At 44.5% G+C, this 144,179-nt stretch overlaps 1 long non-coding RNA gene across 1 annotated transcript; it reads right to left on the bottom strand.

Moving 5' to 3' along the window:
- Window positions 1–33,338: 33,338 nt before the first annotated feature.
- On the bottom strand, window positions 33,339–118,457 carry LOC143998206 (uncharacterized). Its single transcript, XR_013277781.1, has 3 exons — window positions 118,359–118,457; window positions 34,155–34,286; window positions 33,339–34,076 (listed from the first exon to the last, which is right to left on the bottom strand). It is a non-coding gene; the product is annotated as an uncharacterized LOC143998206 (long non-coding RNA).
- Between the last annotated feature and the right edge of the window lie 25,722 nt (window positions 118,458–144,179).

Raw genomic sequence — 144,179 nt, forward strand, 5'->3', positions numbered from 1 at the left:
CATAGTGTAGATAGCGTTCCGAGATGCACACGTATGTACATTCACCGGGCGGGAACGGAACAAGCAAATGTGCACAGACGTGTGCAGATGCATGCGCGCATTCGCAGGCATGCGCCTGTCACCAATACTGGTGCCAGATGGCCTATTTCAATGGAGATACTGCACTGGCTAAATGCTGTTTGGTCTACAGCATTCTGTGAGTGTGATTCTGATTCCTGTGTTTGACTTGCTACCTGCCCTGACCTTGGCTTGTCCCTGGATTCTACTTCTACCTTCTGTTTGATCCATTCTCCATTGCTGACATTGCTTGTGACTTGACTATCCTGCTGTCTGCCGTCTATGCCTGATCTGCCTGCCCGCTACCAACCCGACTCGTATGAGCCTGCATCCAAATCTTCCAGCCTGTTACAGCTCCTTCAGTCCAGCTTATCATCTTCGGGCTTCTGCTTCCTGCTGCGCATCCACAATCTGCTAGCCAAGCTTACCTGCTTACCTTGTCAGCTTACCTGCCTCCAATCGGTCCTACTGTCTCATCTGCCTGCTGTCAGCTGCTCCATCTCCTGGCACCCTTCCCAGGGCCGTCTTTAAGGCAGGGCAAAAGGGGCAGCTGCCCTGGGCCCTGTCATTGTTGTGGGGCCCAAAACAGCTGCTTCATACTTGCCAACTATCCAGGTTTAAATTCCCTTGTCCCTTGAAGTTTTAGTCCTGTGCTGTGTCCCGATATCTCAGTGTAAAGTGCTGGTACTAATGCTGCCCAGCTCTGCCCTATTGTTGTGCGCAGTTCACTCACCTGCAGACCTTGTGTTTATATGTAAATAACCAGCATTCATATGTAAATAGCGGTGACAATACTAAGTAAATAGTTTCGTCCGGCGGCATTGATATGTAAATGAAGGCGGCATTCTTATGTATATCATGCTCCCCTGCTGTGAGGAGATGATGTGCTGTAACCTCTAGCAACTAATCAGTGAGCCGTAATGTGTGCTGTAATCTCTAGCAACCAGTCAGTAAGCAGTAATGAAATGCTATAACTGCTGGCAACCAATCACAATTGCTGCCTGATCTGATACAGTAAACTGATTTTAAGTCTAGCTGCTATTTATCGTATGTCTCAGAGCAGGTGGAGAAGGAAATTGCATGGGGGGCCCCCCAAGAAACATTTTGTCCAGGGTCCAATCAATATTAAAGACGGCCCTGACCCTTCCAGTGAAGTATCAGCTACTACCAGCTCAGACTACTGGATTGACCATAGGCGCTCATACCTTGCCATGCTCTTGAGGTTACTGTCTCACTATCAGTGGCCCTTGAGCTGAAGCTGTATGAGAAGCTCACTGTCTGACCAGGTACGTGACACCTGCAGAGTGTAACTTTAGCTCCCCACCTCCTGCTTTTTGAAAGCTAAGCAAGCTTTATCAATTCTGCACTTTGATGGACTGTAGTGAAGAGAGGGCTGCAGATAAACAGATACAACTTATGTAGGAGTATTTGTTTCCTCTCTGTGTATCACATGATGCCAGTCACTTAACTGGGTATATGGAAGGGTTTACAACCACTTTAATAAATGCACATATATATATATTGGCATCTCAGCACTTGTGCTCCGTTGAGAACTATGGGTCATTCTTCTGCAATGGCAGATGGGGATTGTAATCTCTGCGTTCTACAGATCTCTGTGAATGGATGACACAGCTGTGTGGACAGAGCCATGCACAGCCATGCCAAGTCCAAAAATGAAACAGAAACCTGCAGGGAGAAGCACCCTGCAATTCAGGTAAGGTGGGGGGCTGGGGATTAGCACCTTGTTACGTGTCACACTGTTAATATGGATGTAACATGAAGCATGCTGTGAAAGGTGTACTTATGTCCCGTACACACAAGCGGATTTTCTTGAATGTTTTTTCCAACGGAATTCCACTCAAGCTTGGCTTGCATCCACAAGATAACACTACGACGAGCCAAGAAAATGAAGTTCAATGCTTCCAGGCATGCGTCGAATTGTTTCCGAGCATGCGTAGGAATTTTGCACGTCGGACGATCAGAATTTCCGATCTGAACTTTTTCCATTGGAAAAATAGAGAACCTGCTCCCAATCTTTTGCTGGCGGAAACTCCGCCTGCAAAAGTCCGATGGGGCATACACACGGTCGGAATTTCCAACCAAAAGCTCTCATCTGACTTTTGCTGGCAGGATTTCCGATCGTGTGTACGGGGCTTTAGCTTTTAATTTGCAAATAGCAGCAGGGTTGCCAGCCTGCTGTGAACACTGCTTCAGTTGGCAATTGGGCTGCCTGCTGTAAATATGAGCATATCTGAATCTGCCGCACGTGTTAGTAAAGTTACTGACATGCGCAGTAGGGATTTTCTTTTTAATCTGGCGCAGGCCATTTTAAAGGATTAATATCAATTTCTTTAGTAGATACAGTATGTTTGTTTAGTTCTTCACCTGCTTTTTAACATCAGAATCGAATCCAGTGAGTTTTATTGCACTGTAGAAAAGTTTGCAGTCAACGAAGGCAAGCTTTGGATGCACATTAGGAGTATTGTGAGAATTGTCACCATGTTTTAAAGACTTTCATTCTCAATCGACTGAGCTAGCCAATAAATGGTTTTCAAAGTCGCTGCTTCCATCGATGGTCAACACGGCATTCAACTCTGCTTGATAATGCAATCAATTTCAACTTTACTTTCTTTGTAAGTCTTCCAGGAATTTACTCCTTGAGTACTGAATGATTTGCACTTCATGAAGTTCAAGGAACTATCAACATTTTTTCTTGTTCTCCAGGGACAATTTCTGGGTACTTCCCTGCCATATGGTACTTCCGAGAAGACCAGATCTCTGACAATATGATCTTGTTACAATTTATTCGTTTGGCGTAGCTTTAGAATTCCATCAATTTCTTATTGCTAACTGTAATGCCACCTACACACGACCAGACTTTCCAGCAGAAAAAGTCGGAATCATTTCATCTGATATTCTGATCGTGTGTGGGCTTCATCTGAGTTTTTCTTTCGAAAATTGTGAGGGACCTAAAAATAGAACATGTTTTAAATCTTTCCGACAAAATCAATTCCGACGGACCAAAAACAACGCAAGGGCAGCTATTGGCTACTGGCTATTTAACTTCCTTTTTCTAGTCCCATGATACGTGTTGTACCTCACTGCATTCTAAATGATCGGACTTTGGTGTAATCATGTGTACGCAAGTCCGTTTCAGCCGAACTCCGTCGGAACTCCGTCAGAAAAAACGCGAGTTTATTCTGACGGAAAAAACAGTTGTGTGTACGCGGCATAAGGAAAGTCGGCAAGGCAACAAATCCAAGCACATTTACTGGAGTCCCATTTCAGGAAAATTACTCCAGTTAGGGCCGGTTCACACAGGGGCGACACGACTTGCCGTGCCGCGATCTGACAAGTCGCCCCCGTTCTGTACAATGGAACCGTTCTGAGAGGAGCGACTCGAGTCGCTCCGACTCAGAAAAAAGGTTCCTGTACTACTTTTGGGCGACCTCGGGGCGACTTGCATTGACTTCTATACAGAAGTCATTTGCAAGTCGCCGCTGAGGTCGCGGCAGGTCGCAGCGAGGCAAGTCGGTGTCGCCTCGCATCGCCCCCTGTGTGAACCGGCCCTAAATGTTGTGATTATCCATGAAAATGATCAATATTGCTGTAAAATCTTGCTTTTATTCAGGAAACCACAGTCTACAATATGCAGGTACAGTCAGTTTACCAACACTGACTGCACACTGTGGTCTCCTGAATAAAAGCAAGATTCTAGAGAAATATCAATTGTGCGGATCATTTTCCTGGATAGTTACTCTCAGATGGGCAACTGTGGATCTGGCATCTGTGAGCTCTGTTGATGGTGGATTATATGGGTAGTTACACTGAACTTGCTGTTTGCACCAGTAAATGTTGTGCTTGGATTTGTGATCATGCTGGTTTTCTTTACAACTTAATATTAATGGTATCATCGTTTAACCATTGTGACAGTTTTGGGCTCTGCCGCTGTGGAAAAAAGGTAAAAGGCACACAAGGTTCTCAGAAATACAGATTGAGGGACTCTAGAATGGCTGTTGGCGAGAATTGGCCATTTGGTTTTCTCTAGGTTTTGTAATTCCTGAATTGGGTTCTGGAGCTCAGAGCTTCAAAGAATCTTGGAAGGAAAGGAGCCTATAATCCTGTGTGTGCAGGTATACTCACCCTTTATAATCAAAGGTCTAACAGTATTTGAGGGCTCTCCACTGACGACAGGCAGTCCCCCACCCAGGCCAGAGCATGGGCTAGTGCAGCAGGGAGCTGCAAGAGTGCAGACAGAGCAAAAATACCCGAGAAAGAAGTGCAGCACTTGAGCATAGGGGTGCTGTGAGGTGGTCTGAGGGACCATACCAACGGCCTAGGCTTCAGGCCTGAGCAGCCAGGAGGTTTAATATTAGAGATATGCGGTTTGTTTCGTTCTGAATTTAAATTACAACATTACGAATTTAAACTAATTTAAATGAATTCGAAATAACGAAGAAAAATTTTACCAAAATTTGAATTTGAATCGTTTTCGAATTTGAAAAGTTTTTGAATTTATATAGTTAGAGAGAGAGAATAAAATAGTAGAGAGAATAAAATAGTATAGAAAATAAAGGAATAGAATAGTAAAATAAATAATAAACTAGAAAAGAATATAACAGAAAATAAAAGAATAGAAGATAATAGAGTAAAACAGAGCAAAATAGAATAGAAAATAAAAGAACAGAATAGACTAGAATATCATAGAAATTGGTAACTCAGAAAAGGATCTCTATCTATCCTCCGACGGTGGAGGAATGGAAAACACGAATAGGAGAAACTATAGTAAAGGAGAGATGGATTTATTTACATAGAAATAATTTAAGGAAATGTGAAGCTATCTGGAAAGACTGGATAGAGGCTTGAGACCTTGACTGACGTGAATATAATAGAAATAAATAGAATAGAATAGAATAACATAGAAAGAATATAACCATCTTCTCAAATTTGAATTTCAAATAGAATAAATTTGAATTTGAATACATAAGAAAATAATAGAATAGAAAAGAATAGAATTTAAAAAAAATAGAATAGAATATAAAGAATATAACCATTTCCCAAAATTCAAATAGAATAAATTCAAATTTGAATAGAATAGAAAAGAATAGAATAGAATAGAAAATAAAATAATGAAATAGAAAAGAATAGAATAGAATAAACAAAAAAAAGTATTATTAAAAAAACAATAGAATAGATTAGAATAGAAAGAATATAACCATTTCCCAAAAGTCAAATATAATTAATTTGCATTTGAATAGAATAGAAAAGAGTAGATCAGAATAGGAAGATTGTCATGTAATGACAGGAATAGTACCACTTGGATTGGCGCTAGACCTGTTAGTTTAACTTCTATAGTCAGGAACATACTGGAGAGTTGAATAAAAGACCACATAGATGAGTTCTTGCTGGAAAAAAAATATTTTAAGCAACACACAGCATGGATTCATGAAAGACAGAAGTTGTCAAACAAACCTGATTTCTTTTTACTAGGTGGTAAGTAAAACCTTGGACAGAGGGGTGGCGGTGGACATGGTATACTTGGATTTTGCAAAAGCGTTTGACACAGTTCCCCACACACGGCTCATGTGTAAGGTAAAGTCTACAGGCTTGGAAAGATTGGTTTATAAATGGATAGAAAACTGGCTAAAAGACATAATTCAGAGAGTAGTGTTAATGATTCTTACTCTGAATGGTCTAAGGTTATCAGTGGTGTACCTCAAGGTTCAGTGCTGGGACCCTTACTTTTTAATATCTTTATAAATGATATTGGGTCTGGGATTAAAAGTAACATTTCCGTCTTTGCAGATGACACCAAGCTATGCAGTGGTATAACGTCCTTACAGGATGTCTCCAATTTACAAGCCGACCTCAACGCTCTGCCTAATTGGGCGACTAAGTGGCAGATGAGGTTTAATGTTGAGAAATGTAAAGTTATGCACTTGGGGGCTAAGAATATGTAATAATCATACATACTAGGGGGAGTACAACTGGGGGAATCCATAGTGGAGAAGGATCTGGGGGTTTTGGTAGATCATAAGTTCAATAATAGCATGCAACGCCAAGCTGCGGTTTTCCAAAGCGAGAAAAATACTTTCTTGCATTAAGAGAGGTATTGACTCCAGAGAGATATAATTTTGCCCCTGTACAAATCATTAGTTAGACCTCGTCTAGAATATGCAGTTCAGTTTTGGGCAGCAGTTCTTAAAAAGGATATTGGGGAACTGGAGAAAGTGCAGAGAAGGGCAACCCAACTGATAAGAGGCATGGAGGAGCTCAGCTATGAGGAAAGATTAGAGGAAATGAATTTATTCACTCTCGATAAAGGGAGATTAAAGCCCCATACACACTATCAGTTTTTCTGCTGAGTTTTTCCTTCAGGTTTACCAAAACCATGTAGTACAAGGGCCTGCCTGATTGCATACAAATGGAAACTCCTAAGGTTTGACCTCATATTATATGGTTTTGGTAAATCTGAAGGAAAAGTCAGCAGAAAAACTGATAGTGTGTATGGTGCTTAAGGGGGGAGGAAATGATCACTATGTATAAATATATAAGGGGTCCATATAGTGAACTTGGTGTTGAGTTATTCACTTTACAGTCAACACAGAGGACAAGGGGGCACCCTTTACATCTAGAGGAAAAGAGATTTCATCTCTAAATACGGAAAGGTTTTTTTCACAGTAAGAGCTGTGAAAATGTGGAATAGACTCCCTCCAGAGGTGGTTCTGGCCAGCTCAGTAGATTGTTTTAAAAAAAGGCCTGGATTCTTTCCTAAATGTACATAATACAACTGGGTACTGAGATTTATAGGTAAAGTTGATCCAGGGAACATCCGATTGCCTCTCTGGGATCAGGAAGGAATTTTTTCCCCTGCTGAAGTAAATTGGATCATGCTTTTTTTGGTGGGGTTCGCTTTCCTCTGGATCAAATGTGGGTATATGGGATTATATGATATTTTTTATTTTATTTTTATTTTTATTTTTTATGGTTGAACTAGATGTAGGCATAGGACATACCCCTTGCCATACCCCCTTAAAGAAGAATTATACAAAAAAATGATTAGTTAAACCCAAAAGTGTTTTTTTTTATTTATTTATTTCTTGTTTTTTACTGCTGCTATTCCTTTATACTGGCTTTTGGCATTTACAAATGCAGCAATTTAGAAATTTGATGAAAGGTTTAAAACCGCAAAACACTTTTTTAAAGATAATTAGTGCATTTTATATACAACTATATAGATCAGATCAAAATGAGGGACAAATGAGGTGGAAAGAGGGACAGAGGGACTTTGATCCAAATCAGGGAATGTCTTTTGAAATCAGGGACAGTTGGGATCTATGCATACAACAAAAATAAAAATCTAAGAGCTGTTTTAGCCAATGCCTACTCTATCCATATTAAATAAAAAAGATTTCGATGCACTTTAATTTCATGGTTCACTAACCATCTACAGAGGTCTTGGAGCACCAAACAATACAGCCTGACCCATTTAACTTTTAACAGCTAATAGATTTTATTGACAGTAGTAAACTAGGAGATGTTGGACTTTACTGGTACCAAGAGAAGGACGGTCACATTTTGTTATAATAAAATAACAATATTTATTACCAAAATATAAAAATTGTTAGCAAAATCATGTATTCATGTTAACATAAGACAATATCCGCCGTATATTGAAGAACAAACATGTCTTTGCTAAATGTTCCGAAAGGGTGACATGTTTCGCATAGTTACTTCCTCAGGACCTCAATATCTTGGCGGCAAATACATTTGGCGTATCATCACAAGAGCATTGCACAAAATATGGTGGGACATCATATAGTGTGAGCAAAATATATTATGTGGAGCAGCAAAATGGCATACACAAGTACATCCTTATCTGTAGATGGCATAAAAGAAGTAGTATGCAAGATGTGAGAGGTTATTACTTAAATGTCCATTCATAAAACCAAACAGATTGACCATATGTTTCCACAGTGTCTTTTGCAATTGCTTGGAGGATACCTGCCAATCCTCTCATGTATCTCACAAATAAGGATATTCCTCCCAATATGCCCAATCAAGGTTTTAAGACCGCCCCACGATCTGCTGCCACAACATGTCCACCAACAGCCAGCCAGTCTTTATTAAAGGAAACTCCTACACGGAGGCAAAGTTTCACACTGGATTACTTCACAGATCTGGATGAAATACACAAAGCACACAGGGATTTAGGTAGGAATACATATTTCTGTTGTATTTAGACAATAGTTCAAGTTTAATATCTGGTTATCTCTCATTATTAGAAAGTGATATACAGCATGGATGAGGTCTTGGCCGTCATCAAACAAGCTAATGCTTCAAAGACTCCGGGTCCAGATGGCTTCCCTGCCTTATATTACAAAAAATTTGCCCCACAATTGGCACCTCACCTACTCCAATTCTTTATGGCCATTCAGGAAGGGACAACCCTCGAAACAGACTCCAACAGGGCTGATATGTGCTTGGTTCCTAAACAAGTTGGCTTTATAGCGATGTAGCCAACTATCCATCAATATCCCTGATCAATAACGATTTAAAATTCCTAACCAAAATATATGCAAATCGGTTTAATACATTTCTGCCGCAATATATACACATAGATCAGGTGGGATTTGTCCTGGGGTGTCAGGGCGCAGACCAGATCCGTCGGGCTATAGATTTGGTCTCTTTGTTGCATTCTAATTAGGATGGGGTGGGCGCTCGGCTGTCATTGGACCTACACAAGGCCTTTGACTCATTATTGTGGCCCTTCCTGTTCCACATACTGCAGAAATGGAACTGTGGACCTACATTTTTTACCCTTCTAAGGGTGTTTTACTCTAACCCCATAGCTAATATTATTGGGCAGGGTCATAAATCAGATCAGGGACCAGGCAGGGATTCCCTCTCTCCTCTCCTCTTTGTGATAGCAATTGAAACACTGGCAATAGCCATCAGGTCCAATCCTAACATTCATGGAATTTCAAGCGCTGGCAATTTATTCGCCACCTTGTCCAATTTTAGAAACATAACGGGTTTAAGGGTGAATCAGGCTAAATCGGAAGCGTTAAATGTGACCCTTTAAGACTCAGATCTGGCTACGATTCAGATTCCCGTTGGTGAAACACAAAATATATTGGATTATGATTAATGAAGAACTTACCAGTATCCGTAACGATAAACAAGCTAGGTTTGACAAAGTGTGGAACCCCTGTATTGTGTACCTCCAAGTTCCCTAGGTACTAGGACATCTTGTGGATGGAGGCTCAGAGTGAGGGGACCAACTCAAGTCTCTTCTCTAACTTTCTCTCCTTTGCTTTTTCTTCCTTCTCTTTTATGTTTTTGTTTTTGTTATGTTACTAACATTTTTAGGTGGATGCTGATGGGAGACAATGAAGCCTCTTCAATGTTAGTCGCTCTAGGGGCTTGAGGTATAATGTTAGGAGGCGCTGAAATAACCCTTTACAAGTAATGTTTCCCAAAATCTCCATGTAATCGAGATATGTGGAACTACAGCCTATTTTAACAATACTTTATAATTTCTCCCATTTCCTGAAGTCTTGTAATAGGCTACTGATACTGTGGGGCTCACTGTCCTGGACATGAGGTTTTTTATATTGGATAGAGCCTGTATGTTAGGCCTGACTTTATTATCCTACATGTATTTTGGTTATCACAATAAGGCTTTAGATCACTTCAGAGAGTGCATCCTATTGTTGACATTTATTCTGGTACTGTATGTATTTTTATATGATGTTTAAAACTCTATAAAAAAATTATTGAAAGAGAATGTGATATACAGCTAGGCACATGCAAATTTTGATTCTGTTAGCCAGCATCTGGCAATACTCAATGTTTATTCTCCCTATTGATTGTGTGTGTAGTGCTACCATCCCGTAAGGGCTGTTGATTTTACCTGGTTCTTCTCCATTAAGTACAGAGACTGCCCATCCCCACAATCAATATTCTAATGGACTAATGGAGTCCATTCACACTGGCTCCATTAAAGAGTCTAGAGGATGTCTGTCATGCTTACCCTAAAATGCAGGGGGTCAGACACTGTAGCTGGCTTCTATGTTCTTCACCTATAGCAGCCCCCTTTCCCATAAGGCAAGCAGGCTTACTGGTACTTATTTGCCCCCAGGACCCAGCAAAGCAAACAGGTACTTTTGGTTGGCAGACAGGCAAGGCTTAGAATAGTCAGGGTCAAAATCTGAAGTCAAAAGGCAGGCAAAGATAGTCGATATCCAATCCAAGCTCATCGACAAGGGAATCCAATCTATCGGAGCAGGGCAGACAAACAGGGAGTTTGGAACGCATCTTACTAATGCAATATCACAAGCATGAGACCAGCTTGGCTGGCTTAAATCAGGTTTGGTCTCCACCCAGAGACTGACCACAATTAGTCATCTTGCAGTTGAACGGACAGACAAGGAGAATGTGGCAGCCAAAACCAGGATGCTGGAACTAACAGCTATGATGGAGCAGGAGGGCACACGCTCACAACAATAACTTTGCAAAAATCCAACAGGGAAAAGAGAACTTGCACTTCAACATGTTCAGTAATTAGTATTTAGAGGACAGGTTCACCTAGTAGTAGTACTAGCTAGTGGTGAACAGTCCAAGGCCTCGCAGCTGAAGACAATGGGGCAAGTCTTTGAGTATCTGGTTAGTTTGCGCCTATGTACAACTACTGGTACCCAGTGCAGCTTCCAGCACACAGTTGTAAGGATTAATTTAAGGCCACTACTCACAAGTCACCAGGACAGCTGCCTTTTTCAAGCTTCCTCTGGACATGGTCCAGTGAGTGAGGCAACACTACTCAAGACCAGATCCCTTGCGGCATGGTTCTGCATTCAGCTCTGAGCAAAGTCCATCAGTCATGGCACTTCTGAGTGCTCTCAGTCCTGGTAATTCTAGAGTAGTTGTATAGTCCCTGGGCTGCCTAAGAGCAGTAGCCACTGCACCTCTGGCACTGTGCTGGAGAGAGAAAACTCTGCTCTCCAGTGTCTCAGGCTATTTATCCCATTACAGCCCCATACTGGACATGTCCTTTCCAGGGATTGGCTGGTACCCGATAAATATGCAGGCTGTTTGATTCAGATCTCCTACCGTAAGCTCTGGAAACTTCTTTCAGAGGAAAGGGGAAGCAATTAAACTTCCAGACCCAGAATAGACCAGAATAAACAATTACTGCTCCCTTGACTACAGAAGGAGCCAAAGCTAAATTTAGGGTGCTACATCTGGTTGCTGGGTAAATTGAACAGCGGCCTTATCAATGAGCAAAAATAGAAAATGTGCTGCTTTAGACTCTAACAATATCAAAAAATGAGTATTTGTAACTTTGGCCTCTTTATTCAAAGGCGGCATTGAATAAAAAAAAAAAAGGACTGCAAGAAACGGGAGCAAAAATGCAGCGTCCTCTCAACACAACAATTCATTGCATATTATTCTATTCCATCATTCCAACCTGTGCTTTTACTGTATTATTAATCATTATTTTAAGTATTTATCAATATTTATCAATATTTAATCGTTGCTGCATTATTTTAGCAATGTTAGCTGGAGAAGAACTTCAGAACCTGCAAATACACATGAGATGGCTACATGTGAGTCTCCCCTGCAGTCTTTGCTTATAGATTCCAGACTTCAATGGACAGAGGATGTAAACATTTAACAAAAAATAAAACATAAAGGGTAAATTCTGTGCTTTGATGATGAATGCTAATTTTAATTTTAGTCTTGCAAGCAAAATATTTCTATAAAGAAGACATCTACACAAGATGAAATTTCTTTAACCACTTGTCTACAGGGCAATTTTTACGTTTTATTCACCTCATGTTAAAATCTATATTTTTTGTTAAAACTTACCCTAAACCCCCAAACAATTATGTATTTTCAGAAATCTATTTTTTTTGCACTATATTTGTGCAGCTATTTATCAAATACATATTTTCAGGAAAAAATAAACTGAAATTTACTTAAGAGCAAATAAACACAATATTATACCCAAAGGACTAAGAAAAAAATCCTCACATCAGGAGCTGGGATTTTTAAGGTGCCAATAACCCAAATTTCATAGAGAGATATTAAAATTCATCAATCTTTTATTCTACTGATTTATAAAATATAAACACAGCTGGCCAAAGGAGGGGATAATCAGATTCTTGGACCCTGCCAGATTGTAATTAACTCCCAAGAAAGGGGTCTTCATTCCCCAATCCCCCCATAGGGCCACTGTAGGGAGGACAATTCCTCCACAGGTCTTGCCTTATTGTTTACCACCTCTTCTGTGTGTCCCAGCTTCCCCGCCAATGGATCAGTGTTACAATATTAGAACCAATTTTTGGTAAAATATAAAAGATGGGGCTGTGTTGAGTAAATAGACACTGCAAATGTTAAGTCTTAAATTGCTCACGTCACCAAAAAACTATGGTACCCAAAATTGTTCACAGATGATGCTTTAAAAGCCAGGTACAGCAAGGACCAGGGGTGTAGGGAAGCTTTTGGGTGCTAGTTCACCTTTTCATTTTTTCTGAAAAGGTAAAACATCCCTTTAAATTAAACATATAGCTCCATACTGAAAACGAAGACATTAGAGACCAGCATTCCACCACAATCTGGTTACTTCTAAAGACTGCAGAATCCCTCTCTCCTCAAAATCACATGTTTTAGTCTAGGTGATACATAGGCAGGTAAATACAGATGTGTATTAAAACAGACATGAAGGAATAATATACTGTGTAGAATTGCATATACAGTAAAACCTTGGATGGCAAGCATAATTTGTTCCAGAAACATGCTTGTAATCCAAAGCACTTGTATATCAAAGCAAAATTCCCCATAAGAAATAGTGGAAACTCAAATGATTGGTTCCACAACCATTTATTCATAGGTCCTTCAGTTTATAGTCCATATAAAAAGATTATAGCAATGTGACCAGGTTATTAAACCATAAAATGTCCATCCACAAATGGAAGCCTCCGCAAAGGGATTAGAGGCAAAATCCAGCAGGAGCTCCAGAATATATAAGAGAAGAGAGGCGCCTCTAAGTGTAGCAATATGTTGCTAAATGTTGTACCTTTGTTAAATGTAACCATATTGCTACACTTATGCCCTGTACACACGGTTGGACATTCCTACGACAAAATCCATCAGATTTTTTCCAACGACAAAATCCATCGGATTTTGGCCCAAACTTGTCTTGCATACACACGGTCGCACAAAGTTGTCGGAAAATCTGATCGTTCAGAACGCTGTGACATAGAACACATACGACGGGACTATAAAGAGGGCAGTAGCCAATAGTTTTCGTCTCGTAATTTATTCTGAGAATGCGTGGCACTTTATCCGTCGGAAATTGTCTACACACGATCGGAATTTAAACTATTTTGTTGTCGGAAAATTTTAGATCCTGCTCTCGAACTTTGTGTGTCGGAAATTCCAATGGAAAAAGTCAGATGGAGCTCACACACACGATCGGATTTTCCGACGACAAGATCCGATCGTACATTTTCCGTCGGAAAGTCTGACCGTGTGTACAGGGCATTAGAGCCGCCTCTTTTCTCTTTTATACTCAGTTGGGACACTACTTGTATATCAAGATATCTCTTGTATATCAAGTCAAAATGTATTTAAAAATTTTGCTTGTCTTGCAAAACGCTCTCCAACCAAGTTACTCTCAAACCAAGGTTTTACTGTACTGTATTTTTTTTTTAACAATACAATTTTATTTATGTATAATGAGTAACAATTCAAATATAAATGACCAAATACCGTATTCAACAATGACCGTGATAACTAAAGTGGAAATTTGGTATAGGATTATTCAGTACTTGACATCCTGGACAGGCCCATCCATAATGGGTTTACTGTACTGTATTTTTATTATTGGGATCTTTTGTCCCATTATTAAACTTCAAACTTTCATTGGAGATGCTGTCTGTTGACTCAAACCTTCTCTTTGGAATTGGCTTCCTTCTACTTCTTCCTCCTTCTTCCACATTCTGTTATTCTGTTATATAAACGTGTAATAACTGCAGCAGCATTTCCAAGCTTGATTTCTCTGAGAGAGGCAAAATTTAATGTCAAAAAAATTAGGAGACATTTTGAACAGCGTATCTGAAAATAAGTCTCAGTATGGGCAAAATTTTACAAAAAATAGGGAGAAAAGAAGCAGAATTGGGCACACAGCTCTATTATTCCTGGCTGTACATCTCAAAAGACAGCTGATTCTCGGCTCTGTATGGGCCCTGCCATTTCATGATATATTGGGTAATTCTGACATTGCCAGTATGTCTTGGGCTAATTAAATGCACCGCTCTCTATTCAGAAATGTCACAATTGATTTGTCTTCTGCAAGAACTGACTTTATTTCAATCTTCTGAAAAAGGTTTTATGAGCCCCAGATAAGCTATCTGGACATATTCATCTCCCAGGGCTCCCAGGGCTATGTAAGGATAGCCCAATATCTTAGATTCAGTATATATTTATTTTTAGGCATTTTATGCATCTGTTCTGGGAGGTAGATCCGGAGGTTATAGAAACCGCAAGTCTTTCTATTATCATGTTGCGGAAATAAAGTAACACTAAAAACTGGCAAAATGTAACAGAAAATGACATTGTCACCATCCCCCGGGGTGAACTTTTATTCATCGAAATGGATATATCTCATAAATTTATCTCTGCCTCTCTCTTGGTTCAAGTAAACGACATCTAATGTACACATTTTGGCTCATAAAAGGGTTATTGCAACACGGTCGGTTAAAGAGTTGCTCTGCACTGTTGCAAAAGTTGGATTTTCAGGCAAGCAAGTTATAATGAAATTTGCAAATATTATTTGATACCAGGATTTTCCTGCTATGTCTATGATACTTGGAATTATCCCGCTGTGCCCAATGGGAATTGCTAAATTGGTGAATGTCCAACCATATTGCCTGTTTGCACCTGTTTTTCTAAGTCCCAAGCTCTACAACTGATTGTGTAGATTTAATCATGCAAGCATACTACTTCAAATACAGTGCCTGTAAAAAGTATTTATACCCCTTGAAATTTTCCAAATTTTGTCATGTTACAGCCAAAAACATAAATGTATTTTATTTGGATTTTATGTGATAAGTGAACACAAAGTGGCACATAATTGTGAAGTGGAAGGAAAATACGTGGTTTTCTAAATTTTTTTTAGAAATAAATATCTGAAAAGGGTGGTGTGAATTTCCCTTCAGTTCTTGCTGCTTGATCTACAGCATTCCTGAGACTATTACCTGAATCTGATCTGTTTGTGTATTGACCCGGCCTGACCTGTGACCTTACCTGCCTTCTGCCTGCCTCTGACCTCCGGCTTGTCTACGACTCTGCATCTGTCTCATCCTCTGGTCCATCCATGCTCACCCGTTACCGACCCGGCCTGTTCCACGTTCCTGCCTCTGCCTGCTGCATCTGTTCCTGTACTGACTGTCTGGTTTTACCCGGCTTGCCTGACTCTTCTGCGTGCCTGCCCCTGAGTGATCCACCTGTTCCTGTTGGTCTCCTGCTGTCTACTGGTTCCTGTCCGCTGCCACTGGGGCCCGCTTGTCCGGCTACAGTTCCTGAAGTCAGCCTGATCCATCCTCCAGCTGTTGATCCTGCCAGGCACTCGTGCTACCTTTGACTCCCGTGCCTCCTGTCACCATCATCAGGGGCCGTGAGTCGGGGACGCAAGAGAGTTCTCCTTCTGCATTCCGGGCTCACCACTAGGTACGTGATAGTATCAAGCAGCCATGACCGAGCCCGGGCAGGGAGCCTCTCCTTTGGATGAACTGTGTTTGCATTTGGCGGGTTTGACCCAGGCAGTTAAAGGTCTTCAAGAAAGCTATTCCCGTTTGGAGGAACGTGTTCAAGCCCTCTCTCCGCCAGCTACTTCCCAGGGGTCACCATCTGCCTCTGCCAGCATGCCTGCTCCACCAGCAGTGATGATGTTACCCCCTGAACCTCGAGTGCCCACACCTGAAAGATTTTCTGGTGAACGCAGCAAATTCAGGGCCTTTTGCAACTCCTGCGAGCTATACTTTGCTCTCCAGCCACGGACATTTTCTTTGGAAGCCACCAAAGTGGGCTTTGTGATCTCCTTGCTCCAGTACGAACCCCAGATATAGGCACATCGCCTTCTTGAACAAAAGGCTGACGAACTTTCCAACCTGACCACCTTTTTTGACGCGTTTGCCCGAATCTATGAGGACCCTAAGCTCTCAGCAACAGTTGAAGCTGCTCTCCATGCATTACAGCAGGGTCGCAGGGCCGCAGAGGACTACATCGCAGAGTTCAGGCGTTGGAGTGCAGACACCAATTGGAACAATGCTGCTCTCCGCTACCAGTTCCGGTTGGGTCTGTCTGGCGCCTACGTGAACGCAGGTCAGAGAGAGCCGCAGGTCCGTCAAGGCCCAACTGGATGTTGCCAAGAGTGCCCAGTTACTCAAGTACTATGCCACCAGCTCAGTCTACTCCTACTACTGATGTGCCGGAGCCTATGCAGCTGGGTTTGCTACGACCAACGCTCACACCTGAAGAACATCAGCGTCGCCGCATGAATGATCTGTGCATGTATTGTGGGGAGCCTGGGCACTACGTGAGGTTCTGCCCAACCAAGATCCGTAAGTGGCTTCCTCCTGCTGATCAAGTCCTTGCAATCACCAATGCTTCCCCTCATCTTGCTCTTTCCGTTTTGTTGCAGCTCCCCGGAAAGAACATCCAGGTTCCCGCTATCGTTGACTCGGGAGCATGCAGCTGCTTTATGGACTCTGCTTTTGCAGCGAAACACCACATACCACTACTCTCCAAGACCCAAGGACTACTGATACATCTTGCCGATGGATCTGCCATTCGGTCTAGTCCTGTCACTCAGGAAACCATCCCCATCTCTGTCAGCATATCCAATCTTCACCATGAACTTTTATGTCTTGACATTATCACTTCACACTTGTTTCCAGTTATCCTGGGAATGCCCTGGCTCCAGGCCCACAACCCTTGCATTGACTGGACTACCAGAGATGTTACCTTTCCTTCACCTTATTGCTTCCAACATTGTTTACCAAGGACTTCCAACCAGCCCACAGCTCTGATGTGCCTGGATACAGAAGCTCGCCAATTAGTTCCAGAGGCATTCCACGACTTCATGGATGTCTTCAGCAAGAAAGGTGCAGAGACTCTTCCCCCTCACAGGGTCTATGACTGTCCTATCGAGCTCCTCCCTGGGGCCAAAGTACCATTTGGAAGAATTTTTCCTTTAACTGAACTGGAACTGGCAGCACTTAAGGACTATATTGACGAAAATCTTAAGAAAGGATTCATCCGCTCTTCCACATCCCCTGCAGGAGCTGGCATTTTCTTTGTGGAAAAGAAGGACCATACCCTTCGGCCATGTGTCGATTACCGGGAACTAAACAAGATGACCATTAAAAACCGATATCCTCTCCCTTTGGTGCCAGAACTTTTCCAGAGACTGGGGGCAGCAGTCATTTTTACTAAATTAGACCTACGGGGGGCCTATTAATCTGGTCCGCATAAGGGAGGGTGACGAATGGAAGACAGCTTTTCGCACCCGATTTGGACATTTTGAATACCTAGTTATGCCTTTTGGGCTCTGCAACGCCCCTGCCACCTTCCAACATTTTATAAATGACATCTTCAGAGACTTCCTGGACCTATTCGTCATCATCTACCTGGATGACATTTTGATCTTTTCTGCCTCCATCAGTAGCCACCGTCAACATGTCAAGTGTGTGTTAGAGCGACTCCGTCAGCATGGCCTTTATGCAAAACCTGAGAAATGTGAATTTGAACAACAGAGCATACAGTTTCTGGGACTAATCATTTCTGTTGAGGGCATTAAAATGGACCCTCAAAAAATTTCCGCTATCCTTGAGTGGCCTGCTCCTGTGGATAAAAAGGGTGTTCAGCGGTTTGTGGGCTTTTCGAACTTTTAAGGGAAATTTATTAAAGGATTCTCAGCCATCATCTCACCTATTACCCAGCTGACCAAGCAGGGAGTTCAATTTCATTGGACTCCCGAAGCCCAAACTGCTTTTGACACCCTTAAGAGACTTTTTACCTCCGCTTCTGTACTGAAACACCCTGACCCTGCTCTCCCGTTTGTTCTAGAGGTTGATGCATCCGAAGTCGCCGTTGGGGCAGTAATCTCACGACGACAAGGTCCCAAGTCTCTTCTGTTCCCTGTTGGCTTCTTTTCACGCAAGCTTTCTGCTCCTGAAAGAAACTATGATGTGGGAGACAGAGAACTATTAGCAATAAAAGCGGCTTTGGAGGAGTGGCGGTACCTTCTGGAAGGAGCAGCTCACCCGATCCTGATCTATACGGATCACAAAAACCTGGAGTACCTGAAATCTGCTAGAAGGTTGAAGCCGTGTCAAGCCAGGTGGGCGCTGTTCTTTTCCAGGTTTGCCTTCCATGGCACCTACAGACCGGGTTCAAAAAATATCAAACCGGACGCATTGTCCCGCATGTTCAATGATCCCAAAGTACCTACCTCTCCGGATACTATTCTGTCGGCGGAAAACTTTCTCCTTCTTCAGGAAGATCTTTTAAGTCGGATTAAGCAAGCTTCCAGTGAAGACCCCACCCCCTGCAGAAGCAAGGCTGCTTGCAAAAGACGGTCTGTTCTGGCTTGAGGTCAAAATCTTCATTCCAGAAAATCTTCGGGCCACCATACTCGAGCTCTGCAACGACCATGTACTAGCCGGCCACTTCGGTGTCTACAAGACGTCTGATCTTGTGCAACGCACGTTCTGGTGGCCGCGAGTTGCAAAGGACTGCAAAAGATACGTGGAGTCTTGTACCATCTGTAATCGCAACAAGGGTAATAAAGCCAGGGCTTGGGGTCTGCTCAAACCTCTACCTGCTCCAGAGAGACCCTGGAAATTAATCTCCAGGACTTTATTGTTGAACTCCCCCCTTCAGAAGGCAATACTGCCATCTTTGTAGTAGTGGATCGGCTGTCCAAGATGGCACACTTCATCCCCTTGAAAGGAACACCATCGGCACCGGAAACTGCACAAGTTTTTATCAGGGAAGTCATTAGACTTCATAGAGTTCCAGCCAACATCATATCAGATAGGGGGGTGCAGTTTACCTCTCATTTCTGGAAAGCACTATGCAGTTCCCTTGGCATCGAGCTATCTTTTTCTTCTGCATACCACCCTCAGACGAATGGGCAGACAGAGAGAACTAACCAGACTCTTGAGCAGTATCTTCGCTGCTTTTCCTCCTTTTCTCAGGACGACTGGTTCTCTCTGTTGCCACTGGCCGAGTTTGCTTATAATAATTCCATCCATTCTACCATCAAGCAGACCCCGTTTTTTGCCAATTATGGTTACCCATCATTTCTACCTAACTCTGTTCCTGAATGTTCTGTGCTAGCCGTTCCCAAGACTGTGGATTTTTTCAGTACCAACAATAAACTGTTGCAGGAAACCATGACAAGAGCACAAGCGCTAAACAAAGAGACTTTTGATAAAAACAGACGGGGGGAACTGATTCTGAAACCTGGAGACCAGGTTTGGCTGTCTACAGTTAATCTCTGACTCGCTTGCCCTTCAAAGAAATTGGGCCCTAAGTTTCTGGGTCCCTTCTCAGTCAAGAGGAGAATCAATGAGGTGGCCTACGAACTGGAACTGCCAGAATCACTTCGGGTACACCCCGTTTTTCATGTTTCTCTCCTGAAACCCGCCATCTCTAATCCTTTGCCAGGACGAGCCACATATCCCCCTGCTCCTATTTTGGTCAATGGGGAAGAGGAGTTCGAAGTGGAGGCAATAATGGATTGCAGGAAGAGAAATAACTGTGTCCAATTTCTCATTAAATGGAAGGGGTACGGTTCCGAGGAAAACTCATGGGAGCCTGAAAGCAACATACATGCCAAGCATCTGATACAAGCCTTCAAGAGATCCCATCCTGAGAAAATGGCCCGATTGGGCATCCGGAGGCTGCCCATTGGGAGGGGGCAATGTCAGGAAAGGCTGGCTGGGGACAGTGGTCCGTCACCTGTCTGTGCGCGCCTGCGGGTGCCTGGTGCGCGTGTTCACGGTCGTGCGGGTGCGCGCGTTCGCACGGTTACCGGCGCCAGGCGGGCTATTTAAACCCAGTTCTCCCTTCAGTTCTTGCTGCTTGATCTACAGCGTTCCTGAGACTATTACCTGAATCTGATCTGTTTGTGTACTGACCCGGCCTGACCTGTGATCTTTCCTGCCTTCTGCCTGCCTCTGACCTCTGGCTTGTCTACGACTCTGCATCTGTCTCATCCTCTGGTCCATCCGTGCTCATCCGTTACCGACCCGGCCTGTTCCATGTTCCTGCCTCTGCCTGCTGCATCTGTTCCTGTACTGACTGTCTGGTTTTACCCGGCTTGCCTGACTCTTCTGCGTGCCTGCCCCTGAGTGATCCACCTGTTCCTGTTGGTCTGCTGTTGTCTACTGGTTCCTGTCCGCTGCCACTGGGGCCTGCTTGTCCAGCTACAGTTCCTGAAGTCAGCCTGATCCATCCTCCAGCTGTTGATCCTGCCAGGCACTCGTGCTACCTTTGACTCCCGTGCCTCCTGTCACCATCATCAGGGGGCGTGAGTCGGGGACGCAAGAGAGGTCTCCTTCTGCATTCCGGGCTCACCACTAGGTACGTGACATACACATTCTGTGTACAAAACAACTCCAGGTAGCCATATTGCAATGCATTTTCAGAAAATTACAGCGGCTGCAGATTGAAAAGGAAAGGTCATTTTTAATAACATCCAGTTACAATAGGACTTGTGTCTCAATTATTTGTCTCTATATTATTTTTTCTTTATTTGCTTTTTTTTTTTACCCATGAAAGTGGAAATGGCATTTTAGTTTTAGTCCCATTTTAGTCATCTCAATTGTTTTCGTTTTATTCGTATTTTAGTAGACTAAAATAGTATTAATTTAGTCGACTAAAACGTTTTAGTCAACGAAATTAACACTGATTGAGCCTTACCATCAATCTATAGGAAAAGGGTGATTAAACTGAGATTGCTGGAGTTTGAGAATTTTGGTCTTGAACCTTGCAAGGATGGGACAAGTCCACCATATTGTACTGTATATGTAAGGCAACTCCTGGGGCAGAACAGCCACAAAAGCATGTGCCAGGAAGAGATGAGTGAAGATGTGCTAATTGGGATGGGACTATGTACAATTTCCCACTGGTCTTGAATGCTGATTCTGTTGTGGTTATATTAATAGAGCAGAAGGCCATTTTAGATCAGATTTATAGCCAATCTTCCCTGTCTTTAGTGCAGTGTGGGTCTTTTTCCTATTTAGAAATGTAATTGTGGCTCACGTGATTATGAGAATTATTAGCTTTTGAATAAATAATGGATATCGATTTGGGAGAGAGAGGCATATGATGGCAGACATGTTCAAATAGTGAGAGTTGGCTTATAAGATTTTGTTGGTGAGTACAGTGGTAAGCAAATGTTTTATTTGTAGGAGACAGAAGAGTTTAGAAGATGGGACCTTATATTATTCTCAAATTTCCAGCTACGTGTAAACAGTGCGACCATTTATGAAGGAGTGCACATAAGGAAATTTATAGAAATGCCCCCACTAGGTGATCCCAGGCCCGGGGAGAACAACCAGAGCAATGGATTGGTGAAATTTGTTTTCTTAAAGTGTAAGTTCACCTTTACAGAAAAATCTGTAAGGTAAACTTACACAGGACCCCCTCCCCACCCCCGCAGTCCTGCTGACCTGGAGCGCATTGATCTCCCGCTCTGAGCCGTGGTATTGCCACATCACCAAACCGGGGGGTTATAAGTCCCTTTGGATTTCTCTCGTCCTCTACCCCGCTGAAAGGACAAGCTACACGGGTTCTGGTTGGTCGTGCTGCCCATGTGACGGCCCCGAAAAATTTAAATGTTTCTAAACATACCTCCTAATGGGTTACGTTTTGGAGATTAAGCTGAGGCGATTTTAAAGCCTCGGTCCGGTGAGGCGGCTATGGCAGGACTCAGAACGGGAGATCGCCACGCTCCAGGTCAGCAGGATGGGGGGAGAGGAGAGCGTCCTGTGTAAGTTCCCCTTACAGATTTTTCTGTAAAGGTGAACTTACCCTTTAAATATTTGGTAGTGTTCCATTGGAACATGAGCAACAGAAAGCTCATGACCTGGATTTAAAGGGAAACAGGGTAGTGAATGGAGGGAAATTGGCAGGCAATACATTTTTTCCAGGTCAATCCATAATGAAGCTTGTTGTGAAGTGTATAAGATGAGTGGGATAATTTGTGCATCTGTGAAATATCTGAGGAAGTTAAGGACTCCGAGTCTGCCCTGCCTCTTATGCGTAAGTATTTTATATCTTGAGATGCATGTTTTTGTTTTAGACCAGATAAATTGCAGAGGCCTAGTGGTATTTTTTTTTTCCATTTAATATTTTATTGGTTTTAAGAGGAAGAAAGGCATACACTTTAACAACATCAAATATAACATTTGGTATTTTTTTTACCTGGACTCATAAAATTTCAAGTAAGGAAAGGCGATGCACCCTAACACATAAAGTAAGCTGGCAGTTGACTGGTAAGTGGACTTTGTACAGAGCCAGTTCTGTGGGCTGACATCCCAATATGCTCCATGCACACACACAAAAAAAAACGTTGCTTCTACAGGAGTTTTTTGTACTGTCTGTAGAAGCAACTCAATGTTATCCTATATGTCCATGCACATTAGGACGATTAGAGATATATTCTGAGCTCAACCTTTAGAGGCAGGAAAAAACCCTTCTGGTTTGCATTCCTAATTGGAGCTTTCTGGCAGAAAAAAAACATAAAACTGTCCCAAACTTGTCTAAGCTTTGTACAAAAAATGTTCTATATGAATGTTTTTTACTGCCAAGAGAACAGCAAGAAAGCAAGAATTGGCCTTGCTGTAAAAAATTGCAATGATATGCACCTGTCAAACAGGTGCTGAAAAAATTGGTCTTTGGGTGTTAATTGTGTCCATGAAAACTATACCAAAAACATTGTTCCCGATGAAATGATTGAACACCCTCAAAGCTAGGCAGGCTCAAAGTCCTGCAGAGATTCCACATCCCAAAAACACTTTATCAGGGACATCTGCATCAGGGGCTTCTTAGCTGGTAATCCAGGACTGATTAATTTTTATAAAAGTCAAACGGTCTATGGAGTCTGTGGACAGAAACGTTCTATGATCAGTAACAAAACCTCCTTCAGCACTGAATGCCCATTATGAAAGCACACGGGATTCAGGGCAGCCCAACAACTCAACAGCATACTGGGCAAGTTCTGGCCAGTGGTCTATTCTCATGACCCAGTAAGTCAGTGGATTGTCAACTGGAAAGCTCTCTATCTCTGTTTTGGCCCCAAGGTAACCGTCCACTATGTGATAAAGACGCTGCCGATGGGATGAGGAAGCTGACAACCCTGGGAGGCGGGGACTAAAAATCTGAAAATGCCTCATTTAGGCAGACGCCTTCTCCAAAGCTCCTCTCTTGACCAACAGAAGACTCAAAACTATGTTTTCCACGACACTGTAACATACTGGAGTCAGGAAAAATGTTCAATAAAATCCTCTTTAATGTGTCCTCAAGAGATTTTATTTTCTGCACTCTCTGTGGAGACAGGATGAGTTCTGAGACCTTACCCTTATAACGGTGGTCAAGGAGGGTTGCCAAGCAGTAATCATCCTTCTCCTTCATGCCTCATATTCTTGGGTCCTTTTGCAGGATTTGAAGCATAAGGTTGCCATGTGCCTCAAATTTGCTGAGGCTTAAGAAACAGACTCCTCGGGGTCACTCAGGATGACAGCACCTGGAACTTCCTCCTCCCAGCCACATACTACTCCCAAGGGTCCTGGGCAATGGCATTGGCAGGGGGGCTAACAGTGGCTGGAGCCCTGATGGGGTCCCCAAAAAGCCCCAGGTCTCAGGCATGCATGGTTCTATTATTAGCCCTGAGCCCAAGAGCAGCTGTCGATCGGGAACTGATCTGACCCGAGCACGGCCGGGTGACATAGCAGGTCCCGCTGTCTGGAGCCTGTAGCGCCTATGATGGACATCCCACGCCTATGATGGACATCCCACTGGTCCAATGTGGGGACCGTGGGATGTGTGATCCATCCATCCTAGGCGCTGCAGGTTCCAGAAAGTGGGAATTACAATGCATCCATTGCGCCACTGTGAGAAGATCCCCACTCGGCACTCAGGCGGCTCTCCTCTCCTTTCCTCTTGTGTGTTATGGCTCTGGCTGCCTGAAGTGCCTGCTGTCTACCCTACGGGGTGCCGCACACTACGGCTGAGCTATAGGAGGAGGTCATGATCATCTGAAGTCAGGAAGGTCAGTGTATCATGTCAGTGTAGGTCAGTGTGGGTCAGGTAGGTCAGTGTGGGTCAGGTAGGTCAGTGTATGTGTCACGATCTGGAGTCAGGCTCAGAGACCAATAGCTATAGCAGCAGAGCAGATATTCACACAGGTCACCCTGGCTGATGGCACGGGTTCACCTGAGGTGCGGGGTCTAAGCACTAACCGGTATTCACCAGAGCTCCCAAAGGTGGAGATGGGCTTGGCTGCGTGTTAGTGCCAGGTCGCGGTCCTCAGGATAGCCCCACCAGGAGGTGAGCAAGCCGGGGGTCTGGTAGCAGATATAGCAGGTAGAGATCAAGCAGAAGCGTAGTTGAGAAACAAGCCAAAAGTCGGTAACCAATAGTTGCAGGTTGGGATTCAGCAGAAGCGTAGTCCAGGAGCAAGCCAAATGTCGGTAACGAAAGGTAGCAAGGATACGGTCGGCAGCAGGAGAGATAGAAGCAAGATATTGGCTGGTAAAGGCACAATATTCTGGCAAGGAGGAAGTGCAGAGACATGGCTTATATAGGAAGTTCATGGGAGGAGCAAAGGGTTCAAGGTTCAAGGCAAACAAGATTCAAGACATGATCACTAAAGGAATTGTCCAAGGAACTGTCCAAGGAACTGTCCAAGGAACTGTCCAGCATTCCAGGTGGCTCAGCAAGCAGAGTCACTGCCAGACACACCAGAGGTCCCAGGTTCAAGCCCAGGTCCTAACAGTACTCCCCTCCTCCCAGGACGTCCCCTGGACGTCTTAGGGCCAGGTTTCTGAGGAAACCTCTGGTGGAATTCCCTTGTTAATCTAGGGGCATGAACATTCTCCTCAGGCTCCCAAGAATTTTCTTCTGGCCCATATCCTTCCCATTGAACCAAATATTGCAATTTGTTCCTAGAGATCCTGGAGTCAAGAATTTTTCCCACCACAAATTCTTCTTCACCCTGTACCTCGACAGGTGGGGGAGGAGGATGAATTCTTCCAGAAAAAGTATTTTCATGAAATGGTTTGAGTAGTGATATATGAAACACAGGGTGAATCTTCATATTGTCAGGAAGTTTTAGGCGAAAAGTGACCGGGTTGATTTGAGCAGAAATCTCAAAAGGTCCCATAAACTTTTGACCCAACTTAGCACATGGAACTTGAACTTTTAAATTTTTGGTAGATAACCAAACTTTCTCACCTACTTGAAAAGTGGGAATTGACCTACGATGTCTGTCAGCAGCCCTCTTGTAATATTCCTGCGCCTCCTTCAATGTATCAGTCAATTTCTCCTGGATCTCATGTAATGAAGTTAGTCTGTTGGTAACAGCAGGAATTGAAGTTGAGATGGGGAGATCAGGAATAAAAACTGGATGATACCCCGTGTTTAAGAAAAATGGGCTTTGGGATGTGGAACTATGTTTAGAGTTATTATAAGCAAACTCTGCCGTAGGAAGGTAGTCCACCCAGTCATCCTGAAGATAACTCACGAAGCATCGAAGGTATTGCTCCAGAGTTTGATTGGTCCTCTCGGTCTGACCATTAGACTGCGGATGAAAAGCCGAGGACAGATTAACTGTTACACCCAAAGCTGAGCAAAAACTTCTCCAAAATTTTGAGGTAAACTGTACCCCTCTGTCAGACACCACATCATCAGGAATTCCATGAAGTTTAAAAACTTCTCTAACCATTACCTCAGCAGTATGTTCGGCGGAGGGTACCCCTTTAACTGGAATAAAATGAGCCATCTTAGTGAGACGGTCAACGACTACCAGAATGGTGGTCATCCCTTTTGAAAGAGGAAGGTCAACCACAAAGTCCATAGAAATTGACCCCCATGGTCTTGATGGAACAGGTAGTGGTAGAAGTAACCCCAGAGGAGAAGATCGAGGTGTCTTATTGCGAGCACAGGTTAGACATGAAGCCACATAACTCTTAACATCTTTCTTGTACCCAGGCCACCAAAAGGAACGTGATAAGAGTTCTTCTGTTTTAGAAACCCCAAAATGACCAGCAAGCTTAGAGTCATGTACCAACCTGAGGGCTTCTACCCGAACTGATTCAGGTACATAGAGGCAATGCGCTTGAGTCCAAAAACCATTGTTGTACTTGAGGTTAATGTCCTTAGGAGGATTATTAAGAAGTGGGTCATTCTCATACCCCTCCTTGAGAAGATTAAGAAATGTCTTTGAACTCATGGCCCCTAGAAAGTTCTTTTGAGGCAGGATTGTACATTCAGCGGTGCTTTCCTGGAGAGGCCCAGACAACATCCGTGATAGGGCATCAGCCTTACCATTCCTTGACCCAGGGCGGTATGAAATAACAAAATTAAACCTGGAAAAGAAAAGGGTCCAACGTGCTTGTCTAGATGACAACCTTTTAGCAGACCTAATAAATTCTAAATTTTTATGATCGGTGAGAACGGTTACAGGGTGCTTAGCTCCTTCCAGCAGATGCCTCCACTCAGAAAATGCTTCCTTAATTGCCAGCAGCTCCTTGTTTCCAATGTCATAATTCATCTCGGCTGAAGACATCAGTCGAGAGAAATAAGCACAAGGATGAAGCTGCATTTTTTCTCCCATTCGCTGAGAAAGGATAGCTCCTACAGCAGAATTAGAAGCATCAACTTCTACGATGAAAGGTAGTTCTGGATCTGGATGTACCAGGATTGGTGCAGAAGTGAAGAGAGTCTTCAGTTTACTAAAGGCAGCCTGTGCCTCAGGAGACCACAAAAAGGGCACCCCTTTCTTTGTCAACTGTGTGATTGGAGCAATTACCCTAGAGAAATTCCTTATAAATCTTCTGTAAAAGTTGGCAAAACCAACAAATCGCTGTATCTCTTTAACATTCTTAGGGGCGGGCCAATCCACCACAGCTTTGATCTTATCGGGATCCATGCTTACCCCTTCAGAAGAGATTATGTATCCCAAGAACTGAATCTGAGTTTGTTCAAACTCGCATTTCTCTAATTTTATGTAAAGTTGATTTCGCCTTAATCTCTCGAGAACAATACAGACATGCTTGCGGTGTTCTTCCAAAGTATCAGAGAAAATGAGAATGTCATCCAAATATGCTATTACAAACTGATCAAGCAAATCTCGAAAGACATCATTAATAAAATGTTGAAAAGTTGCAGGAGCATTGCAAAGCCCAAAGGGCATGACCAAAGACTCAAAATGTCCATATCTGGTTCTGAAAGCAGTTTTCCATTCATCACTGGAACGAATGCGGACAAGGTTGTATGCCCCCCGTAAATCTAATTTGGTAAAGAGCTTGGCAGAGCGGAGTCTCTCAAGCATTTCTGGAATCAGTGGGAGTGGATAGCGATTCTTAATTGTGATCTTATTTAAATCTCTGTAGTCAATACACGGACGCAGGGTGGAGTCCTTTTTCGTCACGAAGAATAAGGCTGCGCCAGCAGGAGAGGTTGAGTGTCTGATAAAACCCTTCTCAAGATTCTCATTAATCCACTCCCTGAGCACTTTCAGTTCAGGTTCTGATAAAGAATAAAGGCGACCAAATGGTATTTCTGCCCCTGGAAGCAATTCAATGGGACAATCATAAGAGCGATGAGGAGGCAGCTGATCTGCGTTCTTTTTATCACAAACGTCCCGAAACTCAAGATATTGTGGAGGTAGCTTGTCATATGACTGGATAGTTGCCAAAACTGCTTGTAAATCTTGGGTTGGTGGAGGGCTTATTTGATCAGATTCTTTGCAATGTTTCTTGCAATGGTCAGATGTAAAGCTTAAAGAACGTGTCTCCCAGTTGATGGAGGGATTATGGATAGAGAACCAAGGAATGCCCAGGATAATAGGGAACTTGGGTGATGTAATCAGCTCAAAGCTGATAGTCTCCTGATGGTCAGTTTCAATTAGGAGTTTAAGTGGGATTGTCTCGTGGGTAACAGGGCCTGAAGTCAAAGGTGAGCCATCCACAGTTTCCATATCAATTGGGGCAAGTTTATTTCTTATTTGAATGTTATTACTTTGGGCAAATTCGATGTCGATGAAGTTTCCCCCAGCCCCTGAGTCCAGCATAGCAGAGCAAGGTATTTCATTGCTTTCAACAATAAGCTTTATAGGGATGACAAAATGAGTTGATAAAGAATTAACTTTATTTGCTTCCTGAATCAAAGGAGAGATGGACTGAGAAATTGAGTTTATTTGTTCAGATACTGTAACATCCATTGCTGCAATTGTTCTTTTAAATTTATTGGGACAATTAACTGCGTAATGTCCAGAGTCTCCACAATAAAGACATAAGTTTTCTGAACGTCGTCTTTCTTTCTCCTGAGTAGTAATAGATCTTTTAATAGCATCCACCTGCATAGGTTCAGGAGTGTCAGAATCAGGAAAAACTCTTGGAACCTTAGGAGGATACTGAGTAGTAGAAAAACGCATGCCACCATTACTGCCTAGGATTCCCAGTCTCTCCTTTCTCCTTTCAGTAAGTCTCTGATCAATTCGAATACATAATTTAATAAAAGCTTCAAGGTCATCAGGACTTTCTACTCTGGCAAGCTCATCTTTTACTTGTTCCGAGAGTCCTTGACGGAACTGACTCTTCTGTGCTGCTGGATTCCAATTGGTATCTGAGATCCAACGTCGGAATTCAGTTGTGTACTCTGCAACAGAGCGTCTTCCCTGACGTAAATTGTGCAATTTTGCCTCAGCAGTAGCACAGCGGTTAGGATCATCGAAAACTTGGTTCATCGCAGTCACAAAAGAATCAAAATTATCCAGGATGACATCATCTTTCTCCACATAAGGGGAGGCCCAGGCTAAGGCTTCCTCAGTCAGGAGGTTGATAATAAACAGCACCTTTTTCCTGTCAAAAGTGAATGCAGCAGGTTGCATCTGAAAGTATATACGACATTGATTAAGGAATCCTCTATAATGGCGGCGGTCTCCGCTAAACTTGAGTGGTAGGGGCATTCGTGCATTAATTTCTATGGCAGCAGTATCTCGGGCATGAAAATCCCGCAATTGTTTGTGTAGATCAAGGATTTCCTCTTGTAGACCTTTCATTTCAATTTGTAACTCAGAAAATTTTTCCTGGTAGTCAACACCAAATGCCTGTAACTCAGCGATTTGAACCCTGAGAGGAGCCACGGCAGCTGCTACAACGGCCTCCATGTTTTTTGCCAGAATATTCTGTCACGATCTGGAGTCAGGCTCAGAGACCAATAGCTATAGCAGCAGAGCAGATATTCACACAGGTCACCCTGGCTGATGGCACGGGTTCACCTGAGGTGCGGGGTCTAAGCACTAACCGGTATTCACCAGAGCTCCCAAAGGTGGAGATGGGCTTGGCTGCGTGTTAGTGCCAGGTCGCGGTCCTCAGGATAGCCCCACCAGGAGGTGAGCAAGCCGGGGGTCTGGTAGCAGATATAGCAGGTAGAGATCAAGCAGAAGCGTAGTTGAGAAACAAGCCAAAAGTCGGTAACCAATAGTTGCAGGTTGGGATTCAGCAGAAGCGTAGTCCAGGAGCAAGCCAAATGTCGGTAACGAAAGGTAGCAAGGATACGGTCGGCAGCAGGAGAGATAGAAGCAAGATATTGGCTGGTAAAGGCACAATATTCTGGCAAGGAGGAAGTGCAGAGACATGGCTTATATAGGAAGTTCATGGGAGGAGCAAAGGGTTCAAGGTTCAAGGCAAACAAGATTCAAGACATGATCACTAAAGGAATTGTCCAAGGAACTGTCCAAGGAACTGTCCAAGGAACTGTCCAGCATTCCAGGTGGCTCAGCAAGCAGAGTCACTGCCAGACACACCAGAGGTCCCAGGTTCAAGCCCAGGTCCTAACAGTATGTCAGGCAGGTGAGTGCAATGGTCAGTGTATGTCAGGTAGGTCAGTGTATGTCAGGTAGGTGAGTGTAATGGTCAGTGTATGTCAGGTATTTGAGTGTAATCTTCAGTATTGGTCAGTGTTTGTCAGGTAGGTCAGTGCGTGTCAGGTAGGTAACACACACCATCAAACTTTCACTGCTTCAGCCAATCAGGACTTGCAATGCACTGTTCAGTGCCACAATGCATTGTGGTCAGTTCGGGGGGATGAACAAATGGTTGAATGACCCGTTTGTTCAGCTGTTCGCCGAATGAACAATGAAAGTTCAGCCCGAACTTACGCTCGGGCCGAAACCATTTTCCCATCCCTATTGCTGACTAGGACTCCAGGCGAATACTAGGACATCCCTACTAATTTTAGTGATACACAGACAATCTTTGTTAACTTGAACAATGCTCCTGCTCAACAGCCAGTATCAAATCTCTCACAACTTGCAGGTCATGCTCCAAATTCAAGAGCCTCCTGCTCAGATTTCCATATTCTTGTGGAAGTTTCCCAAAGCCCTTTTATCCTTTTACTAATGTACAGCCTAGTACAAATTACTGGCTCACAATCCTACCTTGCACTCTTAAGCCACGTACACACGACCAGACATTCTGATAACAAAACCATGGATTTTTTTCCAAAGGATGTTGGCTCAAACTTGTCTTGCATACACATGGTAACACAAAAACAGGGTGACGTACAACACATATGACAGGACTATAATAAGGATGTTCACTGGCCAGTGCGCCTCCCTTTGGGCTCTTTCTGCTAAGCTCGTGTTTATCTTGCTTTTCAGCCTCGTGCTTTTTAGTTCATTACTGCTTGTCAGTTTGTGCTTGTGAGTTCGTATCTGTTCTTCAGTGCATGTTGTCAGTTCGTTACTGTCTTTCAGCTCGTATTATTTAATAGTTCGTATCTGTTTTTCAGTGCGTTCTTGTCCACTCCTTTCTGATTTTCAGTGCGTACTGTTAGTTCGTTCTGACCAGCCGACCATTTTCAAGCCATGTTGTGGGCACGTACTCGTTGTAGAGTTTGTGCTGTGCTTGGTCTTGGTGTTGGAGTTCTTTCTTTGACCCAAGTCCAGTCCATGAACAGGGCGAGGAGGAGCTCATGGGCGAAGAATTGGTTGCTCCAGTGTGACCAATTCTCGCACATGCCTTTGCTGCAGGAGATCCAGGAGAATAATCCTAATGATTTCAGCAATTATCTCGGGATGACGGACCCCGTTTTTCACCGTCTGTTGGCTTTGCTGTCCCCTTATATTATGAAGCAGGACACCTGCATGCGGCAAGCCATCACTCCTGAGCAGAGGCTCGTCGCCAAATTGGCAATGGGGAGAAGTCTCCAGGATATAAAGTTTACGACTGGAATCTCCCCCCAGGCTCTGAAAATAATTATTCCAGAGACCTGTTCTGCCATTATACAGGTCCTGCAGAAGGACTATATTATGATACGTTTTTCTCCTTTAACATCACCTTCTATGTATTTAATGTTTGCTAATGTATTGTATTTATTTCATCATTCCCTAATTACCATGATTGTAATATGCTGTGAATGTCACCTTTGTCCTCATGCATGCTGGAAGCTTTTAATGCTCCTTTTTTGTCCTTCATGCATATTTCCCTTCACTTACCTCCCCAGCATGTTATTCTGGGCCCGTACACACCTAGCCTAGTCACTTAACAATGTATTTTGTCAGCTCCATTGTAGTGCTTACCCTAAACACCCCCTAAAATGTGTCTAAATGTTCTTGTTGTTCTTAAATTCAAGCATAGTGCAAGAGGCTTTTTTTGAACCCTCCCCCCAACCGCTAAGTCAGTCGATACCAATACTATATCTGCTGACTTTGTCAAACCCATACACACTATAACTACCTCTTTTGTGTTCATTTTTATGGATGAATTCACCAAAGCATGTAGTGCAAGTGCCTGCCTGAATACTTTCAATTGGTACTGTTTCTCCTATTATCTTGATAGGTAATTGCAGAATGTAAAATTATGCTTCAATTTGTACAGTGTGTATTCATATTTTTGTATTATGACACTTCTTACCTGTCCAGTGGGCTGCCAATAGTGTAAGTAAGGAGGGACGTGGGGAAAAATGGTCGGATGTCGGATTGTGGAGTCATCGGAGTTCTTCAGATGGCTCCAGAATGGCAGCTTGTGCTTGCCACCTCCTAAAGATAATGTGGCGGGACTCCCATTCGTCTTCATCGTGGATGAAGCTTTTGTGCTGGGGGACCATCTTCTGTGGCCATTCCCAATGAGGACACTCACCCCGGACCAGAGGGTTTTTAAATACCAGCTGGCGAGAGCCAGAAGAGTGGTGGAAAATGCCTTAGGAATAATGGCCAGCCGGTTCCGCCTATTTCTCACAGCTATCAACATGGCGGAATATAAAATCAATCACATCATTCTTGCATGCTGCATCTTACATAACTTTTTAGGAAAAAATGCATCAAACCATGTGGCCTCAGTTGGGACTGAGGCCGGCTTATTACTGGATCTAACAAAGCTGACGGCTCTTGAACCTGGCCGTCCTGGCTCCCCCCTCCCCAAGCACCCGCAAAGTTTGCCAAAAGGACTTTGAGGGTGGGGGGCAGAGAATCTATAAACATGTTTTAAATAAAAAAAAATTATAAACTGAACTCATATTTAATTTGACTTACTGCTTGTGTTTCTTATCTATCTCCTAGGTTCTCCAACGGCCTTTTATTTTTGGCCATTTTCTTCAATAGTGCAAACGTAACTTATTTGATACATGAGGTGACAATCTCTTCTTCAGCGAACTATTATGTTGTGGGTCTGCTACACACACGCACATTGTTTTTGTTGTTAATGTATGTAATGTATTAATGATAAAAATAATCATCCTTTTCAACTGTATGAATTAATTGTTTGCAGTCCCTAAAACAACCTGATTGGGGCAAATTTTAGAGCACTGTGGGGTTACTCACTAAAGGCAAATCCACTTTGCACTGCAAGTGCACTTGAAAGTGCACTGAAAGTGCACTTGTAGTGCAAAGTGGATTTACCTTTAGTAAATAACCCCCATTTTCACTGTAACTACACCAACTTACTCCAAAAACTGGTATTGATCATTGAAAGAAGAAGTATGAGTATAAAACATTTTACTTAAAGCACATTCACATGTGCGTTCGAAAAGTGTTTTTTAACAAACCAACATTGGTTTTGTAACATTTATGTTTAACAGTAGATTTTTTTGGCTAAACAGGCATGTTTAAAACCATAACATACACAACTCAGGAACTTACAAAGTTCAACTTTGATAAAGTTAAGGCAATATGTGATGTTAGTATGTCAAAACTGTGTTGATTTTGCCTTCATCAGATGGAGTGATGTTGCCCCTGTAAAAGCCAAATTTTGAAGATGCACACAAATTGGCAGTCAAAATGTGGATTTCCCTCCTGATCCCATGCCTAATGTCAATATGTGCTAGCTCCCATCATGGGGGATCAATGGACGTGTTTTGGGGGGGCAACCTCTTCCTCTCCTCTACTTTAGTTGCGAGGAAGGTGTTGCACCCACAAAACACGTACATTGATATCCTGTAATGGCAGATAGCACATGGTGACACACTGTGTGCATCTTCAAAATTTGGCTTTTAAATGCTGAATTTAAAAAAAGATAAAATACAATGAGCAACTTTACAATTTTTGTTGTTTTTAGATTCTGTCTAAAACATCAGTGATGTTGTTCATTTTTTTTGGACATCATTGATGTTTTACGTGACCATCTCTAAATCCCGATTGCACACCATGATCTCACCAATGAGGATCGGTGCACTTGCACTGTTGAAATGAGTTTCTTCTTCCACAACATCCACATCACCTAAAAAAAAAACACACCATGTATTACAAATATGCAGGCATACATCTATTACCTGAATCTGTGGTCTCAGACACTGACCTGTTGTGGTCACTATTTCGCCCACTTCATGAACCTCTCCTTCCACATCTTCTTAATGGTGTGTGGGGATTTCCCCTTCTTCATGAGTAGTGGGGTTTGTGGTGTCCTCAGGTGTCCCGATTCTTTTCTCCCCTATGTGAATAAAAAAAGGTATACTTAGCACACAGATATTTGAGGCAACAATGTATAAAAAAGGCAATATGGAGAGTGGAGAAACCTGGCCTGGTTTATTATGCACCACTGTGTTTGTGGCAGACCTATTGATTATTGGGACTGACTCCTTTTTTGGATTGATTTTTACTTTCATATTTCCTTTCACGCACTTACGTTTTGGTAGTTTGGTTGTTTTATGTTGATGTTCATATATCAACAAATGTAGTTAACCTGCATCTGCCAAAAACATCATATTAGTGGCCGAACAAACAATGTTTACTACGAACGATTACTGTGGGCATTCGTCGTCCTCCTTGTTGCTGCTATTATCACGCACCTGTCTCTCCTCCATGTATTCTCCCGCTGCACGGAAAGAGAGGGAGCGGGGAATACACTAGAAAAAAGGTCAGGGTGGAGTTTCACGCATGCCCAGTGTATATAAAGCATAACACGCATGCATCGTACATACGACGTACGGAGTAGCGTAAGCGCCGATCGTGCAAACTAAGTTACAATTTTAACTTGGGGCCTATACTGCTTATAGATTGAGGCCTATATTGGGACAAGATTAGGAGAGTTGAGCCTGACATTAGGGGTTGTCTTGTGTTGTGTCTTACAGAGAAAATGGATACATTTACTAACCCAGACCTTCTGCTAAACTTCATATACATGTACAGGGGGCTGCCATGTCTCTGGCAAGTCAAACACAGAGAATACTCCAACAAGCTAAAGAGGAAGGCAGTGCTGGAGAAACTGTTGGAATTGGTAAAGCCGGTGACTCCCATGGCAGACATCCCCTATTTGAAGGCCAAAATTGGTGGCCTGAGGAGCACATATAATAGGGAGTGGAAGAGGGTTCAGGATTCCATGAGATCAGGAACCGCAGCAGATGACGTATATGTCCCCAGGCTCTGGTACTACGGCGGACTGTGTTTTTTGTCAGACCAGAGTGATCCCAGGCCATTACTATCTACACTTCCTTCCACATCAGATGAGGCTTCAAAAGTCCAACCTGGGCCTTCCACCCAGGAAGAAGATGTGGAGGAGCCCAGCTTGAGCCTGGTCTAGCATTGTTCAACATATTTCTTGTCAAAAAATTAAATGATGTTAACTAGATGTTATTATTGATCACTAATTTCTGATTTAACAAAGTGGTTTACATATCAATAGACAATAGAAGCCAAAAATGATTGGAACAAGAATGAAAAATTCTGGGGTCAGAATCATAGTCTTTTCAATTTGTTAACATTCAATTTACAACAGTCATGAGTTCTAAATTGTGTGTGATTGATTACCCAAAAACTAAAACTATGTTCAATTTTCATACACAGGAAAGTCTCAGCCAGGAGGAGGCCGTAGAAAGTGGCAGCCAGGAGGTAGCCTGACCGAATCCCAGGTTCCTACCCACCGCCTTCCAACAAAAAGGACCTGGAGGAGTCAGCGAGTGCTTTGATTTGGCAGGCTACTGCAATCCTCACAACAACCCCTGGTGGAATTGAGTCATATGGCTGTCTAACAGCCTGTAAACTGGAAGAAATGGAGGTGGGCCAATGTTTCATCTGTGAGGAGATAATAATTCAGGCCCCAAACAAGGGCATGAGGTGCCAACTCACAACTAAAAGCCACGTGTGTGAGTTGGACCATATTACTCCTCCACCACCTCCAGCAACACCTCCAACAACACAGCCACCCAACCCACGACAGCAGCCTGGAAGGAAGTGTGGAAGGAAGTGTTGAGAGTTGAGTCCTGGACCATATTGCGCTCCCTATTAAATGGACTCCTCAGGTTACCAATTTGGCCTGTCAAATAATTGATGTCTGCCCTGGGGTACTAAGGCTTTACCAATTCCAACTGTTTCTCCAGCGTTGCCTTCCTCTTTATTTTGATAGGACCCCTAATAAATTAAAATTTTTGGTTTGAATAAATACTTGGCTATGTGTTTTACTTAAAAAAAAGACAGTTTGTTTGTGAGTAGGCAAATACATTTCAAAAATACAATGTCAGGGGCAAACGAGCTCGGTGTGCGTCACTTCCGGTAGCGTCCCGACGCGTGTTCGTCACGGGTCACGTGACTTCATCAGGTCCCCTAATCCCCTGATGAAGTCACGTGACCCGTGACGAACACACGTCGGGACGCTACCGGAAGTGACGCACACCGAGCTCGCTGCTCGTTTGTACATCATTCACTTTGAATTTATGTTTGTGAGTATTCTGTCTTTTTAACCACTTCAATACAGGGCACTTTCGCCCCCTTCCTTCCCAGCCCAATTTTCAGCTTTCAGCGCTCTAGCACTTTCAATGACAATTGCGCGGTCGTGCTACACTGTACCCAAATTAAATTTTTATCATTTTGTTCGCACAAATAGAGCTTTATTTTGGTGGTATTTATTCATGACTCCGTTTTTTATTTTTTGTGATACAAGCGCAAATAAGTGGAAATTTGGAAAAAAAAACAATATTTTATTTTTTCTATTTTAAAAGAAATCCAATAAAATCAAATTTTGTCATAAATTTAAGCCAACATGTATTCTGCTACATGTTTTTGGTAAAAAAAATTCTGTTAAGTGTATAATAATTGGTTTGTGTGATCACGGACATATGTACGCAAATGATCATGTACATATGTGTGCAGGTGATCACGTACATATGTGTGCAGATAATCATTGGGACATGTGATTTTAGTGGGACATATGTGGGGGGCATGTTTTTATTATTAGGGACATGTGTTTTTATTATTTGGGGACATGTATGTTTTGGGGACATGTGTGGGGACGTTGTGTTTATACTGTGTGGTGTGTTTACACTGTGTGGTGATTTGTGTGTACACTAGACTGGTGATCAGTGAGTAAAAAGCTGTAAAAAACAGCTCATACTCACTGATCATCAGCCAGCTGCAGCGATCTGCTCTCCTCTCCTCAGCAATGACTTCTGTGTGAGGAGAGGAGGAGCCGATTGCCTAGCAACCGGCTGTTTGTTTACATCACATGACGGCCGTGATTGGACACGGCCGTCATGTGATCAGGAGGGCCAATCACAGAGCCCTCCTGCCGATCTGAGATGCGCCGTGTCCGGGTGACACGGGCGCATCGGGATCGCGCCGCTGCGCGGGCACGTGCGCGCGTGATCCCGCTCCTTCTGATGGACGTTCCTGAACGTCCTATCAGGAGTAGACGGCTCCCACCCGGCCGTATATGTGCATTGGCCGGGTGGGAAGTGGTTAAACTTGAATAAAATTTTATGATCAAATTTACTACACTATGGGGCATCCTTCCTCTATACCCTTCTGATCTTACATATAAGCCATCCGCTGAGGGACCCCCATTGTTGAACATCTCAGAGCTACCATTTAAAGGGGCCACACAGCACAACTAGGCAGGACAGAAAACGCCAGGATTTGGGGACACCACAGCATGACCTTAAAGGGAAAGACCATCAAGGATCCCAAAGACACACTTGTCACATGCTGTTACCTTACAGCAGTAAGGTAAGGGGACACCCATAATCAGATCACACAGGATCACGGGAAATATCGCCACCATCACCAGTATCACCATTCATTGCAATTTTCTCCATGATTATTTGCACAATGTCATTCAAGCATTAGCACTTTACGCGATTTCTTGGAATGAATGGCCACACTATGCACGGTGTAATGGACATTTGAGATTTTGAGATTTTGATGCTATAATATATCTGTGAAATTCACGTACTTTTATCGCATTCCAAGCACGGGCACTTTATGCGATTTTTGCAGCTAATCTCTATATTTTGCACTACTGAAAGATATCTTGATTTATTTTTTTATATTATTTTATTTCTGTTACATAGCTTTATTTATTTTATAAGTGGATTTACGCACCTATAGTGAAATTAATGTCACAATTGTTCAATTATAGATAGGAACCACCATTTTTAATAGACTGTGTGTTAGACCTATACGCATATAGGCTTTATACCCTTTTTTGTGCCAAACCTTTTCAATTCTATTTATTTATCCCAATAATCACATAAGTTACGACAGTCACAGTCCAATCTTCTCCACTCTAATATACTGTCTTGTGGGCAGACTCAACCTGTCCCAGTACAGCGCACCACTACTTTCTTTTGGCTATATCTATGTTTTTACTGTCAAATATGGATGTGTCCATATCCCTACAACATATTATAAATGCCATATGATGGGTTACCTTCACTGAAAATAAGTCTTGTTTCAAGCAGCATGACCTAGAAGCTCCTTGTTCTGGATTTTCATTTCTGTAAAGATGTTTCTTCTGGACACACCATCAAAGGCTGCTGTTTATAGAGGGGAAACCTAGTTTACACTGAGAGCTTTTTTCAGCAGGAACTAGGGGGAACTCAGTTCCACCACCTCTGGCTCAGGTCTTCTGCTCTCTACTCACCACTATCACTTGGTAACACTGAAGTCCAGCTTCTGCGTTTACAAGTGGTAGCTTATCTTAGGTGCCCAGGGTTCAGTGCAGTCATGGGCAGGAGAGGGTGCGTGGTAGGCTGCACCCCCTATGGTCTCCATTTTTTCCCTGGTTACCAGTTGTTGATGCTTCTACTGCATGATCTCTCTTGCAAGTGACTGTAGTATAGTATAGTATGCTGGGAGGTACTACAGCCGGATAGGAGTTTCAGCTTAATATTGCAACAAAGGTAAGACATATGACAGATGGTAGAGCTTTTAAGGAGGGGGGAGAAAATGAGTGAGCGGTGGAGGGAGGGGGTTGTATGCAGAGGGAGGAGCTACTATTTGATGCCATTTGGCAGGTATGTGTGTGTGGCGGGTATGGTTGAGTTCCTGCACCTATTCTCTGAGAAAAAAAACCCTAGATTAAATGATCAACCATTCTCAATGGAGTGTCCTGTAGAGTAGGTTGTTGGCTTTTGGGAGTATTAGATACTTGAGTCCCCTGCTTCATGCTATGATTTCGTTCTCTAACCTATTTACCACTGAAAAGTAGTGTAGTGATGTGGGGGTCGAAGGATGGAATAAAGTATCTGACACTCCCAGAAGTGTCAAATGCCAAAGAGTAATGGAAGCTGCAGTGCTGGAATGAAGAAAAGGTACAGTAGGACATGGGCAACTGGAGAGGTGAGTATAAGCGCTTTTCTATTGCAGTGGCCTTAAATCTTCATTTTTTTTAAACTTAATATGGTCACTTTGAACTATCAAATTTATGGACGTCAGAGGTATTAAACATTTAAGAAAAAAAAGTTGTTTGCATATTTACTATGAAGAAACAAACTATTTAACTTTCTTTTTTTAAGGTTTTGTTTTTCTATCTGGCATTTTTATGTGGGTTTTAAATCATTCTCTAGATTTCCCCAGTGCTTTACGAGGAATATTAGATAGCTGTGTTTGATAAAATGAAATGGGCAGACTGTTTATTATTTGCTGTCAAATTCTATGTTTCTGTGTTTTAAAATTATTAAAACGACAATACATAGCAGTCGTTCGTTCTTTATAATATCACGTTAAGCAAGGGAAGCGCAACCTCACTTGTCTATCTTTGTTTTTCTAGAGTTGCAACACAATATCGCTGAAATTTTACGGCATGAAAATATAATTGAAAAAGATGACTGTCTCATGGTGATGCTATTGGAACTCATACAGTAGATAGGTGAGTAGAGAATTTGGCAAATGCAAAGACTTAGCAAAAACATCATAGTCATAAAAATAGGCCACTAAACATAAATTATTTGTTGCAATCATTCCAAGATACAGTAAATATATTTTGGGCTTTTATAATCTTATCAAAGCAATATATTCTCTGAAGATTATACATTAAAAGCGGTATTAAACCCAAAACTAGAAATATATTATCCACTTAAGGACCGGGCCTATTTTTCAAACTTGTTGTTTACAAGTTAAAATCATTTTTTTTTTCTAGAAAATTACTTAGAACCCCCAAACATTATATATATTTTTTCAGACATCCTAGAGAATAAAATGTCGGTCATTGCAATATTTTATGTCGCACCGTATTTGTTCAGCAGTCTTACAAACGTAATTTTTTGGGGAAATAATAAACTTTTTTTTAATTAAAAAAAGTAAAGCTAGCCCAATTTATATGTCATGCTTCAAAATTGCGCCCATTCGTGGAATGGCGACAAATTTTGACCCTTAAAATCTCCATAGGCAAGGAGGTCTAGCACTAAAATTATTGCTCTCGCTCTAATGATCGTGACGATACCCCACATGTGTGGTTTGAACACCGTTTACATATGCGTGTGCAACTTGCTTCTGCACGTGAGCTTGGAGGGGCGGGGAGCTTTAAATCTGCAGCAGGGACCACTTTTACCTGAAAGCGGACCGCCCGCCGTTTACAAATATAGCAGGGTTATGGCAGCTATCTGCTGCATAACAATGGTATTCAACGTCAAAGTAACAACGTATAACGATGGTGGGTGGTCTCCGAAGTGGTTATATTTAGCTTACCAATCATTAGAAGTGGTGGCTGCATCAGTTTTCTTTTCTTTGGCTTTTTCTCTCTCTGCTTTCACACGGTGATCTGGCAAGTAACACACCTCCTGTATTAGTGAAACACAACTGTGGAGGAATGAACACAGGACACAGCAGACAGCAGCATTGCCAGTCTGGGGGAGGGCAGTGTATTAGCAGATTTGAATACAATAACAAATTTAAGTCAAACTCCAGCTTACACCTTTTTTATAATCAGTTACAGCAACAGCTTCTTTTTCTCCATTTGGGATAAAAGTTTCACATGAATAAATAAAAGGTGATCATTGTAAGCACCCCTGCCAGTGTTGAACGGATTGTCTCTCCTCCATGTAAACTAATATATTCTGCTGGAGAGCTTGAGCTTCTGAAAAACAGCAGACTTGGTAGGTGAATCACCAGATACAAATAGAAGAAAGAGAGGCTATAAAAGAAAACGAATGCAGCCATCGCATCTAAGAATTGGTAAGCTGCAATATAATAACTGTTTGCTTTTGGGTTTAAAACTGCTTTAAATATAAATTCCTACACACAGCTGATTTCCTGTTACATGTGAAGGAAATAAGATGACTGAGATAGCGTGAACATCTTAATATTCCTAAAATGCTAATTTGCACTTATGTTGCAGCCTAAAAACCACAGGAAAATCATAAATAAAATGAAAAAAGAAAATGAAAAAATATAAAAAGAAATTTCTTTACACTTTGTCTTTTGGACAATTACTGTAAGCACCACAGATTCTTGGAAAGCTCTGGATCCTTAAATGTGTAAATACATACTTCAGTATAATACACAAGTACATTATTGCAGGATTTGGGATCTCAGCTTTCCCATGACCTCATGACCAACTACTATGAGATACACCATGACATGAATAAATGAGAACCTTCACAACTATGGCTCTATGCATACCAGCTTTGCAACTACTCTAATGCCACGTACACATGACCGGACTTTTTGAGGGACAAGGACCGACAGACTTTCGACTGAGTTCTGACGGAGTTCTGACAGAGTTCTGACGGACTTTCCGAATGAACGGACTTGGCCACACAGAATCACACCAAAGTCTGACGGATTCAAACGTGATGACGTACGACCGGACTAGAATAAGGAAGCTCATAGCCAGTAGCCAATAGCTGCCCTAGCGTCAGTTTTTGTCCGTCGGACTAGCATACACACGAGCGGATTTCTCGGTAGGAACTGGGTCCGGCGGAGTTCTGGCGGAAAAATTTGAAACATGTTCCATTTCTAAAGTCTGTCAGACTTTTGCAAATCAAAAGTCTGCTGCAGCCCACACACGATCGAATAGTCTGCCGGAACTGTTCCGTCGGACTTTTGATGTTGAAAAGTCTGGTCGTGTGTACGCGGCATAAGAGTAACTAACCACTACATGAGGAGATGGTCCCATTTAATAGGTAGACCTATTACGGTCCAGGTATGGGATAGGATTTAGTCCTCTACTTTCAAGTCTTCCAAATGTGTAACCCAAAGGGAGACGTCCATTAAGATTCTAATGTTTTAGTATAAAACCCCTGATGTAATTCATAAATTTGATCCCTCAGTCTCGTCGCGCTGTTGGCGTTGCGGGACTGACACAGGTTCCTTATTTCATATTTTCTGGCAATGTTCTATGATCCAACCCTTTTGGCATGATGTGAGGATACTAATACAGAGAGTGGTGGATGTGTCCCTTCTGCTCGATCCCTTAAATTATTTGTTAGGCCTCCCCTTTTCTAGTATAACCAGACAAGTTAATCAGCTTATTTCTTATATTTTGTTAGCTGCCAAAAGGCTTATTCCATTATGCTGGCTGTCCAACACACCTTTCTACATCTGGTGGCTGAGATTCGGAGGATGGAATATTTAACGGCCTCTGTACATGATACTATCCCCCAATTTGACAAAGTATGGGAACTTGGGGATCGATCGGAATATGGAACCCCACGCCAATTACCACATCTTAAACTATACTAGAATTGTATTATCTGTGATCGGAACACCTCCCTCTCCCCCTTATTTCTATGTACGCCATTTGGTGCCTTTCTGAGTCTCTTATCTCTTACCATATACCCTTTATAAAAACATTTGTCTTTTATTTTATGATTGTTTTTTGGTTTTGAACTTCTATTACCTACTAACGAGTTGTTTACTTTATATATCTTTGATATGTCATGCAGATCACCCCTGTGCTCTGCACTTGTGGACTTTTGTTTATTTGTGCCTCCTATTTCATTATTTTTCTCTGATATCATTATGTTTTTGATATCTATGTATTCTACATTTTGTACCAATTCTATATTGGTTCTTTAAAAAAAAAAAAATCAATAAAAACACAATTTTGCAAAAAAAAAAAAGATATAAGAATAGCTGCCAACATTCACAAAAATAAATGAAAAAAGAAAAGTATGTGGCGCGGACTCGCAAAATAAAAAAATATTAAAGATATAAACAATATATCTAAACGTGCAATCTATCCTATATAGATAATACTTCTGTGGCCGTGTTAAACTAGATAATGAATAATAAAGTGCACAAAAACTACAACATGCGCAACAATGTATAAATCACATTGCAATAATAATGTTCACAGTGCAAATATAAAGTGCAAAAAATGCTCCAAAGTGATAAAAGTGCAATCATAGAGTCCAGTACAAAAAATCTCCAAGTGACACTTCATCCAATTGCATTCATTTTGCCCCCATGGATAGACGCTGGATCCTCAGCGGTCGATCAGCTCCCACATATATCCACAACAATGCCGGTACCGAGGAGGATTTCAGGCTCATCCAATGAAGTGTTATCATGCAATACATAAGGGGGCACCATAGTGTAGTAATTCAATACACTTTAATAAAAAAACAAGTAGTAAATTACAGTTCAGATGACTCAGTACAGCTTAGTATAAGAACTTCCATCTCGGCCGCGACTGGAAGTGATGGCACACGGCTCCTCCCTGACGTTTTGTGTGACTGAACAAGTGACTTCATCTATGTGTCCATGCACATTATTGTGTAGCGATGACGCTTTGGACAAAGTGTCTGTCAAGTACAAATTTCGTTTTTTGCCTCAGAAAGGGGTTCTGAGGGTTAATTGTGTAGGTTCAACTTTGACATCAGTTTGGCTGGGCTGTGTTAGAGTTCTGCCTTGTAATGTGTACAGTTAGGTGCACATGACAGGCTCAGAACCAGGCCTGGTTGGAAGTTTTGGGTATCAGCTTTCCCGGAGCCAATCAGTGGGTGCGCCGGGCCCCGCTGAGGAGTCTGGGGAAGGATACTTAAGAAGTGGAAGTCACGTGTTCTATGTTCGTTCGTGAGGCCTTAGAGGTCTGTTCCTGATTCTGGACCGGGGTAGCACCGCGAGGGGTCCCGGTCACAGGAGCGTTCGTCGTTCCACAACATGCTTCAGTTGGCTAGCCCCAATAGACCCGCCTGGTCTGGGGTAGGGATCCGTCTGTTCCCGAGTCTTGGAACCCGCTGGTCTGAGACGCAGTAACTGAGGGAGGATTCAAGGCGTCTGAGTGTGCTCTCGGCTTGGAGGGGCACCGCAGCTCGTGTAAGTGACTGGGGAGGATTCTTCGGAGGAGGGCCAACAAGCTGGCATCAGACGTGCCTGGTTGCTGAGTTGTGAAGGACACTGACAAATTCACGCTTTTTCCAGTACTGTCAAGGAGACAGAGAACGTTCCAGGTACTGAGGAAAAAGGTTCCCGTTTGCTTCTGTTATCAGTTACTCAAGGCCAAAGATTTCACAAGTTCTGGATCAAAGTGCTAACTGCCATAATCTCTGGCTAGAGGTTTGTTCAGCCTTGAAGCGCCCAGCTGTGAGTGGCTACTCTCTGGGTGGTATTAGAGACTTTCTGGTATGAGCAGTTCAAGGTGCCTGAGTTTATTCACCCTTGCCCTCTGTTCCCATATGAGACTGTGTTGTTGAATGTTACCCCTGCATATAAAAACCTTTTCTAAAGGACTTTTATGGTGTCAGCACCCAAAGTTGTTGGGTACTAACTCTGGGAACCCCTAGACGTGGAAGAACCAACCAAGCGGAGGTAACCGGTAAGCCCAAAAGTTAAATGCTGCCCTGCCAAGGGTTATGGCCGCTACATGTGGGGGCTCGATTTACAGTTACCTTGCAGGGCCTTGGAACAGAGGGTGAAGAATGTTTTTTTGACCTGCGCCATAAAGATCTGCGCCATTTTGGAGAGACTTTCACTGAGGTGCGTAATCATGGGAGGAGCCTGTACTGAAAGCCCACAAAATTACAGAGGAGCCAGCGCCCAGTGGGAGGAGTCTATGCTGATCTTTTCTCTGCATGAGGCACCGCATGAGAGTGTGGTGCAGAAGGAAGAGGCGAGTTCACTTTTTTCTGAGTTTGGAGAAAAAGTTTTTCAGAACGTACCGTGTTCAACCTGCGCCAGGACCCAGGATGCCTCTTGGAAGGGGTCTCGCAGGAATACAGCCACCTGGTTCCGTGTTCACAGACACGGGCATTCGCTTGCTGCCGCAGGGGCGGTTCATACTCTACACTACTGGAGACATCGATGGCCTGGGCATGCTGTGCGGGAAGTGCAACGGTCTGGTCGCCAACCCTCAGCCATTTTCTAGATGCAGGAGGCGTGGAGAGTACACCTTCAAAGTGGAGCAGCCAGTCACGTCACCAAAGGCTTACCGCATGGACTGGGCCACGGACATGATAACCGAGGAGCCGGCCATTTTAACTCCTTTGGTGAGGCCTTCCACCGACGTGACACCTGTCGTTGCTCACATCCCAGAGGGAGATGCTGCTACGCCTGTTACGGAGACTGCTGAGCAGATGGACACTGATTCTACTACCATTTCGGAAACCACTATGCCTCCACTAGAGAAAGTGAAGCGTACAAAGTTCTCACAGAGGCCACGCAAAGTTCTGCCACCAAGTCCGGCTGGATCCAATCGGCAGAAGAAGGCTGCTTCGGAAAAGAGTCTGACTGTGTGTACACCATTGTCTAATTATTTACCGGCAGAGGAATACAGAGATTCAGAGCTAGAGACCCTGTCGGATCTAGAAGATGAGGACATTTTGGGGGTATTGTCAGAGGAGTTGTTGTGGGCTGAAGGGGATGATGTGGCCGCCACTTGTGCAGATGTTTCGGATTCGCTGGCTCTAACCTCCGGGGATGGAGCGCTGAATGCGGAAAATCCCATCAAGGTGAATGTGACTCTCCCTAAACCCGTGAAATTGCCCACACTGAAGAGGGATTCTGCCACACTGGTGCAGCGGTCCTCAAACTCCTGCATACCGCCTGGGGAGGGAAGTGCCCGTGCATTGCCAAAACTTGCAAGGTCACAGAGGCTTCTTCACAAGAGAGTAGCTACCGAGTACGGGTTGGAGTTTCCCTATGTCCCCAGGGATGTTATGACTGTTATCGAGGAAAATCGAGAGGCCTGATATGAGGATGATATTTGGAGGTACCTAAAAGTACCAAGGACTTTTCGCCGGAGCTCTATGAGTGATTCCAGGGTTGTTTGTTGCACTGGAGCTATGGTCTGCATATCTATTGTGACAAGGTTGTGATATGCAGACCAGCTAAAGAAAGTGCCATATATTTCATCACTACCATAGATGCACAAGGAAAAGACCTAACTTTGCCTGATCCGAGATTTTATTGGTGAACTGTGCCTGGAGTCAAGTCTTTGCGTTTTCCGCAGAAAAAGAAAAAGAACTTCTCTGTGTCTTCAGTTCTTATGTTTTCTGCAAGTTAAAAGGACTGTGGGGTAGTTAGGCAGGTGGTTACTACAAGGAAATACACGTCAAGTTCTACAGGCTTTTGGCCCATTGCACTCTGGTTATTTAGAGACTTGTAGTTACAGCGGCTCTGACCACTAGGTGGCGTGAGTCAGCAGGAAAGAAGCAGTAATAGGCAAGAATTTCTTTTTCACAGCCGTTAGAAAATGTTAGCGAGAAATTGCATGTGTCTTTGAAGAAGGAAGTTCCATTGAATTAACAGTGGAAATTCGTCAAGACGAAATGTATAGTGTTCAGTGTTGTCTTGTGTATTGTGTTTCTCTTTCAGGATGCACCGAGATCGACTGTCAACCTCAACGGAGATTGGGTGGGTTAGTCAGTTTAGCTGGGTGGTATATGTACAGCATTGAATGTGTTGTTGTGAAAACGCTAATGTTTAAATGTATTTCCTTTCTTTTCCCTCCCCAACACCCATATAAAAAAAATAGAAACTCAGGCACCATATAGTTTTTTTATAGGATAGGATTTTTACCCTGGTTGTTGCCTAAACGATGGAGACATCGTCTAAATAACTGGGGGAGATGTGTAGCGATGACACTTTGGACAAATTGTCTGTCATGTACAAATTTTTTTGCCTCAGAACAGAAGGGGTTCTGAGGGTTAATTGTGTCGGTTCAACTTTGACATCAGTTTGGCTGGGCTGTGTAAAGCCGCGTACACACGGGCGGACTGTCTGTCCAACTTAGTCCGCCGAAACACATTTCAGCGGACAGTCCGCTCGTGTGTGGGCTTCAGCTGACTTTTTCAGCGTACAGTCTGGCGGACTAAGTCTTTCGGAATTTCCGTAATATTGTCCGTCCAACTTTGGTTTCAGCGGACAGTCTGCTCGTGAGTAGGCTAGTTGGACGGACTAAGTATGGCGCATGCTCAGAAAGGATTTACACGGCGAAAGGTTGCATTGCTGTGTATTGGACTTCCGATTTCTAGTCCCGTCGTACATGCTGTACACGTCATCGCGCAAGCTTTCAACGGACTGTTTGTTCATCGTGTGTGGTCAAGTCCGTTCATTCGAAAGTAGGACGGACTGTCTGTCGGATTGTCTGACGGACTTAGTTGGCCAGACAGTCCGCCCTTGTGTACACGGCTTTAGAGTTCTGCCTGGTCATGTGTACAGTTAGGTGCACATAACAGGCTCAGAATCAGGCCTGGTTGGGTGTGCTGGGCCCCGCTGAGGAGTCTGGAGAAGGGTACTTAGGATGTGGAAGTCCCGTTTTCTATGTTCGTTTATGAGGCCTTAGCGGTCTGTTCCTGATTCTGGACCAGGGTAGCCCCGCGAGGGGTCCTAGTCACTGGAGCGTTCGTCGCTCCGAAACATGCTTCGGTTGGCTAGTCCCAATAGACCTGCCTGGTCTGGGGTAGGGATCCGTCTGTTCCCGAGTCTCGGAACCGGCTGGTCCGAGACGCAGTAACTGAGGGAGGATTCAAAGCGTCCGGGTGTGCTCTCGGCTTGGAGGGGCACCTTAGCTCGTGTAAGTGACCGGGGGAGGACTCTTCAGAGGAGGGCCAACAAGCTGGCATCCTGAGAAGTGCCTGGTTGCTGAGTTGTGAAGGACACTGACGAATTCACGCTTTTTAAAGTACTGTCAAGGAGACAGAGAACGTTCCAGGTACTGAGAAAAAAGGTTCCCTGCTGTTATCAGTTACTCAAGGCCAAAGGTTTCACAAGTTCTGGATCAAAGTTCTGACTGCCGCAATCTCTGGTTAGAGGTTTGTTCAGGCTTGAAACGCCCAGCTGCGAGTGGCTACTCTCTGGGTGGTATTAGAGACTTTCTGGTATTAGTAATTCAAGGTGCCTGAGTTTCTTCACCCTTGCCCTCTGTTCCCATATGAGACTGTGTTGTTGGATGTTACCCCTGCAAATAAAAACCTTTTCTAAAGGACTTTTATGGTGTCAGCGTCCAAAGTTGTTGGGTACTAACTCTGGGAACCCCTAGATGTGGAAGAACCAGCCAAGAGGAGGTAACCGGTAAGCCTAAAAGTTAAGGCCGCCCTGCCAAGGGTTATGGCCGCTACAATTGTAAGCTAGAATCATTTTTCAAGCTTCAGGTTCAAGAAGCAGGAAAAAAAAAACTTTTTTTGCATTTTCCAATTTCCTTTTTTAAGTGGTGAGCTTGGGCCGTGCTGTGGTTTTCTATACCTTAAGCTCTCCTCCCACAGATTGGATAATAAAGTTTCAGTCCATCGTCCCATACCTGGTCAGGGAAGGCCAAAACTTGGTATCACGATCACATCATGTATGGACTCACTCCCAACTTCCCACCGGCTTGAAGACCACAAGGCTTGACCTCCTCCTGCATATATCACCTCTAAACAGGAAGTGAAATACGCAAGAAGAAGTTACACCACAGCAAAATTAACCTCTGAGTATACCATATATGAATCTCTCAATGTACAGTACAGCAAGGACAAAAGGGCACCTGTTTATATACTGATACATAAAAAAAAATTAAGATCTGTGTTTCAAAAAAATAGCTGGATATGATTGGTATCACACCATCAAGGTAGCTGTGAAAGACCATCAGTCCATGGAAGGCAGGACTGGGCTGTTAATTGTTACCTGAAAGCATATAGAAGGAAGCTGAGGTGGGATATGTAATGATGACAAATGTGACTATAACTGTGTAGAACTTCAAATGACATCTGTATGTGCTTACAGGGTATTTGGGGATCCTAATGCAAAGTAGCACCATGCTGCTGTATCATTGTGATTGAACAACTAAACTAAGAAATCTCCCAAAGGACAAGTCCCAAATGTAGTAAAAATAAATATTTGATTACTAAATACATATTTTTAGAATGGAATAAACGGCTTGGAGAAGCTATGAAACATCTTCAGAATTGCAGAACAAGTCCAGTTGAATGTGACCAATGAGAAGGCCCAGTGAAGTCAACCTCACCTAGGGAGTATCGGAAATCAAGGTGTAATATAAATATTTTTTACATTTTTCAATGTGCATCTTATTTTATTTGGGGTTGAGGACAGCAACCAAAGCAGGCCTTTCAGTACTTGTGAAGGTTGTATTTTGGCTCCCTTACTTATATGCTTATTTTTTGAGTCTGACCCTTCAGCTTAAGAGCAATAAGCATATCTTAACTCCAAAATGTAACATATTGCAGCTTTACAGTCGTTAGATTTGGTAGCCACATTCAATTTCTTTATTTAGGCTGCTTTTATATTTTTACCTGGTGATTAGGGATGAGCCGAACACCCCTCGGTTCGGTTCGCACCAGAACTTGCGAACGACCCCCGCGTTCGGTACAAACGTTAGAACCCCATTGAAGTCTATGGGACTCGAACGTTCGAATTGGAAAGTGCTAATTTTAACGGCTAATATGCAAGATAGTGTCCTAAAAAGGGTTTGGGGACCTGCCTCCTGCCTCAGGGGACATGGGTCACTGCAAAAAAAAGTTTTAAAAACTGCAGTTTTGGCGGGAACACTGATTTTAATGACGATTAAAGTGAAAAAAAAAGTGAAATATTCCTTTAAATATGGTGCCTGGGGGGTGTCTGTAGTATGCCTGTGAAGTGCCACGTGTTTCCCGTGTTTAGAACAGTCCCTGCACAAAATGACATTAAACGGAAATAACACCATTTAAAACTGCTTGCGGTTTTAATGTTATATCTGGTTCCTGCAATATGGTTGAAAATCATTGAGAAACATGGCATGGGTAGCCCTCCCTGCCCATTACCAGCCTATTTGGGTCTTGTACGCATATTAAGGGGAACCCCGTACCCATATTAAAAAAAGGAAATGCGTGTGGCCCCCAGGCCCTATATACTCAGAACAGCAGTATACAGGCGGTGCAAACAAGACAGGGACTGTGTAGGTTTGTTGTGTTAAGTTGAATCTGTTTGTCATTTTCAACCGGTACATTTTTAAAGTGTAGCTCCAGTCAAAAAAACTATCTTTAAGCTTTTTGGAAAACATAGGGAAGGGTTATCAGCCCTGTATAATTTGTTTTGTCGTCCATCTTTTTTCATCTCACTTGCTGCTGTCTCCTTGCGTTTGCAAGTAGGAGATGTTTGTAAGTTGGATGTTTGAAAGTAGGGGCCTGCCCTATATTATAGCGGTATGTACTGGGTACAGAGCACGCAGACAGCACGCACTATCTCCTAACACTACTGACTGCAATCTCTATTATTAACCACTTGTTAGCCCAATGTTTGCATAAAGTGAAAGATTAAGTTATGCTGAGTAAATAGATATCAAACATGTCACTCTTCAAAATTGCACATGCCCGTGGAATGGCGCCAAACGTCGCTACTTAAAAAATCCCCATAGGCTACGCTTTAATTTTTGTTTTACTGGTTACATGTTTTGAGTTGCAGAGGAGGTCTAGGACTAGAATTATTGCTCTCGCTCTAACATTCTCGGCGATACCTCACATGTGTGGCACATGCGAGCACATGGGGACATGGGCGCTTTAATTTTTATTTTATTTTTTTATTGTTCATTTTACTTTATTTATTTTAGTTTGACATTTTTTTCCCCAAAAATATATTTTTGATCACTTTTATTCCTATTACAAGAAATTTAAACATCCCTTGTAATAGGAATATGGGGTGACAGGTCCTCTTTACAGTGAAATCTGGGGGGTCAATATGACCCCACATCTCACCTCTAGGCTGGGAAGCCTGAAATAAAAAAAAGATTCTGGCTTTGATCGTACTGGCGAGTTGGTAGAAGCACCGGAGGGCGGTGAGGGGTGGGGGGCGTCTATGGCTGGGTATTTCAGGGTATCACCGAGTATGGCTGGGTATCTCTGAGTATGGCTGGGTATGGCAATTTATGGCAGGGTATTACAGAGTATTGGTGGGGTATTGGCGGGGTACTACAGAGTAATAGCAGGGTACTGCAGAGTATTGGGGGGGTACTACAGAGTAATGGCAGGGTACTGCAGAGTATTGGGGGTACTGCAGAGTATTGGGGGGTACTGCAGAGTAATGGGGGTTACTGCAGAGTAATGGGGGTTACTGCAGAGTAATGGGGGGTACTGCAGAGTAATGGCAGGGTACTGCAGAGTATTGGGGGGTACTGCAGAGTAATGGGGGTTACTGCAGAGTAATGGGGGGTACTGCAGAGTAATGGCAGGGTACTGCAGAGTATGCACTGGTATTGCAGAGTATTGGCAGGGAATTGAGGGGTTAAATTCGGTGAGCAGCGATGTGGGCACTGCAGATGCAGCCCACATCGCTGCTGACACCGATCTCTTTCCCCTCCGCTGTACCGATCGGTACAGAGAGGGGAGGGAGGAACCGGCGTCATAACATGACGCCGGTTTGTTTCCAAGTGATCACTCCGTCATTTGACGGAGCAATCACGTGGTAAACGGCCGCTATGAGCGGCCGTTTACTGTGATCCGTGATGCGCCGGGTCCTGTGGACCCGGCGGTCACGGATGCTCTCGAGTGCGCACACCTCGGGGCACGCGAGAGCAGAATTCAGGGAGGCCGTTAATTAACGGCCTCTCAGAGTTAAACAACCGCCCTGAAGCCATTAATCGGTAATGGGCAGTTGTTAAGTGGTTAAAGCTAGATCACTAGCTATATAGGTGAGGTGAATATAGTGGTGTATACTGCAGTCAGGGCACAGACAACAACCACTACACAGCAGCAAGATAGGAAATCAGCCAAAAACGATTGGTGTGTACTGTGTTGAAGGTACACAGAACACCCACTGCTTCAGATGCTAAGTAACACACTACACGAAGCCGCCTCAAAGGCGGCCTTATATAGTGTGGGGCATGCACTACACAGCCTGAGCTATGATTGGCCACAGGCAGGATGCCTGTGGCCAATCATGGCTCTCCTCGCTGCCGGCGCTGCGATTGGCCAAGCATGCGGGGTCACAGTGCATGCTTGGCCAATCATCGGGCAGCAATGCACTGCGCCAACGCAGTGCATTATGGTCCGCGCGCGCGTCACTCGAATTTTGACGCGAACGGCCAAATGTTTGGAATTCGCCGAACGCACGAACACGAAGCTCATCCCTACTGGTGATCATGTGACTAGCACACCTCTTGTCCCCTCATATCATGGTATGCCTCGACTGTACCTACTGGTTAGTCACACAGCTTGGACTAAAGCTGCACGATTACTTGATAAAAGATTTGGTCCCCCACATGATCTTAATCCAGCATTTCTATGATTCAGTAGGGTTGCACAGATACTAAGCATTTTGAGGAATGCTTTCAGGCTCTGTTATTTGTATCTGTCAGCAAAATTCCCCCACTGACAGCTGAAATGTAAAAAAAAATAAAAAAATGTGGGAAATCACCGGTTATTAAGGAGTGGGCAGCTTGCTTTACAACCTTTGACTTGTTTAGCTCTCAAAGCAGTTCCCCTGCTCACAGCTGTCAAAAGAAAAAGAAAAAAAAGCACCCTGGCAATGTTTATCAACAACATTGCTCAGCCTCTGAAAGAGACAGGTAAAAAAGAAACATTGTATGTTCTTATCCAAGGGATGTAATTTTGTCTGTAAATTAGGTCATTTTAAAGCAACCTTGTCAAGTAAAATAAAAATTATGTTTTTAAGTTTTGTATTATTATTATTATTGTACAGGATTTATGTAGCGCCGGCAGTTTACACAGCACTTTACAACATTAGGGCAGACAGTACAATTACAATACAATTCAATACAGGGGGGAATAAGAGGGCGCTGCTCGTTAGAGCTTACAATCTAGGAAATTGTTCCTCTGTTTAACCCCTTATTAATCAGCCTTATTAAATCCATATTCTCCTTCTCCATTTAATAATTTTTTTAATTTGTAAAATAACCTTTCAATGCTTTGTACCATTGCTGACAGCTTAAGTGTAAACCAAAAAGTTGTGGTAGGTATCGGCAAGTACTAAAAAAAAAAAAGACCCTATTATAACTTATTGGTATTTTTTTTATTTCTTTACACATTGTTTCATAGTTTGTTAGGTTGAATAAAGACACCAGTCCATCCAGTTCAACCTGAGTGAGTGTCTACAATTGTCCCTATCTCTGTACATCGCACACTCACATCGGTCCCTAACCTCAAGGAGCCTACAATCCAAGGTCCCCATTCATATAATAGGGCCAATTTTGGACAGAAGCCAATTAACCTACCTGCATGTCTATGGAGTGTGGGAGGAAACCGGAGTACCCAGAGGAAACCCACGCAGGCACAGGGAGAACATGCAAACTCCAGGCAGGTAGTGTCATGGTTGGGATTTGAACCAGCGACCCTTCTTACTGCTAGGTGAGAGTGGTAACCACTACACCACTGTGCTGCTCTTACATTATATTTAATTACATTTCTTTAAATTTGATTGAAGCACAGAGTATGTCTTATTTTATTGCCACCTTTGTTGTTAACCTAATGTTCAGGGGTTGTAAATCTTTAAAATAAAAAAGTTCTTCAGAATCATGAGAGAATCAAGATCTTTATTCTAAGCACAAAAAAAAATTGTGAGTCTCATTTTATCTAGAATTGTGCAGCTCTAGGCTGGACTAACATGTCTGCCTTTGTTTATCTCCATTACATGGTGGATTGATGGGACTAGAAGATTACACAAAAAAACAAAAAAAAAACAGGAAATTACATAAATCACACTAAGTGGCAAGAACACTGCATTTATAGCATGGTCAGCAGGTATTTTTTTTGTACTTGCTTGAAAAGTGGAAACTAATGCAGACACCACATTGGTAAGCTGCAATATACTACATTTTTGGTGTAGATACTTTTCAATTTGGTCACAGCGTTTTGTTAAACTGGAAAATATTTTGCTGAAATCTTCAGATTTTTGCAAAATTTCAGGGAAATTAGAACTCAGTTCCACTCATCCTTAACCACTTGAAGACCGGGCATTTTCTGGCATTTTTCCATGTGAAATATATATATTTTTTTGCTAGAAACTTAGTTAGAACCCCCAAACATTATATATAGTTTAAAGCAAATGCCCTAGAGAAGAAGTTGGTGGGTTTTGCATTTTTTTTTATGTCACACGGTATTAGAGCAGCAGTTTTTGGGGAAAAAAAATACACTTTTCAAAATTTTAATGCAAAGAAAACCCACAATATATAATTACATTTTTAGTAAAATATAAAAGAAAATGTCACGCCGAGTAAATAGATACCAAACATGTCACATTTTAAAATTGTGCACAACAGCGACAAACATGATGCCAATTTTACTATCCATAGGTGATGCTTTAAAAACCTTTACAGGTTACCACCTTAGATGTACAGAGGAGGTCTAGTGCTAAAATGACTGCCCATAATCCAACTTTTGCAGTGATACCTCACATATGTGGGACAGTCGTGGTTTGCATGCATGTGAGACCAACGCACAAGTTCGCCTTTGTGCACTAGCACGGGGGCATTTTAAAAACTTTTTTTTTTCCCTTACACTGTTAGTTTAATATCTTAATTTTTTTTTTTTTATGACTTTTATTGCTGTCACAAGGAATGTAAACATCCTTGTAACAGCAAGAGGCATGTGACAGGTATTCTTACGGAGGGATCTGGGTTCTATAAGACCCCAAATTCCTCCTATGCACTTAAAAGCATTCAAAACACCGGCCTTTTGTGCACAGTTGGGAATTCAGCTTGCTTTCTCCTCTGCGAATAACCCGCAGTCTAATGGGGCTGCAGAACAAGCCAATCAGTCCTTGGAGCAATTCCTAAGTTGCGATATTTCAGACCATCGTAACAACTTGTCAGACCTCTTACCGTGAGTGTAGTTTGCTCACAATAGTGCCTTGAATTCTGCTTCCTGATTGTCCCCATTTATGGCAAACTATGGTTTCCAGCATTCTATTTTGTCTGACTCATTTGTTCCGCAGAGTATTCCTGCGTTAGGGGAGCATCTCCATGGTCTTCATTCCACTTGGGCACAAGTCCAGGAGGCTGTGCGACATGCTAATGATAGATATATACTCCATGCTGACCAAAGACGCCTGCCTGCGCCTTCCTACCATGTTGGGGACAGGGTCTGGCTGTCATCTTGCAACCTCCAACTTCGTGTTCCCTCTCTGAATTGGCACCTCGGTTTATTGGGCCCTCTCAATCATAATAATAAACCCTCTCAAATCAAGCTTCATGAAAACTGTTGCTCCCTTGAGGCGGTCATATAAGGACAAGGATTTGCAGATGAAACCTTGAGAAAGTGCGTCTGCAACATACTCCTCCATAGCCTTATCCTCCAAGACAGACAAAAGGTAAACCCAGCCCACGAGGGGGTATGGTACCAGGTTAAACATTCATAGGACCGGTGTGGAAACAAACTACCGGCTTGACCTTTGTCAAAGACTTCGCTAAAATCGCGGTACTCCTCCGGTAGTGAGGAGAGTGAAGAAGTGCACAGGACCTTGGCTACCTTCTGGAAGCATGTCTTACTGCATTGTGGCGACCAGGAGAGAACCTCAGCACAGAGCCAATCAAAAGAGGGGTTGTGCCTCTATAACCAAGTATAACAAATAACAAGCAGAAACTTACGTGAGGAAATAACTTTTGGATTAAAATTGGATTAAATCATGGTGAAGAACCCCTACAGCGATGGGCAATGGAACAGTCTCATGAGTCACATGGGCAGTCTGTGGAGGTCTCCCATCAAGAGCCTCAATGGCAAGTGGAGTGTCACGCAGCTTCAGCTGAGTCGAGTGCTTCGATACAAAGGCAGCCTCAATGAACAGGCCTGCAGCCCCAGAGTCGATTAGAGACTGTATCTCAACGAACGACTCAGCTCAAGAAAGGGTAACCAAAACCAGGGGCTTATCCTTCTGGATAACTGGGGACGAAACAACGCCACCTCAGGTCTGTCCGTGACAGGACTTCAAGGTTTGGGCATTCCCTGGATGAGTAGGACAAGACTTCAAAAAGGGACCTGCCTGGCTACAGTGAAGGCACAATCTCTCCCTCCTCCTAAGGGTTCTATCATCCGCAGAGAGAAGCATGAAGCCCAAGTGCATGGGCCCAAGTGCACTAATCAACTCAGTACCAGGAGGCATGGGAGGTGAGGGAGGCAAGGGTGGGACTGCAAAGCTTGGAGACAAATGTACAGGAGGCTTCCGCAAGCACTCCTTAAAAGAGAGTCTTTCTCTGAGTCTGGAGTCAATGAGGATGGCAAACATGATCAACTTCTCCAGCTCAGTGGGCATTTTTCGGGCTGCTATCCCAGCCACGAGGGCCTCATTGTTCCAAGCAACCTCTGCTGCCAGAGTAAGGAATTCAGTGGCGTATGCGTCAACAGTTCTCGTACTCAACAGAAGCTGAGCATGCGGGAACATCAAATACACTTTTAAAACAAGCCACAGACTCAGGGTAACTCAAGATAACAGGTTTTTGTGTCTCCCATAGAGGGTATGCCCAGGCCAAGGCTCTCTCAGAAAGCAAAGATATCACCATACCTACTTTGCTTCTGTCTGTGGGAAACCCCTGGGGCAACATCTCAAAGTATATCTCAATCTGGTTGAGACACTCTCTGCATTGGACTGGATTGCCCTCAAATTGATGGGGAAGCAGAGAGGAGCCAGACATACCTCTTTTAGAGGTAATACGCAAGGCAGGTGCCTGCACAGAAACTGGAGCAGCAGCAGGGACAGCCTGCAACACAGGCTGTACCGGAGCAGCCACAGTGAGCCAGGTGAGCCGTGCAACTCAGGAGTGTTTGTAACACCATGGAAAACTGATCCATGGGGTAATCCTGCTCATCCAATCTGGAAAAATATTACCAACAAGTGGATTGACTGCATCTTCTGAATTCATGGCATTCGCCTACTGTCAGAAACCATGAATCAGACCGAGACAGAAGTACAGTTAAATCACACTTGTTTAATAATAAAAGTAAATAGAACAAACATAGTCAAAACATAGCCAAAGTTCAGAAACCAGAACGGATAGTCAGAAAGCCAGAAAGTCAGGAAGCAAGGGATCAGCATAGTGGAACAGAAAGCAGGATCTGGAGCCAGAAAGAATGTCAGCCAAGCAAGTCTTTAACAGGAACATAGGAGAGTCTCTGTGATGTTGACAAAAGGCGAAGGCAGAGATCATCTGGGCTGAACGGCTTACGTAGACTGGACTGACAAGCAGGATATCATCAACAGGTGAGTCACTGTGGAGAGATAGGACTGGCAATAGCTGACAGCTGAGTGGCCAGCTCAGAGAAGGAAGGGCTCATTGGAGCGCTGAGCTGTGGGGGGATGGCCGGCTCAGGCTCTCAGCAGCTCGTTGAGAGGCTGAAACAGGTGTCAGTGCAGGCAACTGGCGGTTCCAGACTCCCATTGTCAGGATGGAGCGGTGTCTGGACTGATTCCTGTGACGTCAGCAGAGAGCGAACTTCAGCCCGCTCTCTGCTGAAAACGGATCACAGGAGTGCAAAAAAAATTGCACTCCAGTGATCCATAGGAGAAGCCCAGTCAAACGAGCTTTGGCTATAGACGACAAAGAAAACCTGCTCCAGGTGTCTGGGCCTGAATATCTCCTCCCTCTTCAGGCTCTGTATGCAAACCACATGCAAGGAAAGAAAAAATCCGGATAATTTGTTTTGCAATCCTGTGACCCGTTTTCAGCAGAGAGCGGGCAGAAGTTCGCTCTTTGCTGACGTCACAGGAATCAGTCCAGGCACCATGCCATCCTGACAATGGAAGTCTGAAACCGCCAGGTGCCTGGACTAACAACCGTCTCAGCCTCTCAGTGAGTAAGCACCTATGACCACAGTGTGAAACGCGTCAGCATCTTTTTTTTATCCTTTGCTGTATCGACTGACATTAATAAATATATTTCATCAGAGTGCGGCCATCCAGATTTTTTCTTTCCCTGCATGACTTTGGCTATACTTTTCCTTTAAGGCTTGGTTCAACTCTGACTAGGATGAGTCCCACGTTTTTACTCCCTTTCAAGCAACCTCTGTGGACCCCCCCCCCCCTTTTTTTTCTCATTCCTTTCCCTTCCATCTTTCCATTCTTCCTTTCCTCTATTTGCTATTTTTTCAAGTTTCTTAGATTCATTCTATAGCACCCTGTTTTCCTTAAACTAATCTAAACCGGTGTTAGAGCATGATGCATGGTTTGTACATTGACTAATATAGGTTTATTGGGCAACATCATGTGACAAATTATGTCTAACTTACATATCTTACCTTCTGCATCACATGCTTTGAGTTTTTACCAACTGTTTATATGGTAATGATTAGAGTTGAGGGAACAGTTCGAGCCGAGCAAAAGTTCAGCCTGAACATCACCTGTTTGCTCATTTGGCGAACACCTGAATTTTCTGCATGCTCGGTGGGATGTTCACCTGCCGAGTGCCTCACAGTGCACTGCACAGTGCTTTCTAAGCTTTGCCCAATCAGGGCACAGTGAATAACCGGTTGTTAAGGAGCCACATTGATAGGGAAATTGCATATTTCATATCCGCTATTAATGTTGGCCTCACAAATATCTAATAAAGCCTCTAATATCCTGGTTATTCTGTTTATATTGGATGATTCACCTTATAGGATTGTAAACTGACTCTATGGAGAAGCCAGCCCACTTTCAGAAATGTAAGCCCATTCTGCTCCAGAGGGGGATGAGTTGGATATACTTCTATATAACACACATGCACACAGCTTGTAATACGTGTCTCATCTTCAGAGCTTTCAATTATGCATGCATCTGTGGTCACCTGTGCACCATGCCAATTATAAGTGGCGGGACCCATGGGAAATCTTTAGTTAAGTATTCTTGTTATTTTCTTTATCTTTATCTGTATCTTTGTGTCATTACATTTAATAAATGTTATACTTTTAAGTATTTGTGTGATCTATCTTTGCACATATCAAACACAACTCCAAAAACGTGACAAAACACATCCTTAACAACGGATGAGTTATCAGCTGTTATAGGGCTTTCCCGCTGACAGCTGAATGAAAAATAAAAACATTGCCGGCAATAGAAAAAGGTGATAAAAAAACAGTGTGGGGGTCCCCCCAAATCTATACCAGCCCTTTGTGTCTGGTATGGATTTTAAGGGGAACCCCATGCCACAAAAAAATATAAAAAAAGGTGACCCCCAAAATCCATAAGAGACTCTTATCCAAGCATGCAGTCTGGCAGGATAAGAAATAGGGGGCAGCAAGTGCCCCCTCCTTAACCATACAAGGCCATATGCCCTCAACATAGGGGCCCCCCCACCCCAAAGCACATTGTTGATGGGGACAAGGGCCTCTTCCCGACAACCCTGGGTGGTGATCGTGGGGGTCTGCTGGGCAAGGAACTTATCAGAATCTGGAAACCCATTAACAAAGGGGCCTCCAGATCCCACACCCCCCACACTGTGTGCTCCCAACACAGAGTCATTTCCTGAGAGCCCCGAGCCTCATACTAATGATCGATTGGCTACCACAGTGATCAGTCACTGTGAAGTCCACCCCTGTATTTTTTTCTTTTTTTTTTTCTGTGAATAGAGAAGAAGGATGCAATGGGGGTTATTTACAAAAGTAAAATCCACTTTGCACTGCAAGTGCACTTGGAAGTAAAGTCGCTGTAGATCCAAGGGGGCATGCAAGGAAAATAAAAAACAGCATTTTAGCTTGCACATGATTGTATAATAAAATCGGCAGAGCTTCCACTGATTTCAGATCTACCCCTTATGCCGAATGACTGGACTTTCCGGCAGAAAAGGTCCAACGGAATCATTTCATCGGATATTATGATCGTGTGTGGGCTTCATCTGACTTTTTTCTTCAAAAATTCTGATGGACCTAGAAATAGAACATGGAGGCACTGGAGGGGGATGTCACGTTCACCTTACCATTTGTTCTAAGACACAATTGTGTTACAAAATATTGCGGCATTCCTGGCCTCCCCCTTTTTCAAATTTTGCTCATCGCGAATTACTGGCCCTGGTCTGGGCCTTTGGGCCATTTTGGCCAGCCTTTCGAGCATAGCCAAGTGCCCGTCCTTCCAATCCAGTCATTATTGGCCTTTCATCAGTGTGCAGTTATACATCCACTTTGTTGTTCAACAAATATCTCCAGAGGAAGCCCCAGCGGGCGAAACATGTCGGGACACAATTGCTGAAAGACTTCAATCCACCTATATTTTATGATGTGTAACTGTACTGCACCATTTTTGGTATAGCCTCTGTTATTGGTTTTAAATATCTGTTACCTTTGAATAATTTTTTTGTATAAGTTATATGGTTTCTCTGTCTGTGTATTCGGCACCTGGAAAGTCCCACTATACTTGGTAGCTCGCTCTTGTCAAAATGATAAAAGTGGGACAATTGGGAGGCAAGATAATAATCCTGGAAATCTGGAAGAGCAGCCCCTCCCAATGTCACCGGATTCTTCAGAATTTTCCAAGACAATTTGTGTCTGCTGTGACCCCATACGAATGAATTAAGAATTGATTTGATTGTTTTGAAAAACTTTTGTGGTATGTATAGGGGTGCATGCCACACCAAATAAAGTATCTTAGGTAGAAGTATCATTTTGACCAGACTGATGCGTCCCATAACACCTAGAGGTAGTCTGGCCCAGGTCTGTGTCTTGTTCTTGATCAGGGTATACAGGGGTTCAATGTTTAGAGGCACGTAGTCTGTCAGCGATCTAGTGACCTGCACTCCTAAATACTTGATCACAGAGACTCTAGGGAGATGCAGAGGAGGGGAAGTGGGTACAGGGGGGAAATGATCAAGTGGGAGGATCTGGGATTTGGACCAGTTGATACTCAGACCCGAGTGACTACCAATACAGTCCATGGTGTGAAGGGCTGCAAGAAGGGAGGGACCCGAATCGGCTAAGTAGAGGAGTGTATCGTCGGCATACATGCCGATCTTCTCCTCCAGATTCCCTATCTTAAGGCCACGGATTCTGGGGTCTGCGCGAACCATAATAGCAAGTGGTTCCACAGCCAAAGCATATAGCATGGGAGAGAGGGGGCAGCCTTGTCGGGTCCCCCTCGCCAGCGGGAACTGGTCAGAGAGCCAGCCATTCACGAACACCTTGGCCCTTGGGGATTGATACAGAAGTTGGACCCATCGAATAAAGTTGGGGCCAAATCCAAATCCCGAGAGGCACTCCCACAGGTAGTTCCACTCCACGGAGTCGAAGGCCTTGGCAGCGTCTAGAGCCACCACGACCCGCGAGCCGATTTCATCATGGGATCCCTGGATGTTCATGAGTAAGCGGCGGATATTCATGGCAGTGTTTTTCCCAGGCATAAAGCCAGTCTGGTCCGGGTGGATCAGTGAAACGATGACCTGGTTAAGACGGGAGGCAAGAATCTTAGCCAATATTTTGATGTCGACCTGTAGTAGGGAGATGGGTCTATATGATTCCGGATAGTTTTGGTCCTTCCCGGGCTTGGGAATTACTACTATTTGAGCTTCTCTCATAGAGGGGGGTAGGATTCCCGTGTCAAATATCGATTCATAGAGGTCATGGAGTTTAGGGGTCAAAATTTCAGAGTAGGTGACATAAAATTCAAGCGGTAGGGGTCTTAGATAAATGGCAAAAAGATCTTTCCATTAAGCTTACGGAGAAAAATTGGACGCATATCTATACAGTGATACATAAAGGATCTATGAATGTTTATGCTCAAGAGAATGCATTCAAGTTATTGTCTCGATGGTATAGAACACCATCTAAATTGCATCACATGTACCCAACCACTTCCCCACTCTGCTGGAGATGCAATATGGAGGTTGGATCTTTAATTCACATATGGTGGTCATGTCCCAAAATCCAACCATTTTGGAAGGAAGTACATAACATTACCCAACAAGTAACTACATTTTCTCTTGAATACTCCCCGGCACAAATGTTATTACACTTCCCATCTCCCACACGATCATACCTCAGATCCTTGACCATGCACATGATCATGGCAGCGAATATGTGTATACCCAACAGATGGAAATCCACTGAACCACCATCCCTCAAAGAATGGTTCATACGCATAAATAAAACGGCTGAAATGGAGGAACTTATCCACCAGGCGAAAGAAACACAACCTAAATTTACGCAAACATGGACCTGCTGGTTACATTTCCGTACAACAGCGACATATACTAGGATCCTCACATGAATACTCACTATGATATCTTGATAATATACAGATGCCTTTTAATTGACCTTAATTCCCCCTTTTTTTTTTTTTTAAACACACAAGCTAATCTCGACCCTACCTACTTTCTCCCCCTTCTATTTTCCAAACTTACCTTATATACAAGTTATAATGCCTTTATATTTTCTTAAAACCACTATAAATTTATTTACATATTTTCCTCATGAATTTCTTAGCAACATATTCGAATTCTGAGCTATCTTTTAGCCGTGTTTAAACTAATGCTCTCCATATCCTTTTAGTATTCTATAATTTGATTACTTATACTACTTTTTTTTTAGCTATATGATCTTTGCATCCACAGAAACTTATATAGTTTATGATAGTAACATAACCAGACATACTGTGCTCATTTCAACATTATATATTGTTTAATATATCTTTTAACTATGTCTTATAACAAATGGATGTATCTGCTACTGTTGATCTTTTCTCTGTTATGTATTTTCAAAAATTTCAATAAAATGTTATACAAAAAAAAAAATTCAAGCGGTAGACCGTCCAGACCTGGTGCTTTAGAGGTGGCCAGAGAGGAGATAGCCCCGGAAATATCCTCCTCAGTAATAGGGGCCTCTAAGAGCTCACGTTGGGCATCTGTCAGTTTGGGAAACGTAATTCTCGCTAAGTAGTCTCTGGTGTTTTGGGGGGTGTGAGTGACCCGGGTGGCGTAGAGTGCGCGATAGAATCTCGCAAATTCCTCCGCCACTTGTTGTGGATCAGTAATATCATTCCCCTGGATGTCTTTCAGTGATACCACAACTGGGGGACGGGAATCTAAGTGGGCAAGGTAAGCAAGTAGTTTGCCCGATCTTTCAAGTCCCACTATACTACTTCCTGAAATCTGTACATTACTCAGGGATGGTGGTGCCTCTTATTGACTTTGTCACCCATCCATACTAACCAATAGAAATAGAACATGTTTTAAATCTTTTTGATAAAATCAATTCCTATCAGGAAAACTGTTCGTCTGTATGCTGGTCCGACGGACCAAATACGACACAAGGGCAGCTATAGGCTACTGGCTATTGAGCTTCCTTTTCTAGTCCCATTGTACGTCATTGCTTTCAATGGACTTTGGTGCGATCGTGTGTAGGCAGGTCCGTTCGGTCCGAACTCCGGAGTTTATTCTGACAGAAAGTCTGGTCGTGTGTACGCGGCACTAGATTTAGATCGACTGCACTTTTAAGTGTACTTGCAGTGGATTTGCCTTTCGTACATAGACCCCAATGTATCGTTCTTGTTCCTTGCGGAAAGAAAAAAAAGAAAGAAAAAAAGTGTTTGTAAAAAAATGGAAAATAAATAAATAATAAAAAAGAAAGAAAAATACCTAGATCAAGGTTTGATCTAGGTCAGTGCCAGTGTTAGTGTTTGGGTCAAGTACATGTCAAAGATCAGAGTCAAAGGTCAGAGTCAGTATATTTGTACAGAATTTTTTTTTTTAATTAGCATCAGTGTGAGTTATGCCCTGTACACACGATCGGACAATCCACCCATGTGTGGGCTCCGGTGGACTTTTTTTCCCAAAATTCTGGCGGACTTAGAAAGAAGTTTTGACTCAAAATTGTCCGCAGGAATGCCGTCTGTGTGCTAGTCCGCCGGACCTTTGAAATGAACGGACTTGCCCACACACGCTGAAAAGTCCATTAATTTTGAACGTGGCTCCAGGTAGACGGGACTAGTGCAGGAGGTCAATGTCGCCGCCTCCATTGGCAAGATTGACACGTTGCTGGCCCCATCACCTGGTATGGTGGTATGGACTTAAAGGGGAAGCCCTACGCTGAAAAACCAGTGTGGGGGTCTCCCCAAAGTCCATATCAGACCCTTATCTGAGCATGCAGCCCGGCCGGTCAGGAAAGGGGGTGGGGACGAGCGAGCGCCCCCCCCCCTCCTGAACCGTACCAGGCCACGTGCCCTCAACATGGGGGGTGCTTTGGGGAAGGGGGGCCCTGCGCCCCCCCCACCCCAAAGCACCTTGTCCCCATGTTGATGAGGACAAGGGCCTCTTCCCAACAACCCTGGCCGTTGGGTGTCGGGGTCTGTGGGTGGGGGCTTATAGGAATCTGGGAGCCCCCTTTAATAAGGGGACCCCCAGATACCGACCCCCCCACCCTATGTGAATGAGTATGGGGTAGAATGTACCCCTACCCATTCACCTGGTGAAAAAAGTGTAAATAAAACACAACACAAGGTTTTAAAATAATTTATTGCACAGCTCTGGTGTCTTCCGTCTTGGGGGGGTCTTCTTGCCGGACTCCGCTATCTTCTGCTAGCTCTTCTAGATTTCTTCTTCTTCGTCGCCGCCGCCTGGGGGTCTTCTTCCGACTTCAGGGGTCTTGTCCGTTCATTTCAAAAGTACGGCGGACCTCCGCTGCAAAGTCCTGCAAAGTCTGGACGTGTGTGGGCAGGTCCCCTCATTCGTAAAGTCCGGCGGACCTCCACTGCAAAGTCCGGCGGACCTCCGCTGCAAAGTCCGGCGGTTTGTCCACCAGGCTAAGTCCACCAGATAGTCTGATTGTGTGTACGCGCCATTAGTGTCACTACTGCTTCTGGCCTGTACTACAGGTACAAACACATAACATACACATATGTGGTATCGCTGCGATCATCAGGAGCAGGAGAATTTATTTTGGGCTGTTCTTTGGTGGTAGGTTATGGCAGTAAGAAATATACAGCAACATTAAGCCTGAGGGAGTGGTGCGCTTTCAGAACGGTCAAAAAAGTCCTGCAAGCCGCATCTTTGCAGCGCTGTGTATACACCGCTCCTAAAGTGCCCCTGACCATTGAAAACAATGGAGCAGCGCTGCCAAACCGCCGGCAAAGCGCCACTGCAGCGGTGCTTTGCCAGCGTTTTTCACCCTTTTTGCCACTAGTGGGGGTTAAAACCACCGCTACCAGCCGAATAGCGCCACTAAAACGACCACTTTACTGCGCCCGCCCGCCCCAGTGTCAAAGTAGCCAAAGTAGTTGTGATGATATGTACGGTTTTACAAACACATGTCAAAATTGCGCTTAGGCATTTAGATTTGCTTTAGCCTTAGGTGTGAGGGTAGGGGTTAAGTAGCAGGCAAATTATGCTTCGACCCTTCTGTTGTCCATCACAATATTACAGTGCTGTGTTAAAATCTCTGATTTCAAGTATCCAGACTGCACAGTGGCAAAGATTCCTTTATAGCAGGGATATGCAATTAGCAGACCTCCAGCTGTTGCAAAACTACAAGTCCCATCATGCCTCTGCCTCTGGGTGTCATGCTTTTGGCTGTCTTGCTAGGCCTCATGGAACTTGTAGTTCTGTAACCGCTGGAAGTCCACTAATTGCATATCCCTGCTTTATAACATTACTAGCTCCCAGAATGAATTCTCTAGTTTCCCGGAGTTATCCTTTAATAATGACCAGCTTGTGCATTTCATAGTGAAAAATAAACAGCTCGGTGACAAAGCGGCACATTATGTCACAACGGGCAACCCACTATGAATTCTCTTCTCTATGTGGAATAATTGATACAAACTTGTCTTCTACAATACTTAGATATTCCGAAACATTGCTTATGTCAGCAAAAAATCCCAGGCTGGTCTTCCCTGCCTCGCCTTAATGCCAGTTAGCTTCCTTAATACGAATATTTTTCTAGCACTGCTCTTTCGTAGCAGTCGGGGAATAGTGTTATTCTTTATGGGCAGTAATTGAAAGTGTTCTCCACTCACCTCTCCTCCCTCCCTCCTTCTGAGGTCACACCATGACTGATAGACTTATATGACAGTAAGGACAGGTCTTTGGCAGAATAGATCTCGTGGGAACTTTTAGCAATCAGCTTTGTGGAGAGAGAAGGAGTCTCTCTCAGGACTAATGAGCTAACTGAGGTTTTCACTAAAGCCAAGCACGGGCTGAGTTAACAATGAGATAGAGAGGAGAAACCGCTCACATGGTCTACTTGGATATTAATAGGATTGTTTCTATACAGGCCTTATAACCACTTATCCTTATAGACTCTCTTACTGCTGTTGGCTTACAAGGGTTTCAACATCCTTGGCACTGAAAAATTCACTCTTATATATATGTGTGCTGCTTTTTTTTTTCATTATTTTTTTCTTTTAATTCTGCACGTTTTTCTTCTTTATGAATGTCCCTACCAACCTGCCAAGATTTAGGCTTAGCTAGATACGGCCATGTTATAGATTGGTGATCTGGGAGGGCGATATTGTCATTGTGTGCCTTGGGTCTTGTCCCTATATCCAGCTATAGATAATCAGTTGCCATTTGGTTAGCTTGCTTAGAGACCCGACCATGTTCCCCCCTTTTTTTAAGTTCTCGGGAGTCATGGAGAGTTGTGCCTGTTTGGTTGGGGTTTACTCTTTTACATCTTTCTCCCTTATTCCTCTTTTTTTTCCTTTCTCTTCTTTTGTTCCCATTTTCCTCGTTTTCTTTCTTTTTCTAGATGGTTCCTCAGAAGTCTATGGCCTCCTGCTGAGGTCAGAGAATTACACATTGAGCCTAGTTACCATCACTCTTGATGCATTACATGTACATAATACGTTGGTACCTTCACAGTCCGCTCCCACATGATATGAGTCATGACTAATATTGCTAGGGTGGGTTTTAGCTGTAGAGCGGGGGTCAGCAACCTGTAGATCACAATTTACCAGTAGATCGTGGACAGGTGACTAGTAGATCGCGGTCTGAGCTTTACTGACCCACCATCCCAGAGCATCAAAGAGTACAATGCAGAGGGACTACTTGTAAAGTTGGAGCATTAGTAGACAACAAGAACCGCATAAGCCAATGTCTCCTATGTAGTACTGGCTCCTGTGTGCTAAGCTTAGCCATAGACTTCTTCTACTAAATGCAGGAGTTTTGGTGTGCTTTCAGAATGTGCACCGCACCTGCAGGTTATAATAGAAGTCTATGGCAAAGAGCAGCTAACCCAGGAAAGTTGCAGATGCACTGCGCTGCACCCGCAGTGCAGGTAAACCGCAGCACATCAGTGTGAAAGTTTAACCCCTGATCCCCACAGAAGGATGCAGTTGCAGGGCACTTGCAGAGTGGCCCCATTTACTTGAATGGGTTACAATTGGTAGATGGTAGCACCCACCAAAAGCAACAGGGGATTTTCCTGCTGTAGCATGGGTACACCTTTGGCTGCTGCCTCAACAGCTAAAGGGGGTAGCCATTGGGGGCAGCAAAACTGCGATTAAACTGTACCACCCCCCAGCTTTGTTAGTGATGAAACGCGTAGGGGGGAGCCTACAACAATGATGTCATCATGTTTTTCCTCTCAGGAGGTGGATGGGCAAATAACATAGGAAGTGAAGTGAAGCCTATGGAGACACCGCGGTTTTGTTTGCAACACGTTTTGCTGTATCGCTTTCAAACGGCTTTTATCATGTAAGTGTAACTCACTGGTTTTTATTAAATCCTCTTTTATAAAGTCCTACACTATGGGAGCATCTCTTTTTATGTTTTATGAGCATCATCAGTTCTAGCTGCAGTTCCTGACAATTTTAAAGGTCCTGGGGAGAAGGTTTATCCCTGAGCTTGGTGAGACCTCCTTGTTATTCATGGACTTGAATTTCAATGGGACTCTGCTTTCGTTTTTTTTTTTCACCTGACAAATTGACATTTTTACTAGCGCTGCATCTATTTTGCATATTTAAACTGTACCACCCCCCAACTTTGTGTAAATGAGCCCTAAGAGTGCTGCTGCCTCCAGTTATAACTAGAGGCATTTTTCACACCTCTTGAAAGCGATTCGAGTGTGTTTGACAGGTGGCGAGGAGGAGATATGTTGCTTCCTCACCACCTGATTTAAACCCATGATTGCTGTGCAATGCATGCAATGCTAATAGTTTAACCCTTTCCCGCCGAGCGTATGCAGATGTGCGTACTCGGCTTCCGGGGGGTATACCGGGATGATGCCCGCACCTGCAGGCATCATCCCGGTACCGTTTTGTTCAGCGGGCGATTGGCTATCCAGGCATAACAACCGATGTGGCTAAAAGCCGCTCGGCTGTTATGCCGGAGGAGCGGGAGGGGACATCCCCCCCTCCCGCCGCTGTTACCGGTGCTCCCGCTCGATCGAGAGCACCGATTCGCCATCCGATGCCTCCGGCCGCTGGGGAGGAACTGGAACGAAGCCGTAATCGGCTTCGTTCCAGTCTCCTCATAGTAAACACGGAGGCGACGTCATGACGTCACTTCCCGTTTACTCGGCTGCCAATGGCGCCGGTTTAAAAAAAATATCCGGTATTCAGAATCGCCGTTTTCGGCGATCTGAATACACTGAAGTCTAAAGGAGGGGTGGGGGGGTCTTTTAGACCCCCGATCCCTCCATAAAGAGTACCTGTCACCGCCTATTACTGTCACAAGGGATGTTTACATTCCTTGTGACAGCAATAAAAGTGATACATTTATTTTTTTAAAGCGCCCGCCGCCCCCGCGAGCTCGCGAAGCAAAGAAAACGCATACGGAAGTCGCACCCGCGTATGTAAACGGTGTTCAAATCACACATGTGAGGTATCGCCGCGATCGTCAGAGCAAGAGCAATAATTCTAGCAGTAGACCTCCTCTGTAACGCTAACCTGGTAACCGTAAAAAATGTTTAAAGCGTCGCCTATTGAGATTTTTAGGTACCGTACTTTGTCGTCAATCCACAAGTGCGTGCAATTATAAAGTGTGACATGTTTGGTATCTATTTACTCGGCGTAACATTATCTTTCACATTATGCAAAAAAATTGGGCTAATTTTACTGTTTTTTTTTTTTTTTAATTCATGAAAGTGTCCCTTTTCCCAAAAAGTTGCATTTAAAATACCGCTGCGCAAATACCGTGTGACATAAAATAATGCAACAATCGCCGTTTTATTCTCTAGAGTCTCTGTTAAAAAAATTTATATAATGTTTGGGGGTTCCAAGTAATTTTCTAGTAGAAAATATGGATTTTAACTTGTAAACACCAAATTCCAAAAATAGGCTTAGTCATGAAAGGGTTAAATCAGGTATGAGCAGGCAACATTGTGCCCAACGATCTTTGACTTCTCCCATGATGTTTGGGTAGATCTTCACCTCTTTACAGTTGCCTAGCCTGGTGGAGGGGAGCGATTTCTTTTTGTACAGCTAGCAAAGGTACAATGTGGGGTTTATATGATGGTTTTGCTCTTATTAGTGGGTTGTATTATTACTAATGATATTGATCAGATGTGATGTCTACCTAACAGATGGAACATATCCTGGATATTTAGGCCTTATGCACACTGGACGTTTTTGGAGCTGCTGTTTTTGGCTTCAGACATTTTTTTTGCCAGCCAGTAAACTCCCGGCATGTTACTACTTTGTGTCCATGCACACATAGGTTTTTATTATCATTTTTTGGAAGGGCAATTTCTGGCTGGAAAAAAACCCAGAGCTAGTGGGGGTTGAAAGGAGTCTTTTAACTGTAGAAATGCACTAACTTTGATAAAAGCTAAGAAATGTCAAAAAACACTGGAAAAAAACACAGCTATTCATTGTTTATCAGCTTTTTTGGGAGTATGGTTTTGCTATAAAAAGCTTAAAAACGGTACAGCTAAAAAAAGCTGAAAAACTCATTCTACAGCTACAGCTTTCTACAGCTAATGCTACTGGCAGTATTATAACCTCCTGTGTGCATGAGGCCTTATCCTTTTATTTTCTTGTCTTCATCTCTGTTATCTTTATTTACTTTGTATGGCTTTGTATTACTTTATTAGGTTTTCAAAAATTATACAAATACTGATTATTACTGATTAAATACTGATTAGACCAAAAAAATTTGGCTTAATGCGGAGTTCCAGCAGAAATATGACTTAAAAATACCCTTAGAATACTCATGCCTTATGCAATGTAACAAAGGTTTGCTGTAAACTATGCCCAGTTTCCTATTTGTGCAGCATCATTTCTTACTTTGTGAAGTTCCTGCACAGCACGGCCATCTCCAGTGTGGGCATCTGAAGCATCAGTGTCCTTCTTCCTGGATTTATTGCATGCTGGCTACCCAGCATGCATCTGCCGTTCTCACGCTTATGCAGTGCGGTGCAATTTTGGTCAGCTTGGCATGGCACAGCCATGCCAAGCTGACCAAGATTTTCCCTAGACACCAAGGTTAAATGTTACTGGAGCCTTGCAATGCCAAGCTGGCCAAGAATTTCCATAGACGCCATGCCAAGCTGACCAAGATCTCCCAGGAGCCAATGCAAAACTGGAAATGATGCTCAGCGCTGCGGTCCCCTAGAGGAGGAAGTGAAATTAGACATAGGCATAAATCAGGTAAGTGAACAGAATTTTTTTTTTTAAAAATTGCCAATTCATTTTAAGGATGAACATTAGTGCTGCATGATGAGGAGTGAAAAATGTGGGTGGGTCCGCTTTAAACTATTTATAATGAACGTCCCTGTTGTCCCTGCACTTTTAATTACATCTCTTTTTGTGGGCTGTATTTTATAAGATTAAAAGCCAGACCCCAGTAAGATATAAAAGACCCTGATTAAGACCGTGTGCCCAATGGGCATAACAAATTAGACTTATACAGGCATTTTGTTGATATTTTTCTTACAGCCTGTAGAAGTTAGCCAATGGGGTTGATTTACTAAAACTGGAGAGTGCAAAATTTGGTGCAGCTGTGCATGGTAGCCAATCAGATTCTAACTTCAGCTTGTTCAATTAAGCTTTGACAAAAAAACCTGGAAGCTGATTGGTTTCTATGCACAGCTGCACCAGATTTTTTTGCACTCTCGAGTTTTATTAAATTTACCCCTATATGTCCATGCACATTTGGAAACTTACAGACATACTTGAAGAGGAGCGTTTACAGGCTGAAAAAAACAAAAAAAACAATCACAAATGCATGAACAGGAGGAGAGAGCAGAGTGACAGAGAGATGAGCTGATCAGTCTGCTGCTTCTCCTTTCACTGTCCAGTCATGGACTGGGGGAGGGAAAAGACCTGTTAGTGCTATAGGACTGCAACAGAGAAAAATGAGGTCACCTTCCCTGCCAAACAGGGCTGTGTTGAAAATATCACTAAGTCCACTTTCATGCTGAGGAGCTTCTAAACTGCCAGTAAAAACACTGAGCGCTTTTGAAGAGCTTTTCAGGCGCTTTTGAAGAGCTTTCCATTAATTTCAATGGAGAGGGGAGTTTTTCACAGCCCTGACAGCAAACTGCCCCAGTGTGAAAGCGTTCATTGATTTTAATGGAAATAGATTTTCGTGAGCTTTTTAGGCGCTGTTTTTAGCGTAAAAGCGCCTCAGCGTGAAAGTGGTCTAAAAGATATAAGAAAAAAAAAATCCTTCAGTAGGTAAAAGATCTCCCATTATCTATGTGTTAGCAGTTTTCCTTGTGTTCATTACATTAGATGTAAACCCAACCACAAAAATAGCTCCTGTTAATTGTTTACTTATGCACAAGACTATATACCTGAAAAATCCTTAACCACTTCAGCCCCGGAAGAATTGGCTGCTCAATGACCACAGCACTTTTTGCGATACGGCACTGCGCCGCTTTAACTGACAATTACGCGGTTATGCGATGTTGTACCCATCCAAAATTTATGTCCTTTTTTTCCCACAAATAGAGATTCCTTTTGGTGGTATTTGATCATCTCTGGGGTTTTTTTTTATATATTTTTTTTTATATATTTTAATATTTTGGACTTTTTGCTATAATAAATATCCCAAGCTTAGGCCGATATGTATTCTTTTACATAATTTTGGTAATAAAAATCTCAATAAGTGTATATTGATTGCTTTGCGCAAAGGTTATAGCATCTACAAAATAGGGGATAGATTTATGGCTCTTTTATTATTTTTTTTTTTTTTTAGTAATGGTGGTGATCTGCAATTTTTGTCATGACTGCAACATTATGGCGGACACATCGGACACTTTTGACACATTTTTGGGATGATTGACAATTATACAGCGATCAGTGATATAAAAATGCACTTATTACTGTATAAATGTCACTAGCAGGGAAGGGATTAACACTAGGGTGCGATCAAGGGGTTAACTGTGTTCCCTGACTGTGTGTTCTAACTGTAATGGGGAGGGGACTGACTATAGGAGATGACAGATCGTGGTTCCTAGCTATTAGACACTCACGATCTGCATCTCCTCTCAGAACAGAACAGGGATTTGTGTGGTTTACACACACACACTCCCCTGTTCTGTCTCTCATGCCCGCGATCGCTCATGGCCAGCGGTCATCGCGACCGCCGATCACGAGCTTCGGCACCCCCAAGTGCAGTAGGGTGGTGCACGCGCCTGCTATCCCGCTTAAAGGAGCCGACGTATAGCTATGACGGCTCGCGGGATTGTGCCACCTGCAGCATTATAATGACGTGCCTGGTTGGCAAGTGGTTAAAGTGTTACTAAACCCAGGACCCTGCATTCACTTTATCTGGTTTCCCACAGTACACAGAACATGGAAATGCAATTGTTTGATTAAATATAAACTGCTAAATACCAGCAGTATATAGCAGTATTGTTACTTGTATCGGTTCCTAGTAAAGCTTGTAGGAGGAGTTTTTATTCTCCCCTGACCCTCTGTCTGGGCAGTGCTGATTGGCCCTGTGCTGATCACATGCACTCTACCAAGAAAAAAGAAAAACTCTCTAGCAATACACATCAAATTGAGCATGTGCAGCTTGTCCCCTACCCTCTGTATTATCAGGAAATAATTAGGGGACAGTGGAAGGAGGGGAGGATCAGAGAAGACAGGATCAAACAGCTTTTATACACAATGCAGAAAATGAACCCCTTAGGTTCCACAGTGAGTATAACAAGCATGCTTTACTGCATATACAGACTGATTTTACTGTTGTGGATTTAGTAACACTGTAACTGTGTATACATGGATGCTGCTCCCAACGTAATTATGACATGTAAACAAACTCCTGGTGCTATATCAGCCAGGAGTATAGTTATTGTCTTTCCATTAGATCACTTGTACCTGCTAAGGAAGGTAACATTCGCTGATATTCCCTAAGTGGTATGAACCCAAAAGCACTAATTTCTAAGCACTTCCAGGTTCAGAGCTGTCAAACCCTAGAAGCTCTGGAAGGGAAAAAAGCTGACTGAGTACTGTCCTATTAGGTACATCATCACATGCAGAGGGAGAGTATTATTATTATTAGGGCCATCATTTACTCTGAGCTGTATAGGCTTTTAAAGCACTACCGATGGACAATTTTTGGTAGAATAGTTTTTGTTCTTTCACAGGCACCTTCAGTGTTAAGTCTTGACATATTTGGTGTCTATTTACGCAACACAATCTCATCTTTTATGTTTCGCTAAAACATTGGGTATTGTTTTGAGTTTGCTTGCACATGTAGTCGGGTGCCTCCGGCTATGGTTCCTGCTTGCCCCCTTCCCTCCACTGCTCCACAGAGGAACAGAATGCAGAAGCAGGGGGCAGTATGTGTATGTGTGAAAGCCTCCACCTCCCCCCGGCACCTCTCTAGCAGCTGTTGTTGGACCAATTGGTGGCAAGAGGAGGACACATCTGCCACATTGCACACTGGGACATGTAGTCCTAGCCAGGGACTTCAGTTCCCTTTGGACTAAGGGACTCAGGAGTAGTCAGGGAGGAGTTTTACTGCTCTACTGACACCCTTGTCACTCTGCATGAGTGACACCCTTGCCACTGTCACAGGGAGATTGGAGTGTGCATTAGACATGTGCAATTTATTTTGTTCCAAATTCTTTTTTTAACAAATTTCTACAACTTAGTTAATTTGGTAATATTGGAATTAATGAAAACCGGTTTAACAAATTTTTCCGAATATTCGTAAATTAGAAAATTCGGAAATTTGAGATTCAAAAATCCAAAAACCTGAAAATCTGAAATAATAACTAACTAAATAATAACTTAACTATTACTAACTATTAAATTATACGTATTGGAATTTCCTTTCAAATTTGGCTGTTAGTGAACGTAACGAATATGAATTCAAAGTTACGAATTATCTGAAATATTGAATGCCGTATCTAGACAAATGAAACATAATGAATTAATAATAATAAATAACAATAATAATAATAAAAACTTTTTATTATTATTATTTATTATTAATTTGTTCCGTTCCATTTGTTTAAATGCGGCATTTGTTATTTTGGATAATTCGTAACTTCAGATAAATTTGTACTTTCACCAACAGCCAAATTTCCAAAAATCCAATTTCTCATTTTGGGATTTTCAAATTTAGTAATCTAGGAATTTTCAAATTTACAATCTTACGAATATTCTCATTTACAAATTTGCAAATCTACAAATTTACGAATTGCAATCATAACGAATGACCCGAAAAAAAAAACAAAAAAAAAAAAAAACAAATGTAATGAAAACAAAAACAAACAATGTTTTTGGCAGTGCACATGTCTAGTGTGCATCCACCATCTGCTCACACTGCTGTTCACTGGAGGCTTCAGGCAGAGACTCCATGGGATTGGTGAGAGGGCCTATTGCCTATACTCCTAGCAGGGACTGAGAGCAGGAGACCAACTGCTCCTCTCACATACTGCATTTACACTAGTCATACACAGCATCTCTACCAGATGCCTCAGTTCTACTGAACTGTCACTGTTTCTGACCTGCATCTATCCTGTATTTGTACAAAAACTACACCACCTGTACAGCATATATTACAACATGTGGGTTCGTCAGGACTGTCGTAGCGGCACACACATAAAAAATTGCAACGTACACATATATATATATATATATATATATATATATATATATAGTAGGGATGCACCGAATGGGTTTTTTGGTGCCGAAACCGCTACCGAAAATGAAAAATACACAAGGCCGAAAACCGAAATCGATACCGAAACAGCACCGATACCGAAAATGACTGTTTTTAAAAAATATTTTTATACAGGAGATGGTCAGAGACTGGGGACATGGTACGGGAGGTGGTCAGAGACTGGGGACATGGTACAGGAGGTGGTCAGAGACTGGGGACATGGTACAGGAGGTGGTCAGAGACTGGGGACATGGTACAGGAGGTGGTCAGAGACTGCGGACATGGTACAGGAGGTGGTCAGAGACTGGGGACATGGTACAGGAGGTGGTCAGAGACTGGGGACATGGTACAGGAGGTGGTCAGAGACTGGGGACATGGTTCAGGAGGTGGTCAGAGACTGGGGACATGGTTCAGGAGGTGGTCAGAGACTGGCGACATGGTACAGGAGGTGGTCAGAGACTGGTGGCATGGTACAGGAGGTGGTCAGAGACTAGGGACATGGTTCAGGAGGTGGACAGAGACTGGGGACATGGTTCAGGAGGTGGTCAGAGACTGGGGACATGGTACAGGAGGTGGTCAGAGACTGGTGGCATGGTACAGGAGGTGGTCAGAGACTGGCGGCATGGTACAGGAGGTGGTTAGAGACTGGCGGCATGGTACAGGAGGGGGTCAGAGAATGGCGGCATGGTACAGGAGGTGGTCAGAGACTGGCAGCATGGTACAGGAGGTGGTCAGAGACTGGCGACATGGTATAGGAAGTGGTCAGAGACTGGCGGCATGGTACAGGAGAGGGTCAGAGACTGGCAGCATTGGTACAGGAGGTGGTCAGAGACTGGCGACATGATATGAGATAAGTGTGTTGTCCCCTGTGCAGCCAGTGTGTTGTCCCCTGTGCAGCCAGTGTGTTGTCCCCGTGCAGCCAGTGTGTTGTCCCCTGTGCAGCCAGTGTGTTGTCCCCCGTGCAGCCAGTGTGTTGTCCCCGTGCAGCCAGTGTGTTGTCCCCGTGCAGCCAGTGTGTTGTCCCCCGTGCAGCCAGTGTGTTGTCCCCCGTGCAGCCAGTGTGTTGTCCCCCGTGCAGCCAGTGTGTTGTCCCCCGTGCAGCCAGTGTGTTGTCCCCCGTGCAGCCAGTGTGTTGTCCCCGTGCAGCCAGTGTATTGTCCCCGTGCAGCCAGTGTGTTGTCCCCATGCAGCGAGTGTGTTGTCCCCGTGCAGCCAGTGTTGTCCCCATGCAGCCAGTGATGCAGCGAAGAGAGAGGAGAGCTGCCTCCGCCGTCTGGTTCAATAGAGCGCCGGGAACATCACAGCTTTAATTTCAAAAACTGTGTGTTCCCCCGTCGCGCGCCGTCGCATACAGCCCCTCCCCCTTGTTCGGGGAACTGTGATAGACTTCCAATCTGGAAGGGTAATCTGTCTATCACAGTTCCCCGGACAAGGGGGGTGGGCTGTATGCGACGGCGCGCAAGGGGGGAACACACAGCTATTGAAATTAAAGCTGCGATGTTCCCGGCGCTCTACTGAGCCAGACGGCGGAGGCGGCTTTCCTGTGTTATAGATATCCCATGATGGGCGGCACCAGGGGCAGGCCCCGCCCCATTTTCGGCTCAATTATCGGCCGTTTTCTCCTTTCCGCAAATTGCCGAAAAGGGCATTTTCGACCGATATGTTTCGGCGGCCGAAATTTCGGTGCATCCCTAATATATATATATATATATATATATATATATATATATATATATATATATATATATACATATATATACTAATTTGTGGGTTTTATGCAGTCTTTAGGCCTAGTGTGCATTTTAAGATGTAAAAAAAATGACTCAGGCATCAAATGGGGCTAAAGGCACAAGGTGGACACACCAAATATTAACTTGATTTTGTCCATTTATCTGCTTATGAAATGTGTAGGTTAATTGGCATATTAAAAAAAAATACATTTAATCAATACCACACCATCAACACGCAGATATTTCAGTAAGATAAACATAGTCGGGGGGGGGGGGGGGGGTATATATATATATATTGTCAGATTATTTAGTTATGTATACTCTTCATTCAAAGATGTTTACTATGGTTTTGCTCCTCAGGCTAAAAGCCACGAAACTACCGTATCTTATATCAATCATGGGCTGACAAGATTTTTCATGACATTTTGCCTATTTAATATATGTTTATTTTTTATGTAATTGTTTTCATTATACTTAATCTCCTTATGTCCTAAATTGGCCTATTTATGTCCTACATTGACATAAATCAGTAAATTTAACAGGTTGCATAGGTACTAACTGCATATGTGTATGTGCATATTTGATGTTTTATTGGCTTGTAAATTATGTAATGCTATTATTATTAACAAAAACAGTTTTCAAGTTTTACAGTACGAATAAATACATTTTTTCACCAATTCGTTCTATTTGCTACTGTGTGCTTCATGTAAAGTCCCACTTTTCTCTTCCACCCCCCCCCCCCCCCCCCCAATATTGATAGTGATGGAAGCATTGGACCATTAGGCCATTGCCTCATTTAAAGTCCCCAAAAACCTTTTGTGATATACATTTTAATATTTTGAAATAATATCCACTTTACAGTATTTTTTCAGAAGTTTTATAAACATTTTCACAGTACCACATATACAGTATATTGGGCTTTTTTTAACTGAAGAGATGCCACTGTGTTCAATCTTTGCTACAAAGCATAACTTTTACCAATAAAGCATAAAAAACAGAATGCATCTGCAGACATCTGCAAAACTGATGCTTGAAAAATCTAATTGGGATGTTCACAGGAAAACAGGTGTAGTTATTTAAAAATAAATAAATGAAATCTTCTGAGTCTCTAAATGTGTCTGTGTCCTTAATGAGTTCCACAACGAGCTCCACCAGTTCAAAAGAAAGTTGGTAAATGTTGTTTTAAAGCCAATACAATAAGTGTACGGTAATAAAATCACGCGTGCTGCAAAGCATGAAACATTTGTCTGCATGTGTGATAACATTTATCTGCAGTGCGGGACCGCCGCCTACTCCAAGGTGTTTACAGTTTACGGTGTCTTTAGCGGTGATGCATATTTCACATTGGAGTAATGAGTGGAGCTGCTAATTGCATCTAATTGGAAGTAAATTGCGCATGAAGTAGTGAACCAGTTTCTGGCCTGATCTGGCTGTAATATAGAGGGTAGGTGGAGGGGGTTGGAGATAGATATGAGTAGTAATAAGGAGATAAACCTTGAGGATTTACTCATCCAAAGCTACTCCAAACTTACCAACATTTTAACAGCCGAATCAATGAATATCCATTATTTCAGTTATGGTTGGGTGGCGGTGGGTAAAAATTAAACTCTGGGCAAAAGACCTGCCAAAAGGTTTGTTAGGGATGGTTATGTAGTTACATAGTTAGCCTGGTTGAAAATAGACAAAGTCCATCCAGTTCAACCAATAAGGGAAAAACAAAACAAAACAAAAACTTTTTTTTAAATCCTATATACACAATCCTATACCCACAGTTGATCCAGAGAAAGGTAAAAAAAAAACAACAAAGCATGCTCCAATTTGCAGGGGAACAATTCCTTTTTGATTCCCCCCCCCCCCCCCAAGAGGTAATCAGATGATCCCTGGATCAACTTTACCTACAAATATTAGTATCCGTTTAGATTATGTACATTTAGGAAAGAATCCAGGACTTTTTTTTAAAGCAAACTACTGAGCTGGACAGAACCAGCTCTTGAGGGAGTCTATTCCGCATTTTCACAGCTCTTTCTGTGAAGAAACCTTTCCGTATTTAGAAATTAAATCTCCTTTATTCCAGACGTAAAGAGTGCCCCCTTGTCCTCTGTGATGACCTTAAAGTGAATAACTCAACACCAAGTTCGCTATATGGACCACTTATGTATTTATACATGTTGATCATATCCCCTCTTAATCTCCTCTTCTCAAGAGAGAATAAATTCAGTTCCTCTAATCTTTCCTCATAGCGGAGCTCCTCCATGCCTCTTATCAGTTTGCCCTTCTCTGTACTTTCTCCAGATCCCCGATATCCTATTTGAGAACTGGTGCCCAAAACTGAACTGCATATTCCAGATGAGGTCTTATTAATGATTTGTACAGGGGCAAAATTATATCTCTCTCTCTGGAGTCCATACCTCTCTTAATGCAAGAAAAGATTTTGCTTACCTTGGAAAACGCAGCTTGGCATTCCATGCTATTATTACGTTTATGATCTTCCAGAACCCCTAGATATTTATCCACTATGGATTCCCCCAGTTGTACTACCCCTAGTATGTATGACGCATGCATATTCTTAGCCCCCAAGTGCATAACTTTACATTTACATTAAACCTCATTTGCCACATAGTCACCCAATTAAACAGTGCTTTGAGGTTGGCTTGTAAGTTGAAGATATCAAGGGCCAGGGTGGTCTTGCATAAAAGAGGATAGATAGATAGATAGATAGATAGATAGATAGATAGATAGATAGATAGATAGATAGATAGATAGATAGATAGATAGATTATCCTACATGTTCCCCCACCTGGATCGGTTCTACCCAGAACTGATCCATAACCAAACTGCTCAGACAGTTCTGCTTCTTAAAGTGAATGTCAACTCTAGGCTTTCCTTAGTTTCCTGGATTGTTCTTAATTGTCTTTTACCACAACACTATAAACCAAACACAAAACATATTAAAATAAATTGAATAATCACAAAAATCATGGAAAGAGTTCTCAATAGTGGGCAAGTAAAAGTATTATTGGGTTATACTCCAACAGGGCTCCTAAAATTTAGAAATGTTTTTAGAACTGAAGACGTTTTCTTCACCAGTTCTTGTTTTTCTATCATTTCCCTACTATCGCTCTCAAATAATGCATAGAATTCAACTATAAGTGGTGGTAATTTCTTGAATGAAAGGAGAAATCATAGAGTCCCAAATGCCAAGATAGGTTTGCTTGATGTCAATAGATATTTGATTGATCTGGATATTGGCTGGAATGTCTTCCTCTCTGATCATCAACAGTCGATCTGTGAGGTTCACACACAAGCCTGTGATAGGTATCCGGTACCAAACATGTCTCTGCCAAGTGAATGAGGGAACCCCTAATGCTCAGACCTTTGAGTAATTTCCATTAATTATGCTCTTCCAGACCGGTCATATTTTTGCAGTCAAACTTATACAATTGTCTTATTCAATTTCCTTTAGATTTACCTTCAACTATGTAGTGCAAGGGCCTGCCTGATTGCATACAAATTGAAAGTGTTTAGATTGGACCTCATATTACATGGTTTTGGTAAATCTAAAGGAAAATTGTATAATGAATCACTGCCTACTGTATTTGAATATCTTGCAGAATAAACCAATGACATGGTAGCAGCTGTGGCTATCTGTGGCTGTGTGAAGAGCCTGTGATTACCTGCACTGATTGCAGCAACCGCAGCTAGCCACTCACAGATGGCGGAAACAGCTGCAAGGAATCAGCAGATTCCTGCCACTGTCAGCTAGTTGTCTGTGTAGTCCATAATTGCTTTGCATGCTTGTTGAGAATAAAAAAATGGGGGAGCAATTACCCCCCAATGGGAGTAGGGCAGACGATAAACAAGTCCATAGCAACAACGGTTTTAAATGTTCAAATTGAATTGGCTTAAGAAGAGATCACATGGATATAACTGACCTGGCACAAGCTACTGGCACCTATTTAACCACTTGCCGCCCGCCCTATAACAAATAGACGGTGGCAAAGTGGTTGCATAATCCTGACCGGACGTCATATGACGTGATCAGGATTATGAGCCGCTGCGCGTCCCCGGGGGCGCGCATCGCGGCGATCGTTGTTGCGGGGTGTCAGTCGGACACCCGGCAACTACGATCTCGGTAAAGAGTCTCCGACGGGGACTCTTTACCACGTGATCAGCCGTGTCCAATCACGGCTGATCACAGTGTAAATAGGAAAAGCCGGTGATCGGCTTTTCCTCACTCGCGTCTGTCAGACGCGAGTAGAGGAGAGCCGATCGGCTGCTCCTCTGACAGGGGGGGTCTGTGCTGATCGATTATCAGTACAGCCCCCCCGAGGATGCCCACACTGGACCACCAGGGACGCCACCAGACCACCAGGGATGCCCAGGACAAGGTATGCCACCCTAGACCACCAGGGATTCCAGTCAGTGCCACAATGGATGCCAATCAGTGCCCATAATGGATGCCAATCAGTGCCCACAATGGGCATCACTGATTGACATGCATTATTGATTGGCACTGATTGGCATCCATTAGTACAATATGTTAGAATACAATGCCGCCTATCAGTTCCCATCTGTGCCGCCTATCAGTGCCCATCCATGCCACCTATCAGTGCCCATCCATGCCCACCTGTGCCGCCTACCCATGCCCACCTGTGCCGCCTACCCATGCCCACCTGTGCCGACTAACCCATGCCCACCTGTGCCACCTATCCATGCCCATCCATGCCAATCCGTGCCAGCTATCAGTGCCAATTTGTGCCACCTATCAGTGCCCATCCGTGTCGCCCATCAGTGCCACCCATCAGTGCCGCCTATCAGTGCCACATATCGGTGTCCATCAATGCCACCTCATCAGTGCCACTTCATTGGTGCCACCTCATCGGTGCCCATCAGTGCCGCCTTATCATTGCCCATCAGTGTAACCCCATCAGTGCCCATCAGTGAAGGAGAAAACTTACTTATTTGCAAAGTTTTGAAACTGAAACAAAAAAAACATTTTTTTTTCAAAATTTTCTGTATTTTTTTATTTGTTTAGCAAAAAATAAAAACCGCAGAGGTGATCAAATACCACCAAAAGAAAGCTCTATTTGTGGGAAAAAAATGATAAAAATTCATTTGGGTACAGTGTAGCATGACCGCGCAATTGTCATTCAAAGTGCGACAGCACTGAAAGCTCAAAATTGGTCTGGGCAGGAAGGTGTTTAAGTGCCTGGTATTCAAGTGGTTAAATAAAATAATATGCGCAATAGCTGTCAGTCAGCGATCAGTAACAGAGGAAGAAGCTTCACTCCCTTGTCGTGGTCCTTTTTGTGTGGCACCCATCCCTTTCTGCGGAAAGGGGACAGTTCTGGTTTAATGGTTATAACTCAAGCTTTAATGGAAAAGTTATGGATATACAGTGCCTTGAAAAAATATTCACAACCCTTGAAATTTTCCACATTTTGCCATGTTACAACCAAAAATGTAAATGTATTTTATCGAGATTTAATGTGATAGACCAACACAAAGTGACAGATAATTGTGAAGCGGAAGGAAAATAATGGTTTTTAAAATGTTTTACCAATAAATATTTGAAAAGTGTGGCGTGCATTTGTATTTAGCCCCCTTTACCCCAACTAAAACTCTGGAGCAACTGCAGAGAACCACAGCTCAGGTGGGAGAATCTGTCCTCAGGACAACTATTAGCTGTGCTCTCCACTAATCTGGCCTTTATGGAAGAGTGGCAAGAAGAAAGCCATTGCTGAAAGAAAGCCTTAAGAAGTCCCGTTTGTAGTTTGCGAGAAGCCATGTGGAGGACACAGCAAACATGTGGAAGAAGGTGCTTTGGTCAGATAAAACCAAAACTGAACTTGGCCTAAAAGCAAAACGCTATGTGTGGCAGAAAATCTAACACTGCACATCCCCCTAAATACACCAACGCAGCATCATGTTGTGGGGATGCATTTCTTCAGCAGGGACAGGGAAGCTGGTCAGAGTTGATGGGAAGATGGATGAAGCCAAATACAGGGAAATCTTAAGCCCCGTACACACGAGAGGACTTAAGTCCGACAGACTTCTGAAGGAGTTCTGCCAGAGTTCTGCCGGAGTTCCGACAGAGTTCTGACGGACTTTTCGACTGAGCGGACTTGGCCACACACAATCACACCAAACTCCGACGGATTTGAACGTGATGACGTACGACTGGACTCGAATAAGGAAGTTCATAGCCAGTAGCCAATAGCTGCCCTAGCGTCGGTTTTAGTCCGTCGGAATAGCATACACACGAGCGAATTTTTTGGTAGGAACTGGGTCCGGCGGAGTTCCGTCGGAAAAATTTGAAGCATGTTCCATTTTCTAAAGTCCGTCAGACTTTTGCGAATCAAAAGTCCGTTGCAGCCCACACACGATCGAATAGTCTGACGGAATCATTCCGTCGGACTTTGGATGTTGAAAAGTCCGCTCGTGTGTACGGGGCTTTAGAAGAAAACCTGTTAGAGTCTGCAAAAGACTTGAGACTGGGGAAGAGGTTCAACTTTTAGCAGGACAAGGACCTAAACATACAGCCAGAGCTACAAAGGAATGATTTTGATGAAAGCATATTTGTGTATTAGAATGGGCCAGTCAAAGTCCAGACCTAAATCTAATTGAGAATCTGTGGCAAGACTGAAAATTGCTGTCCACAGACGCTCTCCATCTAATCTGACAGAGCTTGAGCTATTTTGCAAAGAAGAATGGGCAAAAAAACGTTACTCTCTAGATGTGCAAAGCAGGTGGAGACATCCCCAAAAAGACTTGAAGCAGTAATTGCAGCGGAAGATGGTTCTTCAAAGTATTGACTCAGGGGGGCTGAATATAAATGCACTCCACACTTTTCAGATAGTTATTTGTATAAAATGTTGAAAACCCTTTATCATTTTTCTTCCACTTCACAATTATGTGCCACTTTGTGTTGGTCTATTTTGGTTTGGTGTGAAATATTTGGTCAAGAAGACAAGACTGTTATATGTGTGTTATTCATTTGAATTATAAAATCAAATAAATAATTTTATTGCCAATACAGTAATAAAGGGCAGCGGGCCATAATAAAGTATGTGTAGCGTTTTTTATTATCATGAATTGGTTATTATTTAAGTGCGTTATTATATGGATAAATTGAGTAATGTCTACAATCCCATATGTAAGTACTTTATTGGGAATAATCTAGGCATGGATTCACTTTAAAAAGCCTTGACATTTGGGCAGAACTGTAGTAGCTAGCATGCAATTAAGCGCTGATTCACACAAGAGGTCCAATTGGACTACCCATAGAGCAGAGTGGGCCCTGTCTGTGCCTGCTCTGCATAAACTGAGCAGACACAGACCTGTCATCCTCCCGCTCTGCTCTGCCCTGCTCAGCAGTGGATCAGCAGACAAACCGGAGATAGGCGGAGTACAGCCTGTGTGAAAGGACCCTTAGTTTGTTGACACCCAGATGTTTTGCATAGAGCCTTTCCATATTCAGAACACTCACCTGTGGACAATACTCCATGCTTCCTCACACATAATAGGCTCACATGAAATTCACAGCTCGTGTACCATTAACTTAATTCAATCGGCTTGACAGACTGCTGCTAAATGACAAGTGCCCTTTAAATAAAGAATCTTCTTGCACCAAGACATCAGATATTGAACGAACCTGTAAAATATAAATTCTTTACATGTGTAGCCAAAAACACAACATAATGTGTTTCTGAGCTGATGCATGCACATTGCATGTCCCAGGGGAATAATATTTTAATCTGGTTGAAATTGAATTGTGCAAACAAATTGGTCATTGTATTTTTGCCATTACTCGTGCATCATTTGGAGTAAACAGCAAAACTAGCAGCCCATGAAAACACATTTATTTTTTATATTTATTTTAACATAGTACAACATTTATTTATTTATATAGTCCTATGGAATAGATTCACTATAATTCCAGAAAAGACTGTAGCTGAGCAGTGCAACGAGGTAGGCGAAGGGCTGGCATGACATTGTGACAGGAGAACTGGGATTGGTAGGTGTAAAGGGGAGCAGGATTGGATCAGAGCGGAGGGGGAGGGGTCAATATTTATATAGGGGGCGGTCCCCTCCTCCCACTCATTCAGAAAGTTAGTGGAAGTTTCCCGCTTGCCCTCCCTAGCTTTTAGTAAGGGGTAGGAAGGAAATGTTGGTGTGTGTGTTTTTCTTTCGTTGCAGGTTTCGGACAGTGGGATGTCGTGGCAGTGGCTGGTTTTGGTCTTTGCGGTGAAGGAAGAGTTTTGTGGAAGGAGGAGTTCAGGACCTGTTGGTGGGATGAGTCCTGAGGATGGTATCCCAGGTTATCTGGAGATTGGTTATGGGGCACTGCGGCAAGTGGGTGTCTCTGAGTCAGCTTGTCGGCTTGAGGCCATATAACTCACTTGAGAGGCTCCGCAGTGTCATATAGTAATACATATGGTGGACAGTGGACCTACAAAGACTAACGCAAGGGGGGATTAATGCTTTCAATTACAGATGTCTTTTGGTTAATTGTTCATGTTAATTGTAAAATGTTATATTTATATATATTTATGTTTGTTTAATAAATTAAGGCTGCTATGGCCTGTTTACTCCAGAAGTTGTTTGGCTCTCATTTATAAGATGGTAGGCGGAGGTTGGTGTAGTAAGGTTGGTGGCATCTGCAAGGTACATCTGTTATACAATAGTCAGGCATAACACAACAAGGCAAAAAACCTAATTCATAGCAACCCATCTGAAATCAACTTTTAGGCCTGGTTCACACCTATGCAGGTTGCAGTTTGCATATTCCAGGTGCATTTTGCCTTTTTTCAATATACGTTTTTGATCCATTGAAGTCTATGGAACCAAAAAAAAATAATCCATAAAAAAATCCATAAAACGCACAGATGTGAACGTGACCCAAAGGAAACCATGCTAAATGGACTGTGGAGTGTTTCTGCAAAATTCAAAATGCACTATAAAAATGCATAGGTGTAAGGCTGGATTCACACCTATGCAGTTTAAAGGGGTTGTAAAGTTATTATTACTTATTTTTTTTTAAATAACAAACATGTTATACTTACCTCCACTGTGCAGCTCGTTTTGCATAGAGTGGCCCTGAACCTGGTCTTCTGGGGTCCCTCGGCGGCTGTCTCTGCTTCCTCCCGCAAGTACTTCTCACGTTAATGCGAGCTCCCTCGCATGGTGAAAAGCACTTGCGGGCGCTCTCCCATGATACAGGCGGCGGCTATAGCTTCTCGCTGTATCACACGGCCCCGCCCCCTGTGTGCAGCATCATTGGATGTGATTGACAGCAGCGCGAGCCAATGGCTGCGCTGCTTTTAATCCATCCACTCCAGCCAATCAGCGGCCAGGCTGAGCGGGGAAGAGGATGTCGGGGCTCGCGACTCTTTCGAGGGGTCAGGTAAGTAAAACAGGGGGACTGGGGGCGCCAGCACTGTGAGATGTTTTTTCACCTTAATGTATAGAATGCATTAAGGTGAAAAAATATTTACCTTTACAACCCCTTTAAGTGCTTTTTGCCTTTTGCAGGTTTGCACTACAGAACGTGTTCCATAGGAAACCATGTTAAATGGACTGTAGTGCAAATCTGCAAAATGCAAAAATCACTAAAAATGCATAGCTTTGAATCCAGCCTTAAGCAGACCTAAGCCTGGCTTCACGTCCATGCATCAGAATTATCCTGTTTTTTTTTTTGTTTGTTCTTGCGTTAGGTAGGTATGTTGTCATGCAAAGGCCCTTTAATGAGCATTGATGCATCAAATAACAGGCTAACACATTATACAGTTGTGAACTAGCACTATTAGAGCCTTTAACACATTTAATTTATGTATTTTAATGCACGTCAATGCATACACACAGCGTAGCTGTTGTCCCAAAGTATATGTGAACCCTTGACTTGAAAAAGAACCCATTCAATCTTCAATAGAAATGCAAGGCAAAATGTATAATATACTGTATATATAATATATGCCATGTCAGCAGGAGGCAGAGAAATAGCAGTACACTGATTTTCCCAGGGATTAGCTCTGCAGGAGGGGGGCAAGCAGGCAGAAGTCTGACCACTGATCAATCTCCTGCACCGTGTAACGTGCCTCTACATGACCATGTGCCCTCTACTTTGATGCCAATAATTGGATAATGCCCTTCTTGCTGCCCTCTACAGACTGGGAAATACAGAGCTCTGGAGCATGAAAAGAAACAGAAGGCACATAGACCTAGCGCATAATCCTCAATAAACCGGTATTTATTAAATGCAATGGTAAGTATTATACTCACAAACAGATTTGGTAAAAGCATATCATATAAGTTCTTCCACATTGGTCCATAAAAAAACTGTCCACATGACATGGGACTGACTCCATGGAGAATGTGGACAAACAAGCCATGGAGGCAGTTCAATGTCATCTAGACAGTTTTTTATGGACCGTTGTGGAAGAACTTGTATGGATTGGCTTTTACCAAGTCTATGTTTGCGAGTATAATACTTAACATTAAATTTAATAAATACCAGTTTATTGAGGATAATGCGCTAGGTCTACACGCCTTCTGTTTCTTTTCATGTTCCAAGATGTGCTTCCATACCTGGTGTGCAGTGCTGGGACAAGGTTGTCTAGAACCCAGGGTGAACATGCCAACCTTTGCCCCCCCCTTCCCCTCAAGATGCCTGGGCATTATGTGTCAACAAAAACCCCCCAAGTGCTCAAAACTGAGCATTAATCTGCATGATTATCCCCTAAGCAAAAATTACCTCTCCTCCCAGTAGAAATCTTTGCGCCTATCCCCCATATCCACCAGCACAAATGCCCACCCACCCCCCCAAAAAAGCATCCGCATAACACAGATTCTCTACCCCAAAAGATTCCCCTCCAAGTATATGTCCTTCCCCCCACTCCAAATCCCCTTTTCCCAACACAAATTCCGCCTCTTAGTACAAATTCCTTCCACCCCAAGAAAAATTACCTCCTAGCACAAATACCCCTCAAGCCCCATACACACTATCAGTTTTTCTGCTGAGTTTTTCCTTCAGGTTTACCAAAACCATGTAGTGCAAGGGCCTGTCTGATTGCATACAAATTGAAACTCCTAAGGTTTGACCTCATATTATATGGTTTTGGTAAATTTGAAGGAAAAACTCAGCAGAAAAACTGATAGTGTGTATGGGGCTTCAATGATCAGTACTAGCACCAACCCCCCCCCCCCCCCCCCCCTCAAAAAAAAATTCTCTTCCTTGCACAATTACACCCCCCTACCATATCACCTTTTCTAGCACAAAACTCCCAATTTCGTCTCCTAGCACAAATCCTCTCCCCCCACCCCCCTCCAAGCACAGGTCCTCCTAAATCGTCACTCCTAGCGCACACCTAAAATTTCCCCTCCTAGAAAAATTCTTACCCCCTGCCGCCCCTGAAATTCCACCTTCCAACACAAATGCCCTTCCCCCAAATCTTCTCATGGTACCATGCCACCCCACATGATACCACAGTGCCCCTCCTGCCCACACCTTGTCCCGACCCTGCTGATATGGTCAGTTTAAAATAGGAAAGTAGAGGGATTGGCAGGCTCACCAGGGATTTCACATAAAGGAAGCAATATAAAGAGAACAGGAGCCTTTTTAATAAAAGTACATGGTACAACAGACACATATCAGGAATATGAAATGTTGGGTTTACATACACTTTAAAGAGGAAGTAAACTCTCCCACTCTGATGCTTCTCTTCATTTAGTCCATTATAATAGGTAATTATCAGACTATAGCCACTGAAATCCAGCCCAAATCGCATATTACTTACTGTTTAAAGAAACTTTAAAAAAATTTTTTCCAGGGGTTAGGCAGTGCCATCTTAAGTATTGTTTTCTGAGTCCACAGTGGAGTGTATTTCCGCCCTTACATTGAGTACTTCCTGTGCTGTTAACCAAGCCTCCTTCTCAATCCAACGTTTCTATGGCAACCCTGCTTCCCTGTTCATAGCTGACTTGTTTTATTTCATAATATTTACTTGTGCCTATGTCTAATGTTTCCCTTTGTCAGTCTTATCAGCTTCAGCCGATAAGACTGCAGTAATGGCCAGGTTTACATTGTATGTCATGTCACATGGTCACATGGTGTGTAGGAGGAAGCTCTGAATGAGTCTGAAGTCTCCTGGGAGTTCAGTGTTGTGCCTAGAAAGTCCTGATAACAGATAGATAAGACATAGAAAGTGTGCCGTAAATCAGGGGAGATCTGGGCATGCTCAATGACTTCATTCTAAAGAACAAAAAGGATTACAACAATACTAAGCAAGTAAGGATATATCTACAAGCAGTGTTCATTTGGGTTTTTTATGCTGATTTACATGGGACAAAGTTGTGGGGAGGGTTTACAACCACTTTAAATGTAACTACTCCATGTCTGTGCAATGCTTTGATTTTCGTTTTTATGTGTTGACATTTGTTTTAGGTTTTATTTATTTTTTACAACAGCAGCATATAAAAATACATGATTGTTGATAACACATGTGAAAATGCATGAAAACACAGGGGAAGGTACATTTATATATGTGCCATAATTGCAGCACCAATGAACCCCTTCCTTTCTGATACACCCTTATACCATTTGTCTCCTAATATACAAGTCCAAATGCTTCCCTAAACCTACAGTATAATGTTAACTGGAGGAACTGTTCATAAATCTGCCCCATCATATTCATTGTTGTAAGGTACATTTGGGGGTCGTTGGTTTAGGTACATCAGTTTGTTAAAGCTTAAGTCTATTGAAACAGCTAAATGCAAACAGATGAAATACATATCTAGGAGCTGTATTTTCTGCTAAAGCATTCTCTGATTGGATGAGGTGGAGAGGCAGCGTAGTGATGCCACATTCTTCACCTCATCCAATCAGGAAAAACCTTGCATTCATTCAGAAAATGGAAAGCATTCTCTGAATGGTGTTCATGTTGAGTGGCCGTCTGCTGTGTTCAGAATGTTTTAGGCCTGCCACTCAGCATGTGACCTAAAAGTAAGCAGAGAACACTGGAGTGTCTAAATCAGTGATTTCATGTTACAAGGGGCATTGGCTAGGTATGGTATATGTATAGTTACATTGGCCAAAGCTGGACCAACTAACCACTATAAGATATCTATATTTGGAATTCTTCCTTTATACATACCTAGTTGCATTACTTTGCGTCTTTTTTTATCTGTCTAGAACAGACTTTTTCAAAATTTTCAACACAGAGGAACCCTTGAAATATCTTTTTACCCTCAGGGAACCCCTGATAAAAATTCCTATATCTACAACTCATGATACATTAGTGTGATGGTCAGTGAGAAGAATGTGCCTTATACCGGTGGTCATTGGGAAGAATTACCCCCTTAGGCCGCGTACACACACGGGGACTGTTCGCCCAACTTTGTCCGTCAAACAGTTTCGGCAAACAGTCTGCTCAAAATTAGCATGGACGGACATGGCCACACACGACGAACAAACAGTCCGCTGAAACCGTGCGCGATGACGTACGTCACGTACGACGGGACTAGAAACAGGAAGTACAAGACACAGCAAAGCACCCTTTGGGCTCCTTCTGCTGACTTTGCGTTAGTAGAAGTTTGGTTAGAGACGATTCGCGATTTTTAGACTTCAGCTTAATTTGTCCGTTCACTGCGGCGCAGTCTACCTGTGAGGTTTATATCTGCCTTTCGGTACGCGTGGATCAGTTGTACCTGTTATTAGGCGCTTCTGGTCCGCTCGTTTCTGTGTTTCAGGTCGTTCTTCATAGGTCTGGCTGTTCTTCAGTGCGTTCAGTTGAGCTTGTCTGTCCAGCCGACCGTTTCAAAGCCATGGAGAGTGGACGTACTCGGGAACGAGTTCGTGCTATATTGGGGCTTGGTGTTTTAGTTGTTATGAATTGTTTTTATTTAATGACTATTTTTTTTTTTTTTTTTTCCCCTGTGTTTGACTCCCCAGTGTCCTTCCACGCCACAGGAATGGCAGACTGTGGCTTCCCAATTCGCTGCCCGTTGGGACTTCCCCAACTGCGGAGGGGCGATCGGTGGGAAACATGTGAGGATTGTGCCCCCACCACATTCGGGGTCCTACTATTGGAATTATAAGGGGTTCCATAGTGTGGTGCTAATGGCGGTGGTGTCGGCACAATGTGACTTTCTTTATGTGGATGTGGGGAAGAACGGCCGGATGTCTGATGGAGGAGTCTTTAGGCAGACCGAGTTCTGCCACCGTCTCATCACTGGTGGCCTGGACTTGCCACCAGATGCCGAGAATGTGGAGGGTCTACCATTTGTGTTTCTGGCTGATGAAGCGCTCGGTCTGAGTGAACATCTTATGAAACCCTTCCCCCAAAGGACCCTCACCCCGGAGAGGAGGGTTTTTAATTACCGGCTGGCCAGAGCAAGAAGGGTTGTGGAGAGTGCCTTTGGCATTATGGCCAGCCGGTTCCGTCTGTTACTGACAGCGATCAACCTTGCAGAATATAAACTGAACTATGTGATTCTGTGCTGCTGCATTCTGCACAATTTTCTACGTAAATTTTCAGGTAACCAGTACCTGCAGCCTATTGGGCCTGAGGCCGGACTCATATTTCCAGAACTGACAGGGCTGGATCATGCCCTTCCTGGCTTAGCCCCCCAAACAGCACGTGAGGTGTGTGACCGCTATGTCAGCTATTTTAATGGTAGGGGGGCTATTCCAATGCCAGCTAAGCAATAAAAATGTATTTTTCTTGAAATATGTCTTGTCTGTTCAAATTTTTAAGTTTGGTTCTTGTTTGCTTTTCACGTTGCTTGTCTCCTACATTGTCCTAATTCAGGGATATGCAATTGGCCAACCTCCAGCTGGTGCAAAACTACAAGTCAATCATGCCTCTGGGTCTCATGCTTGTGGCTGTCAGTCTTGCTATGCTTCATGGGACTTGTAGTTCTGCAACAGCTGGATTTCCACTAATTGCATATTCCTGTCCTAGTGCATTTGTATTGCAAAGTGGTTTTTGACAATAGGAAATAAGGCCCTTTGTGACAGAAAACCCAAAATGACTTCCCAAACTGGTATTGAGTATTGAAAGTAGAACACACACACACACATCTTTTTTTTGATTTTTTAATAGTGCACATGCCAACTAGTGCCTCTGTTTTAGATATTTTTTTGGTGTTTTTTTTTTTTTTTAGAAATTGTTTGTTTGTTTGTTTTTTTGGGGGGAATTATTTTTTTTTTTCTTTTTTTTTTTTTTTTTTTTTTTTCTTTTTTTTGTAAACATAGAATATATATAGAAATATCTAAAATACAATTATCACAAAAATAAAAAAATAAAATCAGATTTTTAACTATTTACATAAAACAAGGGGTAAAGCCAAATTTTGAAGATGCACACCAAAAAATGGTAATGTCAACATGTGCTATGTACCATCATGAGTGATCAATGGACGTGTTTGGTGTGTGCAATCCCTTCCTCTCACATACTAGAATGAGGAAGGGTTTGCAAACACCAAATGCGTCCATTGCGATCCTCTGATGGCACATAGCACATGTTGACACACCGTGTGCATCTTCAAAATTTGGCCTCTAAAAACTATGTTTTTAAAACATTAAAAACGTTGTTCCAAGGGAATGAAGAACATGATCGATTGGGTTTTAGGGAAAAGGGGCTTAGATTCTCCCTAAAACATCGATCATGTTCTTCATTCCCTGCCTCATAGTAATCAGTTCTCTTTGTATGTTGAGAATCTGGTTCTCCATACGGTCAATCTGCCCATTCCAGGCCATGATGTCACCAATCATCCTCTGGGCACTATCACTGGTAAATGGGTCCGCGACTTGTTCTACCACAACCAGATCACCTAAAAACATGTGTAGATAAAAAATTGGTTAAAATATACAGCCATTAATTGTTTACCTTAAGCTGGGTTGTCAGACACTCACTTTGTGGGGTATGTAACTCCACCTGCTCTTCCTCCTCCACATCTAGCCCTGGGCTCGGCTCATCCAGTGGAGCTACGGAGCTTGGTCCAGCGGAGGATACCGAGCTTGGCTGCTCCCTCGCAGACACAGGACTGGGCAGCTCCAATACCGACGCAGGGCTGGGGCTAAGTGCCCAATCAGGCTGGCGAGGTCGGGGGGTCATGGGCTGCTCCGCCTCTTGTCTGAGTCTTTGTTCCCCTATGAGAATGAAAAGAAAAAAAAAAAATAAAAGATACTTTTAAGCATAGTGATATTTGAGTTCCGAAATGTGAATATGAAACATTGGTTTGAAGTGGTGTACAATTATTAGCTGGTTATTACAAGATCCTAGTTTAATACATCCTTAAAATGACTTTTTTTTTTAGTTAGGCTGTGTTCAGACTGGTGCGATGTGCGAACGCAGCAAATCTACTGTGGTTTCACACATCGCATGTGCAGTTCGACTGCCCTATGTGACCTGCTGGGAGTATCAGTGTAAAGTTTTATTGACACCTCCGAATTAGTTCTCATTTCACAGTGCAATCTTTAAACTCGGACAGGAATCGGACCACATGGTGTGAATACCCATGTGATCCGATTCGGCTGTGGACTAAAAAAAGGGCCATGTACAAGTTTGGGCCGGATGCGATGCAAATCCAGCCATACTATATGTATGGCTGAAATCGCATCACACAGAGATCACATGTGATTTGCACTGCAGTGCGGTGCAAATCACATTTGATCTCGTACATTGCAGCAATGTGAACCTAGCCTTTAACCAAACTGTGATACTTTATATCTTTTGTCCAAGTTTCACAGACGGACACACTCGAATCATCCCCTGGAGTACCTGTGTGTGATTATGTCAAAAAATGTTCTATGATGTCCCAAACTACACTTAAATGTTTCCCAGTCCAGATGTTGAACCAGCATTCTATCTATCTATCTATCTATCTATCTATCTATCTATCTATCTATCATCTATCTTTTTTTTTTTTTTTTTATTGAGTCTACATTGCACTGAATACATTTAGGAAACTTTAGTAAAAATTCATTTCCTATAAACTGAGCGTGACAATTCAGTTTATCATGAACAATACCAAAAAAATAATAACTAATTAAAATCTAATCCAACACCAGATAAATTTACACCATATACAAATTCATGCTATTTACGCCCACATATACGAACAACCATATGAGCTCATTACATGAACTATTAACTACACGAACGATCAAATCCGCCGGATTCACATACGGTACCTACACGAAAGATTAGGATCAAATCCGCCAGATTCACATACGGTATGTACACGAACGATTAGGATCAAATCCGCCAGTTTCACAAACGGTACCTACACGAACGATTGAGATCAAATCCGCCAGATTCACCTACGGTATGAACACGAACGATTAGGATAAAACCCGCCGGATTCACATAAGGTACCTACACGAATGATTAGGATCAAATCCGCCGGATTCAGATACGGTATGTACACGAACGATTATGTCCGCCAGTCACGGAAAAAGCGCAGTTTACTCACTTTTTTTCAGGGCCTTCATGATCCGATGATATTGCTCCGGCTCCCTGGACTTGATGTCCGACCATCATTTACGAAGCTGGTCCTTGCTTCTTCGTACCCCAAATTTGTGGAATAAAGTTGTGACAACCTCATCCAAGATGCCGCTTTTCCTGACATTGGGCTTGGGGTACGGGCCATTTTCCCCATCATAGTCCTCCCTTCTTAATATAGCCACCATCTCCACCATCTCTTCAAAGGCCATATTGGTGGCCTTGTATCTCCTCCTTGCTCCTGAAGCATGGGGTCCATGGCTTTCCTCTGCGCTGCTCACGCTGCTAATTGAATTTGCGTCCGCCATCTTCTCCTATCATTCACCCACAGTGGAACGAGGGTAAAAGGGGCGGGGAAATACGGTAACAAGGAACGTCAGGGGCGGGCGACGCAGGCGGAGCCTGAGCGCATGTACTGTATATAAAGCGTTACCGCGAGGCCGTACGCTTATCCGAACGGAATCAGCGAGTGCTACACGCGACGGTAAGATAGTTGTCGTTTTATTTTCGTTTAATTTAAAGTCTGCATTAGGAATGTGTATATTGAAATTTAGTCTTAGGCCGCGTACACACGGGCGGACTGTTCGCCCAACCTTGTTCGTCAAACAGTTTCGGCAAACAGTCCGCTCAAAATTTGCATGAGCGGACTTGCCCACACACGAGCGGACTGTTTGACGAACAAGGTTGGGCAAACAGTTCGCTCAACTTTTGAAATGAACGGACTCGCCCACGTAAGGAGGAGGCAAATCCGCCCATTTCGAGCGCGTGTACAGGTAGGCGGGGCCCGCGAAGGATACTTCGCGGGCTCCGCCGCCTGGAATGGGCTTAAAGGGGAACCCCAACGCCAAAAAAAATCGGCGTGGGGTTTCCCCCAAAGTCCACACCAGACCCTTGTCCGAGCACGCTACCCGGCCGGCCAGGAAAGGGGGGCGAGCGAGCGCGCCCCCCCTCCTGAGCCGTACCAGGCCGCGTGCCCTCAACATCGGGGGGTGCCTTGGGGAAGGGGGGGCCGCGCGGCCCCCCCCCACCCCAAAGCACCTTCTCCCCATGTTGATGAGGACAAGGGCCTCTTCCCGACAACCCTGGCCGTTGGTTGTCGGGGTCTGCGGGCGGGGGGCTTATCGGAATCCGGGAGCCCCCTTTAAGAAGGGGGCCCCCGGATACCGGCCCCCCACCCTATGTGAATGAGTATGGGGTACAATGTACCCCTACCCATTCACCTGTGAAATAAAGTACAAAAAAAAACACAACACAGGGAAAAAATATTTTATTGCACAGCTCCGGGGGTCTTCCGTCTTCGGGGGTCTTCTCGCCGGACTCCTCCGCTATGTGTGTGTAGCTCTTTTACTAGCGGAGGAGTCCGGCTTTCTTCCTCCCCGCCGACTTCGGGGGTCTTGTCCCCCTCTTCGGTTCTTCTGCCGGGCCACCGCGCCTGGTCCGGTGGCCCGGTCTTCTGTCGCCGTCTTCCGTTCTTCTGTCGCCGCCTTCGGTTCTTCTGCCGGGCCACCGCGCCTTCTTGTAGCTCTTTTACAGGCGGTGGCCCGGTCTTCTGTCGCCGCTGTCGTCGTCGCCGCCGCCGCCGCCGCCTTCCGTTCTTGTTCTTCTTCTTGTTCTTCTTCTTCTTCTCCTGGAGATGTTGACTCGACGAGCTCTCCGGCCGGAATGCCAGGGACACGCTCCGCTGCCACTTATATAGTGACAATGGGGCGGTGTCACATGGTATATGTCACATGGGTTGGTCACATGGGTTGATGTCACATGGGGACTATGACATCGTAAGGGGGCGGGGTCACCATGTGACCAACCCATGTGACATATACCATGTGACACCGCCCCATTGTCACTATATAAGTGACCGCACAGCGCGGCTCTGGCATTCCGGCCGGAGAGCTCGTCGAGTCAACATCTCCTGGGGAAGAAGAAGAAGAACAAGAAGAAGAACAAGAACGGAAGGCGGCGGCGGCGGCGACGACGACAGCGGCGACAGAAGACCGGGCCACCGCCTGTAAAAGAGCTACAAGAAGGCGCGGTGGCCCGGCAGAAGAACCAAAGGCGGCGACAGAAGAACGGAAGACGGCGACAGAAGACCGGGCCACCGGACCAGGCGCGGTGGCCCGGCAGAAGAACCGAAGAGGGGGGACAAGACCCCCGAAGTCGGGAGAAGAGGCCGGCAGCGGGGAGGAAGAAAGCCGGACTCCTCCGCTAGCAAAAGAGCTACACACACATAGCGGAGGAGTCCGGCGAGAAGACCCCCGAAGACGGAAGACCCCCGGAGCTGTGCAATAAAATACTTTTTCCATGTGTTGTGTTTTTTTTTGTACTTTATTTCACAGGTGAATGGGTAGGGGTACATTGTACCCCATACTCATTCACATAGGGTGGGGGGCCGGTATCCGGGGGCCCCCTTCTTAAAGGGGGCTCCCGGATTCCGATAAGCCCCCCGCCCGCAGACCCCGACAACCAACGGCCAGGGTTGTCGGGAAGAGGCCCTTGTCCTCATCAACATGGGGACAAGGTGCTTTGGGGTGGGGGGGCCGCGCGGCCCCCCTTCCCCAAGGCACCCCCCATGTTGAGGGCACGCGGCCTGGTACGGCTCAGGAGGGGGGGCGCGCTCGCTCGCCCCCCTTTCCTGGCCGGCCGGGTAGCGTGCTCGGACAAGGGTCTGGTGTGGACTTGGGGGGAACCCCCACGCCGATTTTTTTCGGCGTTGGGGTTCCCCTTTAAGCCCATTCCAGGCGGCAGAGCCCGCGACGTCTCCTTCGCGGGCCCCGCCTACCTGTACACGCGCTCGAAATGGGCGGACTTTCCGAGCGGGAACAGTCCGCTCATTTCGAAAGTACAGCGGACAGGCCCACACACGGGCGGACTGTTCGCTCAAACACAGTTTCAGCGGACAGTTTTTCGGAATTTCCGAAAGACTTTGTCCGTCCAACTGTCCGCTGAAACTGTCCGCTGAAAGCCCACACACGAGCGGACTGTCTGCCCAAACACTGTTCAGCGGACAAGGTTGGGCGGACAGTCCGCCCGTGTGTACGCGGCCTTATTGATGTTTAATTGATTTTTATGTGGGTTGGTGGTTGAGTGGGATTGGTGTTTTGTGTGGGGGTGGAGGTGGGTGTATAGGGGGGGGTGGGGGGTAGTGTGTGTGGGGGGGGTAGCGTGTGTGGTAGTGTGTGTCTCGCCTACATTGTCACAATATAGTGTGCATTTGGTCTGACTTTTTTTTTTTGTCCAGAAAATGCAAAGGTATACCCCAGACCCCTTTAAGGAGGAGGCCTTCCTCTCAACATTTCTGGACTTAATTGAGTCTCACAGTAGTCTTTGGGATTCAAAACACCCCCAATATTCAAGCCGTGCTGCCCGGAAGAAGACACTGGAGACAGTTTTGGCGTTTGTGAAAACCCGACTCCCCCAGGCAGACACTGACTTTGTGAACGCCAAAATTAAGAACCTGCGTAGCGTGTATAGGCGGGAGCGCAGAAAGATCCTAGAGTCCCAAACATCAGGATCAGCAGCAGGTCAGGTCTATGTACCTAAGCTGTGGTATTATGACAGGCTGCGTTTTCTGGATGACACGTCAGAAGCCAGGCAGTCACTTTCGACTCTTCCGTCTACCCGTCCCTCCACCCTTCCCTCCGCCTCAGGTGAGCCATCCCTGGAAGATCCAGACCCTTCCTTGCTGGACGAAGTTGATGCACCCAGCTGGAGCCAGGTATATTTTCGTTTCTAAAGTTTGGATTGCTCAAATATTAATGCTGTAAAGTTCAATGTTTGAATTGCTTCCAAATCTAGGATTTCATCACAAATTAAATTAGATAGAAGGATACAGCAGTTTACACAAATGTGGCTCAAATCTTGGTGAACTGATGGAAAAATGGTGGTGTCAAAATGATAGCCTTTTGTATTTCAAGACAAATGTATTTGCAAGTGAGAACTGTAAAATTGTTAGTGATTGATGATTTCAAAATATAGACATATTTTATTTATTGATTTCTTTGTTTTTTACACAGGATGAGCTCACCCAGGAGGAGGCCGGGACCAGTGGTATGGAGGAGGAGGCCGGGACCAGCCACACACAAGAGCTAGCTGGGCCCAGCAGGAGTCGGACTGAAAGCCAGGTCCCTCCCCTCCGCCTAGCCAGCAAAAGGCCCAGGAGGATGACCCGTATAGAGGAGGAGTCCTTGGCGCTTATACACCAAGCCACACAAGTTCTGTCCAAACCCCCCAATCCGGAGGAGGCCTATGCCAGTTATCTGGCTAGTAAGCTACTTGAAATGGACAAACCACAGCAAAACTTGTGTGAAGCAATATTTTTTGATGCCATCCAACGGGGTCTGAAGGGTGAGCTCACACCCACCACCAAGCTTTATAACGCAGACCCTACTGCTCCTCCTCCTCCTCCTCCTCCTCCTACCACATGTCCACCACCAGAGACACAGCCTCCAGCGACGCGTGGAGGGAAGGCTGGATGGAAGAGTCGCAAGTGACTGCCTGGCTTCAGTCTGCTCTGAAAGAAGACGCAGGCTGTTGTAGTACCACAGTCTGGGGACATAGATCTCATCTGCTGCTGTTCCTGGTCTTTGGGATTCTAGGACCTGGTTGTGCTCCCTATTTACATGCTACACAGGTTTGGAATTTTGGTGGCCACTCACTTGATGTGTGCCTGGGGGACAAAAGGCTTCACAAACGTCAAAATTGTCTCCAGTGTTGCCTCCCTCTTGATTTATTTTTGTTCTGAGGAAAAATAAAAATTTATTATTTCAAAAAAATATTGTATGTTTTTTTTTTTTTTTTTTTTTTTTTTATTTTGGCTTAAAAAACAAAGTTTATTTGTGAGTAGGCAGATACACGTCAAAAGACTCTGGGGGTTATTTACAAAACACACGTTCATGTTAATATAAATATGCTAACTTCAAGTGCAAATTTTAAAGCACTGCAAGTGCACTTGGAAGTGCAGTCGCTGTAAATTTGAGGCTTAACATTTGAAATGACACAATAAAGAGGGAAAAAGGTGGGACTTTAAATGAAGCGGCTGAAGTGTGAGGGTCAGAAAAAGGTAATTTAATTGAATTCATAATATATGATACAAAGTAAATTCATATATATACATACATACATACATGTGCCATAGTTGGGCACAAAATGTGTTATATGAAGACATCAAGGTGTATGTAGAGACACATAAAGTCAAAAAACATGTATAAACAATAAATAGTATGTAGGGCAACAGCATAGCCTAAAAATGCCTCAGGGCGACATATCCGGTACCTATGTTTGTAATCACATAATGTAAACATAAATGTACTGAATTAATATTAAAAGTAACGTCGGGACGTAGTAAATATCACTGTAGCATCAAATGTAGCTCTACGCATTTCGTGGATGTATTCTCCACTCATCAGGAGCAGATGCGACAGATACCTGTAAAATATATGGATATGGTAAACCACACTCTGTATAGAGGGGAATAGGTACAGTACATAGAGTGCTTTCAAAAGAGATTAACTAAGCATATCTACCATCCCCGGCAGCGAACACAGCAAACAGCAACTGGTCCATGGTGCGTCTTTTACATGCTCACTTACGTTCATATACATACTTTGTTTTAGAAACGTTCATTTGATGATCCATATACCAGCACTGTTAGCACATGGAACTCATCTTCATACCCAGGCACCTGTTCACTATACCCATCGCCCAAATATGCCGCCTCAGCTCCCGGGGGGGGCAATGTGTGCCTCCGACGCACCATGGACCAGTTGCTGTTTGCTGTGTTCGCTGCCGGGGATGGTAGATATGCTTAGTTAATCTCTTTTGAAAGCACTCTATGTACTGTACCTATTCCCCTCTATACAGAGTGTGGTTTACCATATCCATATATTTTACAGGTATCTGTCGCATCTGCTCCTGATGAGTGGAGAATACATCCACGAAATGCGTAGAGCTACATTTGATGCTACAGTGATATTTACTACGTCCCGACGTTACTTTTAATATTAATTCAGTACATTTATGTTTACATTATGTGATTACAAACATAGGTACCGGATATGTCGCCCTGAGGCATTTTTAGGCTATGCTGTTGCCCTACATACTATTTATTGTTTATACATGTTTTTTGACTTTATGTGTCTCTACATACACCTTGATGTCTTCATATAACACATTTTGTGCCCAACTATGGCACATGTATGTATGTATGTATATATATGAATTTACTTTGTATCATATATTATGAATTCAATTAAATTACCTTTTTCTGACCCTCACACTTCAGCCGCTTCATTTAAAGTCCCACCTTTTTCCCTCTTTATTGTGCCAAATACCGGGATGGAGGCGCTAACCCGTGCCTCATTTAAAGTCCCAAACTGCTTTGTCTACTGTTACAGGGATGGGAGCGGCTGGGGATTTGGATTAGTAGTGCTCCCCTGCTATCCATGTGTTAGGGTCATTCTTTAGATGTCCATATGCCCTACAGGGATATGCACATCGGGTACAGCCAAGAACGGACTTGGCCTATTGGTGTATGTTGACAACAAGTCTACTAAGTATTTAATATGACATCTCCGGTACAATTCCTATGGTTATACATGAATACTCATGTCTTTTAAATTATGCATGTCTATGTCTCTGGTGGTGATCTGCATTTGGTTGCTGGTAACGTTGGTGGCGTTGGTGGCCCCTTTCCCTCACCTATGGGAGCTGCGATGCACATTGTGGGCTCCTCCCCCTCCTCCCTGTACATTCATTTTTATGTCCGGGGGGTTCGGGTGGTTGTCCCTCCGTGCATCGGCGCCACGGTTTACGCGCCATGCGCGTCACGTGGGTTTCTTTTTTTTTTTTTTTTTTTTTTTTTTTTTTTTTCGCGTCATCGCGCTGACGCCGCAGGTACCACCTATGTGACCCTGACGGGGGTGTTTGGTTGGCGCCAATTGCTGGGCGGCTCCACCTGCTCGAGTGTTGGCGCCCCTCCCCCCCCCCCTTAGTTCACACACGTGGCGCTGGCGGCTTGTATTTGGGCTTTCCCAGTTGAGGATGGCTGTTGACACAGCCGGTCTCCTCCTATGGTTCCTGCACACCAGTTGATTTCTTACTGGGTGATGCTAGGCTTTCAGCTATCGGGTAGGTGCAATTTGGTCCTGGATTCACTTTGGTTGTTATTTTTATGCCTTTGTTTGCCCTCCTTTGTTATATCACTTCATATTTTATCATATTTTTATCACCCATACACTCACTTGTTTTATATTTTTACCCTCTCACTACACTCACTTAGCTCTCCCTTTGCTTTGGCTCACTTCATCTCACACCCCACACTCCTACTACACTGTTCATCTTTTTCATACCTTTGCAGGCACATCACAACCAACATATATGTCTATACTTCATCCTCTAGTTTTCACTCGCATTGCTCCAACACTCTTCCTATATTTTATTTCCACACACTCTCATTCCCATACACCATTTCTCATCATCATGTAATTTTTGTAGATTTATTTTTTCACCCCACACATCCACAATCCTTTTTTAGTTTATTATATTTCTTTTACATGCTCACTTACGTTCATATACATACTTTGTTTTAGATACGTTCATTTGATGATCCATATACCAGCACTGTTAGCACATGGAACTCATCTTCATACCCAGGCACCTGTTCACTATACCCATCGCCCAAATATGCCGCCTCAGCTCCCGGGGGGGGCAATGTGTGCCTCCGACGCACCATGGACCAGTTGCTGTTTGCTGTGTTCGCTGCCGGGGATGGTAGATATGCTTAGTTAATCTCTTTTGAAAGCACTCTATGTACTGTACCTATTCCCCTCTATACAGAGTGTGGTTTACCATATCCATATATTTTACAGGTATCTGTCGCATCTGCTCCTGATGAGTGGAGAATACATCCACGAAATGCGTAGAGCTACATTTGATGCTACAGTGATATTTACTACGTCCCGACGTTACTTTTAATATTAATTCAGTACATTTATGTTTACATTATGTGATTACAAACATAGGTACCGGATATGTCGCCCTGAGGCATTTTTAGGCTATGCTGTTGCCCTACATACTATTTATTGTTTATACATGTTTTTTGACTTTATGTGTCTCTACATACACCTTGATGTCTTCATATAACACATTTTGTGCCCAACTATGGCACATGTATGTATGTATGTATATATATGAATTTACTTTGTATCATATATTATGAATTCAATTAAATTACCTTTTTCTGACCCTCACACTTCAGCCGCTTCATTTAAAGTCCCACCTTTTTCCCTCTTTATTGTGCCAAATACCGGGATGGAGGCGCTAACCCGTGCCTCATTTAAAGTCCCAAACTGCTTTGTCTACTCAACATTTGAAATGAGGGGAAGCTCTGCTGATTTTGAACATGCAATCATGTGTAAGCTAAAATGCTGGTTTGGGTATCTATCTATCTATCTATCTATCTATCTATCTATCTATCTATCTCTACTTGCATAGTCCTGCTTGGCCCAAAAAAAAATGCAAGTCCATCTTGTTTCAAACCCCCCACAAAAAAAAAAAATATATATATATGACAATAGTAGTTCCAAAAATATATAGTAATAGATAAATTCTATATTTTTTTTTTCAGAAATAAAAATATATATATAAATTTTTATTTTATTTTATATATATATATATTTTTTTAAGATAGACACACACACACACATATATATATATATATATATATATATATATATATATATATATATATATATATATATAATTTTTTTTGTCTTTTTTTTTTTTTTTTTTTTTTGGAGGGTTTTTTTATGTTTTGTTTTTTAATTTGGAATATATTTTTTCTATAATTGGAAGATTAATCATAGGATGAGGATGAATAAAAACATGTAGTATAACTCTGTGTGAATATAAGCAGCAATGCTACTTCACTTTTCTTGCATTACGAAGAAGAAAAGAACGGGCTATATTAAAAAAACACAAAATTAGCAGCATGACAAATATGCTAGCTTCAATGCGAACACTAGTTTTACAAGACCGAGCGCTTCCGCCCTGTAAATTCTTTCTGAGCATGCACGGAACTTAGTTTGACGAACAAGCCTACACACGTGCGGACTGTCCGCTCAAACAAAGTTTCAGCGGACAGTTTTTCGGAATTTCCGAAAAACCTTGTTCAGTGGACTGTTTCCGCTGAAAGCCCACACACGCGCGGACTGTCCGCCGAAACACTGTTCAGCGGACAAAGTTGGGCGAACAGTCCCCGCGTGTGTACGCGGCCTCACAGATAACTAAAAGGATTAATGGTGTCAGTGGGAACTTATCTGAGAGGCAGAAATTGCTCATTGCTTAAAGCGAAGGTCCACCCTAAAATGGACCTTCCGCTCATCGGATTCCTCCCCCCCTCCGGCGCCACAATTGGCACCTTTCAGGGGGGAGGGGGGTGCAGTTACCTGGATAATCCAGGTAACTGCACCCACTTCCGGGCTAGCTCTCTGCGGAAAGGGGCGTACATTACGCCCCTTTCCGCAAGTGCCCGCCCCCTTCCGCAAGTGCCCCGCTGCCTGCTGGGAAACACACAGATCCCAGAGGCAGCGGGGACCGTCCTCATTGCGCAGCGCGGCTCGCGCATGCGCAGTAGGGAACCGGGAAATGAAGCCGAAAGGCTCCATTTCCTGATTCCCATACCCAAGATGGCGGCAGCAGCACTCGAGTGTCGATCTAGAGATCGGCTTCGGGTGCCGACATCGCGGGCGCGCTGGACAGGTAAGTGTCACTATTTTAAAAGTCAGCAGCTGTTGTTTAACCTGAAATTAGAATGTGGAATGAGCAAGATGTAAGCAACTTTGAGTGTGGAATAATTGTTAGAGGATTTAAACACACAATAGTCTGTAAAGTTTTTGAATGATGGAGTAAAAACAAGACACATCCAGGGTACTTCTGGTCTAAGAGTGAAAGTTGGATGAGAATGGATAGACTGATCACTCCATAGCTCTACAGTAGTGTGAAGGAAGACATCGCTGAACAAATGAACAGGCTGCAACAGCCTTTCCTAAAGCCGCGTACACACGTAGCCGTCTGTCCGACGTACTTAGTCTGGTGGACGTCCGCCAGACTGTCTGTCGAAATTTCCGAACGGGCTACTTGCCCACACACGGCACTTTTTCAGCGGACTAATACGGCGTACTAAGTCCGCCGTACTAACTCCGCCGTACTTTCGAAATGAACGGACTCGCCCACACACGCGGAGGAAAGTCCGGTCATTTCGAGCGCGTCTCCAGGTAGGCGGGGCCCGCAAAGGAGACGTTGCTGGCCCCGCCGCCTGGTATGGACTTAAAGGGGAACCCCAACGCCGAAAAAAAATTGGCGTGGGGGTCCCCCAAAGTCCACAACAGACCCTTGTCCGAGCACGCTACCCGGCTGGCCAGGAAAGGGGGGGCGAGCGAGCGCCCCCCCCTCCTGAGCCGTACCAGGCTGCATGCCCTCAACATGGGGGGGTGCCTTGGGGAAGGGGGGCCCCGCGGCCCCTCCACCCCAAAGCACCTTGTCCCCATGTTGATGAGGACAAGGGCCTCTTCCCGACAACCCTGGCCGTTGGTTGTCGGGGTCTGCGGGCAAGGGGCTTATCGGAATCCGGGAGCCCCCTTTAATAAGGGGGCCCCCGGATACCGGCCCCCCACCCTATGTGAATGAGTATGGGGTACGATGTACCCCTACCCATTCACCTGTAAAATAAAAGTACAAAAAAAAACACAACACACAAGATAAAATAATTTATTGCACAGCTCCGGGGGTCTTCCGTCTTCGGGGGTCTTCTCGCCGGACTCCTCCGCTATCTTCTTGTAACTCTTTTGCTAGCGGAGGAGTCCGGCTTTCTTCCTCGCCGCCGGCCTCTTCTCCCGACTTCGGGGGTCTTGTCCCCCTCTTCGGTTCTTCTGCCGGGCCACCGCACCTTCTTATAGCTCTTTTACAGGCGGTGGCCCGGTCTTCTGTCGCTGCCGCCGCCGCCGCCTTCCGTTCTTCTTCTTCTCCTTCTTCTCCTGGAGATGTTGACTCGACGCTCTCTCCGGCCACAATGCCAGGGACGCGCTGCGCAGCCACTTATATAGGGACAAGGGGCGGTGTCACATGGCTTTATGTCACATGGGTTGGTGTCACATGGTGACCCCGCCCCCTTACAATGTCACAGTCCCCATGTGACATCAACCCATGTGACCAACCCATGTGACATAAAGCCATGTGACACCGCCCCTTGTCCCTATATAAGTGGCCGCGCAGCGCGTCCCTGGCATTGTGGCCGGAGAGAGCGTCGAGTCAACATCTCCAGGAGAAGAAGAAGAAGAAGAAGAACGGAAGGCGGCGGCGGCGGCGGCGGCGGCGACAGAAGACCGGGCCACCGCCTGTAAAAGAGCTATAAGAAGGCGCGGTGGCCCGGCAGAAGAACCGAAGAGGGGGACAAGACCCCCGAAGTTGGAAGAAGAGGCCGGCGGCGAGGAAGAAAGCCGGACTCCTCCGCTAGCAAAAGAGCTACAAGAAGATAGCGGAGGAGTCCGGCAAGAAGACCCCCGAAGACGGAAGACCCCCGGAGCTGTGCAATAAATTATTTTATCTTTTGTGTTGTGTTTTTTTTTGTCCTTTTATTTTTATTTTACAGGTGAATGGGTAGGGGTACATTGTACCCCACACTCATTCACATAGGGTGGGGGGCCGGTATCCGGGGGCCCCTTATTAAAGGGGGCTCCCGGATTCCGATAAGCCCCTCGCCCGCAGACCCCAACAACCAACGGCCAGGGTTGTCGGGAAGAGGCCCTTGTCCTCATCAACATGGGGACAAGGTGCTTTGGGGTGGAGGGGCCGCGGGGCCCCCCTTCCCCAAGGCACCCCCCATGTTGAGGGCACGCGGCCTGGTACGGCTCAGGAGGGGGGCGCTCGCTCGCCCCCCCTTTCCTGGCCGGCCGGGTAGCGTGCTCGGACAAGGGTCTGTTGTGGACTTAGGGGGACCCCCACCCCGATTTTTTTCCGGCGTTGGGGTTCCCCTTTAAGTCCATACCAGGCGGCGGGGCCAGCGACGTCTCCTTCGCGGGCCCCGCCTACCTGGAGACCCGCTCGAAATGAGCGGACTTTTCTCCGGGCGTGAAAAGTCCGCTCATTTCTAAAGTGCGGCGGACTGGCATACACACGGCCGGATTGTCCGCCGAAATGCGAGTCCGACGGACAGAATTTTGGAAAAACCGAAATTCTAAGTCCGCCGTACTGTCGGGTCAAAAAAGTATGCCGGAGGCTACACACGGGGGGGATTGTTTGGCGGACTTGAGTTTGCCGGACTTTTCCACCGGATTGTTTGATCGTGTGTACGCAGCATAACCATTTTACCCCAGGGGAACTCTTAAAATAATTTTCAGGGCTTGGGGAACCCCTGATAAAACCCATTCATTGGGTGTCAGTGGGAACAATGCCTCTTACTTTGGTGGTCAGTCAGAAGAATGTCCTTTTTTACAGTGGTGGCAAGAATGGCCCCCTTACAGAAAGCTATAAAGATCACTGGTGTCATACCACTGGCTCCTCCAAGTGGCATTGGCTCAGAACTATGTAGGCACCAGCAAATAGGAGGTAAACCAGCCACAGCTCAAGGAACCCTGGAGGAACCCTGGTTGAGAATGGCTGTGCTAGAGCAACAGAACACAATACTGGTTATTCCCATTAGCCAAGTTCAGAAAATGATGCTAACAATTGGTATGAAATCAATAAAATCTGTTGATTCTGTGCTATGAAGATTTCAGGCTAAAAAGCATGTAGAAATAAAATACGAAAATATCTGCACGCAGGCTGACTCGTATAATAATGAAAAGCTGCTAGCACATTTGCTGGTCACAAATAAAAACAATAAAAGATGAAAAAAGCAGCACTTTTCATAAGTGATTTAAAGTGCACAAAAAAGTCCCCTTTCCTTAGGGAAAATTGTAGCTTGACAGGGTGAGAGGAACAGAGGAACACAGGAGCAAAGATCCAGTTAGAGATCGCTACCACCACCATCTGCACACACAGGCAGCCTTTTACCAGATGTAGTTGGCCACCCCACTACAGAGGATCAAACATACACATAAGCAATCCTCAGGCAGCTTCAAAGACAGTCTCCTTCCCAATATCCCGCCATGGGCATATCCATCCAAATCCTAATATTCATGCCAGAGATGACTGTCATACAAGCACATCAAGGTCCGCAGTGTATGTCTCACAGAGAAGTTTCTGCTCCCCAGTCTGTCATGCACAGAGACCTGGTTCCAGGATGGAGCCCCACCCTTGATACGGACCTTGATGTGCTTCTGGGACAGTCATCTTTGGCGTGAATATTACAATTTCAAGGGATTCGCCCATGACGGGATATCAGAAGAAGGGGACTGTCTTTGGAGTTGCCTGAGGATTGCTTATGCCTCTGTAGTGGGGTGTTCAACTACATCTGGTAAGAGGCTGTAAGTGCAGATGGTGGTGGCAGTCTCTAATCTGGATCTCTGCGCCTGTGTTCCTCTGGTCACCCTGTCAAGCTATAATTTTCCCTAAGGAAAACACCTTTTTTTTTTCTACTTTAAGCACATTAACCCCTTTAATCCCCAGGAAGATTCCCCCCTTAATGACCAGACCATTTTTTTTCCATACGGCACTGCAACGTTTTAACTGACAATTGCATGGTCTTGCGATGCTGTGCCCAAATAAAATTTACGCCCTTTTGTCCCCACAAATAGAGCTTTCTTTTGGTGGTATTTGATCTCTGCAGTATTTATTTTTTGCGCTATAATGAAAAAAAGACCAACAATTTTGAAAAAAAAACTATATTTTTTACTTTTTGCTATATTAAATCTCCCCCAAAAAACAACAAATTTCTCCCTCAGTTTAAGCCAATATGTATTCTTCTACATATTTTTGATTAAAAAAAACACAATAAGCGTATATAGATTGGTTTGCACAAAAGTTATATGGTCTAAAAAATAGGGGATAGATGTATGGCATTTTAATAATTTTTTTTTTACTAGTAAAGGCGGCGATCAGCAAGTTTTAGCGGGACTGCGACATTGCGGTGGACAGATCAGACACTTTTGACTTTTGACTTTTTTTGGGACCATTATACAGTGATCAGAGCTAAAAATAGTCACTGATTACTGTATAAATGTCCCTTGCAGGGAAGGGGTTAACACTAGGGGATGATCAAGAGTTAAATGTGTGTTTCTAACTGTGGGGGGGGGGGGGATGGGACTGACTGAAGGAGGAGACATATCGCTGTTCCTAATTACTAGGAATCTGTCTCTCCTCTCCTGTCAGAAGGGGGATTTGTGTGTTTACATACACAGATCCCCATTCTGGCTCGCGTGGCTAAGTTCGTGGGTAGCTGGCAGACATCGCAGCTGCCGGCCACGCGCATCGGCTATGAGTCTTGAAGGAGCCGACGTACCCATATGGCGATTTGCGGGAAGGAGCCAGCCTGCCACCGTAAATGTGCATAAGCTGGTCAGCAAGTGTTTAAATCACTTATAAAAAGCATGTAGGCCGGAGCAGTCTACTTTCTCCACTGCAGGTGGCTCTCTTCCACAGCAGCACTGCAGTTGGAGTGGAAGTCAAGAAGAACATGGATCCTCTATGGTTTCCTGGGTCAATGGGGAAGCGATCCCATTGGATGTGGTCGTCCCATGTAAAACCAGCTATGACATATGACTCCAGCAGCCATCTTGGGTCAGGCAGAGCATTTTTAAGGCCCTGGCTCCCAGGCTTAGCCCGCATTTTGTGAGTCGGTAGAGTAGGGACAGGTGCTACGCCTGGTAGGGACAGAACTAGTGGCAGGGAAAGGTCCCTGACGAGGAGGGAAAGCGCAGGGATCACAACGTCTCTGGATATCTGGGCAGGAGACGGCCAGGTCACACCCTGCCCCTGCTCTTTACACACTGCTGGACCTGTGAATATTCCCAGTTAGGTTATCTTTCTTCTGGGTTTATTGTGAACTGTCTTTGCATTATTTCCATACATGTTCTTTGATCTCACTTGGACTGTGTGTATTGTTGCCCCTGCGCCCCACCTACAAATAGGGGCCCTATCAGATAGTAAGTGTACCTTTTGGCCACTGCTTAAAATTCAGTGATGGTCAAGTTCCTTATCCAATACTGTGTATGAGGAACACTATTACCTGTGCTTTATTTTTGCTACAAACAAGCACAGTAAGGTTCTTTTGTGATGTAATATCGTTCGGAGGCATCAGAGCTTGTAATACATTCTCAGGGAAGACGCTTATGTTTTACTGTTCTCCATGAAGACTCAAAGACCAGCTTCCCACCGAGATCCGCAGCCGGCTCTCCTGACATTAACAAAAGATGAACAAGACAGACAGGAGTGGATTGTATCCATTACTATGTGCCCTGTGATTTCATTTCGGAATCACCCATTGTGAAGGAATCTGCAGAACACAAGTTTGTTTTGATATATAATACATAGACATCAGATTGCAGTAATAGATGGCACGGCTCCTTCTGCGTTTCACTATAAAAGCACATATTGCGTAGGAACACACCAATAAAGTTGGATGTGACAAGTGCATTTTTTTTATCAGATTACTCCGTAATAGTTCAATACAACAACTATTACACAAAGCTGCGGCTGGATAAATCAATAAAATTAGGACAGACAGGGACCAGTTTAAGCTACTTGGTGCAATTTACTTTGATTTAATAGGGTCTCCTGGAGAAAGTCTGAAGGAGAAGCCGAGCAGTTTTACCATTTCAGTTTCTGAAAATAAATTGAAGTCGTAAAGAAAAATACACAGAGGTTCCGAAAAAAGAAACAAAATTCAAAATGTTGGCACGGTGACATTGTCTTTGACCAAAAGCAAATCTGTAAAAAATACTATTGTTCCTCATGTCAAGAATACCCAAACGTGCTTTCAGCGGTAGATTTTGCTGAACTTGAGTTTCTGCAGTTGTTCATTAATGGGGAATTCAAGTTTGTTTTAAATAAAATGCCCTTTTAAAGTGACCCTACAAGTCTCTAAAAAACAAAATTGGTTGTTAACCCTTATATATACCCAGTGAAGTGAATTGACCGATACACAGAGATGATACAAAGCCTCCTACATAAGTTGTACCTAATTATCTGCAATCTGCTCTTCTCTACATCTGTTTAACCGCTTGCAGACCAGCCGCCGCAGTTTTACTGCGGCATGTTGGCTCCGCTGCGCGAAATCACATTTATGTACGTGATCTCATAAGGCTTGGATAGCAGGTGTGTGCGCGTGCCCGCTGCAAGCTCTGTGAGTCCGACAATGGCTCCCGCGGACTCGATGTCCGTGGGGATACCCGCGGTCGTCTCACGGAGAGGAAGAACGGGGAAATGCTAATGTAAACAAGCATTTCCCTGTTCTGCCTAGTGACACCGATCACAGCTCCCTGTAATCGGAAGCGGTGATCAGTGTTGCGTCACACACAGCCCCTCCCCTTCACAGTTAGAATCACTCCCTAGGACACACTTAACCCCTGCAGCGCCCCCTCCTGGTTAACCCCTTCACTGCCAGTCACATTTACACAGTAATCAGTGCGTTTTTAATCACACTGATCGCTGTATAAATGTGAATGGTCCCAATATAGCGGCAAAAGTGTCCGATGTGTCCGCCATACTGTTGCAGTCATGATAAAAACCGCTGATTGCCGCCATTACTAGTAAAAAAAAAAAAAACTGCCATAAAACTATCCCCTATTTTGTAGACACTATAACTTTTGCGCAAACCAATCAATAAATGCTTATTGTGATTTTTTTTAGGGCCTAAACTGAGGAAAAAATGTTTTTTTAAATATTTTTTTGCAGGCTATTTATTATAGCAAAAAGTAAAAAATAGTGAGTTTTTTTCAAAACTGACGATTTTTTTTGTCTATAGCGCTAAAAATAAAAGCCGCAGAGGTGATCAAATACCACCAAAAGAAAGTTGTATTTGTGGGAAAAAAAGGACATCAATTTTTTGTCAGTTAAAGTGACGCAGTGCCAAATCCCAAAAAGTGCTCTGGTCTTTGGCCAGCCAAATGCTCCGGGGCTGAAGTGATTAAAGCGGAGTTCCGGCGAAATGTATTTATTTTTTTTAAATTGATCCTAGCATTATTACAAATGAAATGCAAAAACGATTATACAATGATCATGATCGATTTTGCAAAAATATACATTTCTTACTTATTTTCTGCCTCCGTTTGTGGCTGTTGCCATCATGATTTTTGGGCATGTGAAGCCTAAGCGAGATCTCTTCCTGGATTCGTTTTGGAGAGGTGCATGCTGGATCTCACGCATGCGTGATTCACCTGCTGTAGCGCCGATTGTTTCTAAAGTTGCTATAACAACGGGAGGTGAGGGAGGAAGGTCCCTCCCTGTTGTTATGGGACCTTCCCCTTTTGTCACAGTACTGCACACAGACTCCTGTACTGTACACAGTTGAGGGAGGAAGTGACGAGGAGCTCCGCAGCCCAGAAAGTGGCAAATGAGGAGGACTACATAGTAGTGCAATTCTGGTAAGTTTTTTTAAAAAAATTCCTCCAAATGTTTTTTTTTAGGTTTAGAGGAGTCCGATTCTGAAAAAAAATTTCAGGGTGGAACTCTGCTTTAAAGTGCAGAATTTATAAGCTTGTTGATAATTCAGAAAAAAAAAGGTTCAGAGAGCTGAAGCTTAAAGTGGAGTCACCCCCCCCCCCCCCCCCCAAAAAAAAAATCATTAATATTCCTAAACAAAATAAAAAAAACGTTTAAACTCACCTCTAAATGGCTGTTGCTAGGGGGTCCCTCGTAGTCTGCCTCCTTCAGTGCCTGGGCTGGTGACATCACTTTCCCTTGGCGCAGGAAGGCCTCAGCTCTGCCCCCTGCCTCCTGTCAATCATCTGGGACACATGACAGGTCCCAGGTGATTGAGTGTCCACTCACGACGCGCGGCGTCGCTCGTGCATGCGCAGTGGGTGCCTGGCTGTGAAGCCACAGCCGGGAGCCCACAGTCTCAATGCCGGCGCCACCGAACAGAGGGGGAGATGAGCGGGGCTTTGATCCCCCGCATTGCTGGACCCTGGGACAGGTAAGTGTCCAATTATTAAAAGTCAGCAGCTGCAGTATTTGTAGCTGCTGACTTTTATTTTATTTTTTTTTTTAAATGGGCACACCACTTTAATGAGGAGAGCTCTAAGCCCTTGTACACCCGGTCGGATATTCCGACGGAAAATGTCCGATCGGACCGTGTTGTTGGATAATCTGACCGTGTGTGGGCTCCATCTGACTTTTTCCGTCAGAATGTACGACCAACAAAGTTTGAGAGCTGGATATAAACTTGTCCGACAACATGATCCGATAGGACTTTTTCAATCATTTGTAGAGCATTCCGATCGGACAAAGTGGCACGCATGCTCAGATCAAATTACGAGACCAAAGCTATTGGCTATTAGCCTAAACGTAGTCCCGTCGTAACGTACAAACGCCATCACGTTCCGAACGATCGGATTTTCCGACAACTTTGTCTGACCGTGTGTATGCAACACCAGTTTCAGACAAAATCCGTCGGGAAAAATCCATCGGATTTTGTTGTTGGAATGTCCGACCGTGTGTACAAGGGCTAAGAGCTGATTGGAGGGAAGGGACACACCCTCCTTCAGACTGCACACAGGGGCAGAGCTGGCGCTGTCAATCTGCCGGAGGCCCCTCCCCTTTCACCATTGTTCACTTGGTGTCAGGAAAAATAGTCAAGATTGATTCATGCTGATAGCAGAGTAACAAAGCAGCAGGCAGAAATGACACTCAGTGCTCAGTACTCAGACACTCACTGACAACAATGATAGAGCATATTGTAGAGTAAACAGTGTGCTGTCTTCGATCGTGTACCAAAACATATACTGTATGACAGTCATCATCAACCCTGTCCTCAGGGCCCACTAACAGGCCAGGTTTTATGTTTTACCTTGGGGAGATGCAGACTAGAATACTGCAATCACTGAGCAGAAAATGATATCACCTGTGATGTATTTCAGTTATGTTACAAACCTGGCCTGAGGACCAGGTTGAAGACCACTGCTGTATGACATAGCTGAGTATTCAAAAATAAACCGTGATAAATCCAATATTCGGGTATATGGTTAACTGGGACATGAGTACCGCTTGGCTCTATAAACATACAATCAAGTGTACAATGTAAAATGTATAGATAGCCTCTACAATCAAAATTAATAAATGAGTAAGATCAAGGGTTGTACCATCATACAGAATTCTAGGAAATAAGGGGTTTGGGAGCCTGGTCCCCAGCCAGGTCTCACCAAGGAAGCTAGGGGGCAAATGGACCATTTCGGTACAATACAATGAAGGTAAATTCAAACATATGAACAATTGTGTAAAATAGTACAAAAGTTTATTGATACATAATACATGACAGAAGTGTACAATATGAAAATTCTAAACAAACATTATGAATTAAAGAGGAAGTAAAGGCAAAAAAAAAAAAATTTAATAAAAAATGCACCCTGTAAGGCAAAGGCATAATGAGCTAGTATGCATAGCATACTAGCTCATTATGAATAACTTACCTGAGAACGAAGCCCCCCCGAAGCAGTCCTCCGTCTTCCTCTTCGCAAATGCCATGTATTCCGGAGCGACTTCCGGGTCTCGCGGCTCTGGCGCTGTGATTCGCCGGAGCCGCGATGACGTCACTCCCGCGCATGCGCACGGGAGCCGACACTCGCGGCATATCGCCGCGATCTGCGGCCTGCCCAGTGTGCCTGCATGCACTGGGTGCATTTGGAAAGTCCGGCGGACCTCCGCCAAAAGTCCGGCGTGTTTTCCGTTCGTGTGTGGGCAAGTCCGCTCGTTCAGAAAGGATAGTCTGATCGTCCGCCGGATAGTCCGATCGTGTGTACGGGGCATTAGAGTACTGCTTATGTATAAGCAAATAATGTTGTGTCAGCCCGGCCGCCTGCAGTACAATCCATGCACCTTAACGTCACACCAATAGTTCCTGGCTGACGCATTTCCCTTCAGAAGGCATCAACTGGGATTGGGGGCATACATTCTCCCACAGAAATCCATGATGGGGTTCAATTCCTCCCATTGACACCATTGATGGGAAGCTATTATTTCCTCAGACACAAATGATAGAACACAAGTCCTCCCACAGATACCAAGGATGGGACACTATTCTTCCCACTGATACCAAGGACGGGACACTATTCTTCCCACTGATACCAAGGATGGGACACTATTCTTCCCACTGATACCAAGGACGGGACACTATTCTTCCCACTGATACCGAGGACAGGACACTATTCTTCCCACTGATACCAAGGACGGGACACTATTCTTCCCACTGATACCAAGGATGGGACACTATTCTTCCCACTGATACCAAGGACGGGACACTATTCTTCCCACTGATACCAAGGACGGGACACTATTCTTCCCACTGATACCAAGGATGGGACACTATTCTTCCCACTGATACCAAGGATGGGACACTATTCTTCCCACTGATACCAAGGATGGGACACTATTCTTACCACTGATACCAAGGATGGGACACTATTCTTACCACTGATACCAAGGACGGGACACTATTCTCCCACTGATACCAAGGATGGGACACTATTCCCCCCACTGATACCAAGGATGGGACATCATTCTTCCCACTGATACCAAGGATGGGACACTGTTCTTCCCACTGATACCAACTATAAGGCACCATTCCTTCTACTGATACCAACACTTGGGGCTTTATTCCTTCCTTCAGTGTCTATAGCCACTTGCTAACTATTTACTCTCACTGACCACCAACTCTGGGGCATTTTGCCACTTACCACTGAATCTGGTTATTGTTATTCCCACTGACACTGGAGCATTTTCTACTCCATTGGCCACAAACTGACCCCATAAAGTCATAAGTATAATGAACAGTTTTTTTGTTTAGAATTTTGGGGGATTTCTGCATTCAAGTATATGTGAACCTTGTAAAGAAATGTATTCAGTTCAAAATAGAAATAAAAGGCAAACATATACAGTATATATACAGAAAAATGTACACTCACTTCAACGTGAAAAATCTATGCATAAAAATGTTATTACTAGATTTATATAAACATCAGGGTAGGGTAACTGTAATGCCCCGTAAACACGATTGGACATTGATCAGACATTCCGACAACAAAATCCATGGGATTTTTTCTGACGGATGTTGGCTCAAACTTGTCTTGCATACACACAGTCACACAAAGTTGGTTGGAAATTGCGAACGTCAAGAACGCGGTGACCTACAATGCGTACGATGAGCCGAGAAAAATGAAGTTCAATAGCCAGTGCTGCTCTTCTGCTTGATTCCGAGCATGCGTGTAACTTAGTGCGTCGGAATTGTGTACACGCGATCGGAATTTCCGACAACGGATTTTGTTGTCGGAAAATTTGAGAACCAGATCTCAAATTTGTGCAACAGAAATTCCGATGGAAAATGTCTGATGGAGCCTACACATGGGAGGAATTTCCAACAAAAAGCTCCCATTGAACATTTTCCATCTGAAAATCCGACAGCGTGTACGGGGCATTAGTGTTCTCCACAGATAGAAATTGAGGGGTGTTAAGTCCGGGACTCTCAATGGTGCGACTACTGAATACTATACATTCAATTTGGGTTTAAAAAAAGGTCATAGATAACAACTGTTGAAGTGTATATACATTTTATACATTTATGTATATCTCTGTATATTATAAATATCTTCTTTTCTTCTGTTATAAGTGATCACATAATCTCTGTTCTAAGCTGCATAAGTGGCTTAAAGAGGTGTGTGTGTATGTGGGGGTGGGGGGGGGGGGGGGGTTGAACAGCAGTACATTGATCTTCCCAGTGAATGACTGCATGAGAGGGGTGTGTCAGCAAAAGTTTGATCATTGGAGGACAGGCAGGATGTTCTCTCAGTGCAGCCAGAAATGCACTGGAATGGATGTGCTTATATGCCTAGCATGGTCAGTCTGAAATAGGAAAACGGGGGGACTGGCAGGATTACCAGGTATTTCACAGAAAGTAAGAAATACAAAGAGAACAGGATACTTTTTTTTTTTTAACACAAGTACATGGTACAGCATGTATATGTTAGAAATATGACATTTTGGGGTAACACGCTCTTTAACCACTTCCCACCCGGCCAATGCATATATACGGCCGGGTGGGAGCCGTCTACTCCTGATAGGACGTTCAGGAACGTCCTTCATAAGTAGCGGGATCGCGCGCGCGCGCGTGCCCGTGCAGCGGCGCGATCCCGATGTGCTCGTGTCACCCGGACACGGCACATCTCAGATCGGCAGGAGGGCTCTGTGATTGGCCTTCCTGATCACATGACGGCCGTGTCCAATCACGGCCATCATGTGATGTAAACAAACAGCCGGTTGCTAGGCAATCGGCTCTCCTCTCCTCACACGGAAGTCATCGCTGAGGAGAGGAGAGCAGAACGCTGCAGCCGGCTGATGATCAGTGAGTATGAGCTGCTTTTTACAGCTTTTTACTCACTGATCATCAGTCTAATGTCAACACACAACACACCACACAGTACAAACACAGTCCCCACATATGTCCCCAAAACACACATGTCCCCAAAACATACATGTCCCCAAATAATAAAAACACATGTCTCTAATAATAAAAACATGTCCCCCACATATGTCCCACTAAAATCACATGTCCCAATGATTATCTGCACACATATGTACGTGATCACCTGCACACATATGTACATGATCATTTGCGTACATATGTCCGTGATCACACAAACCAATTATTATACACTTAACGGAATTTTTTTTACCAAAAACATGTAGCAGAATACATTTTGGCTTAAATTTATGACAAAAATTGATTTTATTGGATTTCTTTTCAAATAGAAAAAAGAAAATATTGTTTTTTTTCCAAATTTCCGCTTTTTTTGCGCTTATATCGCAAAAAAAAAAAAACGGAGTCGTGAATAAATAACACCAAAATAAAGCTCTATTTGTGCGAACAAAATGATAACAATTTCATTTGGGTACAGTGTAGCATGACCGCGCAATTGTCACTGAAAGCGCTAGAGCGATGAAAGCTGAAAATTGGGCTGGGAAGGAAGGGGGTGAAAGTGCCCTGTATTATAGTGGTTAAAGGCTAAGTTCACCTTTTGGAAAAAATAATAAATCCACATATTTTTGCAGAAAACTATTATTTTTTCTCTCGGAATCTTACAAAGCATTGCACCCGTGATTAGTGGATTAAGAGTACAAAATCAGGATCCTGCAGCTAAGCCCTGCAGCTTTTATGCCCGTACCTCTGATATGTGTTGACTGTTTACAAGCTGCAGGGCTTGTGAATGAACTACGAGAGCGCTCATCTGCACCCTTGCAGTCCATTGAGAACTACAAGTTGTCCGCTGCAATGCATGATGGTACTTGTAGTTCTCTCATCCACAGATCACTGTGAATGAATGGCACATGGCCGTCTGGGTGGAGCCCCCCATGGCGGTGCTAGTTTAAAAATGTGGCAGCGAGTGTGGGGAGAAGAAACTCCCACCTGCTGTCAACATGTAACATGCTCTGAAAAGTAAAGTTATCCTTTACGCAGACAGGATTAGAAAATATTTGTTTGCCTGGAGTCCAACTTTAATAACTTTAAATGTTTTACTTTTTCATTTTTTTTGTTTTATTTAGTTTTTAGTTAAGCAAGGTTAAACTCCTATAGTTTATAATGTCTGCCTGCAGGTAATTGGCATACATACCACTGCGCTTGGTCCCCATGCAGAGTGGAAGATCACTGGTTGATGAATCCTGGTGATTGTCTGTTTTTCAGTACATTCTGCTGAATTCCCCATTGCCCTTCTGTCTGGGAAAACATATTAACTAAATAAACAGCTGAATGATTCAATATAATCATTAGAGCAGTAAGACTACCTGTCCTCCCTGCTTTACTATTAACTCATTCCCTTACAAACTCTCCTGTTACACAAACCATCTAATTGAGCTTTACCTTATTGTTATATAGGGATGAGCTCAATGTTCGAGTCAAACGTAAGTTGCTTTCATATTGGCCATGTATAGTGTGTGTGGTTGGAGATAGATTGAGCTAGATTAGGCAGGCAGGTTAGTTAGTTGCAGTGTATTTGATATATATACAGTCAGTGTAGTATATACAGTGCTTTGCAAAAGTACGCACCCCCTTGGCATTTTTTGTGTTTTGTTGCCTCACAACCTGAAATTTACATGGCTTGTTTTATGATTTGCATCATTTAATTTACAGAACATATCCACAACTTTGAAGATTTTTTTTAAATTTATTGTGAAGCAAACAACAATTAGGACAAAATTACAGAAAAAGTCCATGTGCATAACTAGTCACCCCCCTAAAGTCAATACTTTGTAGAGCTACCTTTTTGCGGCTATCACAGCTCCAAGTCGCTCCAAGACTCTATGAGGTTGCCAAATCTTACCACTGGGATTTTTGCCCATTCTTCCTTGAAAAACTGCTCCAGCTCCTTCAAATTGGATGGTTTGCGGTTGTGAACAGCAATCTTTAAGTCTGACCACAGAGTTTCTATTGGATTGAGGTCTGTGCTTTGACTAGGCCATTTCAACACATTTAGATGTTTCCCCTTAAACCACTCAAGTGTTGCTTTAGCAGTGTGTTTGGGGTCATTGTCCTGCTGGAAGGTAAACCTCCGTCCTAGCCTCAAATCACACACAGAGTGGTACGGCTTTTGCTCAAGAATATCCCTGTATGTAGCACCATCCATCTTACCCTCAACTCTGACCAGTTTCCCAGTCCTGACTGCTGAAAAAAATACCCACAGCATGAAGCTGCCACCACCATGGTGTTCTTTGGGTGATGTGATATGTTGGGTTATGTTGGGATACGTTGGGTTTGTGACCATCTTTTATGGTCAAAAAGTTACATTTTAGTCGCATCAGACCAGAGCACCTTCCTCCATACATTTTGGGAGTCTTCACATGCCTTTTTCGCAAACTCAAAACATGCCTTTTTGTTTTTTGCTGAAAGTAATGGCTTTCTTCTGGCCACTCTGCCATAAAGCTCAACTGTATGGAGCGTATGGCTTATTGACGTCCTATGTACAGATACTCCAGTCTCTGCTGTGGAACTCTGCAGCTCCTCCAGGGTTACCTTAGGTCTCTGTGCTGCCTCTCTGATTAATGCCCTCCTTACCCGGTCTGTGAGTTTTGGTGTGCAGCGGTCTCTTGGTAGGTTTGCTGTTGTGCCATGTTCTTTCCATTTGGTTATGATAGATTTGATGGTGCTCCTAGGGATCATTAAAGATTTGGATATTTTTCCAAGAGGGGTGAATACTTTGTATATATACTCTGCATTTAACGTAGACTATGGGGGTGATTTACGAAAGCCATCAGTAGAGGCGCGTGGTGAGGCGCAACGCACATTTCCATATTTATGAAATGGTGCGCTGGTAACAAAGCGTGAATTCCTCATTTACTATAGCGATCTCGGCGCACAGGAGAATGCAATCTGTGGGCCAATATGGACGGCGCATGGCATCTCCAAATCAATATTGACAGAAGATGGAGGTGTCAATATTATGTGTTGATGTGAGGAAGTTTGGTAACAACTGCCCAAGTAACAAATATGCCCAAAATAGAATGAGAAAGTAACTTTTTCAGAGAAAGCCTGCTGTGCCTGCAAGTACTTTTAGAACTGCGTGAGATCAGTGAAAGCACTGCGCATGCGCAAGCGGCTGTTGCGCTCGTTTACATGTGTTTGTTCACTGCGCTGCCAAAATCTTAGTAAATGTTAAGCAACATACATGCAATTGCGAGGGTTGAATGGGCGCTCCTCTAAACTTGACACTTTTTTTACGCTGGTTCACCATTATGTATTTTGTTAAGGAGATTTGCACACAGGTCATATTAGCATGTTGCCAACATTGCCAACATTGCCAACATGTGACATGCACCTTGTTAAAATGATGTCAAAAGACTCTCGCTCCTCTAGCTCCTCCTAAAAGGGCATTTAACCTCCCCCTCTAATGCATAAGATTTCCTTGGGCTAACTTTTGCTTTTAAATGGGAACTCCACACTCAATTCTCCAATGCTCTTGTCTCCTCCTCTAACCCCTTGGATTTCCATGGGATAAATTTTGCTTTTAAAGAGGAAGTAAACCCTGATGGGTTTACTTCCTCTTTTTTTCCCTGCAAAGGTAAAGCATAATGGACTACTATGCATCGCATAGTAGCTCATTATGTGTCACTTACCTGACACAGGAGCCAGCGAAGTCGCCGCTGTCCCCTGTAGTCCGCCGCATCCATCTTGCTGGTGGCGTCTCGCAGCTCCGACGAATCACAGCAGCGCAGCCGCGATGACGTCACTCCCGCTCATGCGCACGGGAGTCGCGTCTCGCAGCTCCGCCGCTTCCATTCGGCGAAGCCGCGATGACGTCACTCCCGCGCATGCGCACGGGAGTCGACAAATTAGGCAAATCCATTCTTGGACTTGCCGCATTTAGTGCGCCTGCGCGCCGCTGTCTACGGCGCATGCGCCGTAGACAGCGGTGCCCATTTTCGGGCAAATATCTCCTAAACCATATAGGTTTAGGAGATATTACTTGGACCTACAGGTAAGCCTTAATCTAGGCTTACCTGTAGGTCCAAGTTGTTTGGAAGGGTTTACTTCCTCTTTAAAGGGGAACTCCATACTCCATTCTATTCTCCAAAGGCGGTAAGCTGCCTTCACCAATCCAAACCACATCTTTTTTCAGAGCATACAACAGGGCCAGCTAGGAAAGGGGCGAGAAGAGCGATGGCCCAACCCTCTCCTGAACCATACAAGGCCACATGCACTCAACATAACTGGCTACCTTTGGGGCATGTTGGGCTCAGCCCAATACCAACCACAAAGCACCTTATACCCACTAGTTTAAAGGAGTTTTCTACATTCCGTAAGTCCCCCTGTCTGCAGCCCCCCACAACCCCAGCCTAGGGTTGTGTGGAAGAGGCCCATGTCCCCCTGAATATGGGAACAAGATGGTTGACTTTTGGGGTGCCCAAGCCCCTCCTGCCCCCAAGCACCCACCCCCCTTCATGGGCTGGCTTGCTGTGTGTTTGGCTAGGGGCTTGTTAGTGTGTGTGGGAGGGACACAAAATTTTTCTGGTTTGGGGTGGTATTTTTCATTTTTCTAATTTTAAGCCTTAACAGACCCAAATGGCCTTGTATGTATTGGGGGAGGGGAAGGGGGGGGGGAACAGGCTATTTTTGTTTTGGGTTAAAATCTTGCAGCTGCAATGTAGATTTGCAAGTTTTCTCTAAAGCCGTACATCTTTGAAGCAACATTTTGGATACATACTACAGGTGCACCACTTTACAGGCAGAGTAAGCCCCCCCCCCCCCCCCCCCAAGTTACTAGCTTTTAATCAATTTTGAATTTTTAAAGGGGCTTCTTGTTTTGTTTTTTGGGGTTGACTAAATTGGTGACATTGAAATATGTCCATCAGGATGGGACCTGGGCCCCCATAACCATTTTAAGGCCAATAACTAGAATATAAGCCAGCCAAGTGGGGACTAGCAAAGTTAACAAGTCAGATCCCATAGACTGCAATGGTATTTGTTATATAACTTTTGCCTATGTTAGGCTCTTTGTGTGCCCTCCTGGAATGGGGGGTGTTTGTCCCATCTGTAATTTTGTAGCATGCTGGATGATGTGCTTAATTTTGGACAGGGGGTGGCTTATTTTGTGCTAGCTGCATCTGGGCATGCTCAGAGAGTGTGTTTGTTGGGTTAGTACCCATTTTGAAGTTCTGCCTCTACATTGGATGAACTTACATTTTGTGTGTTTCATGGACTGTGCATGTGTTCTCAATTGCCTCATTAGCACAAAAACCTATGCTATATAAAGCTTGCATGTGTGTGTGTGTGTGTCCTTATAGAGTATGTAACACATGTATATTCTCTTTGTATTTTGTTTACGTCTTTGCAAAACAGATGTGTTTTTTTTGGGGGGGGGGGGTTTCACTGAAATATTTTTGATGTTGTCAATCTGTGATGTTTGTAGGTTGTTAGTTTCACTTTGATGTAATTGTCTGTGCTGCATTATTTTGCAAAATCTTCCTCAAGCTGTTATGACTATTAAATGTTTAAATCCTTCAGAGACTGTCCGTTTGTGGGCGCAGTGCTTTTAACTCCTGTTAATTTCCTCTGTAAAATGGTCAGACCTCAAAACCATTAACTGTAAGGCCCCATTCACACCTGAGCATAGCGTTTTCAGGCAGAAATTCACGCAATTTTACAGCGATTTTTACAGTGATTTTTGTACAGGTCAAAAGGTCACCAATGTAAAAAGCAAAAAAAACTACCCAAATCTGCCTGAAAAAAAAGTTCCAGAAATTATTTGAACTTCAGGCCTTTTTGGAGCTTCTAGCTTCAGGCATTTTGGAGTGGAGATGTGAACCATCTCCATAGAGAATAAAACGCTCAGGTGTGGATGGGGCCTTAGTGTCTCAAATTAACATACAAGTGTTTTTTGCTTTCCTTGCTCTTTTCCAAGTCCTGTTTTGTTGACCAATAAAATTTGTAGCAAATTTTTTATTTGTTTTGTTAATAATTTGTTTTGCGGATGCATGCTCAATCCAAGTAATGCAAAAAGGTGTGATTTGTCTAAAAGCTACTTTCCTGGTACATTCATGGTAGCATATGCATGCGTATGCTGCCATGGATAGGCACCATGGAAGGAAAATTAGAGATGCAAGTATTTAATTTTCCATTTTAGTGTTGTGGTTCTCAGCCTCAGTCCTCAAGTACTCCCGACAGGACATGTTTTGGGAATTTATCTTGGCTAAATAACTGTCCAAAATACCAAGCCATTAACTCTGATTTAAAGCATCTGTGCAAGATGAAGATAAACCTGCAAACATGGCCTGTCGGGGGTACTTGAGGACAGGGTTGAGAACCACTGATTTAGAGCACTGAGCTAAAATCTAGCTCAAAACAATCCTATTCTAATTGTGGGCATTTGAGGAAAACCAAGGGAGTGTTAGACCCCCCGCTTGTCTTTTTTTAGGTTGGGGTTTGTGTCCCTTTTCTGAAAATTTTCTTCAATTTGGGGTGTACACGGAAACATGTGCAGTTTACCTAATGAGGAAACTATTTAGATTGACCTGTGTGTCCCCAAAGAAAGACATTGGTAGGGTTTTACCCTTACTTCCTGTTTCGCTATGTGACAGGAAGTGAATAAATTTGAAGGAGAAACTGGCAAAATTTGGGAGTTGTCTTCACCTCAGGGGTGTAGACATCCTGAAAAACTGACAAGACTTCTAATGCCTCTGCACTCTATCCCAAAGCAAAAATAAGAAAGGATTTCATTTAGTTTAACTTTGCAAAGACACATTCCTAAGTTCAACTGTGATGCATGTCAATGGCCCATTTAGACCTTGTTTAATACAAAAAAACAGTTGCCTTTCACTATAAACATTTGTTAGCCCAGTCCTAGAAATCTGTATCTATTAACCTCCCTGGCAGTACGATTATTTTAGATTTTAGGTGCTGAAAGCAGTACAATTATTTTGCATGGAAATTTGGAGTTTTAGATTGTAGTCCTGTAATTTTTAGGAATAACTCACTTAAATCTGTCCAAACCAGAGTCTAGTACACATCCCGGGTATGATAAAGTTTGAAAAATGAAATCATAAATTATAATATAATAAATAACTATAAATAATTATACCAAATAATAATATAACAATAATACAAATTATTCAATAATGTAATCAAATCAACACAGAAATTTGCTCAGTTGCAGAATTGTCACTGTCATTACTTTTCAATATTTGATGACGGATCTCCCCACAAATCGCTATCCCTCAATTCTGCGAGTGATTCTAATTTATTATCGCTGTTTTCTAGCTGGTCTAAAACCATTTTTGATGTAAAGGGACAGTTTTGGTTGCTATGGACAATCTCCAGTTTCCAGGCAGAAAGAACAGTTTTTATATTATAAAAATGCATGCAGGACACTGGAGAAACCATTAGGGACAAAGGGGATGAGAAATAATTACATACAGCAATGTAATCTGTAAGATTGCATTATACTGTATGTAATGTGTGTGTTTTACTTTTTGAATTTGGCGCCGTTCTCTGTCCCCGTGCGTCGCAACGCTCGCAGGGAATGGAGCCCGGTGATGTGATAGATTGAGCGGAGGACGGCTCGCTACACAGTGAGCTAGAGCAGTGGGGGGACATCGCTGGATCCAGGGGACAAGGTAAGTAACCTCTTCCTGGATTCAGCGATACGGTCCCAAGTCTGGCTCAGGGTTACCGCTAATGGTACTAAATTTTCACCCCGAGCCAGACTTGGGAATACCGCGGGGGGGGGGGGGTTAATTCCATAAAAATTGGGTTCCTGCATCTAGATGCGCCAAATGCATCTAGATGAGCGACCGCTGTGTATGTGAGAGGCGCAACTGCTGTGTGCGCGGAGGTATATACCCGTGGCGCATATCTGGTTCCCAGGAGCGGTGGCCAGCACACAGGAATGACATCACGCCCCTCCAGGGAGTTGCTTGTACTGCTGCTAATTTCTTCCCACCACCATGCCCCGCTCACTGTTCTCTGAGGAAGAGATGATCCTAATGTAATTTAAACAGTGTGTGTTTAGTATCATTTTAGCTCTTACCAGATATAAATACACAAAAGAATGTAACTCTTTAACTATTAATACATCATTAAATATATATTTTTTATGCAAACAGCGTAATTTTGATCTGGTATCTGCCTCTTTCAGTCTTCACATAGCAAAACTAGAGTGTGAGAGTAAGAACCTGTTCTGACGAAAGAATGCTGATAGAGGGAGAAGGCAGAGTGACAGGGAGATGATCTCATCATGGTGCTGCTTCTCTTCCACTAACCAGTAATCAGGCTGTTGCGGGTCAAAGATGATCTGAGCTCAGAGGAAGTGAGTTGAAAGATGCCGCCATTAAACTGAAGCTCTCCAGTGGCAAAAAACAGTACTTTGGGAGAAATCTCTGGATTGAAGCTGAAGCAAAAGCTGGTTTCGGCATTTTTTCTTCCAAAGGCATTTTTTTTTTTTTCTTGGATAGAGTTCTGTTTTAATCAAATGCAAACTTTAATCTATCTGTGAATGTAGTTACATTCTGCAACATTTGCAAGGTAATATGTTAAGAAATAACTTTGTAGACTACATCAGCCTGGCGAAAGTCCATTCTGCTCAGTGTATTCACCTCTGTTCTTCCTCTGGATTCCAGAATACAATTAGAAGGTTCCATACTGTTAAAGGGTCTGAGAGAACAATCTACGGTAATGAAATTCTCATAAGAAGTTAAATGGGAAAAGAGCAGACAGCTCCCCACTGTCCAAATGCAATATAAGCAACTATCTATCCTAACTGAGGTACACAGGAGTGACCCTGGTCTTTGTGAATTCTACTGTGCTGCATTACATGACCAGTGTAGTCTAAAGGTCCTTCCCATTCACCCTGTTATCCATTATACTCCACCCCCATTCCCCTTATCCCAATTATCCTTGAAAGATGAGACCACACCTTGCTTTGGAGTAAAATGGCCATAACAGCCTTTATTAATATAACTTAAACACTCCAATCCAATATATATAAATAACCATAACTATAACCAGATGCAACAACAACAAACAAATAGCATATAACAACCTGTCCAGTCTGGTGATCTCTGACGGTGACCCATAATTTTACCAAACAACCAACTCACTGCGGTACCCATTTTAACTTAACCAGGCCTCCAGCTGTGACCGCTCGGAGACAACTTCCGACGGTGATAACCATAACCGTATTCCATCCAACGTTCTGGAATACACCGGAGGGGCCCATACTAGCGATGGGCCCCCCACCCCTTTCAGATGACCTCTGATTTACCACCCACCGTCAAAGACCACCAGACAAACACCGCCACAGCCCGAAAGGATGACCTCCCTCAACCTTTAGGGCAACCCCACACCCTCAAGGCCTGCTGTATGCCTTCCTGCAACCCCGAAGACCATAGGTCAATGCCTACGTCTGAGAGGTGCACCCCATCCTTCCAAAGATACATCCCCACGTTACACTCAAGCTCCCGGTGCCGAATCACGATCCCACCATTCCGCACCACAAACCTCTCAATCACTTTATTGACCCTAATGCGGGTCTTGTTAATACTAGCGATGGACCTCGCCCACCTCCATACTGTCCTGGCCACAGTGTCAGACCAGACCAATATGGTACCCGGGAAAAGGACCCGCAGTCTCTCGAAATCGGACTTAATGTCCGCAATCAGGTCCCGTACCTTCCGGACTGCCTGATTGTTCCCGCCCGCATGCATCACTAGAACATCCGGGGGCCCGTCTCTACCCGCATACTTCACCACCTCCCACAAGACTCTCTCCCACTTCATCCCCGGGACCCCCAACCACTGTAAACAAGCTTCCCGCCTAGAAATACCAAGCTGCCTGCCATTAGGTCTTTGGTCTCCTCTCCTGGCCCCCCAACACACGTAAGAGTGCCCCACGATCCAGACGAGGCGAGCCGAACCTCCATCTGAAAAGAAAAATCAAAACATAATTCCAACAGACCGTAAACCACAGCCTGCGCCCCTTTAAGATGCACAGCCCTCCACGGATCCTCCCGTCAACTTCCACTCCAAGTTGCTTTTATTTACCTTTTTTTATTAATCACTTTTTTTTTAATCACAAGTCAAACACATACCTTAGTCGACCGCCAACTGTGGCCTCACATAAGTACGAAATCTGCGAGATTCCCATCTGCCAATCCTATGCACCGCCGCCTCATCCAACCCGCACCGGGCAGCTTCCGTGGCTGCCCCAATACGGAAGGAGTGCGACGCATACTCCCTACAATCCAAACCCATCTCCCGTAAACAACGCCTAAACACCGAACGAACTGGTACCTGGACAGAAAGGACCCATCCTCATGCCGCAGGAAGGGGCCCTCCCCTCCCTGCCTCACACTCCTGAACTCCCGAACCGCCGCCACCGGGCACACCCTGGAGTCCGGGAGCGCATACAGAGACACCAGTGCTCCCTTACCCCGCTGGTCTGTCTTAGACCTGCGCAGCCAGAGCCCGACTCAATCCCCATCCAAGAGTACCTCCCCATCCAACAATCCCCCAGCCACCTTCTTGGTAGGGCTCACCAACTCCCCAATCCGGAATGCCCCATAGAAGGCCAGTGAAAACGTGGCCGTGAACAGCCGCTCCTCGTAGCCCGATACACAGATGTCCCCCAACCGGGCACACATCGCCTGAAGATTCGCAAACGTGACCGGCCACCTGACATCCCTCTGCATGTGCCGCTTACGGTACCCCTTCAACGCCTGCTTCACCCAAAAGTCTTTTGTCCGATCCTCCTCCCGCCTCAACTTAAATAAGAACGTGAGACGCGCCAGCTTCCGTTCAATGGCGGACACCGACATCCCCCGCTCAATATTCCTAGCCACGAAATAAAGCACCAGCAAACGCCTATCGGGACCCTGATCACTTACCCTTGCTTCACATGCCAATCCAGACCACTCCGACCAAACCCTCGAGTAAGCTGACCACGTTGCCGTACTCACCGACTGCCGGATCCATCCTGCGGCGATGCCAATGGCAGCCTCCAAATCCACTCCGGGCAAGGGACCCCCTCCGCCTCCGCGCCCGGAGCCAGCTCCCTGAACTTGTCCCACTGAAAACGAGACAGGGAGTCAGCCAGCGCATTGTCCACTCCCGGTATATGCACAGCATAAACAAACACATTTAACTGCAAACACCGAAAAACCAACTGCCGCGTCAGCCATATTACAGGAGGTGAAGAAGCTGACATGTGGTTCACAACCTGTACCACCCCCATATTGTCGCAATTGATGCGCAACTTTAAATTCCTACACTCGTCCCCCCATAGCTCAAACGCTGGCACAACCGGGAAAAACTCCAGCAGAACCAAATTCCCCAGTAGACCCGCTGTCACCCACGACTGCGGCCACGGCTCCGTGCTCCACCTGCCCTTGAAAAATGCGCCATACCCTGTTGAACCAGCCGCATCCGTAACCAGGTCCACCTCAAAGTTGCTGACCGGGCCAGCCATCCACATGGCCCTACCATTGTAGGAGGACAAAAACTCGTGCCACACCCGCAAATCCTCCCTATGATCCCGGCGCAACCACACAAAATGCGTCTGGCCGTCACCCCCGCTGTAGCTGACGACAGCCGTCGGCAGAAAATCCTCCCCATGGGAATGATCCTGCAAGCGAAGTTCAGCTTACCCAGGATGAATGAATGAATGAAATACTTGTATCCACCACCGGCGGCACAGCCGTCAGCGAGCAGGGAATCTTAAAGTCGTCCCAAAACCCCGCCGCCAGCAACTGAGCCGCTGCCCGCTCCGGATACCTACTTACAAAAGGAAGAATCCTTGCCAGCATCACCGGCGTCCTCCCTTTTCTGAGCAGCATCTCCGGCCCGCTTCCCTTTTCGGAAACATCTGGACAGCATGTGGGCTCCCCCGCAGCCGGAGCACTCGTGCTTGAACTTGCACGTTCCCCCAAATTTGCAGGCGACTTCATTGTACTGCCAGCACACCCCCCATTTCTTTCCGGCCGACAGTCCCGAGGCTGGCGCACTCCCGGCCCCCCCCTGAAGAAACTGAGGCAGGGCCCGCGCCGAGGACATCAGCCTCATCCAGAGGCTGATGTCCTTGTGGTCCCAGCACAGTTCAGGGCTGCCGGAACTGCTCATCGTACCTGAGCCACGCCACCCCCCCATACACCCTATGGGCCTTCATGATCGCATCCATGTAACAGAACAATGCCGAGCAATGCTCAGAGTTCTTCTCCCCGATGGCGCTCGCCAAAATGGCAAACGCCTGCAGCCAGTTAGAAAAAGTGCGCGGAATCAGCCGATACCGCCGCTTCTCCTCATCCTCCTTTTTGGAATCATCGGGCTTGACCCTATCCAAATTAAACTTCTCCAAAGGAAGCAGCGAGAAAATCTCTACATACTCCCCCTTCGCAATCTTCTCCCGCACCTCCGGCTTCAAATGAGCCCCCAATGGACCCTCAAAACACACGTAGACCTCACACCGCGCGGCGTCAGCCAGCTGCATGATGTCAGACCGCGCAGTCGCCTCCTTAGCCCCCTTGTCCGCCACCGACACCGTAGCCGCCCCTTCCCCAGCCGCACTCGGCATTGAAGGCGCCACTGACACCACGCACCCCGCATCCCCGGCTCCTCCCCCTTGTACCCCTACTGCAGGAGCCACCCACGGGGTCACCGCATGCGGCTGCCCCAGCCCCTTCTCAAACTTCCCCACCAAAGTCCTCAGGCCTTCCAACAGGTCCTGTATCTGGGCGGCAGGTTCCGCCAAGGCGTGAGTTCTATCCCCCATCACCCGAACCCCCGCCCCCATTGTCTTGCCCGACAGGCGCCACCGACCCCCCTGCACCCGCCTGAACCACACCCAACAAACCCTGTAAAGCAGTAGTCAGAGACATGGAATCATGTGACTCACCAAGCTGTCCAGGAGCTTTCCCCACAGCCGGACCGGTGACATCCCTTGCTGGTTCCTGTGGATCTTCCTCGTCAGAGATCTCCCCTTCTGACCTGGCCTCCTGCTCCCAAGTAGGCGGGGCGTAAGCCCCCCGGGGGAAGAGACCCCGGAGGCCGATGCCACCGTCCGTGACGGCGCCGCCAGCCCTCCGGCCAAGAAGTCCCTGGCAGGCTGGCAGTGAGCACCAGCCCTGCCATCCCCTGGGGATGCGGATGTCCGGGCACCCCCTCCAGCTCGGCTAGTTGAACACCCTGCAGGTGATCCCCGGCCCTGCACAGGGCGTGTTGCTCCAGTCCTGCCACTGGCAATCCTCCCCCTCATGGAGCCATCCAGCTCAGCCATCCCTCCAGCGTGGCTGGGCCCTGCTGCTGCAGATTCCTTCTCCCTCCTGTCTCTTACTGTACCTGAGCCCTGACCTCGTGCTTCTTCCGCCCCTCCCCCAGACACAGGCCGGCGGCGTGTGGACCGCCCTGGGCCTGTAGTGTCCCGCTGTGTCCGTTTTGCCTGGGGGATCGATCGGTCCTCCCCTGGGCTCCGCAACACACGAGGTGGCCGAGCAGCAGGCCCTGGCGAAAAGCGCGCCGGAGGCCGCGACCTCCACGAGCGGGGGGGGTCCGCTCACCATTCCCTGGGTCTGCGCCGGTCGTCTCCGCCATCTCCCCCAGTCGCCTCCGCAGCCAGTCCGGTCCACGCTCCTCCGCCGTCCGCCGTAATCCCGCCAGCAAGGTCTCAATCTCGGACATGTTAGAGGAGCAGTGAGTAAAACTGCCTCCTCTCTCTGTCTTCTTCCCCGTACAGCACCTTTGCTCCGCCCACTCCACACTTTTATCCAGCTCCTCCCCCCTCTCCTCTCTCACTGTTTACTCCTCCCCTACTATTCCTTCTAAACTTTAACCCTTACCTATGCTGCCTTATCCAGCACTGTCATGCCCGGCCCTTCTTTACCTTCCTTTCAGTCCAGTCATTCCGGGCCTCCCTTTATTAAGACATACGATTGCCAAGGTTTTCAGGTTTCAGGACATACCAGTGGCATATATATAAACCAGGTAAATTAGCTCATTGTCTGTACTGCAGGTACACTACCCCCAGGTCTCCTCCTTTTTGTATTCCGGGGAGTTCAAATATCTCACACAACCTGGACCCCGACATGTCCAAATGTGATGGTTGACCCAACTGACCAACAGGGTGGTGTAAAGGTAGGAAGCAATAAACCCAGAACTCAACCATGGGAACTCTGGCTTCTATTTCCAAGTTTTGGGGAAGGTTTTCATTATGTAAACTTAAATATAAATTTAATTTGTCCAAAACCATTAGAGTTTCCTTTACAAAAGGAGATCTAATAATATCAGTAGGACCTACACTTTGGAATGCTTTATTTTGTTTTTATAAATCACATACATGTCTGTCCTGTTCAGTGGATTTTGAGAATTGACCTTGACCTCCATTGTTTCCAGGTTGGATACAGGTTAAGACATGCTATCACGTACAAAGGGTCGCCACCCTTTCGTCAAGTCAAACCCGAACACTTTAGCGGTGCACAAATATTTTTTTTATAGTATAAACTATAGATATACTTTGCGATAAAATAACATTTCTAATCATATGAAGTTAATCACAAGAGTTCCCCTTTACATCTGAGTCCACTGAGTCCCCGTTTACATCTGAAGCCACACAGTTCCCCTATAGATCAGAGTCCACAGAGTTCCCCTATACATCGGAGTCCACAGAGTTCACCTATACATCAGAGTCCACAGAGTTCACCTTTACATCAGAGTCCACAGAGTTCACCTATACATCAGAGTGCACAGAGTTCCCCTTTACATCAGAGTCCACAGAGTTCCCCTATACATCGGAGTCCACAGAGTTCACCTATACATCGAAGTCCACAGAGTTCACCTTTACATCAGAGTCCACAGAGTTCCCCTATACATCAGAGTCCACAGAGTTCCCCTATACATCAGAGTCCACAGAGTTCCCCTATACAACAGAGTCCACAGAGTTTGCCTATACATCCGAGTCCACAGAGTTCCCTTATACATCAGAGTCCACAGAGTTCACCTTTTACATCAGAGTCCACAGAGTTCCCCTTTCACATCTGAATCCACAGAGTTCCCCTTTTACATCTGAATCCACAGAGTCCCCCTTTTACATCTGAATCCACAGAGTCCCCCTTTACATCTGAACTTGCAGATTTCCCTCACACTGTACATTCTGATGTCAGGGAGAATTTTGGGGACTCTGACAAAAGGGATGCTCTGGAAATCCCAGATTTAAGGGGGAACACTGAGAGCTACGATCTATGGAGAGGACTTTGATGTATATTTGGGACATTGCTGCCTCTGGTGTAAAGAGGAACACTGATGTAAGGGGTGCACTGAGAACCCTGATTTACCTTAGTGTACTCAGAAGCAGGGGAGAGAACGGGGGTTGGGGGGGAGGGGAGTAGTGATGGACGAACTTCCGACGGGACGTTTCGCGAACGCGAAACGCGAACGGGCACAAACGTTCGCGAAAACGACCGTTCGCCGCGGGCTCCATTGACTTCAATGGGAGGCGAATTTCGCAAACCTTTAGGTCGAATTTGCGGCCACGGGGTAATTATTAGGGGGTAGCACGCAGTCCCACCACCTGGACAATAGCATAATACATGTATGAGGTGAATTTGGGATCGATAACTACAAGCATTTTTTTTTTATTTGGGAAATTGTTCTGACAATTCAGGACTATGGAGCTAATGAAGGCAATGGAGGAGAGGGAAGGTCAGGGACCAGGGTAGGCAAACAAGAGGGTGCAGGAGATACAGAGCACTGACAGCAGCACCGTAATACAGAGCACTGACATCAGCACCGTGACATACAGCGCTGACAGCAGCTCCGTGACATACAGCGCTGACAGCAGCTCCGTGACATACAGCGCTGACAGCAGCTCCGTGACATACAGCGCTGACAGCAGCTCCGTGACATACAACGCTGACAGCAGCTCCGTGACATACAGCGCTGACAGCAGCACCGTGACATACAGCGCTGACAGCAGCTCCGTGACATACAGCGCTGACAGCAGCTCCGTGACATACAGCGCTGACAGCAGCTCCGTGACATACAGCACTGACAGCAGCTCCGTGACATACAGCGCTGACAGCAGCTCCGTGACATACAGCGCTGACAGCAGCACCGTGACATACAGCGCTGACAGCAGCTCCGTGACATACAGCGCTGACAGCAGCTCCGTGACATACAGCGCTGACAGCAGCTCCGTGACATACAGCACTGACAGCAGCTCCGTGACATACAGCGCTGACAGCAGCTCCGTGACATACAGCGCTGACAGCAGCACCGTGACATACAGCGCTGACAGCAGCTCCGTGACATACAGCGCTGACAGCAGCTCCGTGACATACAGCGCTGACAGCAGCTCCGTGACATACAGCGCTGACAGCAGCTCCGTGACATACAGCGCTGACAGCAGCTCCGTGACATACAGCGCTGACAGCAGCTCCGTGACATACAGCGCTGACAGCAGCTCCGTGACATACAGCGCTGACAGCAGCTCCGTGACATACAGCGCTGACAGCAGCACCGTAAGCAGCCCCAGGAGGAAGTCAGCACAGCACAGGGATGGTGTGATCCCCTCATAATAAGAACCCCCAGGAGGAAGTCAGCACAGCACAGGGATGGTGGGAGCCCCTCATAATAAGAACCCCCAGGAGGAAGTCAGCACAGCACAGGGATGGTGGGAGCCCCTCATAATAAGAACACCCAGGAGGAAGTCAGCACAGCACAGGGATGGTGGGAACCCCTCATAATAAGCAGCCCCAGTAGAAATATGACACCGCTCAACCTCTTCAAAGAGGAGGGTAGGGGCATATAGTACGGTGTGCTTTTTTGGGTCAGGGAAGTGAGCCAAATGAATTAAGAAGGTCTGTGTGCTTGATTCCAAAAATTGTTTATAGACATATACATGGTCTACTGATCACATGTGTTGAATTCCTCCGAGATCCATGCCTCATTCATTTTTAGAAATGTGAGGTAGTTAACACTGTCGTGAGCTAGGCGAGTACGCTTATCGGTCACAATCCCCCCTGCTGCGCTGAACGTCCTTTCGGACAGGACACTGGATGAGGGGCAAGCCAACAGTTCGATTGCAAATTGGGCAAGCTCTGGCCAGAGGTCAAGCCTGCCCACCCAGTAGTCTAGGGGTTCATCACTCCTCAGAGCGTCCACATCGGCCGTTAACCCAATGTAGTCGGACACCTGACGGTCTAGGCGTTCCCTGATGCTGGATCCGGATGACACCTGTCGATGGGTCGGCTGAAAGAATGACCTCATATCCGAAGTCACCAACACATCTTCAAACCGGCCTCTTCTTGCAGGCGCTGTTGGATTGGTACCCGCAAATCCTTCTCTGGGAGTGGGAATTGCTCCTCTGCCAGCGCACGCAAAAGCAGAATGCAGCATTTCTCGAAGCAAGGCCTGGAAGTGCTGCATTCTGACAGCCCTCTGCGACGGCGGTAACATTTCCGCCATTTTGTGTTTGTACCGGGGATCTAAGTACGTTGCCACCCAGTACTGGTCCTTGACCCTCATGCTTTTTATACGGGGGTCCCTATTAAAACACTGGAGCATGAAGGCCCCCATTTGCACTCAAGCGGAAGGTATGTGGTGGTGGTGGTGTTGTTGGTGGTAGTGTCTTTGGGGGTGCACATAGCAGAGAGTGAAGAAGAGGGTGCAGATCGAGAGGATGAGGAGGGTGCAGAAGAATAAGGCTGAGTGAGCCACTCAACCAAGTCTGGTGCGTCCTTTAAAGTAATTGAACGCACCTTCTGCAACTTCCCACTTTGGCTCAAGGCTGTTGCTCCTGCCCTACCCCTACCACCCCTGCGGAAGGGCCTGCCTCTTCCTCTGCCTGTCATTTTTTAAATCACCCTGTGACAAAACTCTTAGTCCCTATACCGCTGAAGGACTGCTGCAGTATAGGGCAGCGGTCAGCAGTAGTGCACGTCAACCCTATGTATTGTGGACCGATAGCGGTCCTTACAGAACAGCAGACTGTACTGCACTCAGGCCTATGTACCGTAGCACCCTATACCAAGTTACCAGTCCTTATAAGAACTTTTGTGGACCAAGCAGGTTGTGTGTTAGTGATTAGCAGACTGTACGTCAGTCCCTATACCAATGAAGGACTGCTGCAGTATAGGGCAGCGGTCAGCAGTAGTGCACGTCAACCCTATGTATTGTGGACCGATAGCGGTCCTTACAGAACAGCAGACTGTACTGCACTCAGGCCTATGTACCGTAGCACCCTATACCAAGTTACCAGTCCTTATAAAAACTTTTGTGGACCAAGCAGGTTGTGTGTTAGTGATTAGCAGACTGTACGTCAGTCCCTATACCAATGAAGGACTGCTGCAGTATAGGGCAGCGGTCAGCAGTAGTGCACGTCAACCCTATGTATTGTGGACCGATAGCGGTCCTTACAGAACAGCAGACTGTACTGCACTCAGGCCTATGTACCGTAGCACCCTATACCAAGTTACCAGTCCTTATAAAAACTTTTGTGGACCAAGCAGGTTGTGTGTTAGTGATTAGCAGACTGTACGTCAGTCCCTATACCAATGAAGGACTGCTGCAGTATAGGGCAGCGGTCAGCAGTAGTGCACGGCAACCCTATGTATTGTGGACCGATAGCGGTCCTTACAGAACAGCAGACTGTAACGCACTCAGGCCTATGTACCGTAGCACCCTATACCAAGTTACCAGTCCTTATAAGAACTTTTGTGGACCAAGCAGGTTGTGTGTTAGTGATTAGCAGACTGTACGTCAGTCCCTATACCAATGAAGGACTGCTGCAGTATAGGGCAGCGGTCAGCAGTAGTGCACGTCAACCCTATGTATTGTGGACCGATAGCGGTCCTTACAGAACAGCAGACTGTACTGCACTCAGGCCTATGTACCGTAGCACCCTATACCAAGTTACCAGTCCTTATAAAAACTTTTGTGGACCAAGCAGGTTGTGTGTTAGTGATTAGCAGACTGTACGTCAGTCCCTATACCAATGAAGGACTGCTGCAGTATAGGGCAGCGGTCAGCAGTAGTGCACGTCAACCCTATGTATTGTGGACCGATAGCGGTCCTTACAGAACAGCAGACTGTACTGCACTCAGGCCTATGTACCGTAGCACCCTATACCAAGTTACCAGTCCTTATAAAAACTTTTGTGGACCAAGCAGGTTGTGTGTTAGTGATTAGCAGACTGTACGTCAGTCCCTATACCAATGAAGGACTGCTGCAGTATAGGGCAGCGGTCAGCAGTAGTGCACGGCAACCCTATGTATTGTGGACCGATAGCGGTCCTTACAGAACAGCAGACTGTAACGCACTCAGGCCTATGTACCGTAGCACCCTATACCAAGTTACCAGTCCTTATAAGAACTTTTGTGGACCAAGCAGGTTGTGTGTTAGTGTTTAGCAGACTGTGCGTCAGTCCCTATACCGCTGAAGGACTGCTGCAGTATAGGGCAGCGGTCAGCAGTAGTGCACGGCAACCCTATGTATTGTGGACCGATAGCGGTCCTTACAGAACAGCAGACTGTAACGCACTCAGGCCTATGTACCGTAGCACCCTATACCAAGTTACCAGTCCTTATAAGAACTTTTGTGGACCAAGCAGGTTGTGTGTTAGTGATTAGCAGACTGTACGTCAGTCCCTATACCAATGAAGGACTGCTGCAGTATAGGGCAGCGGTCAGCAGTAGTGCACGTCAACCCTATGTATTGTGGACCGATAGCGGTCCTTACAGAACAGCAGACTGTACTGCACTCAGGCCTATGTACCGTAGCACCCTATACCAAGTTACCAGTCCTTATAAAAACTTTTGTGGACCAAGCAGGTTGTGTGTTAGTGATTAGCAGACTGTACGTCAGTCCCTATACCAATGAAGGACTGCTGCAGTATAGGGCAGCGGTCAGCAGTAGTGCACGTCAACCCTATGTATTGTGGACCGATAGCGGTCCTTACAGAACAGCAGACTGTACTGCACTCAGGCCTATGTACCGTAGCACCCTATACCAAGTTACCAGTCCTTATAAAAACTTTTGTGGACCAAGCAGGTTGTGTGTTAGTGATTAGCAGACTGTACGTCAGTCCCTATACCAATGAAGGACTGCTGCAGTATAGGGCAGCGGTCAGCAGTAGTGCACGGCAACCCTATGTATTGTGGACCGATAGCGGTCCTTACAGAACAGCAGACTGTAACGCACTCAGGCCTATGTACCGTAGCACCCTATACCAAGTTACCAGTCCTTATAAGAACTTTTGTGGACCAAGCAGGTTGTGTGTTAGTGTTTAGCAGACTGTGCGTCAGTCCCTATACCGCTGAAGGACTGCTGCAGTATAGGGCAGCGGTCAGCAGTAGTGCACGGCAACCCTATGTATTGTGGACCGATAGCGGTCCTTACAGAACAGCAGACTGTAACGCACTCAGGCCTATGTACCGTAGCACCCTATACCAAGTTACCAGTCCTTATAAGAACTTTTGTGGACCAAGCAGGTTGTGTGTTAGTGATTAGCAGACTGTACGTCAGTCCCTATACCAATGAAGGACTGCTGCAGTATAGGGCAGCGGTCAGCAGTAGTGCACGGCAACCCTATGTATTGTGGACCGATAGCGGTCCTTACAGAACAGCAGACTGTAACGCACTCAGGCCTATGTACCGTAGCACCCTATACCAAGTTACCAGTCCTTATAAGAACTTTTGTGGACCAAGCAGGTTGTGTGTTAGTGATTAGCAGACTGTACGTCAGTCCCTATACCAATGAAGGACTGCTGCAGTATAGGGCAGCGGTCAGCAGTAGTGCACGGCAACCCTATGTATTGTGGACCGATAGCGGTCCTTACAGAACAGCAGACTGTAACGCACTCAGGCCTATGTACCGTAGCACCCTATACCAAGTTACCAGTCCTTATAAGAACTTTTGTGGACCAAGCAGGTTGTGTGTTAGTGATTAGCAGACTGTACGTCAGTCCCTATACCAATGAAGGACTGCTGCAGTATAGGGCAGCGGTCAGCAGTAGTGCACGGCAACCCTATGTATTGTGGACCGATAGCGGTCCTTACAGAACAGCAGACTGTAACGCACTCAGGCCTATGTACCGTAGCACCCTATACCAAGTTACCAGTCCTTATAAGAACTTTTGTGGACCAAGCAGGTTGTGTGTTAGTGATTAGCAGACTGTACGTCAGTCCCTATACCAATGAAGGACTGCTGCAGTATAGGGCAGCGGTCAGCAGTAGTGCACGGCAACCCTATGTATTGTGGACCGATAGCGGTCCTTACAGAACAGCAGACTGTAACGCACTCAGGCCTATGTACCGTAGCACCCTATACCAAGTTACCAGTCCTTATAAGAACTTTTGTGGACCAAGCAGGTTGTGTATTAGTGTTTAGCAGACTGTGCGTCAGTCCCTATACCGCTGAAGGACTGCTGCAGTATAGGGCAGCGGTCAGCAGTAGTGCACGGCAACCCTATGTATTGTGGACCGATAGCAGTCCTTACAGAACAGCAGACTGTACTGCACTCAGGCCTATGTACCGTAGCACCCTATACCAAGTTACCAGTCCTTATAAGAACTTTTGTGGACCAAGCAGGTTGTGTGTTAGTGTTTAGCAGACTGTGCGTCAGTCCCTATACCGCTGAAGGACTGCTGCAGTATAGGGCAGCGGTCAGCAGTAGTGCACGTCAACCCTATGTATTGTGGACCGATAGCGGTCCTTACAGAACAGCAGACTGTAACGCACTCAGGCCTATGTACCGTAGCACCCTATACCAAGTTACCAGTCCTTATAAGAACTTTTGTGGACCAAGCAGGTTGTGTATTAGTGTTTAGCAGACTGTGCGTCAGTCCCTATACCGCTGAAGGACTGCTGCAGTATAGGGCAGCGGTCAGCAGTAGTGCACGGCAACCCTATCTATTGTGGACCGATAGCGGTCCTTACAGAACAGCAGACTGTACCGCACCCAAGCCTATGTACCGTAGCACCCTAGACAGACCAAGTTACCAGTCCTTATAAGAACTTTTGTGGAACAAGTGAGTTGTGAATGATTAGCAGACTGCAGCAGAAGGGCAGCAGTCAAGTATAATATTCTTTCTATATTTGGAAGAAAGAATATTATACGTGTACAAGCCTATTACCGTACCACTGATACCAGTCCTGAAAAGAACCTTTGTGGAACTAATAGTAACAGCAAGTCTTTAAAATTATCCTCACTGCCTGACACACTGCTTCCTGCCTGTCCCTATACAAATTGGCAAAAAAGAGTAGGCTGGAACGATTAGCTGGAACAGCTCTTTTGTGGACCTGATAGTAACAGCTAATGATGATGATGATGATGATGATGAAGAAAGACTAATCTGGCTGAGCTGTCCCTAAAATAGCAGCATACAGCGCTCTGTCCCTTTATCTAAACTGACAAAAGAAACTCAGGCTGCTGACCTAACACCTATACCAGTCCTGAAAAGAACTTTTGTGTACCAAATAGCTAGCGTTTTCTCTGTCCCTACTCCACACAGGATCCTTTCCCTACAGTGACAGAAGAAAGAATGTAAAATGGCCACCGGATCGGGTGTATTTATAGGTTAGGGGGAATGTCCAAGTGTCCATGAGCTGTCATGTCTCAATTGGTTGTCCTGTAACACATGATAAACGTGTCACGAAAGGTTAAAGTTCTTGTATACATTAAACACGTAAGTCCGCCGGGGCGAACGACGGAAAAAGGCGTTCGAACCCGCGGACGGCGAAAGTCGGAAATTCGCCGCGAAACGACCGCCGGGCGAACCGTTCGGCCATCACTAGAGGGGAGACTTCAGTTACAGACAGGGGTGGATGGGGAGCTCACTCACACCTTGGCAGTCAGCACCTCTCATCTAGATGTATCTGTGGCTGCTGGACTTCAAATTTCTGGCCCCCACTTTCCATTTCCGAGGCACAGCTCCAGGGATTGGAGTGTGTGCAGACAAAGAAGGGTAGGGGTGGGAGGAAGAGGTGCAGATCGATCCCGCTCTCCTCTCCCATCTGTATCTACATGATTCCAAACCTAAACTGTTTGGGTGAATCCCAGACAGGTGGCGACCCTACACATACCTGGAGATGAAGGCAATAATAATATGAGGTTAAACCTTAGAAGTTTCAAATTGTATGCAATCAGGCAGGGCCTTTCATTACATGGTTTTGGTAAACCTGAAGGAAAAACTCAGCAGAAAAACTGATAGTGTGTATGGGGCTTTACACCTCTGGCTTGGTACCCCTGGTAAAGTAACAGGAGGCACAGGAGCCTGGGGTGGCATGAGTGCCCCGCAGTTCAGATGATGACGGCTGTAGATGAGAGGTCTGTGCATACTTGGATACAGGCTGGATCGTGAAGCAGGGCAGCAGGAACAGCAGTCTGGTAGTTTACAGGCAGCAGGCACATGACAGGCTGGCAGGTGCCAGACAGCAGGTACTTGACAGACCGCAGGAATAAGGATGGCCACCACAGGCTGGACACAGAGCAGGGTCAGGCAAGCCTGGTCAGTCACTAGCAGGCACGTCAGGAACAGAGCAGCAGGCAACAGAGTAGTCAGGTTCAGGCTGGAGTTTGCAATGGTAAATAGACAGAGGGATCAGGCAGAGACATGGTCGATGAGCAAGCCAGGGGTCAGTTCAGGCAGAGTACAAGCATGGTCAGACGGATCAGAACAGCAACAGGAGAGCAAGACCCACCTGTCACCCTGACCAGCCCGGCATTCAAGTCCTCAGTCACTCGGACTGCACATACTGCACTGTATTATATACTATACAGACTGCTCTATGTTCTCTGAACTGTATTATATATATTATACGGATTGCGCTATATACTCTGAACTGTAATATAAATACTATACGGACTGCATTATATACTCTGAACTGTAATATAAATACTATACGGACTGCATTATATACTCTGAACTGTAATATAAATACTAAAAAACAAATAATGCAGCGCTATTTAAAGTGAAACGCTAGTGACAATAATCACCAGCCAAAAATCAAACCTATAAAGTAATCATAAATAAGACTGTGATAAACAGTCTGTGAAATAAACTCGCTAGGGTTAGTAAACCAAGCAATAATAGTGAAACGAATAAATATCATATAAAAAATTCCATGACATTAAATCCAGAAAGATTAATAATATAAAAGTCTGTGCAGTTCATAAGAAATCGCAGAAAATGGAAAGTATCCTGAACATGGAAAAAAAAATTGCACGAGAGATCGAGACTCTACAACACCAATTAGTCATCCAGTTCTTAAATTGTTAAAAAATTTTAAATATATATATATACATCACTGTCACCTCCTCTTCCTTCCAGAAGGTGCTAGAAGGAAATCTGGATCAGGACGTCACTCCAAACTGGATGAAAGAGCCAGGAGGAAACTGGTCAGAGAGGCTACCAAGAGGCCTACATCAACTTTAAAGCAGTTTCAGGAATTTATGACAAAAAGTGGTCATTATGTGCATGCGACAACAATATCACAAATTCTGCACAAATGTGGCTTGAATGGGAGGGTTGCAAGAAAAAATCCACTCCTCGAGAAAGGCCACATTAAGTCACCACTGAGCTTTGGCAAAATGCACCTTAAAAATTCTGAGGCCACATGGAAAAGGGTGTTATTGTCAGATGAGACTAAACTGTTTTTATTTGTTCTCAACACCAAACCATATGTCTGGTGGAATCCAATACAGCTCACCATCCAAATAACACCATTCCTACAGTACAGCATGGAGATGGTAATATCCTGTTACGGGGGTGTTTCTCTGCAACAGGGACTGGAGCACTTGTCAGGATAGAAGGAAAAATGGATGGGACAAAATACCATCAAATTTTTGAGGAATATCTGCTGCCCTCTGCCAGAAGGTTGTCAATGGGAAGAAGGTTTACCTTCCAACATGACACTGTCCCAAAGCAAACAGTAAAAATTACCACACATCGGTTGAAGGAGAAAAAGGTGAATGTCCTTGCATGGTTTAGTCAGAGCCCAGACTTAAACCCCATTGAAAATCTGTGGAATGACTTAAAGACTTCAGTCCACAAACGATCAACATCAAATTTAACTGAACTTGAGCAGTTCTGCAAAGAAGATTGGGCAAATATTGCAAAGTCTAGATGTGACAAGTTAGTAGATATCCCAACAGACTAAAGGCTGTAATTAATGCAAAAGATGGTTCAATAAAATACTGACAAAAGGGGGGATCCATCAGCGCCCCCCCCCCCCCCCACTACAGGTCTACTGGAGTGGGCGGATACAAGACCACCAGTGACTGGTCATGATTCCAGAAAATTCCTCTACAAAGAAAAAGTTTTATGCTGGATTACTGCGCAGATCTGGAAGAAATACACAAAGCAAATCAAGATTCAATGAATATGCATGTTCTTTGTATTTAAACAATATTTGTTTATCCTGGAGTTCAGTTTTAAAGTGTATTTACACATTTTTGTAAATTTTAATGAAAAAAACCCACCTACTGTATATCTACCCATAATCACAATGTCTTCCCATCCCCACTATATCTTCCCAACCCAACTATATCTTCCCATCCTCGCTATATCTTCCCATCCTCGCTATATCTTCCCATCCTCGCTATATCTTCCCATCCCATCCCCACTATATCTTCCCATCCCCACTATATCTTCCCATCCTCGCTATATCTTCCCATCCCATCCCCACTATATCTTCCCATCCCCACTATATCTTCCCATCCTCGCTATATCTTCCCATCCCCTCCCCACTATATCTTCCCATCCTTGCTATATCTCCCCATCCCATCCCCACTATATCTTCCCATCCTCGCTATATCTTCCCATCCCCTCCCCACTATATCTTCCCATCCTTGCCATATCTTCCCATCCCCCCCCCCACTATATCTTCCCATCCCCACTATATCTTCCCATCCCCTCCCCACTATATCTTCCCATCCTTGCTATATCTCCCCATCCCATCCCCACTATATCTTCCCATCCTCGCTATATCTCCCCATCCCATCCCCACTATATCTTCCCATCCTTGCTATATCTCCCCATCCCATCCCCACTATATCTACTCATCCCCACTATATCTACCTATCCCCACTATAACTTCCCATCCCCACTATATCGTCCCATCCCCACTATATCGTCCAATCCCCACTATATCGTCCCATCCATACTATATCTACCCATCCCCACTATATCTTCCCATCCCCACTATACGGTATCTACCCATGCCCACTATATCTTCCCATCCCCACTATAGCTACCCAACCCCACTATATCTACCCATCTCCACTATCTACCCATCCCCACTATATCTTCCCATCCCCACTATATCTTCCCATCCCCGTAATATCTAACAATCCCCACTATATCTTCCCATCCCCACTATATCTTCCCATCCCCGTAATATCTAACCAACCCCACTATATCTTCCTATCCCCACTATATCTTCCCATCCCCACTATAGCTACCCAACCCCCCAATATTTTACCTCATTTCTCCTTGTTAACAAAGAGTGCAGAAGCACTGTTTATAGATCTTTAACAGTTTGCTAGGAAAAAAAGGAGGCAAATCTAGTTTACAACGGATAACAAGATCTGCCAGCACAGTACGAACAGGGTTAAATATGGTAAACTCTAGCTACCAAGTCTTGTCTTCTCCAGTTTGAAGTAAAATGTAAGCAGCATTTTATTTAATTTAATTTTGTTATTTTGTGTGAATGGAAACATGTAACAAATATAAAATGTGTGTTATCCCAATTTGGCTGCAAATGTGGAAATGCGCTTTAAGTTAATTTTACTTTTTTTCACAGTCAGCGCTTTCTTTCTGTGGAAAAAAAAAGAAAAATAATGAGACTAATGAGGTGGCTTTTTTTGGCACAAGAACAGGTCCAGGATAGTTAAAAGCATCTTCCAGGATAGTTGAAAGCAGCTTCTGTAACCCTCAGGGGACATTCAAAGTTTATTGTATGC

Source organism: Lithobates pipiens, unplaced genomic scaffold (genome assembly GCF_037356315.1).
Source record: "Lithobates pipiens isolate NorthernLeopardFrog02 unplaced genomic scaffold, aLitPip1_a1.2 Scaffold_19, whole genome shotgun sequence".
Taxonomy (NCBI): domain Eukaryota; kingdom Metazoa; phylum Chordata; class Amphibia; order Anura; family Ranidae; genus Lithobates; species Lithobates pipiens.